Here is a 117342-nt window from a genome sequence, read left to right as displayed (position 1 = left end):
CTGGAGCTGGAAACAACACTGAAACTTCCGTCTGACTTTCACGGAGGTCCCCAATTATACAGGCTCCCGCTCAAAGAGGCCCTGCCCAGGGTGGGGTGGCCTTCAGGGCCTCCATCAACACCTCCCCTTCCCCCATCAAAGACCGGGCCCCTGGCCCTACAGCCTCTGGGAAGGAGAGGAGGTACTGGGTGGATGGGCCACCTCGGCCTGGAGGCTGAGGCCAGTGTGGGGCCCATGACCTCTCTCTGGACCTCAGCGTCATGCTGGACGGCAAGCATCTTCCTGCCTTCAGTAACCCTGAGGTTCTGAGGGGGCCAGCGGCGGCCGGGCCCGGCTCTCACTCAGCGCCCCTTCTCCTTCTTCCCTTCCACACCCGCCCGGCAGCCTGGGGAGAGGCTGGCTGCTTGGGGCTCCCTGGCCCACGGCCCCTGATGGGCTGGGGGATGCCAGCTCTGCCTGCTGGGCGTGGACGGCCGGCCCAGGCGTCCGGGGCTCAGACTTGCCCCGATTTTAATTGGAGGCGTGAGCGTCTCCGTGTGGGTCCTGTGCAGTTGGAGCCTGTTAAACAAGGAGTCATTTCTCAGCTCAGATGCCCCCTTTTCCTGGAGAAACGTCTTGAAGCGTCTCACAAACAAGGTACAGAAGCAGCTCAGGTAGCTCCACCTGCAGCTTCGCTGGACACCAGCTGCATAAAATGATGAGGGCCCTTTACCTCCTGTCTCCCAGATGGGAGACGGATGGGAGATCGGGTTCTCGGCTGTAACATGTTAATAGAATTGCTGTTGCCTGGAGCTGCCAAGCGGCCCCCTGCCTTCAGAGCACGGCCTCTGGGGACTGCACTAGAGATCATTAGAGAAGGTTCTGCTGCTCTTCAATTAGTGACCAGGTTCAGCCACCACGGGGCCTCTCCTCCCTCGGGCTCCGAGGGTAACGGCCTGCCTGGGCCGCCCCCGCCCCCCTCCCCAGCCTCCTGCAGCCCCCATGTCACTGCCTCTCGCCGTCTGAGGCTGCAGCACCTGGGCTCTGGGACCTGCTCAGCTCTCTGGGACCAGGCCCTGAGCCAAAAGGCAGCCCTGGAGCCTGGCCTCCTAACCTTCCTCTGCACCCAGACCACTGACCACCCAACGTGCGGAATCGCCTCCTAATCCCTCCCCTGGACCCGGCCTCCCCCTCCCCCACCCTCTCCCCCACCCTCCGTAGGATCCACTTTAAGTGCAAATGAATCTGACTGCACCAGCCTCTCACCTTTGGCAGCTCCCCAGAGCTTTCAGAATAAATAAGGCTCCTTCTCCTCCCTTCCTTCCTTCCTCTCCTCCCTTCCTCTCCCTCCCTGCCCCTCCCTCTCCCTCTCCTCAAGTCAGCTGCCCTCTGCCCATTCCCCAGCCTTCTCTCCGTTTCCTGCCTGGAAAACCAAGGCGGCTGCAGCCCCCCACACTTCTCACAGCGTCCCCCTCCCTCCCATGCCGGTCCCTCGGCCTGAGTGCCTACCCCTCCCTGTTCCCCGGGCTTGGGGTTGTGAATGTCACATCGGGTGAAAACTTTTATTTCCCAACTTACATAAGCCTTAGCGGCAATGTGCCCCCTGAGACACCCTGACGCCTGTTCCCACCCACGGAGCCGCAGAAGGACAATAAACCTCACGCATTCTGGAGCGAGGCGGGTCTCATTACCCTGCAGCCCCAAGGGACCAGTAAAGGACTGGGGGTGGTGGGGGTGGTGATGGGGGAGCAGCTGTGCTCACAGCCCCGGGCCACAGACCCACCCAGAGACGTGTACTGAACAGCGTGGGCCTTTCAAACGCTTTTGCCTGGTCTTTGTGTCTCTGCTCCTTCCATTTCTCAGAAATGCTCCTCGTGCAGCTCAAGCCTCTCCATGGACGCGACAGGGATCTTGGGCAGGTGCAGGCCCGGGTCAGGGGTCAGACAGGAGCTTGGAGGAAACTTGAGGGGCGGGATGCAGGGTGTGAGTCAGGGTGGGAAGCAGCCGCAGGCCGATGGTGACAAGCAGACCCGCAGGGAAGACTGAGTTGAATGGACCCTCTGGGGGCCAGTGTCCTGATTTCAAAGGGCCACGGGTTTGGGCGGGGCCCCGGTGCAGCGTGTGGGAGGCGGGGTGGCGGGTGGAAGGTGGCTGTAGGCGCACACTGGGTGCTGAGGGTGCGGAGCCCAGGACAGAGGCTTGGCTGGGGTGGCTGGATCTGGGGTTGGTGTTTGCAAACCTCTCTGGCGGCAGTTGAAATAAGGAGAGCTTGTCACCAGGATCCAGGGGGACCGCCCGGCCATAACCACAGGCAGGGAAGGCCCCTCTCCCGCCTCCCTCGGGGCGCTTGCCCTCAGCTCCCGCCACTCTCTGCAGGCCAGCTCCATCCTCACCAGCAGGCAGCACGGTTCCTGCTGGTCTCTCACTCCTCATCTAGACGCGCAAACCAGCGCCGTCTCAGGCCTCTCAGCGTCTGCAGAGTCCCAGATGAGTCTGTTAGCCTCGGCCCCACCAGGGGTGTCCAAGGCTGGCCTCCTAGATGGAGGGAGTCCCCTTTCCCTCGGGGGTAGAACAAGCTCTCTTTGGATGCAGACATGCACATGCATCTCTATTACAGACAAAACAGATCAGGGAGCCACCCCCAGGTGAACTGCGGAGAGCTCCGCCCCCCCACCGCCCCCCTGACCTGAAGTGTCCCTCTGCAGCCAACCTTGAGGATGGAGGGTGTATCATTATCAAGGAAAGTGGCAAATTCCTTACAGAAATGAGGCTCAGAGAGGGGAGGGGCTTGCCTTGATGGGGAAAATGAGGTATTTTCCCGGGGGTCTAGCAATCCGAATCTGTGCCAGAACCTAATGCACATTCTTGTTAGCCTATAGTCTAGTCCAGTGATGGCGAACCTATGACACGCGTGTCAGAGGTGACACGCGAACTCATTTTTTTGGTTGATTTTTCTTTGTGAAATGGCATTTAAATATATAAAATAAATATCAAAAATATAAGTCTTTGTTTTACTATGGTTGCAAATATCAAAAAATTTCTATAGGTGACACGACACCAGAGTTAAGTTAGGGTTTTTCAAAATGCTGACACGCCGAGCTCAAAAGGTTCGCCATCACTGGTCTAGTCACTGCCCCTTCTTTAATTATCTGGTCCTGCAAGACCTGTTTACCTAAGTACTACCCCCATTTTAGAGACGCCATAAGCCATGAACAATACAACCCCCAGACGGAGTTATCAGTGCTGGCGCCAGGCCTGGCCTTGAGATGTGGTCTCACTGCCCCCATCCCAGCACTCGGGGCTTTTTGCAAAGCCCACAAAAGGTCCGGAAGTCCCATCCCATATTTGGGAGACAAAGGAACCAAAAGGGTATAAAGGGAGAGCTTCCTCCATATTGGCTTGCTCAGGATTTGGAGAGAAACAGCCTCCCCGGAGTCCTGTACTGGTACATGGGAAACATCTGAGAATAAATGGGCCTTTCCTGTGCTCCTGCGTATTTTTCGGCCGCCTGGAAAATTCTGTAACAGCCCGAGGGCACACGGTAACCAGAGGGCCAGGTGGGAAGCCTGTTCTCTACAGCTTGGCACTTGGGAAGGAGACCCTAATGTCAGAGAAATGAGCCTCTGAGGACATTTCCGCCTCCTCTATAGGCTGGTCCGGGAGAGAACGGCTCTGCACCCCTTCAATGACCCCAGAGAGTCCTCCTGGAGGCGGCCGCCAGCCAGCCAGCCTTTCTGGTCCATCTGAAAGCCTCCCAGCTCCCCACGGTGCCTCCGGGGTGGTACTTTCCCGACAGTAAGGAGCGCCGAGCCATTCAGTCCCGCAGGGCTGTTCACACATATGCTGCTGAGGGCCTGAGGCCTCGGGGGGGCACATCTGTTCCCAAGAAGCCTCAGTGACAACCTCCGTCCCGGTGCCGCCCTCTGCCCTGGTGGGTGGGGAGAGGTTGATTTAGTGCCCATCCTTCCCAGCGCTGCCCTTAACTTCATCTCCTTCCCACGCCCATCTGTCCATCAGGCGTCGGACACGCCCCTTGGCAGGGGAGGCGGTCATTTCCTGGCTCCTGGCTCCGGGCAGCGGCTGCCTTCAAGCGAAACTCCAGATGCCCATGTTGCTCATCTCTCGGGGCCTTGCAGATGGGCGCCTGCCTGCTAGCAGGACAGCTCCTGTCACTCACAGCTGGCCCCGCCCTGCAGATAGGCTGCTCACCGATGCATGACCTGTGCCCTCTGTTGAGCGTGCACCCACTTCTCCACCTGGTGAGCTCCGCCTTGAAGACCCAGTGCAAATAGCATCTCTTTTGTGACACCTTCCGGGGCCTGCACGTCCCCTCCCATCCCTGACAGAATCAGTCACCCCAGCCCAGCCCAGCACAGCACAGCTGCCTTTCGGACAGTCTGTTCTATGGCAACAGGGGGGGACCTGTCTCCAGTCTGCCCCTCAAGGTCACAGACAAGGTCATCCCCATCTTGGTGTCCTTGAACTTGGCTTTGCAGAGGCACTCAGGAAATGGCCACAGTTTATTTAAATTCAGGGACGAAGGGACGACCGTCGATCCCTTCTTACCTGAAAGTGGTCCAGGAGAGCGTGTGGGTGGGACGATATTCAGGGTCCTGTCTCTGGGGAGGGGTCCCCAGACCCTCCTCCCACGGTGGCAGCCGTAGAGAGAGCCCGAGTCGGAGCTCTGTCCCAGGTTCCAGCTGCACATGACCCCTAACCCAGAAGCTGGTCTCATTGTTCTTCCTCCGTCCCACCGCCTCCAGCTCGGTGACGATGAGGCCGGGAATCGTGGACTTCACAGTCCTCCTGCCACCGCGCTTCCTGCCCGTGTGACCGTCCCAAGACGGGAGCAGGCGTCTCCTCTGGCGGAGACACTGGATGGCAAGGCCCGAGCGGAGGGCTGGGCCACCGCAGGTGCTCGGCCAACACGGCTGCTGCCACCTCGCTGGCTTCTCCCCTGAGCCTGGTGGTCCTGCCGCAGCCCCGCCACGGCTCACCTGGGTGGTTTTACATGGAATTGGAGCTTTCCTTCCTCTGTTCCGTTTCCCCACGGTCATTATGACCCCCTGCTATAGAAGGACTGGGGGAGTTGGACTCAGCGGTTCAAGGCGGGGGAACCGGGATTGGGGTGGGTTTTTTCCATCTTTCTCAACGCTTTTTGCAACGAGATTATTTCTATCCTGGTCTTGTCTGAGCCCCGGCTGGAGCCCTCTGAGTCGTGGGTACCGGTGGGGAGTGGAACGAAATGGAAAAGTAAACATCAGCCTGAACCAAGAAGCTCTGCTTTTGACATTGGAGACCAGGCGTGGAGACAGGGGGGGAGGGGGGGTCCTGCCTGAGTCCTGCTCCTCCGCTGGGGGGCGGGGGGATCGGCAGCCCCTTAGCTTCTCAGAGTCAGGGTTCCCCCGTGAGGCCCATAATCGCTAAGCCCTGCCTGAGTGCATAATGATGGCTACTTTAAAGGTTTCTCTCCAAACCCTGTTGGGGAATCAAATAAAATAAAGTGTGAAGAAACCACTTTCTAAACTGAAAAACAGTGTGTAACTATAGCCACTGAGGATTTTTTACTGTTTAAAAAATGTGGGAGGTATCCTTGTTGTTTAAATCCTTACCCGAGGATATTTTTTCCATTGCTTTTCAGAGAGAGTGGAAGGGAGGGTGGGGGAGAGAGAGAGAGAGAGAGAGAGAGAGAGAGAGAGCCTCCTGCACGAGCCCCAACCAGGGCTGAGGATCTAACCTGCAACCCAGGTACATGTCCTTGACCAGGAATCGAACTTGAGACCCTTTGGTGCACAGGCTGATGCTCTAACCACTTAGCACACTGGGCAGGGCAAGACATCCTTACAGCGGAATAGTATTCAGCCTTAAAAAGAAGAGAGTTGTGATACAGGTTGCACAGAGAGGAGCCTTGAAGACGTTCTACTGGATGAAAGGAGCCAGCCACAGAAAGACAGATACCTCCCGCTTCCATGTAAATGAGGTGCCGAGAGGAGTCCAATCACAGAGCCGGAGAGGAGGGCGGGGGCGGGGCTGCGGGGCTGGGGGACAGGGAAGAGTTAGCGGGTAATGGGCACCTTTCCCTTTGGGGTGATGAAAGAATCGTGCAGATGGATGCACAACAGTGTGAATGTACTTACTGCCACCGACCTGCACCCTTACAAAGACTAAAATGGTAAGTTTTATGTATATTTTACCACAATTTTTTTTAAAGCCACTTTTGGGGAATGGAACATGAGGGAATGGAAATATGTACCTCATTCCCAGAAAACAATAAAGGTGTGTGTGTGTGTGCGTGTGTGTGTGTGTGTGTGTGTGTGTGTTTCCTTTAGACAGAGACACGTAAAATGAAGGGATGTGAGAGGGACTTCGGAAGGAAGGCTGCCCGTCCAGGAGGCTGTGGTTTTGCAGCCTCCAGGCCAGTGCCTTCACATGGGGGAAAAGCTGGTGCTGCCTGTAACATTTTTAAAGGTCAAAACCAAGGGGAATGTCAGCCACTGCCTAAATGCATGATAATAGCAGATTTAAAAATTAATTACAGAGTCTCTCCTGCTGACACCTGGTGGGGATCAGGGGGTGCGGAGCCCGGGGCGCCCCTCGGAGGGGCCGCGTCCTCAGAAAGCCTTCCCCCCGCCGCTTTGTTCTCTGGCACAGCTCCGCGCTGCTTCAGGCTATTATCCTGGCCAACAATATGTTTTGAAATGAAAAATGTTCTAATTGGACACAAAAGGAGACACCTTCTGGATTTGGAGCCCAGACGGGAATAAAAGCTGTATTTAGCCGAGGGCAGAAGGAAGAGCAATTGTGGGGGAGGGGCGCTTGGGGAACGTCGTAAGCTACAGGAACCTTTGAGACAGAGCCCGGAAAAGGTCGCAGAGCGCGCTGGAGCGCCCATTACAGCCACGGGCTTCCCACCTGGTGCCTGACTTACGTTCTCCCAGTTTCCAAGGAGGCCTTGGGTCAGTGTCTTCCTTCACTCATTCACTCACGAATTTCTCTATCAGTCAGTATGGCAAGGTTCTGCTGCAATGACAACATCAGCATGTACCAACCAACACACACTCATGCTATGTGTTTCTCTCTCTCTCTCTTTTTTAAAATATCTTTATTGTTGATAGTATTACAGATGTCCCCTTTATTGTTTTCCCCATGGGCCCTCCTTCACTCCCAGGCCTTCACCACACTATTATTCTATGTGTCTCTTGCCAGCCAGCGGGCAAGCTCCAGGTCTCCCACCTTGGGAACCAGGCCATTCCGTGTCAGGAAACGTGACTTGTAACGCAAAGGGTTTGGCCACGTTTTAAGTGACTTAGCCACACCTAACCTCCAGGGAGTGGGGAGCGCAGCTTTGCCTTGTGCTGGGGAGGAGGGGAGGAGGGGAGCCGGCGGATTCCGCTAGCAGGGTATTTTTTCCTGCTTGCTTTGCTAGGCTGTCCTCGGGATGGAGGAATTGTATGTGACGCACTTGGTAAATCATCGAGTCCTCACGGATGTAAATGACGCATGTGAGATACAAATGCAAAGTATGAATGTGTTGCTATTGTTGTTATTGCTGACATTGATAACCTTTCCTGTGTCTAACTCCAGGCAAGAACCAGCCGTGACCGTCAACCAAAGTCGTGGGAGGCGCTCTTCCCGTTGGGACCTAGACGCTGAGCAGACGCTGTGAGCGCGCTCCCCGCATTTGCCTTCTGGTGTCTGACAGTCATTAGATTTTTTTTTCTTCCTCTGCTGAAATTTCTATCATTATCCAATCCCAAAGCCACAGAAGCGTCAGAATTTTAATAGAGCTGGGCCCCCCGAGCCTGAGAAGCGAAGCCTTCGCGATGCTCAGCTACAGATGGGAAGCGCTGGCCTCCACATGGCCACGGGAGCGCTGCGGCTTTCACTCCGTCCCGCGGGGCTCAGGCCCGGCAGGGCCCACGGAGAGGCTCCTGGGAAAGCATTCAGAGGCCCGGCGCCCAGTTGGCTCCGTCTTGCTGGCCCTGGCCCTGGCCTAAAGTTATGCCATAGGATGGATAGCAGGGCTTTAGAAAAAACTCATCAACGGAGAGTTTGACAACCTCTAAAAGTTTCCAAATGCCTGTCCTTGAGGCTTCTGCTTGCAATTAATTGTGTTTCTTCATTCTCTCCCTCAGCCCATGCCCTTCCCGCAGCAGCTCTGTCTTTGCCCTTACCCTTTTAGCTGATATTTCTCATTCTGCCCCCTCCCCCGCATCCCCCCCCGCCCCCCCCCCCACACACACACATTTAGCCCCGGGTTTTGTCTCTGTACTTCTTCTCTGAGAGGAAGTGGAGTGCAACGCAGTTGCAAGAACTCTGGGCTCCAGGCGGACCTGCATTCGTTCCTGCCTCTGACCCTTACTGCTGTGTGCTCCTGGCCAGTTCCCGAACCTCTCTGAGCCCAATTCCCTGGTTTATAGAGCTTGCTGTGTGACTATGATAAACTCGTGCCTTTCTGTCCTCCCTCTCCTTCCCCCACTGGTCACCTTGGCCCAAGATCCATGCCTCCCTCCCCTGGGCTCCCCAGTCCCCCGTGTTCCCTGCCCTGGCAACTCAGCCCAAGGGGCCCTGGCTCAGCCCAGCCCTGGAAGGCCCGACTCCCCACGTCTCAACTCCTCTTCGTGCCAGGCAGCACCTGTGGGTGGAGGGGATGGGCATGAGGAGATCCTCAGGGGGGATCCACACAGTCAGCTTTAAGAGATGTGGAGATGCACGCGGGAGCCCTTGCATTACTTTCGGCTGCTTCGGTTGGGCTTCTGGCCTGTGACTCCATTCAAAGCTGGGCCAGGTGGGTCCACGGCGCACAGAATTGCCCTCCAGTCGATGTTTAGTCCACGTGAGCAGCTCCGTCTCCGGTGCGGGTTCATCCGTGGGCCCCACACCTACCAGGCACCCAGGGAACCTAGTTCTCTCCCAGGCCCACATCTGTTGGTTCTCAGTCACTTTATGGCTGGGACACAGCTCCATGTGACTATCGCTTGGGGGTGTCCTGGGTTTACCTCACTCCAGGCCTCCAGCCTCTCTGACACCACCCTGGGCCCACCCCCCTCAGCCATGCCTGCATTCCCTCCCAGCCTCTGTGACACCACCCTGGGCCCACCCCGCTCAGCCTTGCCCGCATTCCCTCCCAGCCTCTGTGAATCATTTGGAAATCTGGACTTGGGGTTCTTGGGCTATGTTTGCAGCCTCTTTGGGGTGCCGTGTCTGCCACCGTGGGCCTGCCTCTTCCACATCTCTGCAGCCTGCTTCCAGCACTCCCCGCTCCCACCCCCCCAAGTATGGCCTCCAGACCTTGCAGCAAGTGTTCTGGCCGCACACAACCTCTCCTCTCTGGGTTGAGAGCCCCCGAGATGCTGGTGTATTTTTTTGCTGAATGGACACCCCCAGGTGCACACTCTGGCCCCCGCCGGCCTCTCCAGCCTTATCTCCCCCCTGCTTTTCTCTCTAGTCTCCGGGCTCTTTCCTGCCCCTGTCCTGTGCCCACTGGGCTCTTTCCTGCCCCTGTCCTGTGCCCACCACATCTGGGAAAGCCTCGGTCTCCCCATCTGTAAGAGGGAGGATGACGAGGCCACTCAGGATTATTTCAGGGATGAAAGGCGTCAACCGGAGAAAGTGCCTCGCCCTCCTGGGTGTTTGTTGAATGAATAAATAAATGAATGAGTAAACACTTGAGGTCTGGTGCCAAGAGCAAGCTGGCTTATCCAACGGTCCCTTTTGATTTGGCTTTTTACAAATCAGTCTCCGCCGGCTCGGACGTGTCTGGAAAAGCTGATAAGGCAGGTGTTTCTGAACCCAAAACATCAAGGCGGCGGCGGCCCCGGCGGTGACCCCAGCAAGGGGCAGCCCTCCCGAGAGGGACGTTTTTCAGAGAGTGTCAGCGGGGCCCTGAGCAGCGAGACACGTGCCCCGCGAGGCTCCTCTCTTCTGAATGCTGCTCCTCGGGACGCAGGCGCCCAGGGGCAGGGCAGTCGATGGCTGCACGGCAGACACAAAAGCCCACGTGACGTGGGGCCTGGAGAGTCACTGCGACAGTCAATTAACGCCAGGCACAGCGTTCGACCTGTGTCCCTTTCAGAGGAGGCAGCCCGCCAGTTGGCTGGGTGCCCCTTGGTGGATTCTGAAAACCCAGGCGCTGAGAAAGGCTGCTCCTTGTCAACTAATTGAACCACAAAGTCAGCGCAGGAAGCGCCGACTTGCGGTGTAATTGCCTGCGTTACACGGTCAGGTCAACTGACAGCCCCAGAGCGTGTGAGGTCTGCGGGACACGCGGAGATGGAAGGAGGGGCTGATCTTTATTGGGCATCTACTATGTGCAAGGCATCGTGTGGGCACTTTTTTATTGAATTCTCACATTAACCGGGCAATTAACTTTCGATGCAGGTGAAGGAACAGAGGCTGAGGCGCAAATCAACCCTGTCTGGCCCCCAAACTGTGCGTGTCCATGAGCCTGCAGAGCCGGCGTGGTTGAGAGGCAAGACTAGGAGGACTGGCCTGGGGGTTCGCTGCCTCTCGGGACTGGATCGATCCTGGGGGATGCCTGTGGGAGGGCCTGTCTTATTGACATGTTTGTTCACCTACGTGTGGGACAAGGGGACTGTTATGGGCTGAAATGTGTTTCCTAAAAAATAAACGTTGAGTTCTGACCCCCAGGACCTCATACGGTCCTAGTCCAATATGACGGGCATCCTGATAAAAGGGGGCCTTTGGACTCAGAGATGGACACGCACAGAGGGGAGGCATGCGAAGGGACACAGGGCGAAGGCCAGGGGGAGGCAGAAGCTGAGGAAGGCGGAGGTTGTCAGGCACTGAAGCCAGAGGGAGGCCTGGAACATTCCACTCAGCCCTCAGGGAGCACCAACCGGCCAACACCTGGCCCTAGACTTCTGGCCTCCAGAGCTGTGAGACCTCACACTTCTGCTATTTTAGGCCCTCAAGCCCCTGGTGCTTCGTTCTGGCAGCTCTGGGACACGAATGCAGGGGCGCGGCTGTGGCTTCTGCTCTCTTGTTGGAGCATTTGGCCCTGGCTGGCTTGGACAGGCCACTCTCTCAGCAAAGCCAGCCGACCTCCCGGTGGGAGGGCTTTGGTGGCAGCCCCCGGTATCACCAGCATTGCCCCCGGAAGTCCCCCGCCCTCGGCCCCAGGGAGCGTGGTGGAGACAGTGTTCTCATCCCATCCCCCCCCCCCCTGCTGTGCTGCGATGCCCGAGGGGCCGGCCAGCCGTCCACGGAGACCCGCGAGCAGGTGCCCAGTGACCAACTACAGGGCGGACTGCACACACCGGAGAGAAATCCCAGATAGGCACCTGCTCACTCCTAACCCTGCCCACCACAGGGCTATTTTAACATTCTTTAAAATTGGGAATTCTTATGAATGAATGAATGAACTCATTGGTCATTAATATTCAAGCCTCTATTTTTCCATGTGGGACTGGTGATGGGCCAGGGAGCGGCGTGTACTGCTTATGTTCCAACGTTAGACAGCAGGGGAGTCTGGCTGAGAGCCTGGGCAGGTGAGTCACCGAGGCTCACCCCGGCAATGACTGTCATTTAGGCATCTGGACAGAATCACAGGGACATCCCCCTCCCGCCTCCGGCTCATCTCAAGAATGCAAGGTGTCTGGTCTTTGTGGAACACTGTTTCCAATAACCCTGGCTTTTCAGGGGAAGACGTGGAGATGAATGAGCCACAGGAAAACACTAATTTCCACACATTAGCGACGATGGGATATGTTAATGGCTTACACTCTACAAGATGAAGATTATAACAGACGATTTTAAGGGCAGAGGCGCGCAGTAAGTTTCTGGCAGCTGATTAGAGTCAGGACGCGTCCCTGTGGTGTCGGAGAGGAGCTGGAGGCGCCTGGCCAGCAGGAGACAACGGGGGAGGCCCTGGCCCTGCCGCCCAGGACTCTGTGACCTTGAGCAGGTGACTCCGCCTCTCTGGGGCCCCTAACTCTCCAAAGAGCCAGGAAACTAAATAGAAACGTACCCAAGTGCTTTGTAAAGTGCTCCGCTAGCGTCAGGAAGCACAAGGCCAAGGAGATTTGAACAACTGCAAGGGGACTGAGCTGTGAGCAGTAGAAACTGGAGCTAAATAACCGGCAAGCACAGCGACGCTGTGCTGAGTTGCTCCCTCTGTAGCTTCCTACAACGCTTCAGTAGAGGAAATCCACAGGCCCCAGATGAGGCTTGTCAGCCCACCCCGGGGCCTTTGGCTCCTAAGCCGCAGGCCATGACTGTCCCTAGGGGGACGGTGGCTGGTTAAGGCGGTCAATGCAGCGTCCCCTTCAACAGAGCAGTGACAATTCAGAGGCCACGCTCAGCAGTGCTTCCCAGCAAACACGTGAGTAAGCTGGCGTGGATCTGCCAGCCCCCAAGTGGCCGGACAGCTGTGCTCAGCAAACGAGGGGCTCTCAGAAGGCCGCCTCCCACCCATCCCCTCTGCAGCCGGAAAAGCCCATCCTCCCTGCGGGGTCCAGAGGCTCCCGTTTGTTTGGGGGGCACCATGTGGATGGGGATGGATGGAAGGTGCGGCTTGTGCATCTTCTGTACGGCCCCTTGCCTCACGGACACAGGAAGCTTTGGCTTCACGTTTCCTGACAGCCCCGGGGGATGGTGTCCTCTTTCACGGTCCCCAGGGGGGTCAGGAGGGGGGGGTGTGTGCCTGTTGTACCTGCCTTCCATCCCAGACCCACCATCACCCCTAATCCCGCCTCTTTCAGGCTCAAATTAGCGTCTCAGCTACGTCCCATCCTGTCCCTTCTCCAAAGGCTTTGAACTGCCAGCCTATGCTGCGGGCAGCGGCCACTCCGCCCTGTGAAAGGGCTGGAGGCCGCGGGGTCTCCTCCCTCGCTGGTTCCTGTGTCTGGGGAATTTGTGCTGTCCCAGCTGCGGGTTTATTCCCACACGTGGCTTAGTCCAGTGTGTCACTGTTTCCAGTTCAGTCCTCCCTCTGTGTTCTGTTTCGGGCGTTTGGGGTTAATTACGCCAGCTCCTCGGGGTTGGTGGCTGCTCCTGAGCCTCTGGGGCCCAGGGGAGTGGAAGGGATGCAAATAGCCCATCATTACCAGAGATGAGGAAGCTCACCGCCAGGAGATACTGCTAAGCGCTCCCACCACCTTTTTAATGAAGTATGAACATATCACTGTTAGGGAACTGCATTCAAAGCTAATTTTTGGTTAGTTTCTGTCCGCTGTTTCTGGTTGCTCTGTGTGGCTTCCAAGTGCAAATTATTAGTATATTCTCCAGCGGCAGAGACCCACCAGAGAAATGGAAATTCCCACTGCTGGGCCGAGCCTGTGAGAACCGTCCCCAATTAAAACCGCACGCGTGTGGCTCCGTGACATTAATTAGGTGGAAAAAAGAGAAAACGGGACCGTCTCTTCATCTCCAAACCAGCCCTTCGTGTGCTCTCGCTCTGCCCCAGCCTCTGTAATTTGGGTCTAGACGTGAAAGAGGGCAAGGAAGGGCTGGGGGGGCGGGGGGCGGGAGCGGTGCAGGGGGGCAGATGGCACCTCAGAAACAGGGGAACCAGTGGAAGAAGACCCGGAGGTCTGGGGCGGCCGCTTCTGCAGAGTCATCCTGAAGTGAGGGGGGCGGTGACCAGCTGGAGAACGGGAGGCGGAAGGAGAGGACAAGTGAGGAAGGCGAGGCTCCAGCTCCTCCCCAGGAAAGCGGACCTGCCTGTCTTTCCACTTTCCTGTCCCCGCCAGTGGCCACTGCCCACCTGGCCACCTTCTCCCTGAACAGTGAGGCAGTGTGATCCAGTGGTTGCAAACACAAGCTCCACACCGAGACAGACCAGGGCTCAGGGTCTGGCTTTGACCCTTACTACTTCCTGTGTGGCCCTGGACAAGTTCCTGAGCTTTTCTTAGCCTCTGTTTTCTCATGTGCAATGTGACAACACGAGGACCTTCCTGGTGAGGGTGTTGAGAGAATTAAAGAGTGCCTATGCCCCAGCTGGTTTGGCTCAGTGGATTGAGCGTTGGCCTGCGAACTGAAGGGTCCCAGGTTCGATTCCGGTCAAGGGCATATGCCTGGTTGTCGGCTCGATCCCCAGTAGGGGGCGTGCAGGAGGCAGCCGAAGAGTGAGTCTCGCTCATCATTGATGTTTCTATCTCTCTCCCCCTCTCTTAAATTAATAAAAATATATATTTTTTTAAAAGAGTGCTTAGAATGCCCTGGCTGGCGTGGCTCCATTGGCTGGATGTTGTCCTGTACACCAAGGGGTTGTGGGTTCGATTCCTGGTCAGGGCATATACCTAGGATATAGGTTCAGTCCCCAGTCAGGGCACATATGGAAGGCAACCAATAGATGTTCTCTCTCACATTGATGTTTCTCTCACTCTACCGTCCCTGCTCTCTAAAATCAATAAGCGCCCTAGCCGGCTTGGCTCAGTGGATAGAGCATCGGCCTGCAGACTGAAGGGTCCCAGATTTGATTCCAGCCAAGGGCACATGCCTGGGTTGCGGGCTCCATCCCCAGTGTGGGGTGTGCAGGAGGCAGCCAATCAATGATTCTCTCTCATCATTGATGTTTCTCTCTCTCTCCTTCTCCCTTCCTCTCTGAAATCAATAAAGAAATAAAAAAATAAATAAAATAAAATCAATAAGCATATTCTCAGGTGAGGATTTAAAAAAGTGCTTAGAACGTTGTTAGCATTCAATAAGTGTCAACCATTATTATTACTGCTGTGGTAATAATAATAAAGCAGGATTCTGGAGCTAGGCCTTCACTCATTCCTACCTCTCACCGCACGTTTGTAATTAATCACCAAGTCCCAAACTTGCGCACCTTGCCAGGGGTGCTCTGCGGAGTGAGAGGAGGTGGGAGACACGGCGGGAGACAGCTCTCAGCTGCAGCACAATGGGACCCAGAGATTGCATTATCTCATAATGGAATTCTACTGTGTGAATAGCTGCAAATGCCTGAGGCCACAATTCTGCAATAATTACCATATCTTTGAGAACTTTCTGCACCATCAGTGAGAAAACAGAATTCAAAATTACCCAACAAAATCGTCCTGAAAACCTAGTTTCTTCTGAGCCAATTTACTCTTTTTTAAGCCTGCCTGCTGATAAAAGGTGGCATCCATATTCTGCCATAACAATAATACACGTGGCCTCCGCAAATTACTTGCAGTTCTGCAAGAAATAAAAATCAGTTCCACATCTCTACACCCTTTTATCACGTCTCAGAAGCCACTGTATTAAAAATAAAGTGAAGCCTAGCAAAACAGCCCCCAGCGCACTGAATATGTACCCCCTCCACCCAGCTGTTCTCCCGATCCCTCTCTCTTTAAAATGAGGGCGCACAAAAGGAGGGATCCTGGCAGGCCCAGGAGCAAACCCCTGTCACACCGAACTCACTCGGTGGGGAGATGAGTCACCAGGTCTCCAAAAACCCTTTGAAAGTTTATTTTAATCAGTTTGTGAGTGGATTTGGGGGACCCTTCACTCCTCAAATTTCTATGCTGTTTTATTTCCAATATGATCCATTTCCTTGTCATTCAGTTCTTTTCTGTGATTCAGGCTAGAAATGCTACTTAACCGCTACTTAACCGCTGTGTAAGGGAAACCGAGGTGCTCACATTTCTGACCCGCGGTTTTGGATGCTGTGTCCTCAGACTCATGTCCTCAGACTCACCTGGTTCTCTCTTGCTCCCAGCTTTTGTACGCTGTTCTCTCTGCCCAGAAGATCCTCTCTGCTTAACGAATGTTATAGTAATAAGTTTAGTTAGTATAAGATAGTATAATCAAATTTCATATTTTCTATTAGAGTGAATTTTAAACTTTATTTAGAAGAGGAACTTAATTTGTGTGTGTATGAGACCCTGATAAGTAACTTGTAACGCTCTGCATGTTAACTCCTGACAAATAACTTGTAACTCCTGACCAACCACTCCCTGCGTGTGCACTCCTGATAAGTACCTTGTAACCCCCTGTGTGTGTATCCTGATAAGCCCAGAAGGCCACTGGAGCACACTGATATGAGACACTGAAGAAGCCCACCCATGGGGTATAAAAGAAGGACTCCCACAGCAGCAGTCAGACGTTTGTCTGCCCTCCACAGACAGCCATTCTCCTCTCCCCTGGAAACTGCCAAACTGCCATTCCTGCTCTGCCTTTGAGCCCAGACTGTTAAGAGGCCTCTCTTCGAGTCAAGAGACCGAGCTCCTTGCCGCGGCATATTTTGACGACCTCTGTGTGTCTCTGTCAGCGAGTGTCTCTGGGTGGCCTGCCAAGGACTGAAACCCATCAGCTCTCTGGTAAATAAACCTGTGTGATTTCTTGCATTGTTTATCTCCTGTGTCTTCTCTCGTTTTAGTTTTTGGTTAAGCTCGGCCATATTAATTAATAGTAAGTACCCTTTGACGTCTGTATTGGTATATCCAAATGAGGCGCTCTGGGTCACCTGTGCATACATTCCCATAGATAATTGGAACAACGGACTCCTGCGTATCCTCCTGAATTCGGTTTGGACTTCATTTCTGCCAGGAAGCACGCCCTGACTCCAAATCAGAGCCGGTTGTCACTCTGTACCAGGCGCCCCCACACCAGCCTGTGCTCACCAAGTTCATAGGACTTACATGTTTGCACTCTCATTACCCATTTACCTCTCCGCGTCTCCACTAGACTGTGACTCTGAGACAGGACTGCATCCATCTTGTTCACCATTGTGTCCCCAAAGTCCAGCAAATTACCGACTCATAGCCGGGGCTGCTGAGGTATGTAAAGGCTGAACACACGAGTCATTTGACAGTAAGTAAACTGTCAAGTATTTTTATAGCTGCCTGATATGAGCCTCAAGTTCCCAAGTAGAGTACTTAAGAGAGTAACATCTAATGAAGTGTTTTAAAACTGAGATAATTACAATCAGAATATACCCGCTTCTAAGTTAAGCCAAGTTTGTTCTATTCGTTTAATGGAGTTGGCTAAATAGAAACTCAAATAAGTGCTTGCTAATTAACAAATTGCTGAATTAAAATACATGAGCTCTAGTTAAAATCTGAAGTTACCATGTGCGTGTACTAAGCACACAGTGAGTAAGGTCGTTTCTCAAAGGGATAGTTTTTGTTGTCTGCATTATTTATGAGGTTCTTCTGAGTAAATTTCTAGACATTGGAAGCAGCACATTTTGGTGATGGGGGTGGGGAGGGAGGAGTGCTTTATCTCTGGAGGGTTTTTATTCTCCACTCTGAGCAAGGTACAGCTCAGAAATGTCCTAGCCAGTACACAAAGGAGACACCGAATCCTTCTATCCCCTACGAATCCACTCGTGGATCTCCCAGGCGTAGGAAGAAAGCCAACAGGAGATGTCTTAGGACTTTTTTATGCTCTATTTTATTCCATAAAGAAGTTTATTTGGCCAACATGTCATTAGTGACATTTATTTCATTAATCCTGGAATTCATATTTCAGCTCAAAAGTTCCTTCCTTAAAAATTCCTTTGCCAGAAGAAACCAAGATGGCGGCATAGGTAAACACCGGAGTTTGCTGCCTCGAACAACCACTTCAAAAATACAACTAAAAGACGGAACGGACATCACCCAGAACCACAGGAAGGCTGGCTGAGGAGGGACTCTTCAACTAGAAGGAAAAACAACAGCATTACGAGGCTTTGAGGAGGCGCAGTGCGGAAAATTTAAAGGTACGGTGGTGCGGCAGTGCGCGTGCAAAGCGGGCTGGTGGCTGAGGACGCGATTGTCGTTTTCAGTCGGGAGTGAGTCTCAGACTCTGGGCTACAGATCCGGGCGAGTCTCTAGGGACCCAGACTCAAACGGGAGAAGAGGGACTGTCTGGCTACGGTCCCTCCGAGGTTTGCAGCGGTTACGGGGACAGAGAGGCAGAGCCCCTGGAGACGGACTGAGAGCGGCCATAGCTGCTCCCTCCCCCCGCCCTGTTGAGCCCGCCCCGCCCAAACCCTGCGCAGAGCCATTTGCCAATTGCCTCAGGCAAAGGCTGGACTAGCGCCTCCCCAGAGGACTGAAGTTTTCCACATAGCTGATTCCTACAGCCAGTCGGCCTGGTGGTCAAATCCCTCTAGTGTTAACTACAACAATTAAGGCTTGGCTAGAACAAGACTGCGCACAAAGACCACAAGGGGGTGCACCAAGAAAGCATAAAAGATGCGGAGACAAAAAAACATGACAGAAATGGAGGATATGGAGCTAAGAATCGCAATTTTGAGGGCTTGCTATAAACTTGAACAGAGCCTCACGAAAACTAATGAGACCCTCGATGCTACGATAAAGAAATTAGAAAGTAAGCATACACGGACTGAAATAAAGAATATTATACCCAATAGCAGACCAGAGGAGCACAAGAATCAAACCGAAGAAGCAAAAAACACCCAACTGGAAAAGCAAAATGAAAAAAGAATCCGAAAGTGTGAAGATAGTGTAAGGAGCCTCTGGGACAGCTACAAGCGTACCAACATCAGAATAATAGGAGTGCCAGAAGATGAGAGACAGCAAGATATTGAAAACCTATTTGAAGAAATAATGGCAGAGAACTTCCCCCACCTGGTGAAAGAAATGGACTTACAGGTCCAAGAAGCGCAGAGAACCCCAAACAAAAGGAATCCAAAGAGGACCACACCAAGACATATCATAATTAAAATGCCAAGAGCAAAAGACAAAGAGAGAATCTTAAAAGCAGCAAGAGAAAGAGACTCAATTACCTACAAGGGAATACCCATACGACTGTCAGCTGATTTCTCAACAGAAACTTTGCAGGCCAGAAGGGAATGGCAAGAAATATTCAAAGTGCTGAATACCAAGAACCTACAACCAAGACTACTTTATCCAGCAAAGCTATCATTCAGAATTGAAGGTCAGATAAAGAGCTTCACAGATAAGGAAAAGCTAAAGGAGTTCATCACCACCAAACCAGTATTATACGAAATACTGAAAGGTATCCTTTAAGAAGAGGAAGAAGAAAAAGGTAAAGATACAAATTGTGAACAACAAACATGCATCTATCAACAAGTGAATCTAAGAATCAAGTGAATAAATAATCTGATGTACAGAATGAACTGGTGATTATAATGAATCAGGGACATAGAAAGGGAATGGACTGACTATTCTTGGGGGGGGGAAAGGGGAATGGGAGATTCGGGAAGAGACTGGACAAAAATCGTGCACCTATGGATGAGGACAGTGGGTGGGGAGTGAGGGCGGAGGATGGGGCGGGAACTGGAAGGAGGGGAGTTATGGGGGGCGGGAAAGAGGAACAAATGTAATCTGAACAATAAAAATTTAATTAAAAAATAATAATAAAAAAATAAAAACGAACATTTTAAATCCTAAAGAACCTTTCCCAGAACTATTAGCCTTTACATTTTAGAGAAAACAATTTGGTTGATCTCTGAAATTTCTCTAGAACTCAAGCTCTGTGAGGACAGGAGCTACGTCTGGTTTTGCTCACCACTGTATCCCCAGGGCCTGGAGCAGAATCTTATGAGTAACAGGAACTGAGGAAGACCGAGGCCCGATGGGTAAATGATGGCAGAAGCCACTTTTCCCCACGGGCCCTTGTTGAGTTGCACCGATTCCAGCTCTCACTCTGATAACCCGGACAGGCGGCGGAACAGAAATCGCCTCACCCACGGTGGAACTCTAGCAAGAGATGCTCCTTCCAGCAAGGTCGAACCCAATGACTATGCAATGAGCATGAATTGGAAATGAACCATCTCCTATGAGGAATTGAAGTCTGGGATTAAGCTGGGTATTCTAGAACACTCTAACGAAGGTCTTCAAGAACCTGTACCGCCTGGCACTCTGCCCTGCCTTTCCTCCCTGGCCTCGTCTCCTCCCACTCTCCCCTTTCCTCACTCACTGCAGCCACCCTGGCCTCCTTGACATCCCTCAAACCTGCCCAAGACCTTCCTGCTTTTGAATCTTTGCACTAACAGTTCCCTCCAGTGCTTGACTAGTTTGCATGAAAATCAATTCTGATTTGGGAGTGGCATCCAGGCATTAGAGTATTTTGTACATGTCCTGTATTTCTTCAAAATTACCAGGAATCATTGTAGCTTTTTACAGATAGCTGTTGAAACTGAGCGATGGGTACATTCAGCCCCTTAACTGTTCCATCAACCACATACAAAACAAAATGAACGCTTCTCCAGTGACCCTCATGTGCAACAGGGTTGCGAAGCATTGACCTGTCATCCCCAAACGAGACCATCCTGCTCATAAATACAGTAATTGAGACATTTCCAGTTGAAAGGATGTTTTAATGAACTAAAAAGATACAAGAAGAAAAACATCAAATTTATTTTTGAAAATACAAGAAAAGAGAGTAAACATTTGAATTCATTTTGCAATATACATGAACAAAAACCTATTCCATGTTCTTTTTGTCTCAACTAAACTCCCAACCAATGTGGCATCCACAGAAGGGGAAGGTTCTGGCCCTTGGTTTGCAGGACAGAAACCTGGCATGAGAACATGTATAACTTGTGCCCCAGACTCAGTCTTCCTCACTCAAGGCAAAGGCTTGTTGACAGTGATGCCCCACACAGATGAGAAGTCAAGGGCCTCTCGCTACCGGCTCCCCCCAGAGCTCTAGAATAGCCATTTCCCATGTGAGGTCTTACCATAGCCTTCACTGATGTTTAAATGTATTTTGATTTAAAGTACAGAGCATGGAAGAATGAAATTCTCTTCAGTTTCAAATGAACTAATATCTAAATCTGAAAATATTATCAAAGGTGAACCTTTTCTGTTTAAAAAAATAAACCACCCAAGTGAATTTATTGATGTGCAAGATACTGTTAATAAATCTGACAAAGAAAAATCAAACCGTCAGTCTATTTTGCCATAGTAATGAGAATCTATAGCAGGCTAACTCAGTTTCGGGGAAGTGGAACCACATGAGCTCTATCAGAAATGGTTACTGGGATGATTCTATTTGATCTGAGCTCTCCTCAGAAGACTGGGGCAGCGGCGAAGCCATGCTGATTTGGGGGCTATTCCCACTCATTCTTACCAGATGGCTGTTGATGACACCAAGTTCTTGTATCACCATACTCAGATCTTCGTGTAATTTGACTATTGCATTTTTCACCTCCCCTAGAAGACCCTGAATGGAATTGTTTGCTTTGGGCTCCTGAGGCAGGCCTTTGGTTGTCTGAAAGCTAGAACAGGGCACAGAGGTGAAGCGGTCTACGTTTTGGGTGGAAAACCCTACCCGATCACTGCTGGGAATCTGACTTATCTTCTTGTCGGCAGAATCAGAGTTGTCTGGAAGACTTTCCAGTAGATTGAAGTTGTCAGATTCTTCATCAGAAGACAGTGAGCTCCGAGGAGCAAAGGGGTGACGAACCCTGGCTGTCTTATCTTTATCTTTAAAGGAGACAGAAGAAGACTGCTGATGGGACAAAGCCCAGTAGGAAGGTCCAGCCAACATCCGGGGTAAGAGAGGAGCAGACTTGTCTGGAGAGGCCGTGTCAGGCGACGACATGGACAGAGTAGAAAAGGAGGATGTCCCCTCAGAGGTGGTTGACACTAAAATGTATAAATGACAGAGAAAGATGATGCAGCATACAAATGAGAGCACCAGCTAAAATCATTTTACAATGTCAAATCCGATCTGAGAGGTCTCAACATAAATACACTACTTAGAATTTGATGTGCAAAATAATCATAATAAACCTAAATAAACCTAAAGCAGGAAACAGAGAAAAATCTAAAGATTTTCTAAAGGAAACTAAAATAAAATTACCAATATTTATCTTCACTCTCAGATCCTAACATATTTTTATATTCCACTTATCAGCGAGAGTAGAAAGTCAAGTGTTACGCTCCATTCTACCGATGGCATTTTAAGTTGACATTTAAAATAGAAAGTCTGAGAAACCTGCAACTTACATCCCTCCTCCATTTTTCCTTCTACAGAGAACACTATGGCAAAATGAACCACCAATTACAACTATCAAAAGTTGTGAAACTCATTTTTTTCTCTCAATAGGCAAATATGTCAAGACTGAGGTCCAGGCCATCTAAGACCCAGAACACCAGCGCACGTACGCAATTAGTTTTCCACCAAGAAATTGCATGTAAAATAAAAAGCTTTCTAAATCTATTTTCCAAAAAATTAAAGATTTAATAACATTTTAACTTTCTTTCAGGAAAAATTGTATGAAGTCTCTTCTTCAGCACTTCATTCTAAAGCATTATTTTCCAAAGTGTGTTCTGAAGAATGCTGTGTGCCTGACGGTGTAAAAAGATGTCCTGTGAACACAGGGCTTCCAAGTCAAATCAGACCGAGTGGCTGCACACTGTGCCTCCCAATGTCCATCAGCACAGTATTTACTCATGGTTTTCCAGACTTTCTTGGACACAGAACTTTTTCTTGTCTCCCTGGAATATCTAAGTACATTCACTTATGTATTAGGTGGTAATAAATGGGCTAAATCCAGTTCTAAAGTCTTTGAAATTAACTCTGGACTTGCTACTTAAATTAAAAAACAAAACAAAAAACACTTATTCTCTATAGTCATAGAACAGGGGAATCAATGCTTACTGCTTAGCACCTATTACTTATATATTACTTACTATATTTTTTATTTCCTTTACATACCCACATCCCTTTAAACTAAATTGGACCTCTTGTAAAAATTATGGCTGGTGTAGGCGGCTTCTATTTTCTGCTTCAAAGCTTTCCAGTTCTCGGGAAAAATCCCAATCACAAAACTTTCTGGGGTGAAATGAGTCCTCTAGTGATGCAGCAGCAGGCTATGAAAGGGAAGTGGGCACGTCATCGGCACAGGGTCAAGATGAACCAGCGCCCCTGAGAATCAGGCTGGCTTATCCACAGTCTATCCTTGGATTAAAAGGGGTGCGACAGTTTCCTACTATGCTAATGACGAAAGCCTCAACATGTGTGGGCCCTGAGTCGCACGACATGTCCCTGCACCATCCTCCTGCGTGGCTCCCCTGTTTCCTACACCGTGTCTTTCTCTCTCGTGGTTTACTCATTTGGGAGCAGCACATACTCCAGCAGTTCACTGGAAAGGGATGTAGGAGAAGGAAAAGTTTTGAGAACTTGTTTGTTTGAAAATGTCTGTAAAGAATGACTGATAGATATGCAAATCTTTACCAAAAAAGGGAGAGTGGGAGAAAGGGTGAGAGGCTATATTTAATTACTAGAAGGTAGTCACAAAACTCTAGCAATACTGGTCCCTGGACCAGTAGCAGCGGCAGCGGCAGCAGCAGCACCTGGGAATTTGTTAAGGATGAGGTCATGGGCTTCACTGCAGACCCACTAAATCAGACGCTGAGTGTTAACAAGCCTCCAGGTGTCTCCGGGTGTGTTAGGTTTGAGAATCCCTGCTTTCTACTGTACCTCCACCTTTGTTTCCTCTGCAGCGGCAGCGGCTGACTAAATAGCTTACCACTGTTCACAGTTTCACAGCTTTGATTCATGGGCTACGTGATGCCTTCGCTCCTAAGGAGCTACTTCACCTCTAATTGCTGCGCACCATTTACTTTTGTTTCCAAACACGGCACAGCTGTACCAGACACTTCAGGCTGCGCTCTGGGGGCATCTCCCCGCCCGCTCGGGGACCCTTCTCTGACTCACTCTGAAGTTATGTGGGTATCTGGTTAACCTTCATCCCCTTCAAGCAGTTTATCTGCAAAACCGAACACAGCAATTATTGCAAATAAGCTGCAGTGAATGTGTGATGTATGCACACCAATTAATGCTCCGCTTGCCTGAAGTTCGCACCAATGAAACGATCCCAAGTGCTGTGTTAGCTCTAACTTTATACTCACGAGGAACACCGAACCATTCTATTACAACTTTAAATTTAAAAAGCATTTAGGACTCTTGGGTGCAAAAGTAAAATGACAAATACATTTCTAGAAATATTTTAGAACTTAGCTGTAATGCAAATTTTTCCGTAAGTAGTAGGTCCTTGGTCAATTAAATACTTCAAACAGTTCATTGTAAACCAGGGATTTTTTTTCATTCTCCAATTGATTTATTTCAATTTTCCTAGCTGGTTTATAATGGCTGCCAAGTTAGCTATACACATAAATTAAAATATTCTGATTTTGCCCAGTGGTTAAAAAATATTTTACACAAACATTCATAGCAGAATTATTCATAATAGTCAAAAGGGAAAACAACTCAAATGTCCATCAACTGTGAGTGGATAAATGAAATGTGTGCATCTATACAATGGAATATTATTCTGCCATAAAAAGGAACAAAGTATGACACATGCTATAACATGGATGGACCTTAAAAACATTATGCAAAGTGAAGGACACAGTCACAAAGGCCCCATGCTGTATGATTCCACCATATAAAGCAGGGGTCCTCAAACTACGGCCTGCGGGCCACATGCAAATACAAATATTGTATTTGTTCCCGTTTTGTTTTTTTACTTCAAAATAGGAATTTGTTCATAGTTTTTTTTTAAACTATAGTCCGGCCCTCCAACGGTCTGAGGGACAGTGAACTGGCCCCCTGTTTAAAAAGTTTGAGGACCCCTGAATAAAGTGTCCAGAACAGGCAAATCCATAGAGGCAGACAATAGACTAGTGGTTGCAGGAGTTAGGAGTAGAGAGTGACTGCTAACGAGCACAGGGCTTCTGGGTGAAGACGTCCAGCTAGAGGAGTTGCTGGGCTGTCTGGGGCAGGGCAGCTGTGTGGCTGTGACTTCCCGAGTGATAAGGTTCCCTTCAACACGGAGCTTCTGAACCAGCCCAACCCGTGGCTCAGGGTTAGCGGAAAGGGTTTGCAGAACTGTTTCCTATCATTTTCCCACTTCTTTTGAGGAAATTGTTAATTTTTCCGGATCTGAAGTCTTCAGATAAGTTTTTGGGGAGTCAAAAGTTATATGCAGATTCTCAAGTGGGTGTTGGTGTCCCTAACCCCCGTGTTGTTTAAGGGTCCATTGTACTGTTTTTCCTATACACACATACTTATGATACAGTTTAATGTATAAATTAGCCACAGTAAGAAATTAACGATATTAATAAAATGGAGCCATTATAACAATATAGTATAATAAAAGTTATGTGAATGCGGCCACTTCTTTCAGGGGACCTGCAGTCTCCATATGGGCTCAATGCTTTCTGACGTGACGCGCTGTCATCATTTGGAAAACGTTTTCTGCTCATGTCTTCCACCCACAGATTTAATGCCTTTTCCATCCTAACTAAGCAGTTATCACCAGCTGCGGCTGGAACTTACAGTGTGAGGTGCGACAATAGAACTAGCACAAATTTCTTTTTCCTGCTTCACAATTCACAGATAGAAGATCTGTTCTTACCACAGAGCTTAGCAACCTCAGCACACGATTTCTCTTCTTTCCTTACTAAGTGTAACCACTTTTACCTTTCCATTTAAAAGCAGCACTGACTGGCTTCTCTTTGGCATATCCAAACTGCCAGCATCACTACTCTGATGCTTTGGAGCCATTACTAGGTAAAAGGAGGGTTACATGAACACAAGCACTGAGAGACCACACAGTCTGATCACTTGGATGGCTACACAGTGACTAATGGGCAGATGGCATAAATGTCATGGGCATGTTGGACAAAGGGGATGATTAACATCCTGGGCAGGATGGAGGGGAAAGCATGAGATTCCACCATGCTACTCAGACCAACATGCAGTTTTAAACTTATGAATTGTTTATTTCTGGAATTTTCCATTGAATATTTTCAATTTGCAGTTGGCCAGTGGTAGGTAAAACTTTGAAATGCAAATACATGCCCTTGACCGGAATCGAACCCGGGACCCTTCAGTCCCCAGGCCGACGCTCTATCCACTGAGCCAAACCGGTTTCGGCAGGTATCTCATCATTTCTTGAATCCTCAACCAGCCATTCCCCTGAGTATTCCTCAGAACATGTCATCACTCAGAACTGCCTCTCTCTGAAATCTTATTTTCCAAGATTACTTTCCTTCTGAATTACTCCCAGCCCCCTCATTCCTTTAAATACATCTACCCTTTGGCCTCGTTGAGACAATAGATCTAATGATCCTTTTGTTTTCTCTCACTCTACCAGTGTCTTCCTGGCTCTACCTCCTTTCTTGTCCAGTGTAGAATCCCATCATCCATCACTTTGAACCGCTTTCTTGCTACCTCCTTGCTGCTGTGTCTTCTGCCTTACCTGCTGCTAATTCCTAATGCGAGAGTTAGCAAACCTCTTTCTAAAGGACCGGATAGCAAATATTTTAGGCTTTGTGGGACATACAGTATCTGTTGCAACTGCTCAGCTCTGCTGTTACAGCACAAACACAGCCAAAGACAATATGAACCAATCAGTGTGGTTGTATTCCAAGAGCCCTTTGATTATAAAAAACAGTCAGTGGCCCTGGCCAGTTTCACTCAGTGGTTAGAGCGTTGGCCCTTGGACAGAAGGATCTCAGGTTCGAGGGCACATACCTCAGTTGCAGGCTCGATTCCCTGGTTGGGGCACATGCAGGAGGCAACCAATCAATGTGTCTCTCACATAGATGTTTCTCTCTCCCTCTTCCTCCTCTCCACTTTCTCTTAAAAAATCAATGGAAAAAATATCCTCAGGTGAGGATTAAAACTACCCAGTGGGCCAGGGTAGTTTGCCAATCCCTGTCCTAACCTTATTCCAATTTATATATCTATCTTTTCATTCCCACCCCCAGGCTGCTCGGCACTACTGGAGAAAAGCATAGACCCCATAAACTAGGATTGCTGCAAGTGACCACTCCTTCACCTTATCAGTGCCTTATCAGTTCCCTCTTCCATTCTCTAGAGCAGTTATTCTAAATCTATTCCAGTCTCTCCACAGCCGTAGTATCACTCCAAACTCCTCAGTCTTGGCAGGTGACATCAGACAGTAAGATATTGAGGCCAAGACTACAGTATATGGTACCCGGAGGCTTAATACATTTTAATTATTAAAATCAACAAAACCCTTCCCTCACACTGATACATCCTTTCTCCTCCTTCCTTACAGGCCCTCAGGATGAGGTGACTCCCTTTCTGTTCTGATTCTAGGCCACCTCCCCCAGATCATGCTCCATCTTGGGCCACCTCCCTCTTCCTCACCCTCTCTCGTTTCCTATCTCTCACCCAGTTTCCTTTCCCACAATAGCCTCTGAAGTGCCGCCTCCCTGTTTCACCTCCTCCAAATCCATTCTCCACACTCCTGCCAGAGTAATTTTTCTAAAACACATTGGTAAAGCTACTCACCTGACTTAAAACTGTTAGTGACTTGCAGTCCAAAACAAAGTCCAAACTTAACCTGGCAGACATAGTGCATCTATCCTGGCTTAACTGTCCAATGTTTTCTTTTGTTACTTTTTCATGTACACTTTCCATTCCTTCTCTACTAAGCTGCTTTTAGTTTGCTTATTAAATATTGATTGCCTCCTAAGTGCAAGGCACTGTGGTTGGTGCTGAGGATCCTATATAATAAAAGCCTAATATGTAAATCGACCGAATGGCGGAATGACCAGTCACTATGACGCGCACTGACTACCAGGGAGCAGACGCTCAACGCAAGAGCTGCCTCCAGCCCGCAGGCCCCAGGCTAACCAAGGTGGGTGCCAGTGGGGGCCCCCAATCACCCTGCCAATCACCCCACAGAGGGAGGTGACGGGGGGGGGGGGAGGGAGCCAGGGCGCGGGGCTGGCAAGTGGGCAGCACCAGGCTGGCCAAGGTGGGTGCCAGCGGGGGCCCTCCTCCATTGCCCTGCTGGTTGCCCCACAGATCAGCCCTTATCGCTGGCCAGGCCTAGGGACCCTACCCATGCACGAATTTTGTGCATCAGGCCTCTAGTATAATAATAAACAGGGTAGATGTGGTCCCTTCCCTCGTGAAGTTGACATTCCACTTTTGGGGAAAGACATTAAAAAACTTAATGCATATATAATTATATTTAATTAGAGTGACAATTAGTGCTAGGAAGAATAATTGTAGGATACTGAGATAGCATACAGTTGGGGGGATTTGAAATAATCTAGGGGTCAGGAAATCTTGATGAAGTGATGTTTGAGCTGACCTCTAAAGGTGAGGAAGAGTGAACTAGGAAAGAGGTGGATTAGAAGTCAGAGGGAACAAGTGTCCAAAGATGGTGAAGCCACATGGTTTACTTGACAAATGGAAAGAACACCAGGCTGCTGAAAGGCAGCAGCTAGACTGCTCAGGGCCTGGGAGGCTATTGGATCTTTGGGAACATGGGAGCAGCCCATGGTTTAAGTGGGGAGGGTTAGTCATCAGGTCATTCTGGCTGTTCTACGGAGAATAAATTAGAGCGTCACAGAATTTCTTTGCTCAGTCACAACTTTGTATTATTCCTCAGCCTGCATGCCCTTTCTGGAAGAACAGAAGTTTAATTGTTCCTGAGAATAAATGAGAAATTCTTGGGTACTTTTGGAAACAACCAAAAGGAAGCTCTTGTTTATGCTAGTTCTTTCTAATGTGTTCCCCAACAAAACTGCTCAGAACTTGTGCTTCAGTCGAGCACTTGTCACCCACAAGGATGGACTGCCCATTAGCCCTTTAATAAAAGGGCACTTTCCCAGCTGAGAAAGTCCTCTATGGCACACACATGTTAATACCACTGGATGGAGAGTGAAAGGAGGGAACAAGATAGGGGGGCAGAGAGCAGAGAAAAGTAAATGAAGAATGCTTCAAAAGAGCATTTATTTTTTATTTATTTTTTTTTTTAGACTCACCCCATTCCGTTAAGCTCTTGAGGATATCAGCATCCCTCTGAGCAATGCTGGGCTGGGCTGGTTTCTGAGAGTCCTTATCGATTACAGTCTCCTTCGCTGGGTCAAACGTCTTGAACGAGGGAGAGACATAGAGTGTCTCTACAGAGGCCTGGTTAAAGAAAGTCGAGTCCGACTTGGATATTCTTACACTTGGATGGATAGACTCTTCTTTACTTGATGACCCAAATGCTGATAAAGTTGTCAATATTTCAAAATTTGTGGCATTGGACTGCTTTTCTAGAGGCATTTGAAAAGGGTTTTCTGTTACAGTATTTGTAATGGTACTCTCTGGTTTCTTGTCCAAATTCACATTTGTCTGCAGAGATGGGTTTTTTTCTGAGGGAGTAGATACAGCATCTGTAAAATAACCAATCAAAACTGAAAACACTCTATTTCAAATCTGTTGCAATTTTGATAAATCAAAATTTTTATGCCATTACAAAATTCTCTCCTATTTAATTTTCTACTTTCTTACAGTGTTTCTCTTGTGCCTCTCTGAAGTATACCCACACTATAACTGATGCCTGAGTCATTCGAAGGCTGCCTTCTCTTAAGCACAAGGAAAGGAAAGCTTCAAACAACTTGTCTTAAAATATTTCCCCCTTCACTTACTCCTCTGTTTCTGAAACCACTATATTTTTAGTACCTTCAAGCTTTCATCTTCTACAAGATAAACTAGAGAAAATTTGGCATATCATATTGGTCTATCCTTACAGAATCCCCTGTCACACACACACACAAAAAGTCTTTTTCTCCTGAAATAAAAAAATGTCTTCTTGCCCCAATGTTTCAACAAAGCTCATACAAGAAAATCACTACTTTAGGTAGTGGTCTAATTTTAATAAATCCTTTGTCACATGGGAGAAAAGAGGCAATCTTTCAGAGCTGTTGTGATGATTACTAAAATGTTAAGTTCCATCTGGTCAGGGATCTTTGTCCATTTTATTCATTAATATCACCAAGTATCTGGAGTATAACAAAGTACCTGGACTACTTTGTTATAATAGTTATTACAAATAGAAGGAACTGAAGGAGTTCCAAAGAGTTGATATTTAAGGTGGGTCAGATATAGGAATCTCTCTTGAATCTATGAATTATGAGCCTGGTCCAAATTTCCAGGTGTACATTGTTATCCATACTCAGCCCTAGGGCTTGCTCTCAAATAGTTGAACATGGAAAGGAAGAAAATTATTTCTAAGGGAGAGAGAGTTCTTGAAATTAAAAGCATCACTATGTGAGAGAGGACAATAGCGAGGTTATGTCACTCGAAGCTCCCAAAAAAGAGGATACAGGAATTGTGTAATTCGCTATCAGGTGTTTGTATATCACAATGTACATCAAAACCTACCTCATAATGCACATTCATATGTTAGCAGCATCACTTTCAGGCTCTGAGTTACTAAGAAAAGCAAATTTTCTTAGACTCTAAAAACCTTCCTTTCAATTTTCATCCATAGTTGGAGGCAACCCCGGGCAAAAATGCTGCTAGTATACCAGTTAGACAATTCAAGAAATGTACAGCACTACCTCTACCAGGAATTCCATTTTTTCCCAACCCTTTCATCTCCGAACTTCCTTATCTTTCAAAACTCAACTCAAGAATCACCTTCTCTATCTCCTTTTCTTTCCTGCCTGTAACCTATTATTGTCTATCTTACCATATCCTATTTGGAACCCCGTGAATAACACTTCATCTCCTTTATTACAGGGTTCCTCTCCCCCACCTGAAAACAGGCTCTCGGGGAGACCTTGTTAGGAGTCATCTTTGCATCTCAGCACCTGAGAGTGCCAGTCCCATAGGATGTGTTCGATAAATGCTTGAGTGAAGGACAGACTGAAGCACAAGGACCAAGAAAAAGTAATGCCTTTGTTTTTCTAAGCTGAATATAGTTTACTTAGTAATGACGAAAGGAAATAGAAAACTGGTAGATGAAAACAACTTCTAGAATACTCCTAATTTGCATATGAGAAAGTTATATCTAGTTGGTAAAGGTTCTGTTAAAAATACTAACATATTCCCAGTAGAAAACTAGATTTATAGTATTCCAAAGTACATGTGTACATCTTTATATTTACATAAAAGTAAATTTTAGTCAAATATTTTCCGTTGACTTTCATTCTACATGTGAGAAAAATGGGGGGTGCGGAAGTCTTTTTCTATATGGTTGTAAGATTCTAATTGTTTTTTAAAATTTTTAAATATATATATATATTTTTTTTTTCAGAGAGGAAGGGAGAGGGAGAGAGAGAAACATCAATGATGAAAGAGAATCATTGATTGGCTGCTTCCTGCACACCCCACACTGGGGAGCGAGCCCACAACCTGGGCATATGCCCTGACCAGGAATCAAACTGTGACAACCTAGTTCATAGATGGATGCTCAACCACCAAGCCACACAGGCTGGGTGCAAGATTCTAATATTTCATATGAGATGGCAATATAATGAGATGGTGAAATGTTAAAGATATATAATTTAATCCCTGGAGAAAATACTAAAATTCATGCAAAGAGGTATAACTAAGGAGCCAACTGATAAGTTAAAAATTTAAAAGTATCGAATTAGCTCAAGAGAAGACAGCAAGGAAAGCACAGAGGAATAAAACACAGGTGGGACAAACAGATGGGACAAGAAGAAAGTAAAAGAGTAAATCTAAATTCAACTGTATCAGTAATTATACTAAAATGCAAATTATAAAGCATAAAATTTCAGACTGGATAAAAAAACAAGATCCAATCATATGCTGTATACAAGAGACAAGCTTAAAAACAAAGTCACATGTAAATTCAAGGATTGAAAAAAAGATATCATGCAACAATAAACCTAAAAAAGCTCAGTGGCTATCTTAATATCAGGTAAAATAGGCTTCAAGACAAGGAGTATTGCTAGAGAATAAAAAGGACATTTCATAATGACAAAAGGGCCAAACATCTCAAAGATATAACATTATAAATGTGTAAATGCCTAATAATAGAACTACAAATAAATGAAGTAAAAAAAATGACAGAATTAAGGCGAGAATTAGACAAATCCCACTAAATCACATTTGGCAATTTTGACATCCCTCTCTAAGTAACTGATAGAATAGATGAAAAATCAGCATGAATATCGAAGATGTATACAACACTTAACTCACTTGGCTCAATCAACATCTACAAACCACCACACTCAACCCTTGCATTGGTAGGTTTTTTCTCCTTGAAACTCATCCCTCCATAAATGCTTCAACAGAACTTTGCTGGCTCTCCTCCATCTCTCTAGGCCAGCAGTTCCCAACCTGTGGGTCACAACCCCTTTGGCGGTCGAACAACCCTTTCACAGGGGTCGCCTAAGACCAGGGGTCCTCAAACTACGGCCCGCGGGCCACATGCAAATACAAATATTGTATTTGTTCCCGTTTTGTTTTGTTTTTTACTTCAAAATAAGATATGTGCAGTGTGCATAGGAATTTGTTCATAGTTTTTTTTAAACTATAGTCCGGCCCTCCAACGATCTGAGGGACAGTGAACTGGCCCCCTGTTTAAAAAGTTTGAGGACCCCTGCCGAAGACCATCCTGCATATCAGATATTTACATTACGATTCATAACAGTAGCAACATTACAGTTATGAAGTAGCAACGAAAATAATTTTATGGTTTGGTCACAACATGAGGAACTGTATTTAAAGGGCCAGAAGGTTGAGAACCACTGCTCTAGGCAATCTTCTCAATATTCCTCCCTGGCTCTGTTCCCTCTAAATTGCAGACATTCTATCCTTGACCCTTTTATCTTCTGCTCCTACAATCTCCCAGGGTGATATCATCTATTACCTATTTAAACTAGGACTAGATCTATCACTTGTATGCAGGCAATGCACACATTTTAATTCTCAGCCCAGACGCCTGCTGAGGTCTAGCCCCAAATATATATATATCTATTCCTCTGCCCAGGGAGGTCTTATTGCCCTCCAGCCTCCTCATCCTTGGGTGTACATTTTACCTCTATTAATATGACCATCAAGCACAATTCACCATAGCTAAGATTTGGAAACAGCCTAAGTGTCCATCAGCAGATGGGTGGATTAAAAAACAGTGGTACATCTACACAATGGAATACTATGCTTCGGTAAAAAAGAAGGGATTCTTACCATTTGCAACAGCATGGATGGAACTGGAGAGCATTATGCAAAGTGAAATAAGCCAGTCAGAGAAAGATAAATATCACATGATCTCACTTATTTGTGGAATATAATGAACAACATAAACTGATGAACAAAAACAGATCCAGAGACAGAGAAGCATCGATCAGATTGTCAAACCTTAGAGGGAAGGCAGGGGAGGGTGGGAGTAAGGGGGAGAGATTAACCAAAGGACTTGCATGCATGCATATAAGCATAACCAATGGACACAGACACCAGGGGAGTGAGGGCATGAGTGGGGGGTGGGGGGGCAATGGGGGGGGATAAGGACACATATGTAATACCTCAATCAATAAAGAAAAAAATTAAAATTAAAAAAAGATAAATACCATATGATTTCACTTATATGTGAAATCTAAAGAAATACTGGTAAATGAAACACACACACACACACACACACAAATATGGCCATCAACTTCCCAGTCACTCAAGTTATTTTGGAGCTATGGTTGCTAGCACAGCTCTAGGAGGTCTCCCACTCTATCCCCTCAGTTCATTCTGCACAGCACACCCAGAGTGACCTTTCTAAAATTAATATCAAATCATGTTACTTCTCTCCATTACTTCTTCAAACTACTTCATGTGGTTTACAAGGCTCTGCATAAATTAGATCTATGTGCTTCTCTTATTTTTTACTACTATTTTTCCTAAAACTATATGGTCCTACACTAAGTTCTTTCATTTTTTTAAATTTACCACGTTCCCTCTGTGCACCAGCCTCCACCCATGCTGTTCCTTTTGCCTGAAATGTTCTCTGCCTCTTTATATCTGATTCCCAACTTCCAGGGTGATGTCCATTAGGTGGACATACATGTTCATGTCTCTGCATTTTTGCATGTGCTGTTCCCTCAACCTAAAATATCCTTCACCCCTACCCTTCCTCTCCATCAAAAACAGCTCCATTCTTCTACACTCAGCTCAAATACAACCTCCTTTGTGAAACCTTTTCTTTATCCTCCAAGTTAAAATGAATCCTTTTTTTTTGTTTTTGCTTAATCCAATGTGAATATTTATATTTTCACTTATTTCATCTTTCAAATATTACTAATTTGATAAATATGTAGTAAGTACAAGGATGTGGCAAGCACTATTCTAAGCTCTGACAATAGCAGTAAACAAATTTGTTGTTTATGACTTGTTATAATTTACTGTTTATAGATCTGTCACCTCCAGTAGACTGCAAACCCCTTCAGAGCACACATCTTGTTCAATGTGTTCAGGCCAACGGTGACTAGCAAAGTACCTGACAGTCATTTGATACATATTTGTTCAATGAATCATTATCTGAATAGCTTAATCACTAAACTCAACTCAACGGGAGAGAAAGTCTTAAAGGACTTTGTGATAGAGGCCAGAACATGAGACTTTCAGGATCACATAATGGTTAAAGGGCAAAAGTAGGACTAGAACCTGAGGTTCCTGAATCCTAAATCAATGTTCATTTTATGAGGGGAATAAAGGAAGGAACAAAAAATCTGGTAGAACCCGTTGTACCAAGTATTTCTCTACGAACAGTTGTTCTAATAGGTCAGAACTGGGAGGTGACTGAAGCCCATCTTGGGGTCACTCCACCTGTCCCTGGTGGTGCTTTCAGAGGTGCGGGGCCATGGGGAGGGGACTGAGTTAAGTACACAGTTGGCCTATGTTCTTGGATCCATAGAAAGAATGAATAGCATTTATGGAACATTTTCTGAAGTCCAGCAGGACTTGTGGGGATGGAGAACAGCAATGAATACTGTCTTCATATGTGTAAACACAAAGCACATAAGTGCATGCTCTGTAAACACTCAAATGACTGTTTCATAAGGGCTTCCCAACTTTCTCTGAGAGAATATCTCTGAATTCCACCGAAAAGGCAGAGAGGAGTAGAGAGTGAATTAATTTGGTTGGCTCGCTTTTCTCATTTTCTTTCCATTCAAACCTGAATGTCAAAGAGCTTTGTTCTCAAGTATCTATCCAGCAGACTCCTGGACGGGAAGCCCAGTATGAAATTGAGACTACATCAGCTTTCTCTATTGCACAGTGCTTTACACTTGCAAATATATTTGATTAATGCAAAATGGGACCTTGAAATTTTGGTCAAATCAAAGCTGGCTCGATTATTCTTGATATTTTATCTTATCCTAAGAAGCTTATTCTCTACATAAGACATCAGACTGCAAATTTAAATACAGACTTTCACTAAAGTCCCTGAAGTAAGAAAAAAACAAAACAACAGTAATACACCACCATGCTTAGAGCATAAGGACAAAAGAGAATAGCTACGCTATTGAAGATACTGAAATGTTTTTGCTAGTTTGGAGAAAATGCTGAAATAGCTTTTGAAAGAGAACTTCAGATTTAATTCTGAGTTAAGAGACTTTGCCTACAGACAGGAACATTCCATACTGGTAAATCCTTTTCATTTTTCAATAATTCCACTGCCTTGTTCCAGGTACTATAATTATTGAATATTATTTTATATTCCATTATACCGTGAATCTAATAATGGGTGTTATATTCCAGCGGAGCTATTGCTGTGATCAATTCTCCTGTTGGTCTAATAAATAATATCCAATTACAGCTACAAAGCAGAGAGCTGGCAAACATGACAGAAAATGGATCCCAAAATATGTCTTTCTGTGGTTTAACAAAGGAACTGAAGGAGCTCCTACTTTAGTAATTATGTTAATCAAAAGAAATAGAATCTGAGGATAATAAGGCCATTTCTCTAAGCCACAGTTATAAATTATTAATATAGCAGGATGCTCTGGATTGCTCATTGACATATTGGTATAAAGTAGACAAGCCACTAATTTAAAATGGATATTTAATGTGAAACTTAACATATTTGACATGAAAATCATAATATATTTGTCTTATGATATATATGAAACCCCATATAATCGTAATCAGTTGGAATAGCTATAATTTCCCTATGGTCTGTGTTAAGTGTATGTGTGTGTATATATGTATATGAATGTAAACACACAACTGTAGGTTCTGAGAACTTTTTATTGTTTAGCACTACATTTAACTGTATTATATCAAAATATTAAAATAAGAAAACATATTTGGAAAATGTAGCTATGAAATATGTCAAGTATATTACTTCTTTCAATATAATTTGAGTTAATGGTTTAACTTCTCATAGGAAAATAGAATTGTAGACACACTTAAAGGTGTTTTTGTTTTTTTTAATCCTCACCTGAGGATATTTTTCCATTGATTTTTAGAGAGAGTGGAAGAGGGAGGGAAAGACAGAGATAAATATCAATGTGAGAGAAACACATCGATTGGGTGCCTCCTGCAGGCGCCCAACCAGGGCCCAGGCCGGGGAGGAGCCTGCAACTGAGGTATATACCCTTGACCAGAGTCAAACCCAGGATCCTTCTGTCAGCAGGCTGACGCTCTATCCACTGAGCCAAACTGGCTAGGGCAAAGGTACTTTTCTTTTAAAATTTCTTCAAGCGGACAGCTGAAGACTTCCAGGCCGTGAATATGGATCATATAAAACAGGTAGAGGATTCTCATTATTAAATTTCACACAATTACAGTTCCATCAATAATAAAAGTTGTAATTTCTTCAATAGATTATCATTATAAAACTGAGGCTGAAATGTCTCTGGGAAGCTGGTGATCATTAGTACCTCGATGTTGTCAGCCTTTCAGGCTGGAGTGGAGTCTGGTCTCCAGCATGCTAAGGCCTCCATGCTTCACGGAGCACACTCCAGGCCAAACAGATGAGCTGCGGTCTGAAGGTCAAGTGCTTGTGATTGTCAGACCAAGCCTTATAATGACGGTCACACCCTATGGGTGACTTTAGGAGAGTCAGAAGTTAAGCTAGATTGGGTCAGGGGTTAAATTCTGACATGAATTAAATATGTGAAATGCTTGAAATAGTACCTGGCACATGGTAAACACTATGTAGTTACTGAGTATTGTCGGTTATGGAACAGTCAGAAGAAGTGGAATCACAAGGGATTCAAAATGGGACCTTGAAATTTTGGTCAATTCAAAGCTGGTTTGATTATTCTTGGTATCTTATATCTTACCCTGCCGTGGGCCGACTGGAAGCGATGGGAACCTGAACACACCAGGTACTCCTCCTTCCCCTCAGAAACCCCGTACGTATAGACCACAAGCATGATGCATGCCCTTTGTGCCCACCAATTCTTGCATTTAAGGCCAAGAGAACTGTTGTGCTGTGGAAAGATGACGATGAGAAGAACTATAATTCTTAAACTTTTCCCTCATTAGATGTACAGACCAACAGTAAAATTTCTTACTTCAATACTAAGTAGAAATCACATCTAAATCTGCAACACTGCAACAAACCTTTAAATATCATTTAAATTGTGCACTCAGAGGAAGTGCTATTTCTCTCAAAACAAGCAAAAAAAGAAACCCCCAAAAACCCACATACCACCAACAAACGACAACAAAACCCCAAAACAACCCCTCCAAATCCCACCTATTAAAACTTAATATATTATATATGTCCCTTTGAAAAACACCTCACTGACTACCTAAGAGGACATATTCCATTTCCTTCCACCCCCAGACAGAAACAGTTGTATGATCCTTGTTCTTATAGCTCTTTGCTTATCCTAATATACAAAAAGCCAGGGGCCGTCACAACCAAAACAACCAGACAGATGACCAAACAGCAGGCTGTGGGGGGCGACCAGGCCGGCAAGGGGGTCAGTGAGGGACAACTAAACGACTGAACAGCAGGCTGTGTGGGGCAACCAGGCCAGCGGGGGGGCAGTTAGGGGCAATCAGGCTGGCAGGCAGGTGAGCAGTTAGGAGCCAGTGGTCCAGGATTGTGAGAGGGATGTCCGACTACTGGTTTAGGCCCGATTCCTGGGATTGGTGAGGGTGCAGGCTGGTCTGAGGGGACCCCCCTTCCCGTGCACAAATTTCGTGCACTTGGCAGGGTCCCTCAGCCTAGCCTGTGCCCTCTCGCAGTTTGGGAGCCCTTGGGAGAGCCCAGTGGGGAGCAGGCCTAAGCCTAAGTCAGACATCCTTAGCGCTGCTGAGGAGGTGGGAGAGGCTCCTGCCATCACCATTGCGCTCGCCAGCCGTGAGCCTGGCTTCTGGCTGAGTGGCGCTCCCCTGTGGGAGCGTGCTGACCACCAGGGGGCAGCTCCTGCGTTGAGCGTCTGCCCCCTGGTGGTCAGTGCGTGTCATAGCAACCGGTCATTCTGCCATTCGGTCGATTTGCATATTAGCCTTTTATTTTATAGGGTAGGATTGATAGCATTATATTGTAATTTATCTATTAATGATTTATCTTTTTATTACAGCATATATTTTCATTCATTTATGCAACAATTATATTGGGAATAGAACATTATTATGAACTATGACTAAAAATACAAAAGCCAGCCTAGCCAGCAAGGCTTAGTGGTTGGGCATCAATCTATGAACCAGGAGGTCACGGTTCAATTACCCGTCAGGGCACATACCCAGACTGCAGACTGGATCCCCAGTAGGGGGTGTGCAGGAAGCAGCCAATCAGTGATTCTTTCTCATCACTGATGTTGCTATCTCTCTCTCCCTCTTCCTTCCTCCCTCTGAAGTCAATAAAAGCATATTAAAAAAAAACTTTCAGAAAGGAAAAATAAAATTGTTTTAAAGTAAAAGCTCAGTGGATGTGGATGGATTAAATAACAGATTAGATAAAACTGAAGTGAGAATTAGCAGCAGGGAGGTGGTTGGAATAAGGTGAACCAGACCTGGGTGTCCCACATCAGGGGGCTCCCAGGGTATACTCATATTCACCCCACAAGACAGCCAGCATTGGGTACCTGCCATAGAGAGGGCATGGAGGCCATATCAGCCAAAGAAGCAACAGCCAGTAGATGTATGACCACCACAGTGGCCAGATGAGGGAGAGCAGACACTTGTCCCTTACTCCCTGTCCTCTGTCCTAATACCCAAGTAGAGCTGAGCTCAAAGGAGGGAGCTGTGACCCATAGGCTGCTTGGTCCCATAAGTGGGCCTCCAGAAGAGTAAAACAGGACCCCGGGGGGGAGAGGGCAGCCAGCCTCAAGGCACAGAGGTGTGACAGTACCTGTGTGTTGGGGAATCTTTCAGTGAATCAGAGTGGCTGGCATGGAATGGGGCAGGGACGAGGCTGGAAGGAGAGGTGGAACTCCGATTAGATGTGAGTTTGGCCTTCCTCCTCACATCCATATTTTTTTCCTCTTTGATCTCTGTGCTATATTATTGAATGATTTCTTTGTACCTATCTTCTAGTTCCCAATTTTCTCTTTTTCAAATCTGTCTAATCATCTGTCCCTTATTGATTGCATTTTTCCCGTAAGCATTTCATACTCAGCTGTTTAATATTCTGCAGCTAATCGTTCATAGCTGAAACCCTTGTAGGCTAACCCTGTGGTTTGTGTCTCGTAGACTCTGTCATGCAGGTTTGTTCCTAGTGTTTCTGGCTGTCACTGATGGTGACATCGTGTTTGACTGAGGTTAACCTGTAAGAGTCCGGGGGAGGGGAACCCGTATAGAGCAACAGCAGAGCAGACTTTTTGGACACCTTTGACAATCCAGCATGGAGTCACTGTAGCCATGACAGTTATGTCAAGTGCTATGTCAAGACTGAGGTAACCAGAACACCCGTTGGTAGGGTCTGGAGCACCCAAAGCCACAAGTCTGGGCACTCAGAGTGGGACCTCCAGCCCTGGGGGGCTATAAGAACTCAGAGCTCCAACACTGAGCCACACCAACTGTACCACAGTCATACTGGGAGCCCTGCTGGACTTCCACTCCACTGGTCACTGCTGCCACTGCAGCCACCTGGCTTGAGAACAATGCCCACCTCTCCACCTGTGGACACACCAGTGACCCAGGGACTGGGACTGTGTGTCCAGCACTCGCTCGTTCCTGTAAGCTCGCCGTCTCTGTGTGTGACTCTCCTGGCTGATCGGGGAGGTCTCCCCTAATGAACCTGGCAGTGTGGAAAGACAGAGGCGTGTGTGATGCTTCCATGCTCATGACAGGGTCTTTGTCAGGCTGCTTTCCTCCAGAAGAATCTGTAGTCCAGGAGCAGGACGACAGGCCTGGAGCGGTGTACCTCCTTGAGCACTTCATTTAATGCTGCAGTTGAGGCTCCACTTCCTGCTGGGTTGCCTCCAGCCTAGTGTTCTGATTGTGATGCTGATGCCAGCATTGGCCTCAGGGGACCTGCCTGTACACTCAGCCCCCTGCTCCAGTCAGGTTTCAGTCCTCAGGCCTACTGCGGCTCGTCCGCTTTTGTGCTGTTTTGCCCATGGAGCTTTCCTTTAACTCCCACGCATCCAACAATGCACTAAAAGGCATCTTTTATCCAGAATCTAGTTTTGTGGGTCTTTTTTTTTTAACAGCAGGAGGACCTCCACATTGCTGAAAATGAAAGAAGTCAGGAGTATAGTTTTTATCCTGCAGATAATGAAAAGCCATTAAAGGCTGCTTTGAAGTTTTGTGTGTTATCCAGCTCACTGGGGAGATCGCCCGGCAGACAGACAGGAGTGAGACTCAGGCAAGGAGATCGCTGACCAAGGTATTCCAACAGTGCAAGTAACAGATGACAAAGGCCCGCGAAGCAGGCATAGAGATGACACTTAAAATATGATCATCAAAGAATTGTCACAACTTAGTGATTGAATATTTCTGAATAATTAGGCTTTCTCCAAGATTATAGGTAGCAAGGACTGGTGACTATCACTATCCAAGTACTAAGCATTCCTTTCTGGGTTTTTCTTTTCTCAGCACAATGAGTGAAATACTTCTGCAGGGGTTCAAACAAGCTGCCCCAAGATGTGTCACTCTAGAGCAGTGGTTCTCAACCTTCTGGCCCTTTAAATACAGTTCCTCATGTTGTGACCCAACCACAAAATGATTTTCGTTGCTACTTCATCACTGTAATGTTGCTACTGTTATGAATCGCAATGTAAATATCTGATATGCAGGATGGTCTTAGGCGACCCCTGTGAAAAGGTCGTTCGACCGCCAAAGGTGTCGCGACCCACAGGTTGAGAACCGCTGCTGTAGAGTGTTGATTATGTCAAGCTGGAAACACTCAAGGCCTAGAAAGCTCAGGAAGAACCTTAGGCCTCATCCCAAATGCCTAAAAGAATGTAACATGGAGGACCTACCTTCATAGATAACTAGTTTAATCTAAAGTAGGGAGGAAGCTAGCAAGGCCTGTTTGATCGAAATCCATCCTGTGTTCCATTGTTAAAAATGGCCCAGCAAATATTTATTTACTACACATTAATGTATTCATCTCCTTGTGAACTGCCTTACTTCCTGTTTGAAGTCCTGGACCCCAACTTCCCCTCCTTGCCATCGAATGACATATATGCCTCATTTTTCCTGTCTTTGGAATTTTCATGCATATGTGAATTTCCCATGTGCACATGTTAATATTTAATTTCTCCTGTTAATCTGTTGTATGTCATTTGGATGAGTCGACCAGCCAGAAAGAACTAAGTGGGAAAGAGGAAAGTGTCCCATCTCCAACACCTCTGATGTAAAACACCTTTTTCATTTATATTTACTAAAACATTTGACCTTGGCATGAGCCACGACTGAGCTATCAGGATTTGTAACTGCTGTGGCCCTTTGCTTATCTTGTCTCCAGGCCACAAGGCATGATGATCCAAAAGAAACGCCTGCTGCAAAAGTCTAAGGCACCTCCAGAGCTCCTCTGTAGTGCAACAGTGCAGCCATCACAGCCATCACACACACACACACACACACACACACACTATAAAATCTTTAGAAAGGAAAAGAGAACATTTGTAGGAGTCTAATCCACCTCTCAGAAACTAGGTCATTCCTTGTCTACTCTGCCCAGTCCTCTGAAGCATCCATACACTGTTGTGTGGAAGATAGTAATACGAATTGGAAAAAATTAAGTACCACTATTTCCATTTCATTAAAACTGCTAACTTCAGGGAAAATGAGGCTGTAGTTTGTACACGTTGGACCTGTTGGATTATAATCAACAACAAGGGCAAAAGAATTAGCTACTTACTAGATTTCTCAGCATTTACTACAGGATTGAGCATGTGTGCTGATGACCTACTTTCAAGGTGTGTTGAGCTTTTTATTTTTTTATGGTAATGAAATGCTCATATCTCTCAAATGCACAACAGACATACAACCACCATCTAGATAGCACAGTTAGCATTTTTAAAAATTATGTGTTTCAAGGAGAGACATTGGGGGGAGGATGCAGAGAGCATGGCCTAACAACCTAATAGCAAGGCGGTGCTGTTAGATATCAGTGGACACAGGCAGAACGAGAGGTGGACAACTTAGGAACAATGGGATAAGTTTCCTCTCAGCAGAAGGCAGGGTGAAGAGATGCCAGAACTAGGGAGCAAATATTTCCCCCATCCCCAAAGCAATAAGGCCAAGCAGTCCCTGAAACTTTGAGGCCATCCTCAAGAGGAAGAGGGAGAAAGGGAAATCCTGAATTGACTAAATTTAAACTGGAGGATGACTGAGAAAACAGAATGACCAAGTTTATATTTTCTGCCACCAAAAAATTTAAGATTATCTTGAATTATAGAAAAATATAGGGACTACTTTTGGCACAGTTGAGGCCATAGCTTGAAAACATCACACCCGTGACTCAAATGTAAGTGGGAAAGACTCTTCCATCCCCCAACAGCCCTTTGTCTTTCTTCCCCCACCGCTTCTAATTAAGACAGCTCCTTAGCTCTCTCTGCGCTCCAGATCTTCCTGCCTCTAAAACCCACTAACATGAGTAACAACAGCTGGAACTGGGACGAGATCACCCATACTGTGTCTCTGGGTTTCTGCCACACTAGAGACAGATCCTGGTTTTAGACCAGATTTGAAGTGATATGAAAGGAAAAGCTAAATATCTGGGCCAACACCAATGCCCACGTGCATTCCCTCTCTATATCCTTGAACATTATTTTAAACCAGAGGCCCGGTGCACGGATTCATGCACCAGTGGGGTCCCTCAGCCTGGCCTGTGCCTTCTCGCAATCTGGCACACCTCGGGGGATATAGTAGTGCATGAAGCGGCAGGAGGCCAGGGTGCCGCTCCTGCTTATCCCGGCCCTGCCACTCCTGCCACTGCCGCTTGGTAGCGCTGTGCGGAGGCGGGAGAGGCTTGCGCTTGCCAGCGTGAGCCCAGCATCTGGTGCCTGTTGGTCAGCTGAGCAGCACTTCTGCTGTGGGAGTGCACTAACCACCAGGGGGCAGCTCCTGCATTGAGCATCTGCCCTCTGGTGGTCAGTGCGCATCATAGCTACCAGCTGGTCATCCGGTCGCTTAGGCTTTTATATATATAGACTAGGGGTCCAGTGCACGAATTTGTGCACCTTGAATGAAACTGTGGGCCACAAGGCTGTGGTGGGCACAGGGGCAGGTCTTGGCCCATCCTCTGCACTCCCGCCTCGGCCCTCCTGCTGTGGCCTTCGGTCCCGTCTGCCGGCAGCCCCACTCCCGCCACTGCTCCCACGCGCTGATGGCGCCGGCCCTGCTCGCACCCGCTGACGCTGACGGTGCAGAGTGATTGGGGCCGGTGCCAGCAGTGGGTGCGAGCGGCGGCTGCTGCCCCCATCACCCCTCAGGAGCATGGGAGGTGGATAAGCCCTCAGGGGCAATCAAGGCCAGCAGCCGCTGCTCTCACCTGCTGATGGCACTGAGCGATCAGGACCGGCGCCAGGTGCTGGATGTGGGTACAAGCAGGGCCAGTGCCAGCAGTGGGTGTGAGCAGCAGCTCTGGCACTGGCAGCGGGTGCAAGCAGCGGCTGCCAGCCCCAATTGCCCCTCAGGAGCAGGGGGAGGTGAAGCTCTGAGGGGCGATCAGGGCCAGCAGCTGTCGCTTGCACCCACTGACGGTGCCGAGCAATCAGGGCCAGCACTGGGCTAGCACTGTGAGCAGTAGTTCCCGGTTGGCAGCGGGTGCAAGCACCAGGCAGGACCATAGTGCATAGGAGCAAAGAATTTTCAGTAACCCTGGAGGCTCACCCCAATGACAGTGACTGGTGCCCTGCCTTGGCCTGGCGCCCCCGATCACCTGCTCCACCATCCCGCTGCGGCCGACGTCCACCATGTTCCACATGCACCCCCTGGTGGTCAGTGCACGTCATAGCAACCAGTTGTTTGGTTGTCCCATTGTTTGGTCTATTTGCATATTAGGGTTTTATATATAAAGATGGTATGTGTTCTGAGTACTTTCACCTTTTAAACAGACTCTCTTTAGCTAACATAACAATTTAGTGTCAACTAGGGATGAGAAAGATTCCTCAAAGGATGACTCTGCTGGTAGCGAACCTCACTGGTGAACTTAAGAGTCCACCCACTGTGCTGCTCATACTGCTCTTCTTTTAAAACACTATGATGAATCTTCTCTGAAGACACTTTCAAAGTATATGCAAAAAATACAGAAACATCATTTCAAATGATACTTACTTAGCCAAGTAATATTTAGTGGAGCTCTTATTAGGTGGCTAAGCACTGGATTAGAGACAAAGAATACAATGATGAACAAGACACAGACCTTCTCTTAAAAAAAAACATAGTCTAGGACCTAGTTTGCAGCACCATGGCTAAACGCACCAAAGTCAGAGTCATTGGTAAATACAGGAACCGTTACGGCACTCCCTCACTAAAACGATGAAGAAAATTGAAATCAGCCAGCACACCAAGTACACTTGCTCCTTCTGTGGCAAAACCAAGATGAAGAGGTGAGTTGTGGGGATCAGGCACTGTGGTTCCTGCATGAAAACAGTAGCTGGTGGTATCTGGATCTACAACACCACTTCTGCCAACACAGTAAAGCCTGTCATCAGAAGGCTGAAGAACTGAAAGACCAGCAGAAGCTCTACAATTTGAAACATGATAGACTATAATAAATGGATTCATTTGTATAACCAAAATAACCATAGTATAATCAATGGAAGAGAATACAGAGCCCAGAAATAAACCCAGGTCTATATGTCAATTAATTTGCTACAAAGTAGCCAAGAATATACGATAAGGGAAGGACAATCTCGTCAATAAATGGTGTTGGGAAAACTGGACAGCCACATGCAAATGAATGAAACTGGATCACTATTTTACACCATAGACAAAAATTAACTTAAAATGGATCAAAGATTTGAGTGTAAGACCTAAAACCATAAAAGTCCTAGAAGAAAACAGGTGGCAACCCTTGTGACGTCGGTTTTGATGATGGTTTTTTGGGTTTGACCCCAAAAGTAAAGACAACAAAAGCAAAAATAAACAACTGGGGCTACATCAAACTAAAAAGTTTCTGCACAGCAAAGAAAACCATCACCAGAATGAAAAGGCAACCTACTGAATTGGAAAGAAATATATTTTCAAACCATGTATCTGAAAAGGGGTTAATATCCAAAATATATGAAGAATCATACAACTCAACAGCAAAAAAAGACCCCACAAATGATCTGATTTTAAAAGTGGGCAGAGGATCCAAATAGACATTTTCCCAAAGAAGAAATAAGATGGCTGACAGGTACATGCAAAAGTGCTCAACATCACTAATGATGAGGGGAATGCAAGTCAAAACCACACTGAGATATCACCTCATACCTCTTAGCATGGCTACGATCAAAGAGATAAGAAATAAGTGTTAGAGAGACTGGGCATACAGGTCTGCCTTAGTCTGTAACAAAATACCACAGACTGGGTAGCTTATAAACAACAGAAAGTTGTTTCTCACAGTTCTGGAGGCTGAAGTCCAAAATCAGGGTGACGGCAATAGTCAGGTTCTGGTGAAGGCTCTTCCCGATAGACTGCTGACTCCTTACTGGGTGCTCCCACCTGGTGGATGGGGCTAGGGGGCAGTGGTCGGCAAACTCATTAGTCAACAGAGCCAAATATCAACAGTACGATTAAAATTTCTTTTGAGAGCCAAATTTTTTTAACTTAAACTATATAGGTAGGTACATTATTATTAACTTAATTAGGCTACTCCTAAGGCTTAGGAAGAGCCACACTCAAGGGGCCAAAGAGCCGCATGTGGCTCGCGAGCCGCAGTTTGCCGACCACGGGGCTAGGGAGCTCTATGGGGTCTCTTTTTATAAATCACTAATTCCATTCATGAGGGTTCCACCCTCTTGACCTATCACCTCCCAAAGGCCCCACCTCCTAATACCATCACCGTGGGCATTAGATTTTCAACATATTTGAGGGGAACACAAACATTCAGACCAGAGCGATGCCACTTTGCCTAGGAAGCTCCAGGTTCACATGTGTTATTCTGGTATCACTATCAATTATGCCCCCTTTTCCTTCAAAAATGTTATGGCTTGAACAATAAATTATATGGTCACCTTTCCTGATATGACTGTTTACTTTTCTGGCTTCATCTGGTACCTTTCCTGACATCCACTTAATCCTAAAACCCTGCTAATTTCTTTCAGGTGTTCTAACCTGCCAAGCTTCCTCCTACCCTGGTCTCTCGCACACTGTTCACTTTGCCTAAGATATTCTCTTCTTCACTCCTCACTAGGTCTGGTTCATTCTGTGTAGTAGGGAAAATAGTGTAGTAAACTGTTGTTCAAACTGTGAGTTGTGACCCGGTAAAATCAAGTTTGTGGGTCACATCCAATATTTTTTTAAAAGTAAAACTGTCTAGAATAAAAGAGAAGAGATCAGAATGCATTGCCATAACCACTGTTTGTGAAACCACTCTTTCGGGTGCTGAGTGTGTGTGGACTGGGTCATGGCGTGCAAGGCATCTCTGACTGGATCAGAGTCAAAAGGTTTGACACACATCGGCATAGGCTCCGGGATCAGACTGTTTGATCTAAATCCTGACTTTGCCACTTCCTAGCTTTGTGACCTTGGACAAGTTATTTAAACTGTGTGGGTTTTCCTCATTTATCTTATGAGACCGTTACGAAAATTAAATGAATTAAAATGCTTAAATCTGCACCCAGCACACACAGCATGTGCTGTTAGCTAACCCTCAGGTTCTCGTTGGAACATCACTTTCTCCAGAAAGCTTCCCCTAACATCCGAAGTCAGGTTAGGTGCCCTCCTGTGTCCTCCCCATCTTAACACTCATCTCACTTGTCTGAGGAGATGTGACCAGGTCTGATTAGACCACTGGGAGCTACAGCAAGGCAGGTATCTTGTTCATCATTTGGTATCTAGTAGTTAGCATAGTACCTGGCACATAATAGGTATCAGTAAATTTTTGCAGAATTAATAATTTAATCACTCTTGGAAATAGATACACAGCCATTTGTTTTATGCAAATAAAGTCATCTTGGGACTTACACACCTGAGAAGTCACAGTCATTTTGATGAAGAACCTGTCACCTTAGTTTAGATTAAGCCTGATTCTCTTAATTTGAAATGTCAGAGGGTTATATAACTTTTTATAATATACACTCGTTAGCAATGTAGTAAAAGATTTATGTTGGATGGCTTCTTGATCTAAAATTCATAAATAATTTTAAAATCAGCATCTATTAATTTTTCTTTTAATCATTATGATGGAAAAAGTTGGGTACTGCGTGACAAATAGAAGGTGGCACCTTTATTTATTTATTTTTGGGGGGCAGTAAAAATAGTATCTTATTCCACCCCTCCCACTCACCATCTCCCCACAACCCCCAGTACACTTCTCCCTTCTCCTTTCCATTGCAATGTTACAATCAGAAAACAAATGCTGTGTTTTTTTGGGGGGGAGGGGGGATGGGGTTTGGGGAGGAGTGTGGGTAAAAACAGTCAAATTACAGTAGGAATTTTTCCAAATAGGTTATCCACTTAATCATCATCTTCTCCCTCATCTTCAGGTTCCCATTTTTGCTTCTGAGCCCTTTCTTCAAGATCTTCTTCATCTTCCTTGTTGTTTACTTCCCAGTCATAACCTCTTCATCCTCCTCATTCTCTCCACTCATATCCTCCTCTTCTTCTTCCACTGCCTGAGCATCCTCATCATACTCTTCTTCATCCTCTTCCTCCTCTACATAGCCCTGGGGCCTGAGGCAGGGGCCTCCTTGTCATCCTTCTAGATATGTAAGTTATGGGAGGAGCTTGAACACGTTTTATCTGTAGTCATTCAGGTTGGTTACCTCATAATTGCCTTGAGGTTTTCTAACTTTCTCAGTGGCTCTATTGTGCTGAGATCTCTATTTTGTTGACACTTTTCTGCCAATACTTCCAGGCCTCCTGAGATTCTGTTATCGCTTAGTTCAAGCTTCTTAAGTTTGTTTAAGTTTGGTAAGTTTGTGACTGAGGTGAAGTCCGTGTTGATTGTATTTAAGAACTCCAGTTCTTCAAATTCATCTGTGAGGCCTTTCGATTTTGCTTCATTAGACTGACGGTTGTCCAGGACAAGCTCTTTCACATCAGAGGGCGTCCCCGCTCCGCAGCTCCAAGTGAATCCATTTGTCCATGTCCATCTCGTGTGCTCTCTCTGCAGAGGCTCCTAAGCCAGTGGAATTAAATCAATAAACCCTGAACCCACAGCCACACATTTTAGAATTTGAAGGCTCAACCCAGCTCCACTCCATTCTTCAAAAGATGGCATATCCATCTTACTAGTCTTTTATTTAACTGAGCTCTGCAAATAATTGTGGTTTTGCTCTATTCATTCATTTCAATGTAAGCCTTTAAATAGTTTTATCTATGTCTTTTTCATGTATGAATCATGTTTCCCATATTTTTGAAGTAAAAAGGAACAATTAAGTTAAAAGGCATTTTAATTGGCTTTATTAATACCAACTATATAATACATAGTTACTATGTTGATAAGCTCTCAAAGTTCCCTAATCAGTTCTTTCATATGAAGAATGCTTTGCAATGCTCTGGTGATTGACATAGACTATTTCAGGGAAATGTGAAAGCATACAGCAACTGCCCTCAAAATGGAAGACATCAATCAGTGCCCAGTTTATGAGCAACATATAAAAAGAATATGCAACTGCTAAAAAAGTATTGCATTACCAGGAGTGACAAAGAGCAGAGCCCAGAGCAGTGCTGTGCTAACGGCAGATTCACCCTGACACCTGGGGGTGGTCTGGGAAACTCCTGTACAATTCTCTTACTGAGTCAAATGGACACTTATGTCAGATGATGATGAGGGTTATAAAGAAAATAAAGCAGAGAAGAGGGGTAGGGAGTGCCAATCATGGGTGGGGTATCAGTTTTTAATAAAATGTTCAGGAAGACCTCCCTAGACTGTGACATTTCAGCAGGACATGAAAAGAGGAGAGAGAGAGAGAGGGAGAGAGAAAGAGAGAGAGAGAGAGAGACACCGAGGGAGCACCATGGGTACAGGACGCAGGAGTGACCTTCAGAAAAAAAGGTCCTCCTCTGGCACACTGTAAAGGAAGCTAAGACTCCATAAAATGGGACTGGGAATACATCTGTTATGTACTCAGCCACCTTCCAATGGCCCTGGAGGATACTCCTTTCACCAAGGCATTAAAAAATGTCCAGTGATGGGCACCAGCACTGCTGAAGAGCTTTGTGGTGCTCGTCATCTGTAGGCTGAAGATGACAGTGGGTGATGCAGTGGAATCAGGTCCCCTGATCTCTATGGAAATGATGGCATCCTGGAGTGGTAGAAGCCAGATGGTTGTGCTTAACTCTTGGAGACAACTAGGCACAATAACCATAGTAAGCCACAGGGATACAAAGATATCAGCTTTTTGTTGTTTTTTACTTTCAGGGATGTATCATAATGGTTAATGAATCACAAGACCTATAGGAAATAGATAAGCAGCCTACTACGTGCTGCTAGAAATACATAGAGAGAAGACTTAACTATTGTCATCATGGTGGGGTTCGTGGCCTCTTACACAATTCCTAAACCTAAGCCAGTTCACAGAGCCAGAGCCTCTTGATTGAGGGGAAGGTAAGATTCCTTTGAGGAAGAATCCTGAAATTCCACCATAGGCATATAGAGTAAATCTTGCTCTAAGCCTTCCCTACAGGTACCTGAAGCCATTTACAACAACTGCACTGGGAAAGGGAAATTCACAGAATTTCCAGGTCTTGTTAGATGCTGGCTCTTAACTGACACTAATTTCTGGAGATCCAACAACTGCACTGTAGTCTACTAAGTAGAGATTTATGGAAATCAGGTGGCACATGAAGTCTTGGCCTAGGCTCCACCCCACAATGGGCCTAGTAAAACCACAGACCTACCTCCAGCTCTTTCCATGGTCTCAGAACGTATGATAGGAATAGAACACTCAGTAACTGGCAGAATCCCCACATCGGTTCCATGACCCATGGAATTCAGGCTATTATGGTTAGAAGGACCAGGTAGAAGCCCTCAGAATTACACCCCCTAGCCCCCCCAAAAATCTTTCAGTGGAAACTTCAAAGATTACTGTCACCATCAAAGACTTGATTCTTATCACATTCCAATATCACCTGCCTGCTTTTCTGAAAAGCCAGATGGATTGTGGAGAATGACTGTAGGTTATTGCAAATATAATCAGGTGGTGATGCCAATCATAGCTGTAGTTCCAGCTGTGGTATCCTTATCCTCAGCCTAGAAATGTTTTTCCAAAATCTATTAATAAAGATAATTAGAATCAGTTAGCTTCATGTGACTGGGACAAGTATACCTTGATTGTCTTGCCTCACAGCTATGTCAACTCTGCTCTATTAAGAGGGACCTGGATTTCCTTGATATCCCACAGAACATCACACTGGTCCATTACAGTGATGATACAACGCTAACTGGACTTACTAAGCAGGGAGCAGCCAGCACTCCTGGTGCTACCTGCATGCAGAGCTGGGTGTTAAGTCCTGGGAAAGTCCAAGGGCCTGCCACACCTGTGCAATATTTATACAGTGGTCAGGAGCGGGTCAGGCTATCTTCTCTAACGGGAGAGGCAAGCTGTTGCACCTCAAACTGCCCAACACACACACAAAATCACAGTAATCATGGCCTCTTTGAATTTTGGAGGCAATGTAAACCACATTTGGGCGTTCTGCTCTGATCATTTACCCCCGTTTTGAGTGCTCATCAAAGCAAGAAAGGGTTCAGCAGCAGGCCCACCCACTGCATAGGCTGCCCGGACAGTACAACCTGGAACCAATGCAAGTGCCTTAGGCAGAGACAGATGCTAAATGCAGCCTCTCATGAGCCCAGTAGGAAATCACAAAGCTGATCTCTAGGGCTTTGGAGGAAGGCCATGCCTTCTTTTGCCTACGCCATAGGATGCCAAATAACTATGTGCCCACCCTGTAATGGGTATTATCTGGGCCACAGAACATAAAAGTGGACATGAACAGCAGCTCTATTGTGAAATCAAAATGACACACATGAGCTCAGATCAAGCCAGTCCAGAAGCCCCTGTAAGCCACAGCAGCAGATGACTCAGACTCCTTGGAGCCTGTTCCCACTCCTTTTTGCCTCTCATCAACTTACACCTGTCGCTCCCTGGAGAACTGACAGTTAAGAGGGAAAAGTACAGGGATGGTTCACAGATGAATCTGTAAGGTATGCCAGCACCAGCCAGAAGAGGATAACTGCTTAATTATAACTCTACTCAGAAGTGCCCCTGAAAGACAGCAGGAAAATCCTCCAAAGTGGAATTGCAAACAGTACATCCAGATACACACTTCATGTGGAAAACAAGATGCAATTCAAGGGCAGTGGCTGATGGGTGCACTCAGGAACCTGGAAAGAATACGACTGGAAGATTAGTGACAAAGAAATCTGTGTCTGGACCTCTCAGGATGTATGTGCACATTATGTGAAGATATTCATGTGCTATATAAAGGCCGACAAGGGGACATTTACTGTGGAAGAGGACCTCAAAAATCAGGTGGCAAGATGCTCAGTTTAATGGCCATCAATCACTCTCTTTCCCTGGTCAATGCAGTGGTTCAATGGATTTGGCCATGTTCCAGGGATGGAGGTTATGCATGGGCACAACAACATGAACTTCCCCTCACCAAGGTGACCTGGCTACAAAGCTGCCGGAAGTAGAGTGAATGTTCCACCCCAGGCATGGCACCACTTTCCAGGGAAAACGGCCAGCTGCCTGTGTCAGGCTGGTTATACTGGACCCTCCATTATGAAGGGTGCCATACTTTGTCTTCATGACCTCATGGTGCAGAGCTGCCTTCCCTGTCCGCAGCCCTCCCACCAGCACCACCGTTAGTGAACCTACCGAATACCTCGTCTATTTTCCCACCATCTCACAAACACCCCTACACATACTATTCCAGAGAATTAAAAAAATACTTTCCAATTCTTTTTATGAATCTAGCAAAATATCAGTGTCAAAACATGACAAAGAGAATATGAGAGAAGACATTACTGGTGAATTTTACTCCTAGATATGGATGCAAAACTCCTAAACAAAACATTAGCAAATCAAACCCAGCAATATATATATATATATATATATATATATATATATATATATATATATATATATATAAATAAAAGATCATATATCATGGCAAAATTGGGCTTTTTCCAGGACTTTAAGGTTGTTTTACTATTTGGAAATCAACTAATACACAAAATTAACAGCTCAAAGGAGAAAAAGCTATAACCATTAATATAGATGCTAAAAATGGAGAAATTTAACATATATTTATGAGAAAAGTGTTAAATTAGGAATGGAGATCTGCAGAAATGAATATAATAAGCCTGTTTTAATGGCAAATGGTGAAATCATTCTCTTTAAGACACAGACTAAGTCCAGGAAGCTCACGATCACATTTTCATTCAGCGCTGTCTGAGAGGTTCTACCTACACGGCGAGGTGAGAAAACAAAATATATGGTTTAAAAACCAAGAAACAAATCTGCCATCATTCACAGATGATATGATTTTCAATATAAGAAACACAGTAAAATCTACAGATAAATTAGGAAAATTGGTAAGAATTAATTAAGCAAGGTTACTAGCTATAAAATCAATGTACAAAAATTAATTTCACTCATTTTCACCATCAATATTTAGAAAATACAATTTAGAATATGATATATTTTACAGTAGCTACCAAAGTACATAAGTACCTAGGACTAAATCTAACAAAAGATATACAAGACCTGTATGGAGAAAACTATAAAATATAATACTTTAGCCATGTTTAGGTGGCTCAGTTGGCTGAAGCACCAAAGGGTTGTGGGTTTGATTCCCAGTCAGGGCACATACCTAGGTTGCAGTCGGGGTGAGTACAGGAAGCACCAATTGATGTTTCTCTCTCACATCAATGTCTCTCTCTCTCCCTCACCCCCTCTCTCTTTCTCTTTCTCTCTCTCTCAAAATACTTCCTTGAGTGAGAATAAAAATAGATAAGTAAATATAATATAATACAGTAAAGAAGATTTAAATGAACAGAATAATTTGATATTGTAAAAATGTCACTTCTCCAAATTGATTTCAAGATTGACAGTGCCAATCAAAACTGCAGTGGAGTGGGGGCTTTTTTTTTTCAAGGAACTTGACAAACTTTTTTGTAGAAAAGTAAAAAATAGACAAAACACTCCTGATGAAGGAAGTCATCAAGAATTATTGCCAAGGTAGAGTAATTAAAACTATTTGTTGGTGCAGGGATAATCAAATCATTTACAGAACAGAATACAGAGCTCAGAAACAAATCCACGCACATGTGTAAACTTGCTTTAGGATACAGATGGCATTACAGTTCAGCTAGGAAAAAACAGACTTTGCAATAAAATGATGCTGGGACAGCTGGATATCCATTTAGAAATAAAATTAGACTCCTGCTTCCATCATACACAAAATCAATACCAGCTGCATTAAAATTTTAATTGTGGAAAGCAAAACTAGAAATTTTTAACTTATGTAGAAGTATCTTTATAGTCTTGTGACAAGAAAAAAATTTAAAAAATAACAAGATACAGAAAGTACAAATCATAGGAATAAAATTCTACCTCATTAAAACTGAGAACTTGTTATTCAAAAGACTCTTTACAAAGGGAAAGATAAGTCATAAACTGGACAAATGTATTTTAAAAATGAAATGTTAGCCTCCAGAATAGATGAAGAATTCCTACAAATCAATTAAGAGAAAGCCAAACAACCAAATAGAAAAATGAACAAAAGATCAGAACAGACATTTCACAGATGAGGAAATATGAGTGAACCATACACATTTGAAAATATGCTCAATATAATTATTAAACAATACATTTTAAAACAAATGAGATACCAACCATCACCCAACAGATTGGCGATTTGCCCCCTTCCCCGCCTCCCCCCGCCCCCGCCCCAAAATGACACTATAAAGTTGGTGAGGACATGGAACAGCTAGAACTTTGGAAAACAACTTGGCGCTATCTAGTAAATTTAAAGATGTTCATATTGAACCATCAGCAATTTCACTCTGAAATATGTGCCCTAGAGAAACTCTTGTCCATGCGAACCAGGAGTCTCATACAACCATGTTCATAAACAGCACTGTTTACAATACAAAAAACTTGAGCACCATACTGATGACAGCGTTCTAGAATGGAATAAATGAATATGCTCTAATACATGTACATAATAAAATGCTATACAGCCATGACAACAAATGACAACCATGTACACACATAGATGAATCTTAAAAACATATTACTGTGTGATAAGAAGTCACAGAAAAATAAACTCAGTGACTATATTTAGATAAAATTTTAAAGCCTGTAAAATTAATAATGTATTGTTCAGAGTATAAACATCTTACCTAATAGACAAACATGTAAATTAACCATCCCTCCGCTACGCTCACCAGCCAATCAGGAGAGTATGCAAATTAACCCAACAAAGATGATGGTTAATTTGCATATGTAGGAGTGGTGGAGCGAAGACTCTGTCCGGAGCCGAGAAGACTAAAGGCTCCGTCTGGAGCAAAGGCCTGGGTCCCGGGTGCCGGAGGAAAACCGGTGCCGGCGGAAAACCGGTGCCGGCAGCCAGGGGAAGGGAAGGCCTATTGCACGAATCTCTTCGTGCAACGGGCCTCTAGTATGTAATAAAACTATAAAGAAAAGCAAGGAATGGTGAGCACAAAATTCAAAAGAGTAGTCACTCAGAAGAAAGGAATGGGCTCAGTGAAGCAAACATCAAGTGTTGGTGAGGGTCAGTACTCCCAAACACCACAGGCCAGAGTGCAAACAGCGGATCACTGTACCTATGGAGGGAAAAGGCAGGAAGGAAGGAGAACTGAGGATTCTGTACCAGAATACTTTCCTACTTTATTTTTGCCTTGGGCTGAAGTTGCCAAAATTATAACATGGAAATTAGAACCATCTGTTGACAGGATAAGTTAGTGAGCTGGGCAGAATTTACCAAAAGAAATTGAGTAATGTATTTTAGAATCTGTTTCAAATTGTAGAAAAATATAAATAAAAAGCCTACTTTATTTGAGAGAGGAAAAAGCTGTCATTTAATCATTATCTATAATGAGAAAAACATGGAAATAACTTAAATAACCATTAACATAATACTGGTTAAATAAAATAGGAGACATTCATACTGTGGCACACTGTTATAATAGTTATAAAAAATTAAATAGATCAGGAATAGTAAAATGGACTGATATGGAACAGGAGAGAGTTGTTAAATAGATGCTACTTAGTATATGTTAGAGTCATTTCAAAACAGAAGAGAAAAATGAATTAGTCAATAAAATGTTTTTGAGACACTGGATGCCCACTGCTATATCTCAAAACATTCACAAATATTTTAAATCCAGATAGGTTAAAGAACTAAAAAATTAAAATGAAATATGGGTGAACATGCACTATGAACCTATGTGGGTAAAGCCTTCTAAAAACACAAGAACAAAAGCTCAGAAGGAAAAGAGGAATAAATATGACTATACGAAACAGAAAGCCTCTATAAAAACACCAACAAAACAAAAAAAGTCTATAAAAAAGGTTTAAAGGTAATTCATAGCCTGTAAAATGATATTTGCAACATAAATAACAGAAAGGATTAGTAAAATGGTAGAATCATCCCTCATGTGACATATTTTGTGACTTTTTTCCTCTTAACCATTGCCACTGATGCTCATTTATACTCAGTTTCACTTGTATTAAAATGTTGGCAGGGGGAACCATGTCCACAAAGCCTGAACATGGATATTTACAGCACCTTTATTTATAACTAGAGGCCTGGCGCACAAAATTCGTGCGCGGGTACGGTCCCTAGGCCTGGCCTGTGATCAGGGCCATCTTCCCCAGCTGCCTGCAGTTGGCCCTGCCACCCACCTCCACCCACCCCCGGTTCCCCGTTCGTCATCCGGTGATTGGAGCCTGCCGGCCTGGGGGAGGAACTGAGAGGTTGGCCATTCCCACTTGCTCACGGGTCTTGCCCCCGCCATGGGTCACCCTGTGTATGTGGGGCGACTGGCGGGGCGGGGGCCTTGGCCTGGCACCACCCGCGTCCCCTGCCACCCACCCCCAGTTCCCCGTTCGCTATCGGCCAATCAGAGCCTGTCGGCCAGGGAAAGGGACTGAGAGGTGGTCAGTGTGCCCCATAGTGACTGGTCCAGTGGACGTTCTGGTCGTTCCACCATTAAGGTCAATTACCCTTTTATTATATAGGTTTGCCAAAACTTGGACACAACTAAGATGTTCTTCAGTAGGTGAATGGATAAATACCCTAGCACAGGGGTGGGCAAACTTTTTGACTCGAGGGCCACAATAGGTTCTTAAACTGGACCGGAAGGCCGGAACAACAGCATGGATAGAGTGTTTGTGTGAACTAATATAAATTCAAAGTAAACATCATTACATAAAAGGGTACGGTCTTTTATTTTTTTAGTTTTATTCATTTCGAACGCGGGCCGTAGTTTGCCCACGGCTGCCCTAGCATATCCTATCCAGCACTAAAGGAAAAGGGCTATTAAGACATGAAAAGACACGGAGAAACCGCAATGCATATCACTAAGTGAAAGAAGCCAGTCTGCCGAAACCGGTTTGGCTCAGTGGATAGAGCGTCGGCCTGCGGACTGAAAGGTCCCAGGTTCGATTCCGGTCAAGGGCATGTACCTGGGTTGTGGGCACATCCCCAGTAGGAGATGTGCAGGAGGCAGCTGATCGATGTTTCTCTCTCATCGATGTTTCTAACTCTCTCTCTCTCTCTCTCTCCCTTCCTCTCTGTAAAAAATCAATAAAATATATTTAAAAAAAAAAAAAAAAAAAAAAAAAGAAAGAAGCCAGTCTGAAAAGGCTACATACTGTATGATGCCAACTACGTAACTTTTTGGAAAAGACAAAAGTATGGAGACAGTTCCAATATCAGTAGTTACCAGTGGGTAGAGGGGGATGTAGAAATGAACAGCAGAGCATACAGGATTTTTAGGGCAGTGAAACTTCTCGATATTGTACTATAATGGTGGACACATGTTACATATTTGTCAAAACACATAGAATGTACCAAACCAAGAGTGAAGCCTAATGTAAACTATGGGGTTTGGATGATATTGTGACCATAAAGTGTTAATGTAGGCTCACTGACTGCTATGAATGTACACTCTGGTGCGGGATGCTAATAATGTGGGAAGCAGTGCTTATTTGCAAGTAGGGGGTGTATGGGAAATCTCTGTACCTTCTGCTCAATTTTGTTGTGAACCTAAAACTGCTCTTAAAAATAAAATCTATTAAAAAGGTGGGGGAAATGTATGGGGTTACTAATAAGAATACAAAAATGTGTCCTTACTACTCTTTCTTCAAGCTTCTGGATTTGGATCAGTTTACATAAAGTATATTCTAAGAATACAAAGCAAGATGTCTACAAAACTGTAACCACTTATAACTAATTCCATGTGAATAATACCATCCTTGTGCAGCAAATATTATCCACAACTTCTTGTTTTTGTGTCTATTAAAATATCCTCACCATTCTCATGATTGGCTTTATAAGGAAACTATAAACATGAACTTGTAAAATAAATCTATACTAATAAGCTACAGTTTTTATATTTTTTGGATACTGGGTATCTATTTAAGGGAAAAGTGTGGTGCATGGTCCAAAGATGGGGGAAAGGATGAAACTCAGAACATAAGGAGCCACCTCTGTGATAAGGGAAAGCATGCCTGGGTGAATATAAAAGCAAAGATATCTGAAGGGATGAAAAATACTAATGAAAAAGTTTCATTCTCATATTGGCAGAGGATCTTTCATCCTATTTTTTTAGAAAATCAAGAGGGAAAATGGACTGAAAATTGAGTGTTCATGGAGAATAGAAAGGACGAAGTGGCTCAACAATGAGTCAATCAGATCTTGAGTAGCAGTAGAGCCCAGTTGGAATTTAATGGTGTAATTTATTGGAGACAGATTTTGTATAATTTTATACTGTGCCTTTTATGTTAATTACTCAAGAGTTGATTAACCAATTTGTGGGGTACTATATACATCTTGCTTTTCATCTAATGCTTGCTTCTGAAAAATGGCATAATTTAAAGTCTTTATCAAAGAGAAGTTAATACAAATGAAAAAAGGAACTGAAATTAATTTGTTCTGTTCTTAACCATTCATAAAAGATATAAAGCTTGTAGTTAATAATTTTTTAAACAAAACAATGACAAAATAGAGAAAAAACATTGAAATAAATGGTAAAATAAGATTACAGACTCACACGTGGGTTGAATTTGCCCATGCTAGTCATGTTCAAAGTTAAATTAAAGCCATTGTTCCTATATTTCACAAAATAAAATTTGATGAAAAAAATTCCTGCCCAGTGTTTCTTATTCACGTTTCTGAGTAAACTTCCTATTCTTTAACCAACTTACCTGCATTCCAGAGGTTACAATCTTCTGCTTGCCCTTCTGACAACCATGTAGATGACGAGATAATGGCTGGAGAAATTGTCGGCAAAAGTGGCTTTGGGTCATCCTCATAAAATAACATCAGGTCCTTACAGAAAACAAGAGAGCACATAAAAGTTGAGAAAAAAAAAGAATACCATTGCCTCAGTTTGCTACAATGGATGGGAAATTTGTGGAGATACAATCTATATGCACTATGTGCAAAATGTGTATAAACACATTTTTTAATATATTTTTATTGATTTCAGAGAGGAAGGGAGAGGAAGAAAGAGATAGAAACATCACTGATGAGAGGGAATCATTGATTGGCTGCCTCCTGCACGCCCCCTACTGGAGTTTGAGCCCACAGCCTGGGCATATGCCCTTGACCAGAATCGAACCTGGGACCCTTGAGTCCACAGACCGATGCTCCATCCACTGAGCCAAACCAGCTAGGGCAAACACATTTTGATTGAAAGAATTCACACATGAGCTAACTTGTGTGAATTGGGTGTCCACTGAGTATAGGATGATCCAAATAAAGTATATGCAGTGGGGTTGGTTAATATGTCTTTTTCTCCCATAAATGGGGATACTTAATAGTACTTTGTTATAGTACTAGAGGCCCGGTGCATGAATTCGTGCACTGGTAGGGTCCCTCGGTCTGTGGGGATCGGGCCAAAACCAGCTCTTTGACATCCCCCGAGGGGTCCCGGATTGTGAGAGGGCAGTTCTCAGGTGACGCACCCCGGAATCAGGCTCCCTCCTTTCTGGTTCCGGGTCCATCACCTGAGAACCGCAGCTGCCAAGTCACTGCAGCTAGGCAGCTTCTGCGTTGAGCATCTTCCCCCTGGTGGTTAGTGCGCGACATAGCTAATGGTCGGAGCATCTGCGCCCTGGTGGTCATTGCGCATCATACCTACCGGTCGCACAGTAGAACGGTCGCTTAAGCTTTTATATATATAGATAATGAACATATAGTAAATGCAAAAACCTTAAGTATGAGCTCAGTAACTTTTAACTTTAGGTGTATACCTATACAACCACATTTCCTTCACTCCAGAAAGTTCCCTCAAGTTCCTTTCTAGTTGATACCATCCCTCCATCACTAGTAAACAGTATTCTATATTCTATCACCAACAATGAGTTTGTCTGTTCTTGAACTTCATATATAGTGTATACACTATATATGGTTGTGTATCTGATTCGCATTGTTTAACATAATGGTCAAGAGATGCATCTGTATTTTGTGTGCAAGTAGTCCCCCCTTATCTGTGGTTTTGCTTTCTGTGGTTTTAGTTATACACAGTCAAACATGTTCCAAAAATACTAAATAAAAATTCCTGAAATCGCCCTAACTGGTTTGGCTCAGTGGATAGAGCGTCGTCCTGCAGACTGAAGGGTCCCAGGTTCGATTCTGGCCCAGGGCATATACCTTGGTTGAGGGCACATCCCTAGTAGGGGGTGTGCAGGAGGCAGCTGATCAATGTTTCTCTCTCATCCATGTTTCTAACTCTCTATCCCTCTCCCTTCCTCTCTGTAAAAATCAATAAAATATATTTTTAAAATTCCTGAAATAAAGAATTCATAAGTTTTAAATTGTGTGCCATTCTGAGTAGCATGATAAAATCTTGTGCTGTCCTGCCCGGAATGCAAATCGTCCCTCTGTCCAGCAAATCCATGCTGTATATGCTGCCCGCCTGTTAGTCACTTAGTAGCTGTCTTGGTGATCAGATTGACTGTCATGGTATCACAGTGGTTGTGCTCAAGTAACCCTTATAGTAGCCTAATGCTGTGTCACTTCATCTCACCATGGAGGCACTGTATCATCTCATATCATCACAAGAAGAAGGGTGAGTATAGTACTATAAGATATTTTTGAGAGAGAAACCACATTCACATAACTTTTAGTGCAGTATAGTGTTATAACTGTTCTCTTTATTATTGTTAATCTGTTACTGTGCCTAATTATAAATTAAACTTTATCATAATATTAGGAAAAACAGTACAGATGGGGTTCAATACCAGTATTATCCTCAGTTTCAGGCATCCATTGGATCTTGGAGCATATCCCCCATGGATAAGGTGGAACAACTGCATCAGTATTTCTTTTTTGTAAGAAATATTCCATTGTGTGAATATATCATAATTTTTAAAAAATTCTTTATTGTTTAAAGTATTACATATGTCTCCTTTTTTCCCCATTGACCTCTCCCCAGCCACTCCCACCCCCAGCACATGCTCTCACCCTCCTAGTGTCTGTGTCCACTGGTTATGCTTATATGCATGCATCCAAGTCCTTTGGTTGATCTCTTACCCCCTCCCCGACCCTTCCCTGCCTTCCCTCTGAGGTTTGATGGTCCGCTCGATGCTTCTCTGTCTCTGGATCTATTTTTGTTCATCAGTTTATGTTGTTCATTATATTCCACAAATGAGTGAGACCATGTGTTATTTATCTTTCTCCAACTGGCTTATTTCACTTAGCATAATGCTCTCCATGTCCATACATCCTGTTGTGAATCGTAAGAGTTCTTTCTTTTTTACAGCAGCATAGTATTCCATTGTGTAGATGTACCAGTTTTTTAATCCACTCATCTGTTGATGGGCATTTAGGCTGTTTCCAAATATTAGCTATGGTAAATTGTGCTGCTATGAACATAGAGGTGCATATATCCTTTCTGATTGGTGTTTCTTGGGATATTCACAATTTTTAATCCATTCTCCTGCATATGAACATTTGGGTTATTTCCAAATTTCAGTTATTAAGAATAAAGCTCATTACCCCTGGATATTACATAGGAGAAGAATGGCTAAGCCATACGCTTATTTTTAACTTCATGCAAAACTGCCAAACAAAGTGACTTGCTACTTTTTATAATTTAATTTTTATTTATTTTGACATCATTGTAGTTTCACATTCAGTTGTGAAAAATAATAGATTCTGTATATATCCTTTATCCTTTACCCAGGTTCCCTGGTAACATGTTGCAAAATTATAGTACAACGAAAGGCACAGTGCACGAATTCGTGCACGGCTGGGATCCCTAGGCCTGGCCGGCGATCAGGGCCAAACGGGGCCAGGCCGATCAGGGCCTGTAGGCCAGGGGGAGGGACCTGTGGAAGGCTGGCCGCTGGCCCCGAGGAGGGAGCTAGCCCTCAGTCCCCCTGGGAAAGGGGCTGCGTCTGCCACCACCCACCCCCAGTTCCCCATCCAAGCCCAGGGCCCAAAGGCTCCAGAGGGGTCGGGAGAGGAGGCGACAGTTGCCAGGCCGGGTGCAGAAGGAATGGATGCCGTCGCCACCATGGTCGGCGCCCTGCAATTGCACGGTTCTGTGTCTCCTCCCTTTGCCACCGCGCCGCCACCACGGCAGGCAGGCGGCCCCTGGGGAAGGGAGAGGACAGGAGTGAGACAAACCCTTGTGTTGAGGGCTGACTTTCAATAGAATGCAGTGAGGGAGCTGCTCTGCTACGTATGAAACCCCAACCCAGAAGCAGGTCGTCTACAAATGGTTTAGCACCAGGGGTTGATGGGGGCCAGCCGGCCGGGGGGAGGGACTGCAGGAGGTTGGCTGGCCAGGGGAAAGGGACCACAGGTGGTTGGCTGTGGGAGCGTACTGACCTCCAGGGGGCAGTTCCTGCGTTGAGCATCTGCCCCCTGGTGGTCAGTGCACATCATAGTGACTGGTCGTCTGGTCGTTCCAGTCATTCGGTCGTAACAGTTGCTTAGGCTTTTATATATATAGATATTATATCCTGGATACTGACAATGAAATGATAAAAATAAAGAACATTTTCATCACTAGGATCCTTCCTGATGCCTTTTAATTACCAGTCTCCACAACTACTAATCTGTTCTCCATTTTTATAATTTTGACATTTAAAGAATGTTATATAAATGGCATTTTTTTTAACCTGGCATAATTCCTGGAGAGTCATCTAAGTTGTTGTATCAATAATTTGTTCCTTTTTATTGCCAATTAGTATCCATGATATAGATGTAAGACAGCTTAATTCGTTAAAGGACATCTGGGTTGTTTTCAGATTTTAGCAATTACAAATAAAGCTGCTTTCAACACTGTGTATAGGTTTTTGTATGAAAATAAGTTTTCATATCTCTGGGATAAATGCCTAAAAATGCAATTGCTGAGTCATATAGTAATTGCATGTTTAGTTTTATAAAGAAAGTGCCACTATTTTCCTGAGTAATTGTACCACTTTACAATATATATGCGATCCCATTTCTCCACATGCTCACCAGCATTTGGTGGTGTCACTACTTTTTACTTTAGCTATCTTGATATTCACTGTGTGTTTATATTACATGTTCCTAATAGCTAATGCTGTTGAACATCTTTTCACTTGCTTTAGTGGCCATCTGTATTTGCTGAAGTGGCTGTTCATATCATTTGCCCATTTTCTAACTGGATTATTTGGTTTTTAACTGTAGCGTTTTAAGAATTCTTTTATGCTCCAGATGTTAGTTGTTTGCTAGATATGTGGCTTGCAAATATTTTCTCCCACTTTGTAGCTCTCATGTTCACCCTCTTAACAGGGTCTTTCACAGAGCAAAAGCTTTTGTTTTTATTTTATTTTTTAGTTACATTTATTGGGGTGACATTGGTTAGAAAGATTATTTAGGTTTCAAGTGTACATTTCTATGATACATGATCTGTATATTGCATTGTGCACCCAAAGTCAAATCATCTTCTGTTACCACATATTTGGCTGTCTTTACCTTTTACTACCCGCCACGTCCTTCCCTCTGGTAACTACCATACTGTGTCTCTATGAGTTTCAGTTTTATATCCCACATATGAGTAAAATCAAATGGTTCTGAGATTTTCCTGACTGACATTTCACTTAGTATGAAATGTTTTCAAATTTTCGGGTAGATACCCAGAAGAGGGATTGCTGGGTCATATGGTAATTCTATTCTTAATGTCTGGAAGAACCTCCATACTGTTTTCCATAATGGCTATACCAGTTTACATTCCCACCAGCAGTGAATGAGGGTTCCTTTTTCTCCACAACCTCTCCAACACTTGTTACTTTTTTTGTTAATAATAGCCATTCTAGCCGAAACCGGTTTGGCTCAGTGGATAAAGCGTTGGCCTGCGGACTGAAAGGTCCCGGGTTCGATTCCGGTCAAGGGCATGTACCTGGGTTGCGGGCACATCCCCAGTAGGAGATGTGCAGGAGGCAGCTGACCAATGTTTCTCTCTCATCGATGTTTCTAACTCTCTCTCTCCCTTCCTCTCTGTAAAAAATCAATAAAATATATTTTAAAAAATAATAATAATAGCCATTCTAATACTATGTGTGAGGTGATATCTCCTAGTTTTGATTTGCATTTCCCTAACAGCTAGTGAAATTGAGCATCTTTTCATATATCTGTTGGCCATTTGTTTGTCTTCTAGGGAGAAGTGTCTGTTCAGGTCTTCTGCCCACTTTTAATTGGATTGTTTGTTTGGTGTTGAGTTATATTAGTTCTTTATATATTTTGGATATTAACCCCTTGTCAGAGCTGTTGTTTGTAAATATCTTCTCCCATTTGGTTGGTTGCCCTTTTGCTTTGTTGGCAGTTTCTTTTGCTCTGCAGAGGCCTTTTAGTTTGATATAGTCCCATTCATTTATTTTTGCCTTTGCTTTCCTTGCCTTTGGGGTCAAATTCATAAAAGCTTCTCTAAGACCAACACAATGGCCACAACACGATATAATAATCATGATATATTATTTTTTAATGTATTGTTGTATTCAATTTGTATTCATAAGTTTAGTTCCTATGTTTTCTTCTATGTATTTTATTGTTTCAGATCTTATATTTAGGTCTTTGATACTTTTTGAATTAATTTTTGTACATGGTGACAAACTGTACTCTAATTTCATTCTTTTGCACGTGGCTTTCAAATTTTCCCAGCACCATCTATTGAAGAGGCCTTCTTTTCTCCATTATATGTTTTCTGTTCCTTTGTCAAAAATTATTTAAAGTGTGATGCCCATACACATGTGGTTTTATTTCTGGGTTCTCAATTCTGTTCCATTGGTCTGTGTGTCTGTTTTTCTGTCAATACCATGCTGTTTTGATTATCGTTGCTCTGTAGTATAATTTAAAGTCAGGTAGTGTGAGACCTTTGACTTCATTCTTTTTTCTGAGGATTGCTTTGGCTATCCTGGGTCTTTTGTGGTTCCATACATATCTGATGATTTTTTTGTTCTATTTCTTTAAAAAATGTCATTGCGATTTTGATGGGGATTGCATTAAATCTGCATATTGCTTTGGTAATATGGACATTTTAACTATGTTGATTCTTCCAATCCATGAACGTGGAATATCTTTCAATTTCACTGTGTCTTTTTCAATCTCTTTTTTGTAGTTTTAATACATAGGTCCTTCACATCCTTTGTTAAAAGTTGATTCCTAGGTATTTTATTCTTTTTGTTGCAATTACAAGAGGAATTTTTTTCATTTCTTTTTCTAACATTTCATTGTTAGTATATAGAAATGCAGTGGATTTTTGAACATTGATTTTGTATCCCACAACTTTACTGTATTTGTTTATTATTCCTAAAAGTTTTTGGTGGAGTCTTTAGGATTTTCTATATAAAAAAATCATGTCATCTGCAAAAAGTGACACTTTTACTTTTTCATTCCCAATTTGGATGCCTTTTGTTTCTTTCTCTTACCTAATTGCTCTGGCTAGGATATCCAGTACTATGTTGAATGAGAGTAGTGAGAGTGGATATCCTTGTCTTGTTCCTGATATTAGAGGAAAAGCTTTCAGCTTTTCAACATTGAGAATATTATGTTGAGGTACTTTCCTTCTATACCTATTTTATTGAGAATTTGAATCATAAATGGATGTTGTATCTTACCAAATGCTTTTTCTGCATCTATTGATAAGCCCGTATGATTTTTATCCTTTGTTTTGTTAATGTAGTGTGTTACATTGATTGATTTGCATATATTGAACCATCCTTGTGCTCCTGGAATGAACCCCACCTTAATCATGATATATTATTTTTTTAATGTATTATTGTACTCAATTTGCTAGTATTTTGTGTTTCTGTTGTTTTTATTTGATGGTATTCCATACTTTATTCCTCTGCTTTCTCTTTTTTAAAGTTATGTGTCTCAATTTTGTTGTTTTTTGTGTGTGTGTGGTTACCATCAGGTCTATGAAAAAGAAAGTTTCATATATACAATAGTCTTTTTTCTTTTTAATCCAACCTCCTCTACAAATTCAGACCTTACCCACATCCCTTTTATGTTTTTGTTGTTACGAATTATCCCTGTGTATGCTGTTAAGTTTGCTGATGATCTTACTTGTAGAACAAAAGTTTTAAATTGTGATGTCTTACATCATGTTTTTTTCTTTTATGTTTTTGGCCAGCCCTATATGCCAAAGGGTTTTCTCCAATATATTTTTTCAGTATTATAGTTTTACATTTTACGTTTAAGTCTGTGATCCATTTGGAGTGAATTTCTGTTTAAGGTTTAATTTCAGAGTCATGGTTTTGCCTATAAATGCCCAATTGCTTGAATATAATTTATTTAAAATGTTATCTTTGAATTTCTTTTGTCAAAAATCAGTTGGACATATTTGTGTGGGTCTATTTCTTAGTTCTCTACTCTGTTTTATTGACTTAAGAGACTATCCCTCCACCAGCATGAAAAATCCCTATATGATTACCAATAAGGAATGGTTAAATAAATTAAGATTCATTTATATATCAAGAATACAGCAAAGTTAATATGTACTGATATAAAAAATATGTCCATAACATGTAGTTTAGTGATAAAAGTATATTTTAAAACAATATACATTGAACGATTGCATTTATTACTATAAGAAGACGTGCAAGATATATGGCTTAGTTCAAAGCATGTTACAGAGCAGTATGCAATGAATAAATACATTCAGGTAAAATAAATGTAGGGACACAGAAAATTTCTTCCCAAAATTCATAAAAAGAAACTGCTATTATAGTTGACTCTTAGAAAAGGAACTGAAGGAATAGAGAGAAATAAGAAGAAACTCTGTTTTTCACTTTTTACCCTTCAATATTATTTAAATTTTTCACTAAGTATTTTTTAATTTAAAAAGAATAAAAATACAAACATAAAAATAAAAAAGGATTCAAGCATAAAGCAATGATGCAGTAGGTAAAGGGATAATAAATTAACATAACTAAAGTAAGTATAATTTCCATTTTTCTAACAGCTTTGATGAGTTCAAATTTTTACAAATATAATAAGTGACATGCTAATAAACCCAAAGATAAAAACTGTTTATTCTTAATTTAGCAAAATAATAAATGAAGGCAGTAGGAAATAAATATGTATCTTCTATCACTAGCAATTTAGTAACTCACAAGGAGACTGAAGGCTTTGGTCACCTTTAATTTTGTGTGAATCAATTCATAGCATCCCTATCTGTTGCTATGGGAACAACTGTGACCGAAAAAGTCATAGCCTCATTGTTGAATCTTCTCCAACAGGAAAAGAGGAAGGTTTTTTGAGGTGGTGAAAAGCTACAAATGACCTTATTAATTAGCAGACTTAATAAGAAAAATTCTGGACAGTACACAAAGAGAAAACACACCCATGTCTCAGTGCCATGCACAGAAAGGCTTTCCTTTACACAGGCAAGCACTGCTCTGCCTTTGAAAGCCATGTTCTATTATTGCTGTTAGATAATTCTTTCATTTCTAGAAAGAAAATAGTTAAAGAGGTTTCTATTTAAAGTTTTTAAAAGATATTTTTAAGCACTCCTCATTCTGCCTAAGCAACCAACAATATCATTTCTTCCTCATTCTCTATTAAGAACATGAGAATTTTAATGTAGATGCAGTACATTTGGCAACAACAATTAGGCTTACTGTTCAACATGATAGCTCTTGTCTTCTGCTGCAAGAACAGATTTCTGAAGAGGACAATATTGGGTGGCATCACATGTTCCTGACAATCATTAGAGCAGGGGTCCTCAAACTACGGCCCGAGGGCCACATGCAAATACAAATATTGTATTTGTTCCCGTTTTGTTTTTTTACTTCAAAATAAGATATGTGCAGTGTGCATAGGAATTTGTTCATAGTTGTTTTTTTAAACTATAGTCCGGCCCGCCAACGGTCTGAGGGACAGTGAACTGGCCCCGTTTAAAAAGTTTGAGGACCCCTGCATTAGAGGAGGTGCCTGTCAGTAGTAATGTTTTGAAAAAGGGAAATCCAGCTTTAAACTTCCTTTGTGGGAAGGGAACCATTTTTTTACTCATTGATATAAGATGTAGAATGATGTAAATCAATTACTGTACCACCCTCTAAAGTAAGAAAAACAAACAAAATGAGAAGTTAATGACCGATACAAAAAAAGACTAAGTCGCACTTTGTATCTCTGTTAGGCTCCGATGCATGCAAGATTATTCCAGTCGATTTTCTCCCTTAAAAGCCATTAGCAACAAATAAATTGATCTCAAATTTAAAAATCATTTTGATTTAATGTCATATCTTTTAAAATAATCTAGACATTTTCAATCTATGGGCTATTATGCAATTAAGGAACAGTGAAATTCTAATTTTATGTACTTTTCAGAGCTGCTATAAATCCAGTACCTAATTGGCTTGGGGAAAGGAGTTGGAAACAGAAGGTCAAGAAATAATTCCAATCTCCCTCGCAGGAACTGTGGCAGCGAATACTAAACAAAGCACTCAGAGCAGGTGACCAAACAAGCCTCTTTCACAGGAAAGGAAGAGAAGGAAGTTACTATTGAAAGTCTACTATTCATTCATTTCTTCATTAAAAAAAAATGTGGCAACTAACGATTCTGTAATGAATAAAACTTAAAAAGGTCTCTAGTCTCAAGAAGCTTTCCTTCTGGTAGGAGAAACACATACCAAACGGAAAAACAAGTGAGTGAGTAAGATAATTTCATATAGTCTTGAGTGGAACAGATTTCCAGTCCAGACGGTTCTGTAAGTTTGGTTCATACTTTGGGGATACCGTCCTCTTCCAAACACATAGCAATGAAAGAGAAAATGCAAATGTGAAAATGAAGGACACAGTCATGGTCAAACACAAGATGAACATCTTCATGGATGAGAGTATAACAGAAACACATAATGGTAAGGGGGTGGAAGCCGTGGACCTTTAGGGCTTTGGATCCAGAAAAAGGCAGAGAAAACCAGGAGCTCAACTCTGAGGGGTTAAGTACAGATTTAAAGTGCCCATGCAAGACAGGAGTGTTGAATATGGGCTCACTGCTTGAAATTATGCCCAGGCACTGGGATCTCCTACTTAAAGAAGAAGCTGAAAGAACCAGGCATTAATCAAGCCTGGATCCGTGGCCTCTTAAAGTACCACACCCAAGTAGGTGAGAGGACACAAACCAAACTTCACCACAACTGATCCTCAGCACCCATTGGTCTGAGAACCAGATCTGGAACATCTCTGATATGAGCACAAGGAAGGAGCCCCAAGCTGCCAGTGTAAGTCCTGAATGTGGACCTGTGACCTTAGGTGTCAGAAGGAAGCCAATGAAAAACTATTAGGCAGGAAAGGACTGTAAGGACACTCAGAAAGAAGAAAGATTAAAAACTTGAGCCGCTCTGGCCAGTGTGGCTCAGTTGGTTGGAGCATTGTCCTGTATACCAAAAGGTGGCGGGTTTGATTCCTGGTCAGTGCACATACCCTGGTTTCGGGTTTGATCCCTGGTTGGGGCGCATAGTGGTGCAAGGTGGCCAATTGATGCTTCTCTCTCACATCAATGTTTCTCTCTCCCCCTTCCTCTCTCTTTAAAAATCAATAAAAAGCATATCATTGAGTGAGGATTAAAAAAAAGAAAACAAATTAAATAGAAATATTAAATATCAAATGTAAAAATAGAATACTGAAATAGAGAACACAGATGGGATAAATAGTGGAATGGATATAGCTGAGAACAAATCAGTAAACTGAAGGTCAGATTGAGAAACTTTAGAAGAAAAAAAGAAAACAGCCACTCTGGAAAACAGTTTGACAGTTTCTTACAAAACCAGCAATCATACTCTTGGATATTTATCCCAGAGATTTGAAAACTTTATATACAAAAACTGTACACAAATGTTCACTACAGTTCTATTCATCAACAGCCCCTAACTGGGAGCACCCAAATACCTTTCACTAGGTGAATAGTTGAATAAACTCTGATATATCTATAAAATGGGGTGCTTTCAAAATAAACAATAAAAAGGAATGAATTATTGATACATGCAACATCTCAAGAGCATTATGATGAGTGAAAAAAAAATCTATCTCAAAAGGTTACATTTACATAGCATTCTAAAAATAACAAAACTATAGATGGAGAAAAGATCAGTAGTTGCCAGGGGGAGGTTGTCGGGGGTGAGATTGTGTAGGTAGCATAAGGGCATGAGGGACTTCTTTTGTGAGGATAGAACAGTTCTGTATCTTAATTTTGGTGCTGGTTATACAAATCTATCTATACTAATAAAAGGGTAATATGCTAATTAGACCGATGTCTTCCAGACATCCTTCCAGATGTCCTTCCGGACAAAGCCACGGTGGCGGGGGCTGAGGCCAGAGTGGTTAGGGGCGATCAGGCTGGCAGGGGAGAGCAGTTAGGGGCGATCAGGCCAGCAGGGGAGAGCAGTTAGGGGCAATCAGGCAGAGTGGTTAGGGGCGATCAGGCAAGCGGGCAGGTGAGTGGTTAGAAGCCAGAGGTCCCAGATTGCGAGAGGGTGCAGACCGGGCTGAGGAAACCCCACCCCCCATGCATGAATTTCGTGCACTGGGCTTCTAGTACTTAGAATAAAATTACATAGAATGCACACACATACACACACAAATGGGGGTTAAAAAATTAAACACTGAATTGAAAATTGTAGTCTATTTAGCTGTAACATACCAATGTTCATTTCCTGGTTTTGATATTGTACTTCGGCTATGTAAGATGTCAACATTGGGTAGGCGGGGGAAGGGTACATGGGACTCCATACTATTTCTGCAACTTCCTATAATATAATCATTTCATAACAAAATGTTTTTTAAAACTGAGTAAAGAATGATAAACTGTTCAAGAAATTAAATATTGTTTTTCCACAGAGATTCAAATAACACAAGATCCTTTCTCACACTATATAGTAAAATTCTAGAGGGCATAAGGATTTCAACATTTAGGAAAAAAAAAGTACAAGATCTTTATTATATTAGGATAAAAAAGATTTTTAAATGCACAAGCTATAAAGGGAAATTGATAATTTAATCTTATTTAAAACTCTGTATAACAAAAACAAAGTTAAAAGACAAGCAGTTTCTCTTAGAACATAAGAAGCTGCAAAAGGCAAGAAAACCCACTCTCCCCTAGAGCCTGCAGAAAGGAACACAGCCCTACGGACACCTTGACTTTAGCCCAGAGAGACCATGTCAGACTTCCAGCCTTCAGAACTGTAAGACAATACATTTGTGTTGACTTAAGGCACTAAGTTTGTGGTAATTTTTTAGAGCAGCAATAGGAAACTACTACAGCAACTTACCTCTGTTGATTTCCAAGCAGTGAACTTGAGAGGTAGTGTTTCCTGGGACAACACAGCATCACCAGGCTGCTGAATGTCTTGCCACTGCTCTTGTTTCCATCCAGCCTTGGAAGTGTTCTCTGTCAATGACATAAAGAGCCGATTTTACTTTGGCAAAAAATTGTAATGTTTTTACATTACCTCATGATTTTTAAAGTAATCACTTCTGAAGATCCATTTTGCCTACAAAATATACATGATCTACCAATGGTTACCTATGAATAGTAACCACATTTATATAGCCCTTTATAATAATAAATTGAGACAGATTTCAAAAATACAACTTCAATTCTAACCCTTCCCTCATCAACAATTTTTATTTTATAGATTATTTGAGACATCTTTTTTAATATAAGGCATAATATTGAATAGAAATAGAGTTTGAAAATGTGAAAATGATTCAAATGAAATGTTAGCAAAATAGGAATAACTATAATTATTCTAAGTAATACTTTTTAAAAGATATTTTTATTGATTTCAGAGAGGAAGAAGGAGGGAGAGAGAGATAGAAACATCAATGATGGGAGAGAATCATTGATTGACTGCCTCCTGCACGCACCACACTAGGAATCGAACCCGAACCGGAACAGGGGCATATGCCCTGATTAGGAATCAAACCGCAACCTCCTGGTTCATATGTCAACGCTCAATCACTGAGCCACGCTAGTCAGGCTCTCAGTAATATTTAAAAGAAGTTTATTACTGCTGTGTGAACTTCATGTGTTCTAAGCAAAACTATCAGGAATGTATAGATAATTTGATAAGAAAGAATTTTTAAAGAAAATTTTTTTAAAACTTAAACATAAAAGAATATGCCAATGAAAATAAAGATATTTCTGCTTATACATTTTTACTAAACTGAACATTTTTGTAGTCTTAATATCACTTCCTCCCTATGTTAATTGCTATGTAAACAAGGTATTAGTACCAACTCTATATCAGCATACTATTGGGTACAATAAGAAGTACAAGAAAGCTATTTTCAAACTGGTGCATGCACAGCACGGTGGGAACTTGAATACTTCCTAAGGACCAGGTGGGCACAGATCATTTTAAAGGAATCAATATCCAGGTCCACAACTTCTGTATCTATTCTTTCCAAAAACTGATCATTCTGAGAATGCAACTATGGAGAAGCATCAGGCTAGTTCTTTCCCCTTTCCCTTTCACAATCAATGTTATGCCACTTTCTAAAGACAGACATAATCTTAGCCTAATCCTATTACGGTACATCTTCCCTTCAGTGCAAACATAAGAACCTCTAAGGCACCAAGCAATAGTAAAAAAGACGGAGATGGGGTCACCCCCTTTAATCAAGGCATGAAAAATCCAAAGTAGAGCCTCAAAGCTTTTCCTGTCAAAGTATAGCAGAGGTAACGGGGAATTTTGGTCCATACCAGGATGTTCGGTATTCAGATATATTACAGCATGGAGAAGCAGAACAGTTGACAAGTTTCATTTAATGTGGTTCTGCTTTACACCTCCCATCTATTGCCAAAGAATGCACCCTTCCTGAGAAAGAGTCCCATGAGAAGAAAGCAAAAAGCCTGGGAGGCAGGGGCCCTTATTTCATCAACGCAACAACCTTATGACAAGGCTCCATGCCTTGGCTTTCTACCTTAGGAAGAGTCCAGGAGTGTGAATACAACCAGAGTGATGTTTGTTTGCACGTTTATTTGAATAAATAAAGTAGGATATTTTATTTTAAAATATATGATTTGGTTGGTTGTTTTGACAGTAAAGTCTGCTTTTGCCAATCATGGTAAATAATTTCCAAAAATTGAATGAACCAAACCCACAGTTCTAAATAGTTGATTAAAATATATTTAAAGCATATGACACATAAAATCATTTTCTCAAAAAATTCTTGTATTGACAGATATATTGCAAGAATGTTTTCCTATTTCCCATACATTCTGAGTATATTGTGCTAAGTGTAACAGGTATAATTAACAGTCATTCAATAAATGTTAGTAAAGGTTTTTTTAGTATTATATTCAGAAACTGAAAAAGTAAATTATTCCTACTGACTGTTTAACTGCTTAGTCTTTTTCTAAGTAGGGTATTTCTAATCCTTTGCTTTCAGCAACATGAAGAAAGACCTATTCAAGTTAAGAGTTGACAAGAGATGAAAAACATTTTTATAATAAACCAATATATATTTTTTGGCATATTATTTGGACGGTATTCATAGAATTGACATTGCATAATAAAATACCTCCTATTCCTACCTACAATTTTATGTGAACAAGTCTTCTCAGCATTTACATATATAAAAATGTAAAACAAAACAGAATTCATGCTATTATTTCTAGCAATAGGTAATGTTCATACATAGGTAAATGAAAAGTTCCATGCATCTCATAAAAACATGAATTTCCAATAAAAATTGTATCCTTTAGGTGTTTTTTATTTTAAATATGTTTTTATTGATCGTAGAGAGGGAGAAGGAGAGAAACATCGATAGGCTGCCTCCTGCACGCCCCCTACTGGGGATCAAACCCACAAACCAGGCACGTGCCCTGACCAGGATTTGAACTGGTGACCTCTCTGTGCATGGGACAACACTCAACCAACCGAGCCACACTGGCCATGGCTCCTTTATGTTTAATAAGTATTTATAATACATTTATGTGGTTTTGATTTTGCCTGATTATGTACTAAGAATAATTGGAATGATAAGGCACTCTAGAAGAAATACTTTACCACTTAAAGCCTCTGATCAGAAAAAATTTAAAACTAATTTCAATTTATATACATATTTGATTATTATATACAAATTATATAAATATTTTATGCTTGATTTGCCTTTCAAGCATAAAATACTTTCTATTAGGGTAAAATTCTGGGAAGGATATGGAACAGAAATATGACTTCAAGTAGAAAAGGGAATAATGTAAAATTTCCAACAGTTAAAGAGGACTTCATGTATTCTTTTCAAATGAATGGCTATAAGTATCAATCACAATAGCATTTAGATTTCGTTAGATACATTTAAATGTCTCATGTGACCCTAACCAGTTTGGCTCAGTGGATAGAGCGTCGGCCTGCGGACCTTGGGGTCCCAGGTTTGATTCCGGTCAGGGGCATGTACCTTGGTTGCGGGCACATCCCCAATAGGGGGGTGTGCAGGAGGCAGCTGATTGATGTTTCTAACTCTCTATCCCTCTCCCTTCCTCTCTGTAAAAAAATCAATAAAATATATATTTTTAAAAACATTTAAAAGTCTCATGTGATAGTTTTTGTTTTGTTTTCTTTTATCTTCAATGTCAATATTTTTAATTACATCCTTTGTGCTTGCTTATACTTATGATAATATTCCACTTCAACTTCAAAATGTGTAAGAGGCATGTAATTTTTCAAAATAATTTTAGGGATTATGCAAGAAAAAATAGCTTGAAAAGCAATGGTATAAGACATGGATTGTCCTTGCCTTCAAAAAGTTTTAGCCTGACTAGAAAGATAAGTCTAACATACAGACTTATGGAAACAATTAAGGGAGAATAATTACATGCCAAACTTCTTTAAATTAACTAACTTTAGGACTAGACATACTAAGGAGACAAAAAAAAAACCCACAATGTATACCAGAGTAATAATAAAGAGCCTTAAATAGGAAGTAAAATTTGAATAAGCTTTGAATGATGGCTAGGTTTCTGATAAATGTGGAGGGAGAAATTATTTCAAGCAGAGGGTCTACACAGGCAAAGGCAGCAAGTATGGTGTATACCAAGCATGTCAAACTTGCGGCCGGCTAAATGAGGCATGCGGCCCGCCAGCTGCGAGTTTGACATGCTTGGTGTATACCAAAGACACTAAAGAAAGAAATAAGAACTTTGCATTTATGTTTCTAGCTTTGCATTTTCTTATAACTTCCCATGAAAATGAATAATTAAAATGAGCTTATTTTGGGATTGGAGCTTATTTTGGGATTGGAGATTTTAGAATTAGTGCTGGCAAATAGTAGGTTTGAGGCTTAGATCATCTATGTATTTTCGTGTGATTTAATCAGGAACTATATCATCACTCTTTGAGAATTCAGCAACAAAATCATCCTTGAAATGATAATGACCTAGATTTCAGACATCATAGATTTAAAAAAAAAATTCAGGAAGTCAATGTTGAAGTGTGAGGAAACTGAAGAATAGTAAGAATTGTGAAAGAAAAAATATCTTGCATATTAGGAGATACATTTTAGCCTAAAATAGCTAAAATGTTACATACATATATTAACTAATCTTACAGGGGCAAGAAGGAAGACAGTTATAATATAGTGAGTTTATGGAAACTCATTTAGAAATTTTTTTAGAATCAAGCAGCCCAACACTGAAAGTGAGGTGTGTTTAATTAAATAAGATCATTTTTGGATTTCACAAGCAAATGGAAAGGGATAACACACATTTAGTTCCTTGTGGAAATGAAGTCCCTTTGGTATCATAAGCTACTTATCAATTGAGACTGTGAACTCACATGCCAAGGAGGACCAGTATATGAATGAGAAACCTCAAAGCAAAAAGTGAAGATGCTACAGGAAATAATGCTAGTGAGTCATTCGAAGATGAATGCTTAGATACCAAGGCTGTAGGCACTTTGTAGAAACTATCTAGAGAGAAGCTGTAGATCTCGTTGAGCCTGTACCCTCAGATAATACCACAAAGCAGAACTGGTAGACCCTGTGATACTTCTTAGATGAGATATCAAACTGACATTCAAACTATCAGACATTAACAATGCAGCAGCACATCTTGGAAATGAAATGTTCCATAAGTTGAACAAATTCTCAAATTGTTCCATTTATTATTTAACATATAATAAACATTGTTGCTATGTATTGACAGTGTCCTTTCAGGTATAATTTAAGTAAATTAGTCCTTTACTTAACAAAATTAATTTTTAAGAATAAAAACATGTTTTAAAATAAACAAGTTAATTTTAAATAACAAACAAATCCATCATAGAAAACAGTCAGGGGATTGACCAAAGAACATACATGCATAGCCCCTGGACAAAGACAATAGTGTGGTGAAAGCTTGGGGTTTGGGGTAGGGGCAGGGACCGGTGGAGGTGGGCAAAGAGGGGGGGAAATAGGAGACGTCTGTAATAGTGTCAACAATAAAAAAAAGAAAAGAAAATAGTCAGTGGGCTAATGAAGAACTGATAAGATATAAAAGTCTCACAGTGATTAAATTTCTTTCTAACCTTTCAGAATGAGTTTGGAACCTTAACAATTTCACTGTCGTATGCTTTAGCATCTTCAAGTAATTGATGTTTGCCCTAATTTTAAAAAATGTCATTTTATAATAATTTCAAATTTGCAGAAAAATTGTAAGAATAGTACAAGGAACTCCCATATACTCTTCATCCCGATTCACCAATTGTTAACATTTTGCCCCATTTGTTTTATAATTCTCTTTCTTCACTTAGGTACACATATTATGATAATCCTTGAGTAAAAACCATTGTGCCAGATTAGGTTCTCCAGGAAACAGACCCCATGGCTCAGATTGGTGTGAAGGAGATTTGCTGGGGAATGCTTTTGAAAACAATTTTTTTAAATAATAGCAAATATTTATTAATAACTTATTATGGGTCAGGCACTGTGCTAAGCTCTTTATATATTAAGTAGAGGCCCAATGCAAAAAATTGTGCACTCAGGGGGAAGGTCCCTCAGCCCAGATTGCGAGAGGGCGAAGGCCAGGCAGAGGGATCCCACCGGTGCACGATCGGGGCTGGGGAGGGATGGGGAAGTTGGCCAGCCAGGGAGGGACCACGGGAGGGCTCCAGGGTGTGCCCAGTTTGTCTCAGTCCCAATCGGCTGGACCCCCAGCAGCAAGCTAACCTACCACTTGGAGTGTCTGCCCCCTGGTGGTCAGTGCACATCATAGCGAGCAGCTGAGCAGCCTTAGTATATCATTAGCATACTAGAGGCCTGGTGCACGGATTTGTGCACTTTGAAAGGAAATTAATTAAGGTGGCTGGTGGGGAAGGACTGGGCAAGACAGGCAGGACACGCCCTGGAGCCAACCTCCCATGATCCCTCCCCAGCTGGCAGCACCTGGGGCGGCACTGAGGTTAAAGGGCGTCTGCGGAATGAGAGGGGTTCCTCCAGCAGGTGGGGTCCCTCAGCCTGGGCTGCAGGATTGGGCTGAAACTGGCAGTCCGACATCCCCCGAGGGGTCCCAGAGTGCGAGAGGGCACTCTGCAAAGTTGCTGTTGCTCCACAGCTCCTGCATTGAGCATCTGCCCCCTGGTGGTCAGTGTGCATCATACCTACCAGCCAGTCACTTAGCCTTTTATATATATACATAGATATATAGTTTATGCTTTGATTGGTTGAATGGCCGACCGGACGACTAGACACTTAGCATATTAGGCTTTAATTATATAGGATAATCTTAAGTTTGCTGTAATTTATCTTCACTTTACAAATGAGGAAACTGAGACACAGAGAGGTTTACATACCTGTCAGCCATACAGCTGGTAAGTGGTGGAGCCAGGATGCCAAACCAGGCCACTCAAATTTCAAAACACATTATTGTGTCAATACCCTCCAGCTAAAGACCACCAGGGACCCCTGCCATTGAACAAGTTGGGTTTCTGACGCATTACAGAGAGGGAGAATTAGCAGCATGGGGAAATGTGGGTGTCTCAATAAGAAGGTATTAGAAAGGACTTAGGAAGACCTAGTTTCTTGTTAGGTGATTTGGGGGAGGAGTTAAGGAAGCAGGACTTTTCTCCGGATTAGATGCTATCAGGAAATGGGGGTAATTCTATGATTGGGTACCTTAATAAGGAAGAGGAAGATCAGAGAGCTGTAGTGGTAAGGCAGCAGCAGTCCCATATTAGCAGGATAAAGACATAGAAAATAGGTAAAAGAGTCAATTGGATTCCAGAGTGGACCAGAGTTTGGGGGCTGGAATGGCTCTTCACAGTTGTCCTGCTTTGAAGCAAGGGGGCTGGCCACAGCTGTAGGTCATCGGAGGTAGGTTCCCTCAGGAAGTGGGTGTGACCTTGGGCAAAGCTGTTGGGAATGCCCAGAGAAGGACTCTCGGAGAGCCATGAGCCACCAACCCTCCCAGTAGAAATGAGTGCCTTGATCTTGAAGCAGGGGTGTGGGGGGCACCACAGCAGCCAGTACATTCACAACCTCTATGATCCCATTTACTTCTGAGAAATGCTGCAGAGGGACAGGACATAGAGTGTGAGTACTGTACATCATTTTTGAAAGGTGAATTTTGACATTAGTGATAAGTTTTTAGAAAAGGAAAACAGAAAAGGGAAAAGGGATAAAAAAGCAGAGATGTTTAAGCAGATTTTTAATTTTGAAATAGGTAAATAAGAAAAAGTGAAAAGGACAAACTTTTGTTGCAGAAGATCTTAAAAATGGGAGTTAAAGCAATTTTATTTCAGTGTTTTGCTAACAATCGCACATGAAATTTGAGACATTGCCAGTAGTCCTTACTGAAGAATAATGGGGAACAGGAAACCCCACCAACTGTTAAATGCTCAGCTATGGGACAAGGAAAAATAAACAGTCACTACAAAAGCAGGTTTAAATAGTCATTGGCTGGCTCCTGGGTTAAGACAGCAGATTGAAACTGCAACACAGAATGTCCATCACCCAATACTTAATGAAATGTGTTTTTTTAAGTTAAAATTAATAAAAAATTTACAACAGCAATTTAACATAGAAACAGATACAATAAACGTAATTTTTAAAAGAAAAACATGAAAATAACTGGTGGCCATGAAAAGAAACAGGATCTAAGACAACCTTCTTCCCCGAAGGTGACAGTGATGAGCTGACAAGCTTCTAAGATTGCTCATCAATATACGAATGTCTAGAAAAAAGGGAACCGAGTGAACCATACTTCTCCCCTTCTTCTGACTGAGAAGAGGTGGAAATGGCTAATGAAAAAGATAGGTGTGACAGTGAGTTAATAAGATGCTGACATTTTAATGGAAGTGAAATCCACGGTTTCATACTGAGTTGGTGGGTTAGTTGAAGCTGGAGGCTATCTCCCTAGCCCATGGGAACAGGATACATTTCCCAACTAGACAGAATGAACAAGATCTTGTACAAGACTCAGAAGATAGAGCAGACTCCAGTTATTCTAAACAAGACTACATAGGGCCTAATGAGGGCTCCCATTCCTCCTGCTGCAGGAAAGTGGATAAAGTAATGGCCCACGAACTGCAAGTTGGTGGAGAAAACAAACCAGTCTCAGAGATGGTGAGAAGCGTCAAGAAATCACTAAGTGGATCTGAGCAAACACCTGCCAAAGCTTATGGGGCGGCACCTGTATGAACCCATTCAGTGCTTACAACAACTCTGTAACAGGAACTGTATTTTCTCCATTTTACAGAAAATGAAACTGCAGCACAAAGGTTTTTTTTTTTTTTCTTTTTTATATATATATATATTTTTTATTAGTTAAGGTATTACAAATGTGTCCTCATCCCCCCATTAACCCCCAACCTCCCACCCCCCCACACACACTCATGCTCCCATCCCCCTGTTGTCCATGTCCATTGGTTTGGCTTATATACATGTATACAAGTCCTTCGATTGATCTCTTCCCCTTACCCCCGCCCTCCCCTACTTTCCTTCTGGGGATTGATAGCCTGATCACTGTTTCTCAGTCTTTGGATCTGTCCCTTCTCATCAGTCTATGTTGTTCTCTATAATCCACAAATGAGTGAGATCATGTGGTATTTATCTTTCTCTGACTGGCTTATTTCACTTAGCATAATGCTCTCCAGTTCCATCCATGCTGTTACAAAAGGCAAGAGTTCCTTTTTTTTTACCGCAGCATAGTATTCCATTGTGTAGATGTACCACAGTTTTCTAATCCACTCATCTGCTGATGGGCACTTAGGCTGTTTCCAAATCTTAGCTATGGTGAATTGTGCTGCTATGAACATAGGGGTGCATATATCCTTTCTGATTGGCGTTTCTGGTTTCTTGGGATATATTCCTAGAAGTGGGATCACTGGGTCAAATGGGAGTTCCATTTTTAGTTTTTTGCAAAGGTTTAAGTAACATGTCCAAAATCACACAATTCACACAATTTGAATCAGGAATCAAATCCAGGCAGTATGGCCCAGGACCTTAACCATTCCTCTCTACTGCCTTCAAAACAGAGTGCCTCGTCAGAGCTGCCCAAGCATCAGCAAGATACAAAGAAATGGCCTGGCATAAGCCCAACATATTCCAGCAGGAAAAGAGGAAAGAGAAGAGGAGGAGGAGGAGTGGAGGGAGAAGCAAGAAGGAGAATGAGAGAAAGGAAGAAGGCATGCAAAAAAAATTAATTATAAATATAGCTCAAGGAACAGAAGGAAATTCCTCACAATATGGCATTAGATGTTTTTTACAGTTATGGTGACTTTGATATTTTCATATATTTTATTTTCTAATTATTTGTTGCTACTATATAATAACAATACAAGGTTGAACATTTTAAAAAATGTTTCTTGGCTTTACATGTTTCTTCTTTTTTTTAGAGGAAGCTTTCCATATCTCCTTCCTATTTTTCAGTTGGACTATCCTTTTCTTATTTGTAGGAATTCTATACATAGTCTGGATACTAAAACTTTGTCAGTTATTTGTATTGAAAATATTTCTCCTACTTTCTGTCTTTTTCTCCTTTTATATGGTGTTTTTTATAAGAAAATTCTTAAATTTAGTATAATTTTATTATTTTTTTATTGCTGCCAAAAATTACAACTTAGTGGCTTAAAACAATGCTTATTTCTTATGTCACAGTTCTGTAGGTCAGAGGTCTAGGCAGGCTGGCTGGGTTCTCTGCTTCAGGTCTCACAGGTCACAATGAAGGTGTTCTGTGGCCGATGGGCTCTTATCTGGAGACTCTGGAGAAGAACCCACTTCCAAGATCATTTGGGTTGTTGACAGAATTCAGTTTTCCTTGTGATTGTAGAACTAAAGTCCCCATTTCCTTGCTGACCGGCAACCAAGAGTCCAGTCCCTCTCGTCTTCTAGAAGCTACTTGCATGCCTTATCAGTCCATCTTCAAGTGACTAAGAGTGCATCAGATCCTCACACAATCCCTCTGATTTCCTCTTCTTCCACCAGCCGAGAAAACTCGGCTTTTAATGGTTTGTGTGATTAGATTGAGCCCGCCCAGATACTCCCTTTTGGGCGTATAATGTAACATAGCCATGGAAGTGATAATTCAGCATGTTCATAATTATAACCACATTCTCGGGGAAGGGGATTATAAAAAGGCAAGGGTCATTGAGGCTTATTCTCAGAATCGTACCTACCACAACAAATTTATAAATGCTTTTAAAAAAATGTTTGTACTTTTTTTGTTATGTTTAAGAAATCCGACTCTATCTTAATGTTAAAAAGATATTCTCCTATATTTTCTTCTAAACATTTTAAAGTTTTGTTTTTCACTTTTAAGTCCTTCATTCATCTAGAATTTGTTTTTGTGCAGGGTAGGAGGTAGAGACCTAATTTCATTTTTTTCACTATGGATAAATAATTGCCCAGGCATTAAGTAGTTCATCTTTTCCCATGCAAGTGAAACGCCACATGTTATATACGAAGATAACAGATGCACAGAATGGGCTCTACAGAATGTTCCACTGGTCCATACACTTGTCCCTGCATCACCGCACTGTCATGATGACTAATGCTTTAGTCTTGTTATCTAGAAAGGCAAGTTCTCCATCTATTTTTCTTCAGGAATGTCTGGATATTTTTTACCTTTTGATTCTTCTAGATAAATTTTAGAATCAGTCCATCTAATTCTACTTTAAAAATCATTTTTGGATTTTGATTGTAATTGCACTGAATCAATGGTTCTCAACTGGGGGCAATTTTGGCCCCCGGGGGACATGTGAGCATGTCTGCAGATGTTTTCAGTTCTCACAACAGGAGGGATGTGTTGAATAGTATCTAGCGGGGGAGAATGCTAAACATCCTATACTGCACAGGACAGCCCTTAAAATAAAGAATTATCTGTCCACAGATAATGTCCACAGCACCAAGTTTAAGAAACCCTCCACTAAAACCTTTATATTTGTAGATAATTGATATTTACATTTCTGAGTATTTCAATAGACAAACATAAATATCTTCCCATTTATATAGGTCCTTTTTAATGTATTTAAATTGTCGTAATTTTCAGTGTGCATATCTTGTACATCTTTTACAAGTTTTATCCCTAAGTAGATCATGATTTTTTGCTATTATAAATGGTATTTTTTTAAAATTATGTTTATTGTTTGATGATACATAGAAATACAACTTGACTTATATATATTTTGATCTTATAGCCCAGCGGTTCTCAACCTGTGGGTCGTGACCCCTTTGGTGGTCGAACAACCCTTTCACAGGGGTCGCCTAAGACCATCCTGCATATCAGATATTTACATTACGATTCATAACAGTAGCAACATTACAGTTATGAAGTAGCAACGAAAATAATTTTATGGTTGGGTCACAACATGAGGAACTGTATTTAAAGGGCCAGAAGGTTGAGAACCACTGTATATAGCTGGACATCTTGCTAAAGTTTAGTATTTCTTTTTTAACATTTTAAATTCAATATTATTTTTGTATTAGTTCGGGTATACAGTATAGTGGTTAGACAGTAATTTACTTTACAAAGTGTTCTCCCTGATATTGCCAGTACCTGTCTGGCACCACACAGTTATTACAATATTAGTGACTCTATTGCCTATGCTGCACTTTACATCCCCGTGACTATTTTGTAACTACCAATCTGTACTTCTCAATCCCTTCACCTCTAAAAAATAATTTTTAATACTCACCCGAGGATATGTTTTTAAAAAACTGATTTTAGAGAAAGGAAGGGAGAGAGAGAGAGAGAGAGAGAGAGAGAGAGAGAGAGAGAGAGAGAAACATCGATCGGTACATGCCCCTCCCCACCAAAGCACCACAAATGGGGATTGAGCCTGCAACTGGGTATGTGCCCTGACCAGGAATCAAACCTGCAACCTTTTGGTGTAAAGGATGATGCTCCAACCAACTGAGCCACCTGACGAGGGTGATATTCTCTGTCTTCTAACAGAAGAGTTTAATTCACTGATGCTTATTGTGATTATTAATATATTTGGACTTATTTCTACTATATTACTTTTTTAAAATTTCCATTTGTCCCACTTTATCTATGCTTTTTGCCCTGATAATATTACATTTTTTTCTCATTTCATTTTTTCTCACTACTTTGGAATTTATGCACTCTATACTCCTCTTCTTTTAGCATTTACCCTTGAAAGTTTATCATGCACATTTACCTTTAAAAATAATATTCTTACCCTCCTCTAAAAAATTACAAGGACCTTAGTACACTATAATTCCATAGACCCACTTCCAACTTCATACCATGGCTATTCACTACTTTAGCTGCCTTTTTTAAAAACTCAAAAATGAGACATTATTTTATACAGAAAGTGTTTTAATTTATGTACATGTTTACTAATGGTGTCTCCAACCATTCTTCTGGAATAATTTTCCTTCTTTTTAAATTATATCCTTTAAAGTAGGTCTCCTGGTGGTAAACTCTCAGTTTTTGTGTTTATGTGTAAATTACTATTTCACTGCCATCCTTGAATGATAGTTTTGCTGGGTACACAATTATAGGCTATTATTTTCTCTCAGCACTTTGAAAATAGAGCTGTAGCTGATGAGTTTATAGTAACTGTCATTCCTCTGGAGATGTATCTCTATGTCTCAATATTGCTTTCATATTTTCCATTTACTTTGGACATATCTTCTAGTTCACTAAATTAAATTTTTAAAATTTCATTGGTATTTCTCATTTCTGTAAGTTCCCATTCTTCAAATTCATACAGTCATTCCTAATCATCTTTTTTATAAAGTAAAACAGTTTTAATTTTTAAGAGTCTGGTTGAGCTCAAAGAGCCAGGTTGTGACAGATATAACTGGCATTTAAATAACTAGATTAATTTAGAGAAGGGCAAATCGGTTTTGATGGTTGTGCTTCAGTGTATGTATTTTTTTTACTTTATTTTTTAGAGCAGTTTTAGGTTTACAACAAAATTGAGAGATAGAGATTCCCCATATACCCACTGCCCTCCACATGCATAGTGCCTTCCCCATTATCAACTCTGCATACATCCTTTATTTATTTAAATACATAGCTATTCTACATCACATATCTAACCTTTCAAATATATACAGTTTTGGGGAGACGAAATATGTTCTTTGCTAATTACTTTTTCCCGTGTTTGGCTATTTGGATTGTGAGCTCATCGTCTAATTTTTAATTGGTGGGAATCTTATGAACCTAACTTGTAAATTGAGCAGGCTTTCTTCTTGCAGAGACACTGCCCAGAATCACCTTGGTCCCTCTTTTTTTAAAATATGTTTCTATTGATTAATTTTTAGAGAGAGATGAAGGGAGGGGGAGGGGGAAGAGGAGGGGAGGGGAGGGGGAGAGGGAGAAACAACGGTATGAGAAACACTGATTGGTTTCTTCCTACATGCACCCCAACCAGGGATCGAACATGCAAGCTGGCCAACGTGCCCTTACTGGGAATAGAACCAGTGACCTTTCGGTGCACAGGACGATGCTCAACTGAGCCACACCAGCCAGGGCGCTTTGGCCTCTCTTGACTGTCTGGGGTCAGCATAGTAATCCCAGGCTTTCCTTCCCAATACTCAAGGCAGGCCCCAAATTCATTTTAACTGCCAACAACTGACCTTAAGCAACTCAACCCCTACAGTCAGTCCCAAAGGCACTAGCTTGCAGTCACTCTGACCCCAGCTCACATGTCCTGTTCTTATTCTGCTTATTAAAGTAGTTAATTTAATTTAATTTTTAGAAGGAGAGACTCTTATAGACTTCCCATACCGCTGGTGAGGCCAGAAATCTCTCAAATAGTGTATCATTTCCAGTCTTTGGTTACTGTGCAATAAATGGACTTGGAGCTCCTAGTAAGTCTATTGCCAGAAGTAGACCTGAATTATTTTTTTAGTAAAAAATGGCATCTAGTATAATTCTATTTTTATAAAAACAATTTCTTTTTAGTTACACATCTTTTGATATGATTATATGGATAGAAAGGTACCTAGAATTTATGTTCATCTGATATTACTAGTAATTATGGCTACTTCTGAGTGATGGGATTGGAAGTGACTGATTCTCTATAATGAGACTGCATTGTTTTTACAAGAATAGAGTGATTTTTTTTTCTGAAATAAAAACAAAAGAAAAAAAAAGCTGACTGGAACCAACTATTCTATTTTGATAATAGTGGTTGGTGTAGGGTGGAAGTGATATAAGTTACTGTTATTTTCATTTCCGTACATTTATTTACTTCAAAAAAATTTTTAAATCACTGTTTGACATTCATCAATGAAAATGTTTGAGTAGTAACCACCATTTGTACCATAAGCCCTGCTATCTAGGCTGTATGTGAAAAGGCAACCAAGTATGACTCCATACCAACTCTGTTAGCACAAAGCTCACTATAGGAATTGTGACAGCAACATTAGTGTTTTTGCTTATAAAAGCACTAGAGGCCGAACCGGTTTGGCTCAGTGGATAGAGCGTCGGCTTGCGGACTGAAGGGTCCCAGGTTCGATTCCGGTCAAGGGCATGTACCTTGGTTGCGGGCACATCCCCAGTAGGGGGTGTGCAGGAGGCAGCTGATCGATGTTTCTCTCTCATCGATGTTTCTAACTCTCTATCTCTCTCCCTTCCTCTCTGTAAAAAATCAATAAAATATATTAAAAAAAAAATAATAAAAAAAAAAATAAAATAAAATAAAAGCACTAGAGGCCCAGTGCACGAAATTCATGCATGGGGGGGCGGGTCCCTCAGCCTGGATTGCTAGAGGGTGCAGGCCAGGCCGAGGGACCCCACTGGGGCAGGATCGGGGAAGGATGTGGGAGGTTGGCCAGCTGGAGGGGCCAGCTGGAGGGACCACGGGAGGGCTCCAGGGCATGTCCGGCTCCTCTCGCTCAGGCTGGACCCCAGCAGCAAGCTAACATACCGTTTGAAGCGTCTGCCCCCTGGTGGTCAGTGCGCATCATAGCGAGCAGTTAAGCGGCCTTAGCATATCATTAGCATATTACACTTTGATCGGTTAAATGGCCTACTGGACATTTAGCATATTAGGCTTTTATTATATAGGATGACAACTATTTTGAAGTTTAACTTTTGGTCCAACAGGAATCATACCATTTTTAGGAGACTATTTCCATAACATAGACCAGAGTAATCCTTCTCAAATACGGGTAAAGTTCCATTGCAAAGAATACTACTATTAAAGAGTTTTTTATGGAAGATTGGACAACCAAGAGAAGTAATGCTTTGCTAATCTGGTTGTACACAATATCTGTGGTGATAGTTTTTGTAACTATTACCTTTAAATAAGGACCTAACTCTGATGCTTACAGCTCAGAGAAACTGAGTTATAACTGTGCTTTATATACTTTTCTGTCTTGCCATCAAGCAGCAATTATCCTTCAGCTCATCTCTTCCTCAAAATATCAAAATCATCTAAACAAAACCACCCAAGCTACCTACTAGAATTAAAACTTGGGGAAAACATCCAGGAATAGAAAAAAGGAGTATAAGTAGTGATGTGTGTATAACACCTTCTCTAAATACCTCTTTTCCTCTGCTAATTTACAACAAAGAAGCTAGGCACAGCTGTTTCAGCTCTAGATCCTAAAGCCTGGAAATCATATTTCTAGCAATGCATTCAATTTTACATTTCATTATAACTAAATAATTTAGAGATGTCTACATTCCTTCTGGTGGAAATTTACCTGCATGATACCATCACTTGCCTCTATTTTCTCTAACTCAAATGTTTCCAATTTCTCTTTCTTCTCCAATACAACATGTACTTACCCCATTTCCTCTCTATATTCTATCTTTAAACATTACCTTTCCCTCATTTCAATAACCCTAGAGCAGGTCTTGGATGCTTGGGTGGAAACAACTGTCTCTTACAAGCCTCCCTCCAGTTTGTTTCTCCTTCACTTCTACACCAAGCAATAATATCTTCCACCAACAGCTGTTTTCAGTAATAAGAAAGCTAAGTTCTGTGACTAAGCTAAACATCCCTTCTGTTCTCCGAGGCCTACAATGGTTCCTAGCTGCCAATTACATCAAATTGAAATTTCCAAGTACTGTTCACTATGTCCTTAATGAACTGTGCTGAGTACTCTGAACTATCTGTTCACATTTTCCTACATATTCAAATCTATATTCTCTATTCTACATAATCTGACAACCTTGTATTACCATGATTAATTCATTTCTTGTTTATATTCTTTCCCACTATGGTCACGACTATTTGCTGTCCTTATATTTATTTATTCTCTCCTTCCTCCTTAACTATAGATTTTCTAACTTTCATCTGGGTACATAGCTGTCCAGTATAAAGATTACATTACTCAGCCTCTCTTGCAGCTAGGAATGTCCATGTGACTAAGTGCTAAACAATAATATGTAAGCCAAATGTCATAAGCAACTTCAATAAATGTTCTTAAAAGGAAGGATCATTCATATTTCAACTTCTCCTTCCTACTGGCTAGGATGCAGATGTGATCTGGATCATGAAATGGAAGTTATGTGCTGAGTTTGATGGAGCAACAAGAAAGAGTGAGCCCTGGGTCACTGACATCATCGGGAGCCATAGCAGTCCTAGAATACCTAATTCTGGACTCCTATTATATACTGGAGGCCCAATGCATGAAATTCGTGTAAGGGGCTTAGCCCTCGCAGCCGTGACAGCTTGCCTTGGCCCTCGCAGCCCCGGCTTCGTCCGAAAGGTTGTCCGGAAGGACATCCAGAAGGATGTCCAGAAGGTTGTTCGGCTGTCCAGTCTAATTAGCATATTATGCTTTTATTATTATAGACTAGAGGCCCGGTGCATGAAATTCGTGTACAGGGTGGTGTCCCTCAGCCTGGCCTGCACCCTCTCCAATCTGGGACCCCTTGGGGGATGTCCGACTGATATCCTTCTCACAATCCAGAACCAGTGGCTCCTAACCACTCACCTGCCTGCCTGATGGCCCCCAACTGCCCTCCCCTACCGGCTTGATGGCCCCCAACTTTCCTCCCCTGCCAGCCTGATGGCCCCCAACTGCCCTGCACTGCCAGCTTGATGGCCCCCAACTGCCCTGCTCTGCCGACCTGATTGCCCCTAACCACCTCTGCCCATTTTTATGGCCTCTATTACTATCACTTGTGGGTGTACCAAATTCTAACTGATCCATCCATCTCTAAGTTTTTATTTGCTACTTCTCCTATCCCACTAAGAAAGCCCTCCCAATTTTTCCTATCTTCCCTCCTACCCCAAATTGTCAGTTTTCTTTCTTCCTTTAAAATACAGCTTCAGATTCAAACAAAGAATCCTACATGGAAAGGGTTAATATTGCTAAGCTTACTTAATTAAATTATTCTTCTTTGAACAAAAAACATACATAAATATATGGATAAGTAAAATTAAAAATAATGTAACAGATTTTTAACAAATTTACTACAGCTTATACACCCAAACATTCACTATTTAAATAGTACTCTTACTACAGATTCATTTTAATGATGCCATCATTCATCAAAATTTTTTGCACATTAAAAACAAACAAAAAGCCCATCACTAGATATTACCTCCATGGGAGTGGAAATATACTCAATTTGCTTACCAGGCCTAGAACAGTATCTAACATATAGTAAGTAGGTACTCAAGACATATTTACAGTATGAAAAATATAAATTGTAGCAAAACGTCTTCATTTTAAGGTAGAATGATTTTTTAAAAAAGAGTCAAAAGTCATTCAGAGCTTAGTCTAGTGCTGTGGTCGGCAAACCGCGGCTCGCGAGCCACATGCGGCTCTTTGGCCCCTTGTGCGGGCGCGCATGTACAGTGCAATTGAAACTTTGTGGCCCATGCGTAGAAGTCGGTATTTTGTGGAAGAGCTGGTATTTTGTGGAAGAGCCACACTCAAGGGGCCAAAGAGTCGCATGTGGCTCTCGAGCCGCGGTTTGCCGAGCCGCAGTTTAACGACTACAGGTCTTGTGAATAAGATGTGTCAAAAAGCTGGGAATATCATTTTGGATTAAAAAAAGTAGTGACTATAAAATAATAAGCTAGATTTTTCTTGTATGAATCATAAAACAGCTCAAAGATGAGCCAGTTCTGTAGCAGTTCAGGGCCTCATTTCCTAAGCTTATAGTTAAGGATGTCAAGCTTGCTCCAGTTCCAGAGCATTTTGCATCTGCTGTTCCCTCTGCCTGGAACTCCCCAGCTATTACATGGATTACTCTTCACATCATTCAGGTCTACCTTTATATATCCACCTCCTCCAAAAGGCCTTCCCTTACTACCTGACCTAAAATAAAGTCATTCCTGTCCTTCTCTGTCCCCTGACACTGCTTTCCTTGTTTTCTTTTATAAATAGGAATTGCCACTTCACTATCTGACGTAATAGCTTTTGTTTTGTTTTGTTTGTTAATCCTCACCCAAAGATATTTTTTCCATTGATTTTTAGAGAGAGTGGAAGTGAGAAAGGGAAGGGGAGAGAGAAAGAGAGAGAGAGAGAAACATCAATATGAGACACATTGATTGGCTGCCTCCCACATATGCCCCAACCAGGGCCAGGGATTGTGGCCAGGAATTGGAGCCAGGGATCAAAACTGCACATGCCCTTGATGGCATGTGACCCTTCCATGCTCGGGCAGACGCTCTAACCACTGAGAACACTAGCCAGAGCCTGACATAATAGTTTTATATCTATTTTGTTTATGTGTCTTTAATATCTGTCTCAGTCACTAGAATATTTTCCCCACGATGAAAGGGGCTTTATTATCAGAGCTATAGCTCCAAATTTCTGCTAGACATCAAAATTTCAAATAACAAACTCAATACAATTATGTTTATAATAAAAGAGAAAAGAAGAGAGAGAAGAAATGAAGGAAGGTACAAGAAAGGTAACAGAGAAGTAGCAAAAGGGGTAAAGAAACTCTGGATAAACCACAATTGGTTATTTTACTGTTACTTCTTTTTAAGGGTCAGTTTGAATTCAAGGCTTCCGTGAGAAAATTTCTAAAAGGGTCTATCTCTTTTGAGATATATTTCAAAGGAATGGGTACCCTAGAGGAAGAGGTTCCTCACCTTTTAGAAGCATTTGGTGGTATTTACTATTATAATTACAATGGCACCTCTTTACTGTATTTTCATCTCCCCAGGCCACACAAGTACAGACTGAGAACTCCTGACCAAGTCAGACAAATACTTTAATGATTTCTAGTAGAATTGGTTTGTGTTGGTATTACTATTAACATTTTTATATTTTCATACTTAACTGACATTTGGAATGTCTACTCATATTGAATACCTGCATCTCTTTCAGGATCATGAGAAACAGATTTACCTAAAGCTAGAGGTACAATACTTGTAACTAATTATATGTTACTCCTAGTAAGCCCCTCACTTACAGCACCAAGTTTAGTTCTGTTCAAGGGACAATGATCTAAGTCACATTTCATTAATGTTTCTGTTTCCTCAACCTGTCCATTCCTTAAAACAGCTTATCCACACAGGGTTTGTACTGTCCTTTATGTTTTAGCAAATTTGGTAGAAAAAAATTCATTTTCCTGCTTTCTAATAAAAAATAAATCCCTTTTTAAGAAAAGTTCAGTAGTCCAGAATTAACATTTTAGTCAAAGGAAAGTGTTATGTAACACAAGGCATTGTCCTAGAAGAGTTTTACAGCAATTTTGAAATTTTGAGGCACATTTAAGAAAATGTCAATTTCCTGATTTATAGAATTAAATGGCACAAATGCACACATACCCAGATCCTAGTCTCAGAAAACAGTTCTTACTGACATTCCAATTTTAATTATAATCTTAAAAATCAATCAGGATGCAAAATAGGGTAGTCACTTATTTAATTCCTTTTAAGCTCAAAATCATTTTATTTGAATCCCGGATAACTGCATTCAGAAAATAGCCATAAAATATTTTACTGAATATTATTCTTCATCTTTGTTCGCTAAAGTATGATGACTAATACAGTAGTAATATTAGAACTAGTCTAATATTAACAAGTTTGTACTACAAGTTATGTATTATGTTTTTTAGTTGTTCTTAAATACCTATTGCATATTAGGCCAATGTTCATTATACACACTTCTTTTACATAGCCTTGCAACCTTAAGAAGCTTACACTTCTCTGAGGCAGGAACTTCTGGTGTGGGGGCAGAAGCCCAGGCTGTTGGAGAGTTACCTGTATGAGGTAATCTTTTAGAAAATGCCATAGAGTAGGAGCTACGCCGTCTAGTCCGACATGCTACTTCCCTCTCTTTATGCAGCAATTGCTCATCCATCAGCAATGTTATGACTTGCTTAGACTTTTCCCGGATATGATAACCTGAAAAATACGTTGAATATGCATAGAAAAAATATTAAGGCTACAATTAATTTCTATTCAAAAGAAAATTAGGAAAAATGAATATGTGAGCAAAGTGAAAAAAACCTGTGGCAAATGTAGAGAGAAACCTAAGTTTCATTACAATTATCAACAAGCTAGAAACCTGATGCATGAAAATTCGTGCAAGAATAGGCCTTCCTTCCCCCGGCTGCTGGCACCAGCTTCCCTCTGGCACCTGGGACCCGGCTGTTTCCCTTGGGCCACCCGCAGGCACCCAGGACCTGGGCTGGCTTCCCTCAGGCCGGGGCTTCATCAGGAAGGATGTCCGGAATGATGTCCAAAAGATGTTGGTCTAATTAGCATATTACCCTTTTATTATTATAGATATTCCTTTTCTTATACTTCAAGAAATACTTCAATAAATATAAGGTGAAATTATATCAGGCATTGGCATTACATTTTTTCACTTTAAGAATAATTTTAAAAGCACTACATAATCTGCAATAAGTCAAAAAAAAATGGCAAAGTGGAGGAGTGAATTAGATCTAGATGTACTGACCTAGATGAATGACCATGATATATGGCTAAAGATTTAAAATAATATGCATAGTATGATTCAAATCTGTAAAGCATAGGGGAAAATAAACCAGTATTTGTATCCAGGAGAGAAAAGTAGATGGATGGACGGATTGATGATGGATGGGTGGATGGATAATGGTGGGGCAGGCAGACAACCCTCTGTGTACCCACAACATTATTAACATGTTACCTTAGAGGGGTACAACTACAGAGGAAAAGAAAAGGGAGGGCAACTGGCTTTTCTTTGACATAAACTCCTCACAACTTGATGCCGTTAACAGAGTCAGAGCCCAGTCTAAGACCTGAATTCCAACCATGCTGCTGCCCTCTACCACCTGTGTGACTCTGAACCAGGTGTCTGGCCTGAGTTTCCTTCCTGAAAAACAGTGTATCTGTTCAGTCTAATTCACAGATATAAAAGTTTACTCTTTCAAATATGTGGTAATATTACTATTATTATTCTCAATCTTTTTCTATGAGAAATGATATAAGAAATCCCTTACTTCTCCACATCTTGGGACCAACTTACATTAACATTTCATGTCATTCCAAGCCTTCTTTGAGGTAAGCTGAAAAGTCCCTGAAGATCCACTATTATGTTCATTTTGGGTTCCAAGTGCAATGAATTAAACATTAATGTTTCCAACTATAATTTACTAGTAGTGGAAATAATTTGAAATGGTCAAATTCAGGGTATACAGGGGGTGAGCAAAAGTAGGTTTATAGTTGTTTGTATGGAAAACACAGTAATTAATAAATATAAGAATAAACTGTTTCCACATACTCACAACTGTAAAGCTACTTTTGCCCACCCCATATTTAGAGAAGAGGGGCCAACAATGTTCTCTAAATGCCAGTCATTTCATCAAGGATTGATAGGGATCATGTAAGAAACCTTTGCTCAAGCTGCCATCTTTTTCAAGATTATTTTATCCAGTTTCACTTCTGAGTCATTTCTTCCTTTCAAACTCTCTTATAATTGCTTCAAACCTTATCATTCTAAGCACTTTAATTTCCTATAATGAGCTTGCAGTTTATAGCCAAAAAAATCCACAGTGTTTTGGGTTACCACTCATTGCCGCATGATAGGCAGAGTCTCCTGTGACTGTCAGCCTTAGGGGACTAGAAACACACCAGACACTACCTTCCCCCACCCACCCCATAACTGACAGAGCTTGGTTTAGGTGGGGAATGAAAAACTTGTTTTCCCTTTAATTTCAGGAGCTCATCTCCCGCTTTTCCCCTCACTCCCTCTACTCTAGCCCCCCTGGCTGCCTTATTCTATAATCCTACCACGCTCTTTGGCTGTTGCTTCTACCAGGAACTCTTTGCATGGCTAGATCCTTGATTCATTCAGGTCTCTACTCCCATGTCACCTCCTCAGAGAAGCCTTCCCTCTGCTCACCCTCTCTAAAGTAGCCCCAGCCCATCAGTCTTCCCAAACTCAAGTCCCTTATCCTACTTTATATTTCACCTTGGCATAATCACTACCTAAAATTGTATTATATATTTATATTGTTTATTGTTTCCTCACCTAGTATATAAGCGTCCAATTAGAGCAGAGAATCTCTTTTCATCCAGTATCTTCATCATCTAGAAGAGTGATTGCAATGGTAGATGCTTAATAAATATTACTGAATGAACGAATCAATAAAAGGAGCAAATTCCCAAAAATCTGAATTTCCTTCTTGACATAGTACGAATGGATAATGAGAGCCAATTTACAACCTAGCTGCCTAAGGAAGTTGCTTGACCTGAAACAACTTCTTGCAACACCCCTACTTAGAAAAAGTTAGAAGTTACGGAACAGATGTGGAATATTCTACTTGGAGTCTGCATGGATTGATAGGAATTGAGGGCAGCTCTCCTCATTCAAAGTGACAAGCAGGTACATAGAGCAGAAAGCCAACTGCAGTAATGGAAGACTTCTCCCTGAAACACCGGGACTCCTCCCTGAGGTAGCAATCTGCAGCATCAGTAAGGTCAAGTCACAGGAGTTGACAGAAAATTGGGAAGAAATCACCCAGACATGAACTTCCTGTTCACGGCTGCCCACTGCCCTGGCTACCTCTCCTCCGTCCTTGAGATGCTGAAGAATAGAAACCTGGCTGTTCTAAAGCATCAAAGTTGAAAGTGAAAAATTTCAAGAACACAGTAAGTCTGTTTCAAGGATGGGTTAAATAATAAAAATAAGATGGCATGTACCTCACCTCCAACCAACATGTTTTTGTGTCTTTTTTTTTTTTTTTTAGAGAGAGTGGAAGGGAGGGAGTGAGGGGGAGAAAGAGAGAGAAACATCAATGTAAGAGAGACACATCTATTGGTTGCCTCCTGCCCACAGGAGGGAATCGAACCTGCGACCCTTCAAGGCTCGGTCGACGCTCTAACCACTTAGTAACACCGGCCAGGGCTAACCAATATGTTTTTAAATAAAGGAAAGGGGAGGCGAGGGGAAGGTCAGGGGGGTTTGGGAGGAGGCATATGTACTACTCTTTGTAATATTTTAAGCAATAAAACAAAATTTTAAATAAATAAATAAAGGAAAGAGGACACAGAACTAAAATAGACTATTACTGGAAATAGGATAAACGTAGGCAGTAACTTCTTTGTATCAGAGAGAGAGAAAGAAAAGAGAGGGATGGGGAAAAGGAGAGGGTAAGAGAGGGAGATATAGAGAAACAGAGAGAAGGAGAAAATATGGCTTCTCTGAAACAAGATACTATGTAAGAGATCAATATCCAAAGATATTGTATAAAACACATCAAGATGAAAAGCTTGCTAGTTGAGGTAAAGGTTAAAGTAAAAATACAATTATATACTATTTTTAATTAGGAATCTTTGGCTATAAGCAACAGAAACTCAATTTGAACTGGCTAAGGCAAAGGGCATGGAAAAACCAGGGGTTGCAATTGGGCCTCAGGTCCAAGTGAAGCAGAAACTGGAAAACTACCAGGAAGGACTCTTTCTTTTCTCCTCTCCCACCTCTGCTTCTCTCTGTTTAATGCCTTCATTTTCTCCTGCTGCAGACCGGCTTCTTCAATCTGGATGTGGATATGGCCACAAACAGCTCCAGGTTCACCTCATAGTCTGCCACCTGAGAAGTCTCCCTCTTCTTTCCTTCAAATTTGAAAAATCCAGGAGAATAACTCTGTCCCAGCTAGCAAGTCACATGCCCATCAGTATGGCCAGAGAGTGAGATGTTACCCTTGGCAACTCCCATTAGAAAGGTACAGGAGAGTGAGGGGAGGATCAACGGGATAGAAAAGTGAACAAGTAAAAGGCCAACTGAGGAGTCCTCCCAAACTCAAGGCAGAGGACTTGGAGGACATGCAAATCAGAACCATGCAACAGACCAATACCTAAGGTTATTCACATTTAAACATTCTGAACACTTACGTTTCAGAAAATGTTCTAAACAGTGGGGGCACAAGTGAAGAAAAAAAAGAGACAAGGACCCTAAACAAGATAAATCCAGAGAAAAATAAATACTTTAAAGGAGATAAAGAAGAGTGATATGCTAAACATTAATTTGGGGTGTGGTCAAGAAATGTCTTGCCGAGGAAGTACCATATCAGTTGAGTCTTGAACAGCAAGAAAAAGCCACCTATGCAGATGTACCAGGAAAAAGCACCTGGCAGAGGGAACAGCTCGGACCTCACTTCTTCATAAAGCCTGAGAGGAAAACCCCCTCCCACTCGCCCAGACTTGGTCAGGCCCCACTTTCACGCTACACTTATCTTTTATAGCACTTCCACTGTTCATAATTGCTATTTGATAAATGCCTTCTTCCTCTATCAATGTATAACATCCTTCAAGGCCAGAACTACACTTGTTTGCTTAAGAAATACCTAATGCTTGTTAAATGAATGAATGAGTGAATGAATGTGCTGAGAAAAACTTCCCAAATACAGGGAAGGAGTCTATGTAAGTTCATAACTGAATATCAAGTGAAGAGATTTGGAAGCATGCTAAATTCAAAGATCTTGGGCACTGAGATGCACCAGCATGAAAGACACAGACCAGACTTTTAGAATTATACCAGTATGTACTGAGCTTCACACAGTAGTTACAAAACATCTTAATATTCCTTTCTCCATTCTGACCCACCAAAATCTACTCTTCTCCCCATATTCCTTTCTCAGTGAATTTTATCTCCATTTTAAGCCAGAAATATGAGCATTCACCTCTTCAAATTCAATAATGTATGTCTACTGGTTGTACATACTAAATATCTTCTAAGCCCATTCTCTCCACTCCATCTCCCTCATCATTTGTTGCCTGTGGTGTTCTAAATTATTTACTTACTAGAGGCCCAGTGCACAAATGTCATGCACTTGGGGGTGGGGGAATTCCTCAGCCTGGCCTGCTCCCTCTTTCAGTCCAGGGGATGTCTGCCTGCCAGCTTAGGCCTGCTCCCCAACGCTGCTGCGGAGGCGGAAGAGGCTCCTGCCACTGCTGCTGCGCTCGGCAGCCATGAGCCCAGCTTCTGGCTGAGCAGCACTCCCCCTGTGGGAGAGTACTGACCACCAGGGGGCAGCTCCTGTGTTGAGTGTCTGCCCCCTGGTGGTGAGTGTGCATCATAGCGACCCATCATTAAGCGGTTAGGTCGATTTGCATATTAGAGTTTTATTATATAGGATTTTTAGCCTCCCTTCCAATCTGCCCTTCACAATGCCTCAGGGATGGGGATGGGAGGGAGGGGAGAAGTATCCCAAACATTAAGTTATTTTCAAGTTAAAAAATCTTCAGTCCAGTTGGCACAGTAAGTTCATGCTTCAAATTACCCTCTGCTCTTCTCCAAAAATCACAGCAATAATAGACATCATCAGTCTCAAAAACAAGATAAAAACCTCCATGATCCAGAAATATAAGAGAAATGAAAAGGCAGTGAGCAGGGCTGAAGCCACAGGCTGTTGGGCTCTTGATCTGACACGAGGAGTTCAGCTCCTCAGGTGCCAGGGAATCAGCACTGTCTCACTCTCTGATGTTAGGGATTATCCATGTTTGTGAGAGACGTCTTGGAAGAAAGGGAAAAAAAATTCCCCAATAGCTTCCTGGGCTGTAATTTATCTGTAGTTGTGGGTCTAGAAGCAAGAGGACACACATGCAGCCTTAAGGCTTGAAACTAAACTAAGCCACCAGCTGGCTCAGTGACTGGCTCAGTGACACACACCCTAGTATTATCTCAAGCAGGAGCCCTGAGCTACCTTTATAAGGGCTATACTGAAGGCTCAAAGGGAGCTGGGTGGCAGGAACTGAAAAACCAACATAAAGGGAAAAGTGAACAGGAGTGGTTGGGGAATAACATCTCACTCAAATAGGCTGAAAACTAAAATTCCAAAATAGATTTTTTAAAAATATGTTAATAGTCAATAAAAGAGCAATCACAACAAATTCACTCCAAATGAAATCAGTATTCTACAGGACTCTATGGGATTTTCTATAAATCAATAATCTATATTGTTACAGGATTTAAACAAAGATTTTGTTATTTTGTTGTTAATCCTCACCCGAGGCTATTTTTTTTCCCATTGATATTTAGAGAGTGGAGGAGGGGTGAGAGGGAAAACATTGATGTGAGAGAGACAGAAAGTAGATTAGAAGTGAGCAGGGGACGTATGCTTAATAGTGGAGATGGTTATGCAACACTGAGAATGTAATTAATGTCTGAATTGTACATTTAAAATGGCAAGTTTTATGTTATATATATTTTGAGCTTTAAAAATAACATACCAAAGCCATGGAATTGTACACTTTAAATGGGTGAATTATATTATACTGTATATGACGTATCTCAATAACTCTGTTTTTTAAAAAGTTACGAAAAGCCCTGGCCAGTGTTGTTCAGTGGTCAGAGCATCAGGTTTGATTCCCAGTCAACAACATGTACCTGGGTTATAGGTTCAATCCCCAACCCCAACTGGGCACATGAGAGAGGCAACCAATCAATGTGTCTCCCTCACATCGACATTTAATTGAGTTTTAAAGGACTTCTCTCTCTCTCTCTCTCTCTCTCTCTCTCTCTCTCTGTCTCTATCTCTCTCTCCTTCTCTCCTCCCTCCCTCCCTCCCTTCCATTCTCTCTAAAAATCAATAGAAAAATATCCTCGAGTAAGGATTAACAACAACAAAAAAGTGAAGGACAAAAAGAGAAATTAGGTCTCTCAAGCTATGAAAAGACATGGAAGAATCTTAAATGCATATTGCTACATGAAAGAAACCAGCCTGAAAAAGCTACATGCCATTTGATTCCATCTATGGAGACAGTAAAAAGATCAGTGGATGTCAAGGGTTCAAGAGGGTGAGGCAGGGGAGAATAAATAGGTGGAGAACAGGGCACTTATAAGGCAGTAACTACTGAGTAAACTATCTATATGATAACAGAATGGTAGATACATATCACTATGCATTTTCAAAACCCGTAGTACAGAGTGAATCGTAATGTAAACTAAGGACCTTAGTTAATAATAATCCTATATAATAAAAGGCTAATATGCAAATCGCTGAAAGGCGGGATGACCAGTTGCTATGACACGCACTGACCACCAGGGGGCAGACCTTCGATGCAGGAGCTGCCCCCTGGTGGTCAGTGTGCTCCCACAGGGGGAGCACTGCTCAGCCAGAAGCCGGGCTCACGGCTGGCAAGCGCAGCAGCGGTGGCGGGAGCCTCTTTCGCCTCCACGGCAGCACTAAGGATGTCCGACTAACAGTGGGCCTAAGCCAGTGGTCAGCAAACTGCAGCTCGGCAAACCACGGCTCGGGAGCCACATGCAGCTCTTTGGTCCCTTGAGTGTGGCTCTTCCACAAAATACTGGCTCTTGCCCTAACCAGTTTGGCTCAGCGGATAGAGCGTTAGCTTGCGGACTCAAGGGTCCCAGTTCAATTCCGGTCAAGGGCATGTACCTTGGTTGCGGGCACATCCCCATTGGGGAGTGTGCAGGAGGCAGCTGATCGATGTTTCTCTCTCATCGATGTTTCTAACTCTCTATCCCTCTCCTTTCCTCTCTGTAAAAATCAATAAAATATATTTAAAAAAAATACCGGCTCTTCCACAAAATACCGACTTCTGCGCATGGGCCACAAAGTTTCAATCGCACTGTACGTGCACACCCACACGTGGTATTTTGTGGAAGAGCCACACTCAAGGGGCCAAAGAGCCGCATGTGGCTTGCGAGCCACGGTTTGCCGACCACGGGCCTAAGCCATCAGTCCGACATCCCCTGAGGGTGCAGGCCAGGCTGAGGGACCCCTCCCCCCGGAGTGCACAAATTTCATGCACCAGGCCTCTAGTACATCAATATTGATTCATCAATTGCAACAAATGTACCACACTAATGCAAGATGTTCAATAGGTGAAACCATGTGAGGATAGGAAAGGGTATGTAAGATCTCTGCACTTTCTGCATAATTTTCTGTAAACTGCTGTAAAAACAGTCTATTTTTAAAAATGTACACTTATGGTAACATAGACACTGCACTGAATTATATCCTTTTCTCATTATTCGTAAGATTATTCACTTTAAGCACAAATAATAATTTTACATTGTGAGGGGGAGAAAGTGCTGATTCTTTTACCATTGTAGAAAATCAGGCACTACTGAATCATCTCAGTTCAGTATTCTATTTACCCTTTCCCTATTTCACCCCCTCCTCCACTGACAAAATTATTTTATGACCTAGATTTTATATTCATAAAACCACTTGAATATAGCTAGTCTTTGAAGATTCCATAGCCTTTGGAAACATTTCCTTATATTTATGACTAAAGTCCAATCTAATTATAGTTATGAATTATAGTGACATTATTTTAGCCATTTGCCATACCTCCTGTTTTATTCACTTTGCTCATTTTCTATGAGGTATTATTTTATCATGAACCTAAGTGTTAGTTGTATACATCCTTTTTGGGGGAAAAAAACAAAATGCTGCCCTCTAAGGCTCTCAAGAGACAACACAAAGGATTAAACTGGAAACCACAACTGTCCCAGAGGAAAGGTAGCTAATACGTTTAAGAACAACTTTTCCCCAGCTCCTGGTTTAAAATGATTCCCTCCCAAGCTCCTACTCTTTATTAGCACACAGTATACACTTCTTTAACTGTTACCTTGGTCTTTTCCAGCTTCATCTATATGTTGAAAATCTTTTAGTATTTGAACTTTACAGAACCCCTCTCGGCAAAGCTGAATAACTTTCTTAGATCCATTCTTGATGAGATAATCCATTAGCATAAGGGATTTATACACATGGCGCCAGTTCTTCCCATGGTCGTTTAGTCTCTGCCATAGCATATTCATAATCTCTGAGAGAGAAATCGTGTTGAAAGTCAGGTCACTGATAGCTAACATCAGGGAACTAGAAGGACCCCAAGGATCATTAGAAGTTGCTTCCCTGACTTTTATTTCAGCTTCTGAGTAATTTTTCACAAAGTTTTTCACTTGCCTCCTGAATGCCATAGGTAAGACAAGTTTGAAGGTGAGACAGGAGAGGAGAGCAATGGCATAGGAGTGTATGTAACTGCTTTATAAAACCCTTGTCAGGTCATTGGTCCCTGTTTCTGCTGTTCCCAAATACAAATGATTAATCATCATCTTGACAAGGCATCAATTTCCTGCAAAGAAAAGCACACACAAAAATGTAAGTTAATGTCTATTGAACAACAAGTCAGTCTAAAAAATCTAACTTTAGTTTCTAAATCAGCCCCTCACTTACATCAGCCAGAATTGAGGGTATATATAAATGTTTCTAAGGTCATTATGGGATAATCTCTCCTAAGGGATTGGCCTACTTAATTTAGAGCAATATAAGTGGTCTTTCTAGTCCTAATGGTTCCTGCAGAAAATATCATTCATCCTCTTTGGCCAGAAATAAAATTATTACAAAGCATTTCATGGACAGTGGACAACTTAGTGTAAGAAAATAGGACTTGGGCCCTTGCTGATTTGGCTTAGTGCATAGAGCATTGGCCCTGGACTAAAGGGTCTCAGGTTCAATTCCAGTCAAGAGCACGTACCTCGGTTGCAGACTCGATCCCAGGCCCTGGTCGGGGCACGAGCAGGAGGCAACCAATTGATGTATCTCTCTCACATCAATGTTTCTCTCTCTGTGTTTCTCCCCCTCCCTCCCACTCTCTCTAAAAAATCAATGGAAGAATACCTTCGAGTGAGATTAACCAAAAAAAGAAAAGGAAAATGAGACTTGGGCTGACATATCATGCGTAAGATTAGTTGTAATATATAAAAATATTAAGTTCTAAAAGTAATTAAGATGGTGAAAATTGAGTCTTAAAGTCACCAAGTAACCCTATGGTCATATTCTTTTTAGAACTACAGGCCATGAGTATCAGATCTAAATGTGGTCTGCTTACTTGTCAATCAAAAGGGGGAAGGAAGGGTCACCAACTATTAAGACAAGTAGTTGCACCTCAGTGGACTCCACATCTGACTCATGTTACCCTAAAGCAGTGTTTAGTCCTAGTAAGACCAGTACATTCAAGGAAAAGGTTAAATTACTTTCTTTACTTAACTTTAAAAATAAAGTCTGAGGTTAGAACAGTATGATTCAAACAGTGTAAGAATTTTCCTAAAATCTGAAGTGATAGGCATGTCTCTCTCAGATCTCAAAACAAGTACACAAAGAAAGTCCCATGTAGGCTGATAAAAAAACAACAACATTAAAACTTAAAAGGGGTATGCAGCCCCAAAACTTTAAATGATGCTTGTGAATGATCAATTCTCAGGTTACATGAAACTCTTCCCTTTCTTCTTTTTGATTATTTTGTATTAAGGTGGGTCAATTAGTTTGCAATTTCCGTAGTGATCACCACTGATGACCACCAAAATAGTACACACCAAATTGATTTCAAGCCCTGTGAGCATCTAGACTCAATGAAGCCTCCACAATCTATAATTAGATTTTGCTAGAGAAAGTGTATACATACAAAATAAAATGGTTAAAATCCATAACAAATGTGTTTGTTATTTTAATTTTGTTTTGTTTCTCTTCCTTGACCTTCTCAACTCCCAGTTCAGGCTTTATTAATTCCTGTGTGTGTACTTATGGAAGATATAAATTTTCAGAAGCATCCTAAATGAACTACTATGTCCTTTTTAAAAAATAAGAGATAATCTTTTTTTTTAATACAACACATCCTCAAATAAGCAAGACAGAAAATGCATCAGTTTAATTAAGATTTCTCAGAAAGAGACTATCATCAACCCAGGAAGAAAAAAAGAAGTTGTGTGCTTTTTAATTTTTCTGATTTTTCCTCATTTTCACTTCAAATACAAGCATTTTTATCTGACTCACTACTGCAGCAAAAACCCAGTTTATAAGTTATTACAATTTTCAATCATGAGAGTTTTCTTTTTCTATTGTCCTTTTTTCCCCTCTACCAAGCTCACTAAATGTAGAGATGCACTGTGACATTGGCTTAGAGCAACAAATATTGATCTGTTTCCTCACAATGCTATTAAAAAAAACAACACCCTGTTAGAATCATACCCTTCTGTAATTGAACAATAGTCATTAAAAACCCATTTTTTTCTTTTTGGAGAGCTATCTATATTTTGGTGGAACAAAACCCTAATTTTTAGGCTTTCCTATTTTCTCTAACCTGCATTTTTAAATTAAAAAAATGTTTTCTTAAATGAATTTTCTGCCCCAGAAAACTAAATAATAGCCTTCAAATCATATAGTAATTTAAAATGGATATTGTTGGCATCATACCAAAATTAAATACATTTCCAACCATTAGAAAAACCAAAAAGAAAAACATCTGGATACATGAATTAGTATCATTTATTAAGATAGGGTACTTTGTAACAAGATAAAGAATATGCCAAAACCGGTTTGGCTCAGTGGATAGAGCATCGGCTTGCGGACTGAAAGGTCCCAGGTTCGATTCCGGTCAAGGGCATGTACCTGGGTTGCGGGCACATCCCCAGTAGGAGATGTGCAGGAGGCAGCTGATCGATGTTCCTCTCTCATCGATGTTTCTAACTCTCTATCTCTCTCCCTTCCTCTCTGTAGAAAATCAATAAAATATATTTAAAAAAAAAAGAATATATAAGACACGATCCTACTCTTGATGTGTTCACACTAAGAAGTTCAATTAGCTGTAGCTGTAAATTATATGTTGGTTTATTATGTGTTTTAGACACCTGACTACATGCAAACACTCAATTTACTCATATCATCAAACACTTGATATTATTATCACAATGATGAGACAAAATTAGTGCCCCCAAAAGGTAAATTTTCATACCAGAATTTGGGTAGTCTGACTACTCAAATCCCTATAATACATAGAAATGGAAGGAAGTAAGATATTCCATACCCCAAATCTATGTCACCTCCTTTGAGAGGCCTTCACTGACCTTGCTAACTACTTACGTCTTCCCATCAAACTCTTTTTAGCACCTGGTGTATTTCCTTTATGGACTTATCATGATCTGTACATATGTATTTGTCATTTGCTCTTTGGCTTTCTCCACCACCAGACTGGCCCTTGGGAGCAGGGACCTTGTCCATCTTATTTACCAGTGTAATCCTATTGACTAACATGTACCTAGCACACATAGTAGGTACTCAAGAAACAGGTGTTGGGTGAGTGGCCAAATGGTTGAATGATTCTGCTTTGGGATAAACCTGCATTGATTCTATATCTTTAGATTATAAACATGACATTTTAAAAATATAACCCAGCTCTTGTAATTGTCCAGTAAAACTCTAGAGTATTGAGCAAATGTTCTCAAATCAATAAATATTTTTTGAATACCTACCGCTTACACAGCTTTGTGGGAGATATCTGTCCTATATAATGAAAGGCTAATATGCAAATAGACTGAACGGTGGAACAATCGGAACAACCAACCAGTCGCTATGATGTGCACTGACCACCATGGGGCATGTGCAGAACATGGCAGGTGTCGGCCGCAGTGGGCTGGTGGAGCAAGTGAGTGGGGGTGCCAAACCAAGGCAGGGCACCAGTCACTGTCATCAGGACACGCCCCTAGCAGTTACTGAAAATTCTTTGCTCCCACGCGCCGTAGTCCTGCCCAGCGCTTGCATCTGCTGCCAGCGCCGGCCCCACTCACACCTGCTACTGGCGCCAGAGCCGCCGCTCGCACCCACTGCTAGTGCTGGCCCCGCTCACACCCACAGTCAGTGCCAGAGCAGCTGTTTGCACCCACTGCCGGTGCCCAGCGCCTGTCCCATTTGCTTGGCGCCATCAGCGGGTTCAAGTGGCGTCTGCCAGCCCTAATTGCCCCGAGGGCTTTTCCACCTCCCCCTGCTCCTGAGGAGTGATCGGGGCAGCAGCCGAAGCTTGCACCCACTGCTGGCGCCAGCCCCAATCACTCAGCACCGTCAGCGGGTGTGAGCGGGGCCGGCACCAGCATGGGAACAGTGGTGGCGGGAGTGGGGCTGCCGGCAGACAGAGGACCTGGGGCCGCAGTGGGAGGGGCTGGGTGGGAGTGTGGAGGATGGGCTGAGACCCACCCCTGTGCCCACAGTTCAAGGTGCACAAATTTGTGCACTGGGCCCCTAGTGTGTGTGTGTGTGTGTGTGTGTGTGTGTGTATACATATATATATGTATATATATGTATATATGTGTGTGTGTGTATGTGTGTGTGTGTGTGTGTGTGTATATATATATATGTATATATACATATATAGCTTAATATGCTAATTGTCCCTCCAACCATTTGACTGGTCGACCAGTCGCTATGTTGTGCACTGACCACCAGGGGGCAGATGCTTCAACTGGTAGGTTAGCTTGCTGCTGGGGTCAGGCCAATTGAGACTGGGTGAGACCGGCCGGACATGCCCTAGAGCCCTCCACCGTCCCTCCCCGGCCCCGATTGTGATCCGCCCCGATAATGAACCGGTGGGGTCCCTCGGCCTGACCTGTGCCCGTTCACAATCCAGGACCCCTTGGGGGATGTCAGAGAGCTGGTTTTGGCCCGACCCCCACAGGCCAGACCAAGGGACTCCACTGGTGCACAAACCTGTTCACCAGGCCTCTAGTAAGAAATATAAAACACAATCCCTACATTAAAAACACATCATTAAGAATCTATTCCCATTAAATAACTCCAAAATTAACAAATGAAGTAGAAGAGGTCTCTTTTCTTTTTAGGTTTATCCACTTCCACAATGCTTTGCCAAAAGCTGTTTCCTCCCACAACTTTGCCTGGATCAATACCGGAAATCATTTAACTTATCAAGGGACATTAAACTATTGGTCCACAATTTCTTATCCAAATCCATTGAGGCCAGATGAGTTGTAGAATTCGAACTCAATTTTTAATTTTAATTTTTTACTTTTGAAGGGTAATGCCATGCCTGCACTACATATCTGTACATATGTATTTGTCATGATACCCACAGTAAGGTGTGGGGCCACTATGAACAGTCAAACATTAACATGACTGCAAACAAAATCTATAAATATATGGAATAAATGAAGACAAATGGCTCGTTTCAGTTCAGGTCTTGGCACCAAATAAGTTGGGGGGGGGGAATTGGTTTTCAAAACGTGCTGGGTATTAAAATTGAGGCTAAGGGACTGAGTTGCTGAAACGCCTTTTTCCAAAGACAAAACCATAACAAGAACCACATCAAAGAGGCGGGGTGCCAAGAAGCATCTCTAGAAACATGGATTTAGGGCAGCGCGATCATGAGCAGAAAACAGCTCTTGTGTTTGTTTGTATAGGTTCTGCCTGTAGACATGAGTTCAGCTCAGGAGGAAATAAGGTCTGACCAAGACGGTCCCTATAAAATGATTATAGAAAACACCGTGACATTAGATGTACCTGTCCCGATGGAAAGAACGTTGTCGGAGCCCCTCCCGTGTGTTCATTAACGAACCCTATTCGTTTTCCGGTGTTTACCATGTGACGGGCTGCATTCTAGGAACTGGAGCAGATCGGGCGCACAAGCCACAGTCACCGCCCTCAGGAGTCACCGGCTACTCTCTGCTGCGAGCTCACGTGCACCTGTCTCATCTCACTAGTTTAACAAGGATCCCAAAGGCTCTGCCACCTCCTCACTGACTCATCACCACGCAGGCAGGACGGTTGAGAGGATGAAAGGAGATGCGCGGGGAGGAATTCTGTACTTGAAGGGTGTTGGCTGAGAGGGAACCGACTTCCAGCAACTGCCCTCTGAGAGCTCTCAATGGACTTGGGAGGGGGAGGCTGGGCGCGGAGAAGCTTCTAGAAAGTGGGAGTGATGGGATGGCGTCACACAGCAGGGACCTTCCCTCACGCAGACTGTGCGGACCTCGACCCCGTTTCACTGGTACCCGGACGGCACCGGCACCACAGGAGACAGGAGCTAAGCAGGCCCCTCCACGCCGACCTCCGACCTCCGTTTCCGCCCCCTCCTCCAAACGGGAATCTACCTGAGCAGAAAGTCCAGCTCTCGCGTCGGGACCTTTTCCCACTCAAATTCAAGCCCGCGGCTCCCCAGGCCTATCCGCCTCCTCCAACCAGGCCCAAGTGCCTCTGCCCCGTCCCACTTCCGCTTTCCCACTTCCGGCCCCTCACTTCCGGTCCCTCACTTCCGGCGCTCGCTTGCCTTCTCTCCTCGGTCTGGTGCGTGCGGCTCCCAGGGCCTCGAGCGCGAGGGGTGCGCGGGGCTAAACCCAGCTTGCGGGGACCAGGTGGGATGAAGGTAAATGTCTTCATTGAACAATCTGTTGAATGTGATGCGGCCCTAAGTCTCCTTTCAAAGACTACATGTTACAGTTTTGTGTTGGTGTAATGTGAACTGACGAGAAGTGCCATCCGCAGCCGATGTCCACCTCAAAGGACAAAGCATGTAAAAAAGTCGTGTCTAGAGATGGGCAGAGCAGTATGCGTGATGGGCAGTGACGGAGAGCCCCCAGTGATGACCCGCGGTTAGGCCCTGGAACATTCCGCTGGTCTCTGGTGAACACCCCCTAGGTGCCGGGCACCCCACCACGCAGTAAGGACCCGGACATAAAGCACAATCCAGTGCCCCGGGGTGTGCAGGCTGGCGGGAGTGGAGTGACAGCCACCGTCACTGAAGACTGTGACGAGACGTGTATGGCGGCGTCATAAGAGAGGAGCAGGCAGCTAATGATGCCGGGGAGTGTTTCAGGGCAGGTTTCACCGAAGAGTTTACATGGGATTTGAACCTTAAGAAATGACAGGGAGGTCATTGAATAAGCAAAGTAGAGGAGGCTGTTAGAGGGTAAGGACCTCTCGTGTGTAAAAGCCTGAACGCTGAGCGGGCTTATTGCCTTGGGAAACCTGCCAGGACTGTAGTTACTATGGCTATGGCACCGGCTGTTAGCAGAACAGCGGAGGGAGGTGAAGTGGCCAGAGGAAAACCAGGTCATGAGGGACCTTGTCCCTGCTGCTAGGTGGTTTTATCCAGTTGGCGTTGGGAATATAAGCAAACCTATGTTTGAAAGCACGCTGGTGGCGGAGTGGAATACGTCAGCATTCTCCGAGGATGGAGGGAAAAGACTCAGAGAGTAGGAAAATGCTTAGTAGATGCAGGTAACATTTGTTTTTCATTCTTACTACTTTCGATCATAACAGCCCACCTTGTTCCTGCTGACATGTAGATAGGTACGTATCATCTAAAATGTAGGAGGTACGAAAGAAGTTGGTCTGCTTGAAATAGTGCTTAGCCGGCTGTAATATGGAGGAGTGGGGTAGCAGCAGAGGGAAATAGAAAAGGTGGCCAGGAAAGAGATTGTCCAGGGCCATGAATGTCATGCTAAAGGGCTATTCTATAAAGTAAGGGGAGAGGAGGAGGACAAACACAAGTCTTTTATATATGGAGTTATAGTTTATGAAGATTTTTTTTCCCAAGCATATCTTATGTAAATTTCAAAGGAACTCTGAAAAGTAGGCATTAATTATCCCATTTTACATATTGAGGCAGTGAGCTTGGGGAACATGCATTCATTCTGCATGATTGAGCACCTGCTGTGTGCCGGGCACTCTGCTGAGCCACGGAATACAAGGAAATTATAGTCTAATATCTCCTAGAGGAGGCAGGAATAAATCAGCAATTACAATAGGTTGCCATGAAAAAGGCAAGGATAAAGTGATATGGGAGTAAAAAAGGGATTTGTTAGGGAAGGCTTCCTAGAGTAGGTGAACTTGAGCTTGAGTTTGCAGGAACAAATAGGTTACATCATGGCCCACAATTATTCAAGTAGCATTCAGCTAGCAAGTGATTTAGCTAGAACTTGACCGCAAACGTGCTGTGTCCAGTTCTGTGCCCTTTCCCCTACCCTAAGGATTAATCTTTGGTCCTTGATGTTGAGCTCCGTTGATATTCTCCATCACAAGTCTCCCTGTGGTATTTTGAGAAGGGCATTTTAAACCCATTCATTTTCTCCTTTTAGACTGAATCTCTGGATAAATTTAAAAGGGAGTGGATCAGGCTCTGCATAAGTGTAGTGCTCCCTACCTAGTGGAATTAACTCCGTTCAAGTGCCATTATGTAAGAGGTCCTTTTTGTCTGCTTTCCTCCATTTGGGGGCACCATAATTTAGTTGCAGTACTGTAGTATTCGCCAAACACAGACTTCGTTTTACAATAATAACTTGGTGTGCTCCTCCCCACCCCCGAAACTCAGAGTTTTATAGAAGTCAGCAAAGTTTTCTTCTCTTGATTTCTAGGGCATCGCTGCTCCTTCTCACCTTTTTGGCTGGTTTCTTTTCGTTTCTCTGACCCTCTCAACTTTGGAGCGGCCTGTTCTCTGTATGTATTCTTTAGGTGGCTTTATCCAGTCTCACAGCTTTTAACACCCTTCTCTTTCAACAGCTCTCAATGTTTCATTATCAGCTCTAACCTCTCCTGACCAGCCCCCCTACTGGTATTTCTCATAGACATCTCAAATTTAATATGTCTCGAACCAAATTTCCAACTTTCCAAACCTGCTCCCCCATCTCAGTAAGTGACACATCTTTGCTTCTGGTTTCTCAGGCCATGACCTTGGAGTCATCATTGACTCCTCGCTTTGTCACACCACGCATCATATTCATCAGCTCATCTTTCATACTAAATCTGGGTAATATGTGGTCCGTAGTTAATAAATGGTATATCAGTGACACATTCTAATACACAATAAAATAATAATATCTGTGTTTCCAGACTTTATGGTCACCCTGTATATTCAGAATTCAGTTACTTCCACAACCTTCACTTCCCACAAGCTGTCTTAGGTTGCCATCATCTCTTGCCAGGAATAGTACAGTAGCCTCCTAACTGTTCTCCCTGCTTCTGTTCTTGCTCTCTTATAATCTAATCTCAACACAACAACTGGAGTGATCCTTTTAAAACTTAAAACCCAAGTCAGATCATATATGGTAATATCCAGTTCAAAATCTTCCATTGACTCCCATCTCACTCAGAGTAAAACCCAGAGACCTTGCCATGGCTAGCAAGGCCCTAATGTTCTGGCCCCTGTCTCTCTCTAACCTCCATCCCTACAGGCTTGCTCCACCTTAAGCCTTTGCATCTGCTGGTCCCTATACCTGCAAAAGCTGTTTGCCCAGAGAGCTATTAGGCTGGCTCCATGGCTTTATTTTGGACTTTGCTCAAACTTCCTTTGATCTCCCAGTAAAATCACAACCCCCCACCTCAGCCACACTCCCTATGACTCTTACCCCGTTTATGTTTCTCTGTGGTAGTACAGCCATCTGACACGCGTCCTGTTTCTCCTTGTGCCAGAAGTAAGATTCAGGATGGTAGGAGCTAAGTTTTGTTCACTGATACATTCCCAGCACTTAGAACAGGCCTAACACAAAGTAAGTGTTCAAACATTATTTACTGAATGAGTGAGAAGAGAGTGACTGGATCTAAACTATTGAATAAGAAGTACGTATTACCATAGAGTTAGATTAAACATGGTTATGCACAAGAAGTTCTGATATTAACAACGATTCCCTCAAAAAGAATTGCTAAAAATTTTTAAACAAGTATAGTATTAAAAGAAAAATTCTCCATTGTAGATAAGTTGAGATTTCACATATTCCTAAACCCTCCCAATTTGGCTTATATTCTTCTGAGTGTCCATGATGGTGAGGGCTGAAATGCTGGCAATCTCACATTACAGTCTTTATTCTAAGGTTCTGCCTTTGCACTTGTTCAGTGACAGAGCTGTTATGAAATAAACCAATAAGTGGCCTTGCTACCCTCCCAATATGCTCTCTCACATCTGCTGATTGTTACTTACTACTGAGATAACTTCTCTTAGAGATTTTTCTGTTCTGCACTCTGCCCATACTTGTTAGGGGAGGGGTTATGTTCTCCCTGGAATGCAGTTTCCTGTGGAAAAGTAGCTTCCTCATTAAGGTGCAAGCTAAAAACACCATGGTACTTCCTATAGAGCACTATTCAACTTTTCCTTTCTTCCCACTCCCCAGCCATGGAAGTTTAGGGATTCAGTGTTTAACCAATAACTTGGGATAAGTACTGTGGCCAGAGGATTCAGTGTTTGAAAACCAGCAGTGGAGCTGCTGAGGACACTGAGGCCAACCTTGAGATGTCATTGTTTTAAAATCAGCAACATGTTGTTATCTTGAAATTTCTATCTTTACAATGTGTGGAAATAATGGGGACCCTGTTCAGACACAACTTGAATATAAGGAAATTAAACACACTGGCATTATTAAAAAGTCCTTCTTTAAAGAGTTGGGAGTAGAAAATTACTTCTTTTAACTCATTTAACAAATACAGGGTGTCCCCAGAAAATGTATACACACGTTAACAGTTCAATTTTGAAAAAGAAATGTATGTTATTAAACACTGTCTTTATAATTATTCAAAGTGTGTATATATATTTTGGGGACACCCTATATTTACTGAGCATCTGCCTACTATGACCAAGGTACTCTGCTGATTCTACACCAGATTCTTCTTTTCTATTTCAATTTTTAAAAAAGAAAATCATTACCAAATAAAAGTTCTAAGGGGTAAATCTTGAGCAAGATTTAGGTATAAAGGGACAAAGAGATAGAAAAGGATACCATTTCACAGTATAGAATAAGTTCCCATTTTAGAACCCCAAATTGAGTCTTATAATACCTTTCTTCTTAGTCTTCAAGGGATTGATGTTAGGAATATCCTGTGAGCCAACAGTTTCCTCTTTGTCGTGGGTCCAGTTCCCCAACTGTGAATGAAATAGAAACGTGTCTAATTTTGTACAAAAGATGCAACGTTGCAATCCATTTTCCAACAAGAGAAAAGAGAGGGAAAGAGGCCTTCACAAGTTGTACTTGTTATGGGAGGGAGGAACTTAGAGAGGCGGGTGAGTTATAAATTTGAAGATAAGAACTAAGAAAGTTGAGGTGACAAAAATCTTAAGGCAATAAAAAAAATCTTAACATTTCAGAAATCCTTTAGTCCAACCAACTCAAGAGAAAGTGAATCCCAGAAGTTGAAGTAGCCAGTCCCAGTTCATGTCCTGACTGTGGTAAAACATGTTGGAACGCATCCTGGCTCAGCTTTTCTCTTTTTTGTTTGTTTGTTAAGGGTAATATAGGCTAAGTGCACTGAGAATGCATTTTCCCTGGGATTTTAATATTGTGAGTGAACCAGAGTGGTATTAAGTAAGTGCCCCTAAGAATTCTTAATGTTTCTATGGATGTTTGGCTATACTAAGAGAAAATGAGCATTTTCCTTAAGACCAGCAGCAGCTTGCCAATAGATCATCTCCAGGATTAGAAATTTTCTTATGTGAACATAATGGTTCAGGGGGAAATTTGTTAAAACTGAAACCAAGCATAAAGAAGCAAAGTGTTTCAGTGAACCTCCTGCATTTTAGTTCAACTCTGGTAGCAAGAAAACAAAACCACATAATCTAAGGCTCACACCCAACTCTCTGAAGCCCCATATCTGCTAGTTCCTGTGTGGTTTGCCTGCACACTGCAGGACTGACTGGGGGTAGTTTGGAGGAGGGAGTAAGAGGTAGGGAGGAGGAGGAACTTTTAATGTTTCTGTGAGCGTGTACCCTCTCTTTAGTGTGGTAGTTGGAAGACAGCGCATCTGTACTCTGAAATGCAGTAATTTGTATGTGAATGCATCTTCCTTCTTGCAGGAGAGGATTCTAATAACTCAGTGTCAAAGCCAAGATACAGACTCAACCGCTTCTCTTCTAAAAGGTATGTCATTATACAACGTCGGTCCACATTCTCTAGACATCTTGAACAGTTTTATAATTTGCAGAATGCTCTCTATGAGTCAGTTCTAATTAAAATGAACCCCATGGGCTCTCCAAATATTGCTTTTAATACTTTGGTCCATCAGCTAAGGTCTCTAAATCTTTTGCTGTGGCAATGGCTGTGGTGATAGGATTTGACTTCTATCTGGCAAGTGAACTAGAAGACCTGTTCGTTACCCAGCCCATTACAGAAAAATACCTCCACTGACTGGCTTCTGAGCCAGATCAGAGAGAGACTTTAGGCCCTGGGATTACCAAGGTGAAATTTCACTTCACCATAGTCAGCATTTAATTCAAACTGGGGAGTGGAGGTGAGGGGCTGAGCAGCAATGAATGAACACTAGTACTCTGAGGTCGGGATTTCTCTTACTGCTCTCATTTCTACTTCTGTTCGTATTTATGTTGCCTTAACAAAGAACTCCAGTTTGGGTTTCTTTACAAAAAGAAAACGTTGTGTTGAAATAGATTTTGAGAAGAGTGCTGTCTATCTTTGTCTCCTTATTAACCGTTAACGCTATATCCCTAAGACTGTCTGTAGTTCAGGCACCAAGTCTTAAGACATCTCCTCTATGCTCTTTGCCCCACCTGTACCTGAATGTGAGGATTGAACACACCTGCCAAGGATTTTACTAATGTTAAAATATTGTATTGAAACACAATTTTGTGAAAAAAAATATTGTATTTATATACCCCAAATTAGGCCTTGTTAATTAAGGCCATGCTCTTAATTTGCACATTACTGAAAATAAGCATCCCTAGATCAATTAAGAGAGGAAAAATTTGGAATCTAAAAATCCAATGGAAAGGATTACATGTTGCTTATGTTGTGTCATCTGAGAATGGGAAACCTCAGGCTGAAGATTCTTTTCTATACAACTACATTTGTCATAGATTGTTTAGCTCCTTAGTGGTCCCCTCTCCCCTTTTTTTCTTATTTTTGGTTTCAGAAAGAACATTTACTGTAAGTATATTCTGCTTTAACAAGCCAGTGTAATTTTTTATAAAACTTAATATTTATAAAATAATTTAAAGTGATTCTCTTTACAAAAGGATCCATTGTTAAATAAAGAAAACTACGTAAATAGCTAAGTGCATTTAAATTTCAAGTTTTAAAAATTCTGATTTGTACTCTTTTTGAGAATTATTTTGTGTTTTTTATTAAAGAGAGACAGCCCTATATCATTGAATAAAATTACCTTTTTAGATTGAACTGGGAGTGTCTCCCCTGTAGTAAACTGTAATCTTATTCTCCCTAAATTGTAATAGATTTTATCTTTTTAAAAAGACTTTACTGAAGCAGAGGGGAAGGAGGTGATCAGTTTGTTCAATATGAAGAAATATCTCTATTGCTAATATAATATCCTTTTGAATTTCTTCCACATCTTAGACCCTGATGAAAATCCCTTTTATTTTTTTTAATCTCAGTAGTTCTATGTCTACCTTACAGGGATATTATAAGAATAAATGAGTTAACATAGATATGAAGTGCCTTAGGAAAATGGCACTATGAAAATGCAAAATGATACCATTATTATTTTTTTAATCTTGATCATTTTCTTCCCACCTCTTATACAAAGTATATCTCACTACCTAAAGCCATCTCTTTGAGAACCATTGCCTTCTGGACGAGCTGAAAATGACTCTAGTTTCCACATATTTATTGATTCTCAGAGAATAACATTCACTGGTGTTGGTGACTTGTAGGGTTCATGCCAAAACTTGAGCAAAACTTGCCTCTTTTCCTGAATCAAGAAAAGTCTACAATTGTTCAAAAATGTGTCATTAAGTGTGATTCCATCAGTATTTTCTAAACAAGTAATAGTAGTTGCTTCTGGATTAGTCCTAGGGACAGATTTTTCATTTTCGTGCCCTTGCAAAACAAACTCAAAACTTGGTCAAGAATCTTCATGACCTAAGCTATTCAAACTCAAAACTTGGTCAAGAATCTTCATGACCTAAGCTATTTGAATCAAAGGATAGGGTCGAATGGCCCCCATTTTGTCCATCTCAAGTATTTGCCCAGCATATCTTGATCCGTAAAGAAACAACACAACCTCCTCTCCCTCTCCCTCTCCATTTATCTATCACTCTCTCCCTCCCTCCCTCCCTCTCTCTCTTCCTCTCTCCCTCTCTCCTCTCCTCTCCCTCTCTCCCTGTCTCTCTCCACTTTGCAATCCTCAGAAAAGCGTACTACATACATAAATGAACATTGACAAACGTTTATTGGGCATTTACTATGTGTTAGGCACTGAATTCTCTTCAACAACTATTATTAAGTTTTCAATAAGCTTGAGCCAATAGGAATTTAGTAACTTTTTTTAAAAAAAATTTCTTTTTAAATATTAATTCAGAGGCAAACGTTTTAGGGAATTAAAACATAAAACTATTACTAAGTACATGAAAATAAAAGTCCTACATGTTCTCCAAAGATGTAAGGCATATATCTTATGAAGAAAGTGAAGAAAATGTTCAAAGTTAAAGTTAAAATATTGGTACAATTAACACCTCTATAACACCTAGATTCAACAGTTGTGAATTTATTGCTATATTGGTTACATTTGTATGTGATTTCTTTCTGAACTACTTGTAAGTTATAGGCAAAATGACATTTCATCTCTAAATCAGTACATCTAAGAATAAGGACATTTGCCTGTATTACTACAATGCCATCATTATACCTAAGAAAATGAACAGTAATTCCTTAATATTATCTAATATCTAGGCCATATCTAACTTTCACCATTCATCCTTGAAATTTCTTCCATACCTAAAAAAAACCCACAAAACTAGATGTGATTGTTAAAAAGGAAAGCACATTTTTGCCTTGGTGTTTTATGTCTTTTTATTTGACATTGAATTTTTTAAAAGGTTAGGCCATTTATCTTGTGGAATGTTCCACATTCTGGATTTGTTGTTGCCTCATGATATCATTTCATTTCTTCCTTTACCCCATGTATTTCCTGTAAGCTCAAAGTTAGACCTAAAGCATTTATTATATTTCGAGGGAGCATTTGTTACAAGGTGCTCTATATTGCATCTCACAGGAGGCACCGAATGCCAGGTTGTCCCTCTATTTGTGATGCTCAGTTTGATCGTGGTTCAAGGTAGCGACCTCACTCCAGGGATCTCTGTCACAAAGCTACTTTTTCTCCTTTGGAATTGAGAAGTAACCTGAGCAGGTGACACTTTGGCACATGGTAATATCCTATGTCCCAACAAACTTCACCAATGACTTCAGGCGATAATCCTTGCCTAAATCGACTAATCCTGTAGGGGTCATATACATCTTAGTACACTTTGAAGAAGGATTACACATACAAATTCATCATTATCAGCAGCAACAGCAGATATTTATTTTTTATAAGTATTTTTTACTTTTAAAAATTTTATTGTTTGATTTTAGAGGGAAAGAAAGGGAGGGAGAGAGATAGGAAGAGAAACATTGATTTGTTGTTCCACTTTGTGCATTCATTGGTTGGTTCTTGTATGTGCCTTGACCGGGGATCCGGCCTGCAACCTTGGCGTATCGGAACGATGCTCCACCCAACTGAGCTACCCGGCCAGGGCAACAGGAGATATTTTATTGAGTGTATACGTTCAGGTAACAAAAACAAGAAGTAACATTTACTGAATGCTTGCTTTGGAGCCAGACAGTCTGGGTTTGAGGCCAATCCTTCAGTTACTAATTGGGCCAACTGGGACAAGTTACTCAGTCTTTCTGTGCCTTAGTTTCTTAAGCTATAAAATGAGAGTAATAATTGCACCTATCTTATCGTATCGTTTTGAAGATGAAATAATTTATACATATAAAGTTCCTAAAACAATGTCTGTTATTTGCCAAGCACTGTTCTGGCACTTAGCAAGTATTAACTCATTTGCTTCTCATAATGGCACAATGAAATAAGTGCTAATATTATCCTTCTTTCACAAGTGAGGAAACTGAGGTAGAGAGAAGTTAGGTAACTTGCACAGGTCACTTAACTAGTATGTGGTAGAGTCCAGATTTGAACCCAGATGGTCTGATTCCAGAGCATTCTATATGAAGACTGGCACCTGTCAGGGAGAAGTGACACAAATGAAACTGAATGGAAATCAGTAACAGGACCCCTCACTCCCCAAGCACCACCACCACCATCCAAGTTTTAAGTTAAGTTATTGAAAATCTGGGAGTATTGCTACCAAAATATGTTTTTGGTTTTGTTCATCTGAATTAGAGCAATAGATGAGTTTACTTATTGCATTTATGTAGCTTAAGGCTCTGTATGAGGGACTTTAAACATAAAGGATAATACTAGGAACTGAAAAATGTAGAACGATGAAGGAATAGGAAGGAAAAAACTGAAAGGAATAATAGGAGAGGGGAGTTAGGAGACCTCAGAGCCTCAGGACACGAGATGATATTTTGACATATCGTTTTCCACATTCCTGTGCTGTATAAGATGTTACTGCTAAAACACAAGAGTGTAGCCATTGTCAGATTTATAAAAGAGCACACTGGATTTCTTCACGGGACAAAGGATGAGTCTTGTTAGAAGGTGACTTCCCTAATTGGTTATCTCATGCTCTCAGACATCCGTAAATCAGTCTGGCTTCTGAAGCAACTACACAGAAAAGGCCTTACAAGCTGGGGATCAGTCCCTACCCCTTCATTAACATTACAAAAGGGCTCCAGTGCTGTCTTATTTGCTCCTTTGATTGCCATTACAGGAAACTCTCAAGTGTAATTTTCTAAAGAGAACTAAAAATAAATGAGAAAAAAATCCAACATTAATAATGTTTTCATGCATTTCTAACACAGTCATTGCTAAATTGTTTCTGCCTTTTTTATGTTTTTTAATGAAAAGCACTCTAATTGATCAATTGGTCACGAATAATACTTTTCCATTTGTTTTTCTCCACACCTCTCAGCCTTCCAGAACCACAGGTTTAATGTGGCAGCCTACAAATGGTGTATGATTGG

At 42.6% G+C, this 117342-nt stretch overlaps 2 protein-coding genes and 2 pseudogenes across 2 annotated transcripts in view; 2 read left to right on the top strand and 2 right to left on the bottom strand.

Annotated features, from left to right (window-relative positions):
* Positions 1 to 20877: 20877 nt before the first annotated feature.
* ENTHD1 (ENTH domain containing 1) lies at positions 20878 to 100623 on the bottom strand. The gene is made up of 6 exons (XM_006098560.1): positions 100275 to 100623; positions 91353 to 91592; positions 71145 to 71263; positions 58602 to 58725; positions 28665 to 29060; positions 20878 to 21491 (listed from the first exon to the last, which is right to left on the bottom strand). The coding sequence occupies exons 1-6, from the start codon at positions 100621 to 100623 to the stop codon at positions 20878 to 20880; spliced, it is 1842 nt and encodes a 613-aa protein (XP_006098622.1).
* Positions 44450 to 44712, top strand: LOC102437426 (annotated as a pseudogene).
* LOC102436801 lies at positions 47647 to 48284 on the bottom strand (annotated as a pseudogene).
* An 11580-nt stretch (positions 100624 to 112203) lies between the features above and the next one.
* GRAP2 (GRB2-related adaptor protein 2) overlaps positions 112204 to 117342 on the top strand; it is a 62452-nt gene continuing 57313 nt past the window's right edge. The window contains exon 1 of the mRNA XM_006098553.3: positions 112204 to 112323. The gene's annotated coding sequence lies outside the window, so the exon portion shown is untranslated. The remainder of the gene's footprint in view (positions 112324 to 117342) is intronic.

This window comes from Myotis lucifugus, unplaced genomic scaffold (assembly GCF_000147115.1).
Source record: "Myotis lucifugus unplaced genomic scaffold, Myoluc2.0 scaffold_239, whole genome shotgun sequence".
In the NCBI taxonomy this organism is placed as follows: domain Eukaryota; kingdom Metazoa; phylum Chordata; class Mammalia; order Chiroptera; family Vespertilionidae; genus Myotis; species Myotis lucifugus.
This window is presented reverse-complemented; position numbering and strand designations above follow the sequence as displayed.

What these genes read in the sequence shown, in the direction of transcription:
- ENTHD1 (XM_006098560.1), bottom strand. Translation starts at nt 100,623, where the DNA reads ATGGCATTCAGGAGGCAAGTGAAAAACTTTGTGAAAAATTACTCAGAA. An exon ending in TGCAAGGCTATGTAAAAGAA is followed by an intron (nt 71,264 to 91,352) that starts GTGTGTATAATG and finishes TGTCATTGACAG; the next exon opens with AGAACACTTCCAAGGCTGGA. An exon ending in CAAGAGCTTAACGGAATGGG is followed by an intron (nt 21,492 to 28,664) that starts GTGAGTCTAAAA and finishes TATACATTTTAG; the next exon opens with TGTCAACCACCTCTGAGGGG.